The sequence below is a fragment of the Nesoenas mayeri genome (assembly GCF_963082525.1).
Source record: "Nesoenas mayeri genome assembly, chromosome: 13".
Lineage (NCBI taxonomy): Eukaryota > Metazoa > Chordata > Aves > Columbiformes > Columbidae > Nesoenas > Nesoenas mayeri.
In genome coordinates, this window is record NC_137550.1 from 18,870,988 (window position 1) to 19,004,709 (window position 133,722).

The following is a 133,722-nucleotide window of genomic DNA, read 5'->3' on the forward strand; positions in this document are numbered from 1 at the left end:
GCAAGGTATGCTTGCTTTTCAAATAGCCCCCTGGGTGATAAGGTTTCCAGCTGCCACTGCCTCATTCACAGAGATAAGTTCTAATGACCTCATTCCCCCACCCTTTGTCCCCTCCTATCTGCTGGGCTGGAACTGGACTCTGAGTCCTGCCAGGATTAACACCCCGTGACACAACAGCAACACACGGAACGCGGCCACAAAGCACAGCCCAGGAGACACCGAGCTCTGGAGCTCAACTCAGCGCCCATCACCATCTGGTGAACCAGCAGGAACCCAGTTACACAGGAACCCAGTTACACTGGAACCCAAAACCGCTCTTTTTTCCTCTACCTGAAGGCCTATAATCAAAACACGATTGCATCCTATATTCTGTTGGAAATTTTTCAGACTGCTCATGATGTACAACTTATTTGCTCCATTTTAGAGGTTTGAATTGTTCTAAATAAATCCACTCCTAATTTAAAATGCATTATTTATGTCTATGAACTCTTTTGTTTTCTGGGTTTGGAAGATGAACTTTTGAGCCAAGTTCTTCTCTTCTTTCTTGACTTCAGGCAGAACACAGTCCTGTATGTTCAGCTTTTGATTCTGAAAAGGTTGTTGTCATCCTCCTCTAACAAGTTCTATCCATGAAGATCTGTAGTTACTTTCTTCGGAAGAATGAGTAAATTGCACACCTGTAATTCTTGTTCTGTGGAGAAACCATTAAATACAGATCTTCCCTTATCTTCTCACTCTTTTATGATGGTCTTTCTTATCAATTTATTAGGAAGACATTTGTACATCTAGAAATGCTCTTTGGCTTAGATTTATCACCTGAGTCTTCTACTGTGATAGGTACTTCGTGCTCTCAGTAGAATCTTTAAAACCTTTTTTGAACGGTCTCTTTTGAAGAGTGCTCTGTCACCTGGGTTCGATCATGAACACCCAAGATCTGTATTTAATTCTACTTTCGTACAGTGAACACTTCAGGTGAGTATTTAATATGCCCTCATATATAAAGAGCGGTTTGAGCCATATTTTTTTTATGCCAATGTGAACCTCAGCTAATGATTCACTTGTACGCCTATTCCATAGGCTAACTAGCCTCATAGAAGCCTCTTTTTCTTGTTGGAAAGTCCAGAGTAAAGAATGCAAATGCAGTTTCTATACAATAGCTTAATGATTTGAGCGCTGAGGATGGGGGACCACAGCCAAGCCCCTGCACTGCTGGGGTTCACCCAGCAGGACACGGCCTAACCCGTCACAACAACAGGCACCTGCCTCCCACTCCAAGGTTTATTTTTGAAGCCAGTTTTTGGCTCTCAGTTGAACACTGAAGCTCCCAAACTAAGAGCCACCCCCTCCTCCTTTCTGGAGCCCCCAGTGCACAGCAGCGCTCCTCCCCAGCAGGCTCCACTCCGGCTGGGCTGACACAACGCACGGCCATGCAGAGGAGACACCAAGCACGGCTTGGCAGCCGCTCTGCCACGTGAGACGGAGCGAGGGCTGAGCACCACGCTCCTAAAAATACCATCCCGCAGCTCGGAGACCCTGTGCTGCTCTGCAGAAAGGGACCGCTCCAGGAGAGGGACAGAAGAGAGAGGAAGGAGGGGGGAAAGCCTGAACAGCTCTACAGGTCAGCCATTCTTCTATTTTTGGTTTATCTCCCTGACCACATACAATTAGAATTTTGCTTTGTATCTTTTCCAGCCTCTGGGCTGAGCTCTCCGGGGCAGCACAACAGCTCCACAGCCAACCCAAGCACCACAGCAATGCCCCTTGATACCAGCAGGAGCACAGGAGGCCCCACATCTCTCAGCTTTCAACCACTGAGCTTTCATGTCTTCCTCTGACCCGCTCTTTTTCCAGCAATATTCCTATTTTGATCAGAAAAAGGATTTCAGCAGAACAGGGAAGCCAAGCCAGTGCAGGTCCCCTTTTGAATGGGGCTCTACTCGCAGAGTCCCCTCCTCAGCCTGACAACAGAAGCATTTCATTTTTACTTACAGTTAATACTCACAGACGCTTCCCCTTGTTGTAACCAGCAAGAGTACGGCTAAATCACATTCAGCACAGTGGCAAATACCAGCTCCTGGTGTTATTTGCAGCCTTAAATTAAAGGGACCTTCACTTGAAATCCAGTTCTTCACAAGAGCATTAAAGTGAGCTTCAAGTATTATTTCTAGCAGTATTTCTCTTCGCTCACATTTTCCTGTCTTAACCTTTCTCTTCCCCAGCTGCTACGCAGAAGATTCACAACAAACAAGACCAACCAACTGTCCAGTCAGGCGTGTGAGGGAAACTTACACCCTCGCTACTATTAAATACGCAAAGGAAGTACATGAAAACTAACAGAAAAAGTCATCTCTTCTTAAACCATTTTTATTACTCTGGGTAACTAAGCGACACGCAGGGTAAAAAAGTCAGAGAGAGAAGTTATTGCAGCTGTTAACCAAGCGCACCGCTCGCATGCCAAAGCGTCCCTCCCTCCGCATTCCCGCAGGAGGAGGACGGCACAGAGCTGCGCTCGCCTTAACAAAAACCAGCACTTGCAATCCCAAAGGCGAACGCTGCCAAGCAGCTGCAGGGAACCCTCTGTTCTAGATCAAACTCCTCCTCGAGGCAGAGTCTTGGCGCGCTGTAACACGTGGATTTTATCACACACCCCACTTTTCTGTTCCAGTTGCAGGACTTACAAGAATTTTTCCACGTGCAGCACCAGGACTAAAAGGCAAAGTGCATTTCTAGCCAGTATTTAACACCGTGGTTGAACACAGCGTTGAACATGAAGCTGCTTCTTCCAGAAAGCAGATTCTGAAATCAAACTGTCCAAGCTCAGGCACATCCCAGCCTTGGGACACCATTCCTGCTGCTGCAGGAGCGCCCAGCACAGCGTGTGCTGTGCTCTGGGGCAGCATCCCACTCCTGAGATTGTTATCCATCTGCAGATACCAAGCTTGCTTTTGTTTCATGTGAACTGTAGCCTTACCAATAATAACAACCAACACCTGGTTCTTGGGTTTCTCATGTGTAATTGCAGTTGTGTGCCTGTCTTGTCAATACACAAAGTCTCCCAGCTCTAGACACTGTTCTTTCAGTACTGTCTTCTCACCAGACCTCACAGCCACTGTTTAGACTGTGACAGCAAAACAGAGACTTGAGTATTTAACTGTTTGCAGACGTAGTTTAGCATTTTCCTAAACATCTCTTTCTCCAAACTTGCAGCTTGCTTTGGAGCAATCAGATCAGTGAGAGCTTCCAAAACAGTGGCCCTGCAGCCAAAAGCTTTAAATTACTCTGAACTGGTTTTTTGTAAAACTAATTAAAGGCACTTCCAGGGCTCCAGCTGGAAAAGGTTATTGCCTTCTCTTCCTGTGCAGAATGATTACAGGTCCTTACAAAGCAGTGACTTTGCAAATTTGTATTAAGAGCGCAGGAGAATTTTAAGCAGCTGAAAAGCTTCCACTTCACGTATGCTGCAGGTTTGTGATCCACTGCTGCTAACAGATCAGAAGCATCACTGCCCATAACATAGAATGTCGCTACTGGAGAAACTTACTCATTGCAATTCTTTTAAACAGTTCAACAAATTAACTGCACTGGGAGTCTTTATGCTGTATTGGGTGTCCCCTTTTCTTCTGCATAAGCCGATATAAAAGTATAAAGTCAGCACTAAATCTGTATTGTGTGGAAATGCAATTGTGTTAGTAAGAGTGTATTCAATTTGGATGAAATTTGCTGCACAGGATAATTTAATACTACCAGTCCAGTATTAATGACCATGCTCCCAGGGCTCCTGAGTTGTTTTGGGCAGCAATACTCTCTCTGCTGGGATGAAACACCAAGTGTTATTGTGTGCTCTGGGGTACCATAATTGCACAGCATTAGCTCTTCTCTCATCCAGCTTTTGGGTTTTTCACCAAAATAATGTTAATTGAACTATTTCATGGCCTCTGTAACTCAGTACTTTAATAGGCATATAAAGGTTTCTCTGTCCTAGCTCAGCTCAAGAACTGGCTAAGGGAAGGAGACATGAGCATTTCTCTTCTCATAGCAACAGGAAAGTGCCAACATTGTTCTGCTGTGCAGTTTTGCCATACTTAGCATTAAAATTGAGGGAGGAAAACTCACATATTTTTGTCTCAGAATATCTGCCCATATCGTGTCACTTCTGAGCAGAAATGCTGGGGAGACTAACTGGACACCAGGAGCAGGACTGGCCACAATCTGTTTGCTTTCATGGACAGCATCAAGGATTGGCAGAAGCACCTGCCTACAAACCAAAGCTTTACTATAAAAAAGTTAGTCACGACACTTGTATTGCAACATCAAGGTGCTTAACCAGGCTTTTCTTTCAGTCTCATAGGGACAGAGAGACTTTCTGTAGAACTTGAGCTGGGACCCAGAATGCAGTTTGTACTACAAAACCTGTCCCCAAGCAAGACAGCTCAGGAGGCGGGGGAGTTCAAGACCAAACCTGCCATTCCCTTTGCCCAGGAGCCTCACCAGGAACCCTGCCATTGATTTTCAGTTTGTTCCCTCTCCCACTTCTCTTATAGTCAGTCGCCAGTGAGGTAAAATGCAAATCCTTCAGGAAGGGAGTGCTGGAGTCGGGGCTCCCGCCCTGCCAGCGCTCTGCAGCACCCTGGGGTGGGAGGTGCTGGTTAACCCCGTCCCACGGCACAGAGCGCAACTGCTCCAGCGTTCGGGGCACGAACCAGGGCTGGAGCTGGACGGGTGGAACAAACACCTTACAGTGAGTGCGCTCAAGGGGGAAGGACTCTGCCTGGCAGAAGGAGGCTGGATTTGTAGGGCTGATGGTTGGGGGCTGTGTGCGATCTTTCAGCTTGAAAATGGAGCAAAATCAACACGAGTGTGTGCACGGGATTACCATGATTTCATGGTCAGAACCGATCAAAACTTTGGCAGGATGCACTCGGAGAGGGTAAATCCTGATTTTAGTCTCTCTCTCTCTCCTCCTTGCCATTTCTCTGAGAGTTTATCCCAGTGTAGCTGCTTGTGATTTAGTTCTTAACCATTTTCTCTCTCCCCCTAGGCAGAGGCAAAAGTTTTAAAGGGAACAGAACCAGCAGCAGAGTTTTGCCTCCAACTGATTGGTTTCCAGGTGAAACCTTCAATGGTTAAAATGCTTAAAGATCATTGCAAGCAGAGACAGAACCCCAGGGCTCCTTGCCTCCAGTCCAGCTGAAGGCTGGAAGGACCAGGCTCCCAGGCCCCCTCCCCTGCCGTGCACCCTGTGGCAGGACGGGCTGGGTGACAAGGCTGGTCCCCCAAGGAGAGCCCAGCAGCCCAACTCCACTCACAGCAAGCAGAGAATTACTTCTCCATAAGTGCCCTCAGGCACACGCTGCCCCACTGCCTTCACCCAAACTAGAAAAGTGGGGTCTTCTGCAATGGTGTTTTGTGTGGCTCTTGGTTCTGGCCACATAAAACAAGCATATTCTGGAAGATGTCTTGTACCAAGGTCCTAAGGGGCTCAACTCACTTGGCAGCTGCAGCTGGAAATCCACAGAGCATCTCTGTTCTACTGAGCACATATTAGGGGCACACAAAGTCCACAAGCTATAGAATTATGTGGCACTCAGTTTAGGCATTAAGCAATAGCTCGAGTCATGTTTTTTAGACTACATCTTAGCCTTAAGGCCCGACGTTTTGCCTCCATCTCCACTGCAGATGCTGAAGCCCCTTGCCAGACCTCAGCCAGCGTTCAGCAATTCACAATCTCCACACGCCTGGACTTGGGGGGTCTCTGACTCCTCCAGCAGCCGGGGTGACCACACAAGAATGAACATCCAGCACTATGGGTCAATATGGGCACATCTGTGTGCACTTGACATGCAAGATTAAAATGCAATTGCCACTAGCTCTTCTTACACTGCCACTTTGTTTCTCCAGTGAAAGGAGTCCTGTCTCGGGCTGTGTATATTGCATGGGATCCAATCTGAGTACAGCTTGATCCTTTAACTAAATTAACGTAACATCTCTGTTTTAGGTAAGGACACAAAGTGGCTCTGGGACATGTTTTCAAGGCTATGGGGGCAGACAGGGTTTTCCAAAGTGCACAGGTGTGTGCGTATCTGACCTTCCGTGGCTTCCCCTACAGCCTCAAGACCAGAGAAATTTGCAGCTAACTACAGAGAGGTACAATTCCAGTTCTGAAGAATAATAATTTAAAAAGTAATTTAGCATTGTACATGCCAATTGTTACAATTAACATCAATCCAAGTCACGAGATATATAACAAGCTCTAAAGAAAACGCTAACAGCAATGTCAGTTGGTTCCTTCAAGCCAAGCTTTTATGCTGAAACCACCGGAAAACACTTTCTTCAGAAGTCCAGTATCACTCCATTCTGCCTTCTCATAAAAGTTAATTTAAAAAAACCAAAAAAGACAATTACCGCTAATTAATGGGTAACTCCCTACCAGGTCAATCCATTATTTTATGTATCCATTTATCAATTATTTTAGACACAGTACAAAAATCTCACCTTCACAGGAACAACCACAACTAAAGTAAAATACCCACTCAAATTTCACAGTGAAAGAACCTACAGAGAGCACTGACAGTACTTTTAAAGATCAGAGACAGCATGGAGAATGAAATTATATGAATGCCGACATCAAGTCACACTTTATCAGTCTGGCCCCTTACTCAGTATAACTGTTAACAATGCCAGCAGAAAGAAGGCTTTATTGCTTTTGCAATAAATCACAATGAGCACTTGGCTCAGAGTTCGCACACAGTCAAGATGCGACTTTCTGAAAGAAATGTACATCACTGCAGCACACAAAAGCAATTTCTCACTGTGCTGGCTATAGCGCTCGTTACTGGTAACACAGAGAGTTTCCATGCCGGTGGCAAAGGCGCAAATGAAGCAAATCTCAGTTTGCAGGGTACCGCTGACACTCACCTGGCCCAGGTCTGTCCCAGCTCTTGGCACATCAACTCCGAACAACTCCTGAGAACAAACATCCCCCGGCTTCTTAACCTGAAACTCCCTGGACTGTACCAAGATCACATCACCCGGGGGGTGTGTTTTGGGATGACCCTTCCAGTGGTGAGTCCCAGGGACACCAGGAAACCTCCCAAACTGACCCAAAACGCAGAGCCTTGTTTATTCCCCGTAAACTGTTTGTTAGCTGTGGTGGTGGCTGTAACTGTGAATGAACTTTTAAAGGAGATGAGGCGAGGCTGCTTGGCCAGAGTTGCAGGGTTTTTTTTCTATGGAAAACAGGGCAGATTAATGCGCACCATGAAAAAAATAAATCATATTCCTTATTAGGCTGCATGCTGTTCCTCACTTGCATAAAGCCAGTGTCAATGCCTCTGCCTCAGTGCGTCCCTTCCGATAACTGCTGGCCAGGGCCATTACAAAATTCCATTTGTACCAGTAGTTTTAAATATTCTCCCCAATTTGCTTCCTCCATTTAGTCCTCCTTATTTTAGCATAACTGGTCAAAGTTTACACATAGGTCCATTCCTTCTCCCAAATCCTACTATTCAGCAAACCTCCTGTTTGCCCAAAGGAGTTTGGATCTCGAGGGGTGAGTTACATACAGAAAGCACTCTGAAGATTAAGTGTTAAGTAGTACCATAAATTTCTGTGCTGCAGGGTTCGCTGCAGGGCTGTTTGCTCTCCTACAAAGCACTTGCCCAACTTCCTTCCAAAGGCATGCTGAAATCTGGACAGAAAGTCCCTGGAAACTCCACTACAGTTTTAGTATTTAAGGAGTAAAAAAGCCCTACATACTAAAGCCATGTGTTTTCAATTCATGATTGAGTAAGTAGACCAGAATTTAAGTCATAATAAAAAGCTGACATCCACCTATATACACCACGCGCACCGCAATTCATTTGCACAGCTGAGGGAAGAACATGAAAAATTCCATGTCAACACAACAAAAATTCTACTTTTTGCAAGCTGATAATAAATATTCACAGTTTATATAGATGTGTTCTCACAGTAGCTGCCTTTTATCCAACATGGAACACAACCATGAGAACTTTTTCATGTGAGTATTAAATCTGGTGGCGTAATTGTGTGCAATTTGGGCTGAGGAGGAGCTTTTGCTGGAAGTCTTGCCAGAAATAGGAATTCCTTTAGACGGGCAGCAAGATGAGCCATGCAGGCAACAACAAACCAAGGGCAGCAGACAGCTCTGGTCTCTCTACAGAACCATGGCAGAAAATGCTTGTAATTCAGTGGGCTCTGCCAAGGCATCCAAAGAGACACGCTCGCATGTACTGCTGTGGTATGGAAAGAGGTCTCACTTACTGTGGACAGTTTAACTTTTCAACAACATACCTGAAATCCTTGGATGTTCCCAGCAGCCTTCAGCCTCCTTCTTGGATGTTTCCTGAGAATCACCATCATCACATGCTCCTCGGGGCTGGTTTACATCCATGAGTGCGCTGCACGTCCAGGTGTCCCGATCTCCCTGTTGCTGTCCTGCACAGCCTGCTAACACCCCCAAAGCAGTGACCACTCTCCTTTGCTCTAGACTTACTGCTTTCCAAACCTGACTCGTGCCTGCACCCTCAGCAGAGCCCAGAGCCAGCCCTTTGTGTAAAAACACAGCACAGGCAATCAACAGAACTGGCTCATTCACAAGGCCATGGTACCCACACACCTGTACACTGAGCACCAGCTCTGCCCCCATGCCCAAAACCCATCTGTACCTCCATAAATACATGTTGTCCCCTAAAAGGGGACATCCTGCCATCTGCACAACCCTGCATCCACAAGCAACTCTGACACCCTTCAGTCTTTGAGTCACGACACAGGAACCCCCACCCCCCTGCAGCACACGGTCTAATCAGTGCTGTGCCAGCTGTGCCTAATGCAGAATCACCCACAGCTGCAGAGAGGACACAACCTGCTACAAGCTGCTACACAGCTGCCAGAGACTGCAAGGGGCTGCTTTGGCCCAGGCAGTGTCCTCTGGCTCTGCCTTCCTGGGTGCCAGCAGCAGAAGGTCTGATGGCAGGACACACAGAACAGCTACGGGCTTACCAGGGCAATGGGCAGCGCTTCTGAACGTTATTGAAATGGTTAAGACGTGTCCCAAATAAGGATGCCAGTGGGTATCACCATTTAATTGTGGTTACTAGAATAAATAATCTGTAGTGATCAAACAAGAAGCTGTTCCTTTGAGAGCAACTTGGTTCTTCATGCCAAGCAGTAAAAGGGCACATTTCCCATTTGCATCTGGCTCAGCTCTGCTGGGGTTGCCATATCTCTGAGGTCTGAACAAGGCAAACACCAGCAAGATCCTAAAAAGCCTGAACAGTACCCAAAGCTGGTGGTAGCAGACAAATTTGAACAGGCTGTGGTCCAAAGCCACCCCATTTTCTTTATTATCTGCCACATCTCCTATCCAGAACCAAGCACTGTTCCTCTCTTCTCACTCAACCCTGATCCAGGAGACTGGCTCTTATGGAGACGCTTTCTTCACAAAGAAGGGTGCAATAGCAGGCTCTTCTTCATGCCAAAGGGCTTCTTGGTTTCACAGTTCAGTTCGCATTGCTTTGCAGCAATAGCTGTTCTCCTGCCTGTCAGAAGAGCTATTAATGTGAGGTGTTAAGGTGGCTTTGCCCCACTCATGACTGTTTATCACAGAAGCCTGCAACCTGTCCGTCACCTTGCAAACACACTCCACTATCAGGTTCTCATGTCCCACCAGAGCTACATTCATCTATTATTCACTTAATTGCATGGGGCAATTTGTTAATAAAACAGTGGGTGGTTTCCAGCAGAGATTCTACTTAAATCCTACATGTCTTCTCTTTCTAATTTAAACAGTTTCATACAGAGAGGAGCCCAAGAGGCACAATCTGAAAACTAACTGAGATTCAGAAAAACCTTTCAGAGAACCGGGTCTGGCGCTGCTCAACAACAGCATTTTGAATCTGGATCACTCATCCCTTGCCTCTTGGGATTCTGATAATAGGCTCCCTCCTACTTTCTCCCACAGCATAAATGCTGGGAGGGACTGGGGACCCTGGAGGGATTAGTCCCAGAATGATAGTTCTCTGGTTGTGAACCTTCTGCACAGCCCTGGGTGAAGGGAAGACAACAGAACGGGCCGTGCTCTGCCCCATCTACCACTGGCGGAGAAGCTTCTTGCTCACTGAGTGCAGGGCAAGATTTATCCCCCAACCACCCTAACCACAATCATAAGAAAAACGAGGAACAAAAGGCCCATTTCAGCAACTCAGAGACAACAGAGATTTTAACAGAAGCAGAGACAAACGAGGCAGCGTCACCATCTCTCAGGCTACCTAGAATCATAGAAGAGAATCATAGAATCATTTCGGTTGGAAGAGACCCTCAGGATCATCGAGTCCAACCATAACCTGACCAACTCCAGCACTAAACCATGTCCCTGAGAACCTTGTCTAAACGCCTTTAAACCTCTCCCGGGATGGTGACTCCAGCACTGCCCTGGGCAGCCTGTTCCAATGCCTGACAGCCCCTTCCATGAAGAATTTTTTCCTAATATCCAATCTGAACCTCCCCTGGTGCAACTTGAGGCCATTTCCTCTTGTCCTATCACTTGCTATTTGGGAGAATAAACCAACCCCCCCGGCTCCAACCTCCTTCAGGCGGTTGTGACAGCAATAAGGTAAACCTGGATAAGGATACCTGGAGAAACAAGGTTTGAAGGGGTTGTTTGGAGTTATTCTTCAGGCCATGGGGGTCAGGAGCAGAGGAGCACGACTCCAGAGAAGCCACGGCCGCAGGGGACCGACCCCAGGACCCCTGAGGGGGCACAAACCCTGCGGGAACCGGCTGCTGTGCGGGGCTGAGGGCGCACGGCTGGAACCGGGAGCTCGGAGCCGTGAGCTGAGGGGGCTGTGCGGGCTGGGAACCCACCCCGAGCAGCTGTGAGTAAACCAAGGACACTGCCTGCAGCGCCACCACCTTCCCGCTGCCCGAGAGCGAGCAAGAGCCTTCGGCAGCCCCGGCCCCAGCCCCTACCACGGAGAGCGTTCTGCCTGGGGCAGCCCAGCAGCCGGGGCCCGGGCGAGGGGGGCGGTCGAGCCCCCGTCCCGGAGCGGGTCCCGGAGCGGGCCGGACCCACCCCCCCGCCCGGGCGGCACCGCCGCGCGCCGCTAGGTGGCGGCCTCGCCCAACGGTGCGCGAGCGGCCGTTGGCGCCGCGCGAGGCGGCCCCGCCCCATCCCGCCCGCCGCCATCTTGGAGCCGGGATCCCGTGGGGTTCACCTGGCTGCTGGCAGCGGTGTCGGGAATCCGCCTGTTGTGCACGGGGGTCCCTCGGGTAGTGCCAGTCCCCTCCTTTGTGAAGGGCCAGGAGAGCGCCCGAGGTGTTCACAGAATCCCAGAGTGTCAGGGGTTGGAGGGCCCTGGAAAGCTCATCCAGTGCAATTCCCCCATGGAGCAGGAACACCCAGATGAGGTTACACAGGAAGGTGTCCAGGCGGGTTGGAATGTCTGCACAGAAGGAGACTCCACAACCCCCTGGGCAGCCTGGGCCAGGCTCTGCCACCCTCACCATGAAGAAGTTTCTTCTCATATTTAAGTGGAACCTCCTGTGTTCCAGTTTGCACCCATTGCCCCTTGTCCTGTCACTGGTTGTCACCAAGAAGAGCCTGGCTCCATCCTCCTGACACTCACCCTTTATATATTTATAAGCATTAATGAGGTCACCCCTCAGTTTCCTCCAGCTCCAGAGCCCCAGCTCCCTCAGCCTTTCCTCACACGGGAGATGCTCCACTCCCTGCAGCATCTTGGTGGCTGCGCTGGACTCTCTGCAGCAGTTCCCTGTCCTGCTGGAACTGAGGGGCCACAACTGGACACAACTGGTGTGAACTGGTTCACCTCAGCCTGGGCCAGGAGAGCCCTTGAGTTCACCTCAGCCAGTTCTATGGGCACGTTCTGTGTCAGGCGGCTGGAGGAGGAGGCTGGGTGTTCCTCCTCAGCCGGCCATGGCGCTGGGCAATGTTTTTCCATCTTGCGGTCCCGTGGATGAGGTGGGTTTTTCCCCACAAGGCAGATGTGGGGGGGCAGCGAGAGTCCCGCAGAAAGGCCCTGAGACAGAAGTTACTAGAGGCACACGAGGAATGTGATATGCTGCCATTTACCATTTGTGTGGGCAGACGTCAATCGTGCTGAAAAACACGTGAAGATAAAACTCCCTCAGGAGCTTAGAAAGACAGGAGTTTCCTACTCTTTGAATTGCCATTTGTATTCTGAGTGTTGTGTAAACATTAAATATTTAAAACATTGCCTGTAGCACTCTTGTTTCGCAGTGGGATTTGGATAAAGCCGTTCCTGTCTCAGGGTCATGAGAAAAGCTCGCGGGCTGAACTGTTTTACCTTCTCCATCTGAGCAGCCGAGGTCTCTAGGAGCGGCGTCCCTCTGAGACGGGCTTAAATCAAAGCCTCGTTTAACGTTGGAAGGAGTTGGATCCGGCCACGCTCGTGCTCTGCGGGATGCTGCTGCGGCAGGAACGTCGCCTGCGCCTTCCCCAAGCCCACCGTGCCGCGCTGGGCTCCTTCGCTTCGTCTCTGCCGGGTACCACGTGTGCCCCAGCAGTGCTCATTGCAGTTCACACCTGCTTGGGAGCCCCTGAGGTTTTACCTTAAACACTTGGCCACATAATGACTTTTTCTTTTGTAATTTCATGAAGGCCTGTCTTCTTGCAGTTTCAGCTCTCAGCTCTGTTACTGATAGCGCTGGTGATTTCAGGTGCTGGTAACTCTTGGCAGCTGCTCTAGTTCCACATGTGAAACTCTTTACACAGAGTCTGGCATATTGATTATCCTTCTCGCTGACACCTGAAACCCAAGGAAATTCTAAGTCCACTTTGGGCATCTCTCCCATGTTTTGGCTGTGACTCCCTAGGTCACACACAAACCTGTGGCCACATCAGGAGTTGAAACCAGCTCTCCTGAGTTGTAGCCTTGTGGTATAATTACTCTTTTCATAATGCTACTGCCTTACGTTTTTAAAAGTCACAGCTGATCGACTTTTCTGACCAGCAGCAAAGTTGTCTTGAGTCATTTAGATTTAAAGATCAAGGATATTAAGGGCAGGCTTATTTTTCTGTATCTAAATCTGTGCCAAGGGGATGGAAAGGTGGTTTTTAGTTTCTGCCTTAATGGAATAAGCCATGAGGGGGATGCTGCACTTGTCCACATGCGCCTGAGAGCCTGTCCCACAGTACTTTGTCATACGACACTAGCAAAAGGAAATTGTCCTTTAAAAGGAGCTGTGAGGAGGGCACAAGAGGACACATTTGCCTTTATTCTCAAGTTTTCCAGCACGTAGCTGTACCACCTCACCCAAAGGACAAAACTATTCACTTGCAGAGCTACAAAAGCCTGGCCTCATCTCAGCTGCATTTGGCTCGTCTTCATGCTGCATGTGCGTGGAAATACATGGGTGGGCGACCTCATTTGAGAGTTGATTTCATTAGAGATCGAGTGTGTTCCTCCCCTCACGTATCTTACAGTTATCTTCTTCCCTGATGAGGACTTCTTAATTAAAGCATGAACAATTTGTAACAGAACAGCATCTCCCAAAGATTCTCTTTTCTGGGTGCACAAATGCATTGTTCTTCAAAGGCCAGGCTGGCAATCTGTTTCTATAAAAATGAAGGTTTTATTGCTGTGTCTACTGTAGAAGCTGCTCACCTTTCTAGGCAGTATAGCAAGAATCATGGTTTACAGGCTCATTGCAGATTTGGCCGTGTATGCAATCTTCAGTGGGAATTTTTCTGGTCATTACAGTCAGGTTGCTGTACTGTGCTAATACAAGCTTATGTTGGCTTTGCTGTTTTTGGCTATTTTTCAGCAAATCTGGGGCATATGTGAATGGTATGTTTGTCCCCCTCCTGTCACCAGAAAGAACAATTGAGTTCCACTGTTGTACCAGCAATTGAAAATGCGATATATCATGTGTGGGAGGGCTCTGGTGCTCTCTGCCAGGAGCTTCAGCAGTTCTATAGTGACACTGCCCCATGTCCCAGAGGCACCGAGGCCACATCAGCGCGGTGATGCCTTCAGGACCCTGTGCTGCGATGCTCAGATCTCTCTACCCTGTCCCACTGTATGATGTACACCGGCTCTTAGTCACAGCTCCAGATTTTCGTAAGCTTTTAAAGCAGCTAAAGATGCAGATCAGCCTAATGGGGCTGGTAAAGCAGTGATATAGTTAAAATGGTTTTGCAGCTCTCTGGAGGATCTCCCCATGGTTATGAGCACTTGTATCCATTTGGATATCTCTGCATTAGGAGGTGAACCAACACTGACATGTTGTCCAGATTGCAGCAGGCAGGCAGCCTGCGGTGATTGCAGGATTTTATGATGTACGTTGAAGGCTGCACCTGAGAAAGCGATCAAACCCATGATTTGTTGCCCAGACCAAGATCTGAAGACAGATGCTGAACATTGTTTCCAGTGATCTAAAATCCTCCTCGGTCTCCATGTACCATTAAAAGCAGTGAACCTGCTGGGAACCCTGCGTGCCGCGAGTGGCAGCCTGCGTCACTCAAGAGTCCTTCAGAAACAACCTTTTTCTCCTCAGCTCCAGTTGTCTTCCTGCCTGTCACTTGACTCAAAGAACAGAGGTTTGGCCAGCTGAACAGCATTTCCCATGCTGTATGTGGGTGCTAAAAGCACGCTCTGAACACGTGCATCATGGCTGGAGCACCATTGTCAGAAGAAACTCAAATCTTTTCCAAGCATCTGCTCAACCGCCAGCACTCCTTTGGGTGTGCCGACTGTGGGAACACCTATGTTTAAAATAAATGGGTTTCCAGCACAAGAAAGCAGCAGATTTGACTTATTTAGCATCCTTTACTAGCACTGAGGTTTACCACCACCTTGCATCACCCTGGTGGCCTGGCTGGTGGGCCCTGTCCTGAGCAAAGCAGGAGACAGAAGGTGCTTCTTCGCAAAGACAAACCCCTGCAGTAAAACCAGCTGTAGTTGGTGGCCTGGATGCTGGACTTTGGAGAGAAGGAGGGAGGGAATGTCACCACTAGGCCAGCACCGTGTCTGATTATCCCTGATTGATGTATCGTCTGATTATCCTGCTGGTTTCAGGTTCTGAGCACATCACACTAACTGTGTTCTTGATCGCTGCTTGTACTATCCAAAGATAAGCATATTTTGCAAGATCTTTCCTACTTTTGACCCCCAGACACATCAGTGGAGTCTGGGACACTCAGTGCCTTATTACCCTACAGTATAGCCCCAGAAAAGCAATATCAACTGAAACAAAATGTTTGCATCATTTCATACATGCACATTAGGGAGAAGCAGTCACAGTCATTGTGAAGCAAAATGTTCTGGGATCTCAGGGCAAACAGATCTATGTAAAACATTGATGGGAAATTTTAAATTCAGTAGACCTACAAAAATACAAATTAACAATGAATGATTATTGTTATTTTCAGTGGCAAAGGTATGTATATGCTAATTGAAGTCACACCCCATAAACCGTGAGTCCTGCCGCCTTGCACACACACAAACAGTTGATAATCTTACAGAGACTGAACACAAGGAGTCCAGCTTGGTGCACCATACAGAGCCCAGGTGAGCATTACTCGTATTAACAGGACTGCAAACACAGGGCTGAGCGCCTACAATTTCAAGTAACTGGAGTTCTCATTTACTTTGGGGGCTGTAAAATCAAACCTTTTTGATTTGGTGCTTTATTTTATGAAAACAAACAGCTGTACTACCACTTTTTTTTCCAGTGGATGTCTAGACAGTCACATCTGTTTGCAGGGCCCCCGCTATGGTGAAGGTGATGCTCGCACAGAAATCCGTACCTTTGAGGCTTAGGCATATTTGAGAAAGGCTGCGGCGGGAGAGCAGATGGCTGCAGTGGAGGACAAGGGACAGAGCTCAGACGGTAGGAGAAACCATGCAAATGATCTAGATTTGTTAACTTCTAAAGGTGTTTTGTTTACAGAAAAGATTAAACATCACTAAACCCTGAGCCATAGAGCTGATGCTACAACTGTGTTCACCATTTCACAGAGCAAAGCTGACAGAGCCAAGTAAATGTCCCATTACATGTGAATCTGGCTGCCATATTTTGGGCTGCAATTCAAAACCAGCAACCACAGAAAACTTGGATTATTTGCAGCTGACAAGCCTGACAGGCAGAAAGTGCATTTTCTTTGATTGGAACCAGATTGTACAGTGAGCAATGGCTGAACATCAAGCAATGGCAGTGAGGTCAAGAGACGAGCCAAAGGTTTTCCAACCAGGCCAAAACATTTATTTCAGTCCAAACAACTGACACCGCGCAGGGCCAATGCACTTGAATCTTGACCTTTTGGAAACAAACCCTGGTTTGCTGCTCTGATGAACCAACATATTCAGGATACCTGATGTGCATTTCTGTATAGATCCGAGCTGGTGTAGGAAGAAGGCTGGACTTCGGAAACTTAATTTTGCTCTACATGTCTGTAAATCTGCAGTAATTTCATATATGTCAGTGGGATTCATGTTAAGACAGCAGTGTCATTTCCACTGGTTTGCAGTGCTGGTTGTTGGTGCCACACTATCACCATCTAAGTTTCCTCTTACTGCTCTCTAGAGTCCCTGGAATAGCTGTGATGGATGCACACAGCATGCTAAGGCGCTTAAATCTGCCATTTCCAGAACATTTTCACACAAGCAGGAGCACTAGCTCTTTGGTTTTCATGGATCCCATCTAATACGCAGCCCCTAGAAAAGACACCATTGTGCTTTGTTTGCTCTTGAAGTGCACAAGACACCAGCGGAGCATTTTCTAAAGTTCTTGTTCTGCTTTTCTGATAACATTTGCTTCAGTTTCAGTTCGTGCACATTCAGATAAAAGCTGTTCTTAGGGTGTTTTTCTTAGGGTGGTTTTATTCTGGGAACTGCAGTTTTTTTTCTAGTCTAGTCTTTCACCACAAACAGAGCCATAGTGTGTGTGCTGCTTCTGGCCTGGCCAGGCATGGCACCATCATCACACGGGGGTGCCAGTAACGGACCCGCTGGGGCCATGAGTTGGTAGCCCCAGTGCTGTTTGCCAGTTGGCAAAGCATCTCCTCTGCATCTAGAGGGCAAAGGGCACAGCCGTCCCTGCGCTGCCGTGCGCTGACCACAGGGAAAATGAAAAAGGATAAAGGGCTCCATCTGAGCATGAAACATTGGGAAGAACCTGAGCTCTTCCACGGCAGCCCGGTGCACGGCAGGGATGGCCAGGGCTGACTTACCACATTCGCTTTTAATTCTGAAGATGTGAAGCAGAAACAAACAGCAAAGTGCCTTGTATTATATAATTAAATGAGGTCTAAGCCTTATTAACATTTTTCAGGGCTTACAAGGCAGAATGTTATTGTCTTCACTGTGGTTCTGACAGGGTAGCTGTGAAAGAACTTGGACCTTTTTCAGGCCTGTGTGGGAAGGCAGGACAAACACAGTCTCTCAAATCTCACCAAACTTCCCAAAGCCAACGTGAGACCGTACAGGCCTTTCCCAGGCCCTTCGTGCCAAGGCCAAGTTCAGATGGGGGCCAGATCCTGCTATTTGGAGTGCACAGTTTTGACTGAAGTGCTGCCCTTACCTGCACCATCTCTCTCCCAGCAGGACCCACGCTGGGCTCATCCCTTCAGCCGAAGGGACGGGTCTGACACACGTTGGGCTGTTTCAATCAGGACGATGTTTCTTTCCCAGTCTTTTTCTGCATTTGTACAAGTAGCACAGATTTGGGAAAGTTGATGAATCAAAATGAACAAGTACCACTGGAATTAACAAGTCACAGTCAACATGCACTTGCCAAATAAAAGCATCGGAAAGGTTTATCGGCCTAAATATTGAACCCAAATTTTATTTTTTGAAAATGACATTACACACATCTTGCAAATGTACATTTAGATGAGAAAACAATGAGTAACAAATATTGAGAGCAAAGCTATAAAGTGGACAGGTTCTCTGCTGCATGGCATTGCATTACAAGAATACTCAGACCTGGGATGGTTATTACAAGTAGTAAAAACAGTTCACAACACCTCACAAAAAAGGAATTGTTTTCTAGAAAGTCAAATCTTCTAACAAAGGAAATTCTGTGAAGGGAGAAGAGGCATGGGGGGTAGATGTGTGGATCCAGGTCCATTTTGTGGTTTTGTGGCAGGGCTTTGTGGGGTTTTTAAAAATCCATTTCTTACAAAATCCGTCTTTGTGAGTGACGCCTCTTTTCCAACCCTTGGACTGTTTCCTGTGCTCCATTGCCACCAGAACCACAGCTATTAAGCAGTAAGCCCTGCGTGCTCAACTCAGAGCTTGGCAGTGCGGAGGAGCTGTCTGCAGAGCCCCAACCAACGTCATTCCAATACACCATCCCCACCCCCTTCCGCTGTCTAGCCAGGGAAATCAAAAAGCGTGTGCAAACTCCGCAAATCAGGGGCCGCGGGACCAGACCCATGTACAACAACCACCAGGTGTGGAAGCCACGGCCAATACACCACGTGCCACATGCCTCAGCTGCAAAGGATCAGCAAGATCTCCTCGTGTACCAGTGACACAAACTCCGAAGATTTAATGCGTTCCCCAGTTCAAGCAGAGGCAACAGGCGACTGATCTCCATCTGTTTTACCGGGAAAGTTAACAGTCTAATCAAAGTGCCAAGATGAGGCGCTGTGAGAAATAAGTTCACCAAGAGAACCTGTTGAGAACTGCTTGTCAAACCTTGTTGTATATTATTTATGCCCAAATCTGTACTTTACAACCACGAGAGAGACAAAGACAGAAGAAGAGAGAGGGAGAGAGAGAGAGAGAATCCTTCCAGGAGGAAAGGAAGAGCTAATTAAGAAGAGAGAGGTACAGGACCATGCATTTACTCTCAAAAGCTTGTTCACGAGCAAGCTAACATTTCTAACACTACAACCACTCATCTACATCTGTTTGCTAAGTAACTGAGTTCTACCTACAACTAGGGAGCAGAAGGGGGCTTTTTCAATCGTTTCTTCCCCCTCCCTTTTAAACGTCAATAAAAATGTTTTCTGTACAAGTTGAATGGCACAAAAGGTGGTTAAAATGCTAAGTAACTCACCACAAATGGAGAATGCAAAATTAGTTCAAAACATGCATGGACTGTGTACAGGTAAGCGAGGAATCATTGGCATAAAGCTGCAATATATTACAAGATGATACAGTTGAGATCTTTTGGAGTAACCTCTGCTTGTTGTGTCCCTGTAAGAGAATTTCACTTAAAATTCAGTGTAAAGGGAACTCAAGGTATATGGCCAAGCAGAAAGTTAACTACGGGCAACATTATTTGTCTGAAGAGAAAAGCATTTCCCCTCGCCTTCCACGCGCTCCCCCAAGGTACAAAAGTCAACGTGATTAGGATTGCTGCAGGTTTGCCAAAAGAAAGGTCAGATAGATCTGTTTTAGGAGAACAAAAACACCTTTAAATTAATAGCTCTTTGTACAGTTAAATACCTTATTATTTAAACAAAAACAAACTGAATTTTACCAATCCCAACAAAACAACCGAACCCTTACCACCCATGTGTCCTCCAAGGTTATGTACACAGAGTTTAAAGTATACCAGCTAAACTTTAAACCTGGCTGCCCCTCCAACGCCCACCTGCTGAACGACAATAGGAAATACATTGTGGCCTCTCAGTTATATTATATTGCAGCTTTGTTATTGATTATGAAATCATAGGAACTCAATGAATGACCTAAGACAGTAACCCGTGATCAAGGTGCGGCCGAGCTGCGGGTCTCCGTCCCTCGGCACTCGTGCGGCCGGGCAGAGCCGCGGGGCCGCGGCCAAGGCGGATCCTGCTCTTTGGACAAGAGCGGCGTGAAGAGCTCGGGCGGATGCGATGAGAGCTGCTAACCCCGGCTTGTCGTTATATTTGTGATTCAGAAAAGAGGCAGAGGCTAGCAACAGCGAGGTCAGCAAGCTGAGAGCCCTTTCCTGTGCTTCTGGACTACACAGCGTCGTAAAAGAGAGAGTATCATGGAGGGGAATGTGTCGTCATGAGAACAGAAGGAGATTTGGGTAGACGGGATTTCTGTTTCTAAAAGACCCTAGGTGTCTTCTAAACTGATAACTGTCGCTGTACTAGTACTGCCACGGTGATAAAGCTGCTTGGATCACACATAATTTAAACAAGAAGAAAACTAACATGAATTTTACATGTCAGAATTTGGCATGTAATTATAACTCACAGGCTTTCTTGTTCTTACATTCAATACTTCTGCTTCACCTTATCTATAAACACCAATTAACAGTGCAATTAATTCCCTAGACATTCTTCTTTTTAAGGAAACACATCATTAGACATCACACGAAATCTGGAAAAAAGCTCTTTTGCTGTAAAGGGGAGGGGGGGGGGAAATAAAAGGTGTGTGGAGTTCTGCAACCCCTCAGTGACTGCGTAGCCAACATGACAGAGGGACAGAATATCCCAACATTGCAACTGCCACCTGCAAAGTGAACTGAGTGGAAAACCCATCCGTATCTGCTGTGCAATGGTGGGAAGCAGATGGAGAAAAACAGCCAGGCTGGAATTAAAAAAAACAACCAACCAACAACAAAACCCACAAAAAACCTAAACCCAAACAATACCACCAAAAAGCTCACTCAGTGTTCCACAGGGATTCTCTGGAGTTAAAGTTCTTCAGTTCGAGAACTGGGCCTGGGCCCCAGCTCAGGGTCATTTGGTCCATTACAGACATTTCCTCAGTTTGCCTCTGCAGGTGGGTGTCTCAGAAACTCGGGTGTTCAGAACCAGCGTTTGGTTCAGGTCACCCCGACCACCGTGTTCCCTTCTGACCACACACGCCAGGTGAATCACTTTGCTCTGCAACAACCCCACTGCTCCAACATGGCTCAAATTATTCTCCATTTCCTATATATAATTGTTGCAAAAGGAGATGCAAGAACCAGCCTGGATAAAAACTAAAACCAGCCTTGAGTTTAGATGAGTCATTGAAAATGAACCAAACCTTCCTTTGGTTCAGAGCCAACCACAAATGTCTGTTCTGTTTGGTACTAGGTGGGGCTAGAAAGAGAAATGCTGTTTCTACCTGTGAACCTGCTGGGCTCAGAGCATGTCTGTTGGCAGACGGAAGGGAGAGTAAAGTGAGATAAAGCCAACTCTTTAAACAAAGAACCTTCGCAAATCAGGGTCTCCTCTATATTTTCTGGCTCTAATTTTCAGTTCTAAAAGTTTTAAGGTATTTCAATAAACAAAACTCTTTCAGCCTTACTATTAACTACAATAAAACTATACAAAATATCTCCTCTTTATAACTTGCTGTTAGAGTGTTCATACAGGAGATCACCTTACGGCTGGGGTCAATGAGGTTTTCTCTGCGAAGTCTGCAGCTGTCGTCCAGGAAACTGAATCTGCACTTAAATAATCAATCAGACAAGAATTATTGACAGTAATCAATCTTTGAAATAGGAGACTGACCTTGGACCAAATGGATTCAGCTCCCTTCATTACAGAGGAGCTTCTGCCTGTTTAAAGCAGCAGAGAATTAGGTGTATTGGGTTTCACTAGTGCTATATCGAGCGTCTGAGAATCTACAGAAACAAAGAGGTACAATCTTAATGCAAAAAAAAAAATAATCTGAGACTAAACAGCAAAAAATATGTTCAAATAAGTCAGTTGGTTTGCCTTTTAGGATTAAGCACTGTAGCTCTCCTGAATTTAGAAAAAAGATCTCATGAGAAAACGGGTGTTAAACACAGATCCCCTGTTCAGCGTGGACTTCCACGGACTTATCGAATGCGGCAGGTCTCACATTGGCAACTGGGCATTCATGGAGGACTCAGCCCAGCCTCTGGCTGCACAGCAGCGCACGGGAAGCTCCTCCCGGAGCCGCCCTGGCTCCTCACCCGGGGCTGCTCCTTCTGCCAGGGTTTGCTGGCTCCCCGGAGCTCTCCCGCCCGTCCTTCTCCCAGCCACCCCGACTCTTTGCTACTTTCGATCTGATAGGGAGGAATACAAATAAACCCAAACCCCAGGTTGGCGCTGTCATTCTGCAAAGGGCTGGACCTTCCCTGCCCCCTTTCAGGGATGCCACGTGCTGGCAGGAGATGAAACAGGAGCAGGGGAAGAGCTTCAAGCCTTAAGCTCTGCTGCCTGTGGCCAAGTGTGACCTTATTTCTGCCATGGGGAGTGGGACACACAGTGGTGTGGCTGCATCCCTGCTTAGATACCTGCAGGGGCAGGAGCTCGCTCACCACACAGCCGGGAACCCCGATGCTTTTCTGTCCAGCCCAGGCTGGGGATCCTCAGCCAGCCCCAGCCTCCCCTTTTGTTTATCTCTCAGCTTTCTTGGCTTTTGTCTTTCGTTAGTCCCACACAACGGCACGGACGCTTCCAGCGCCCTGCCTCATGCTCTCCCTTCCATTTGATTTTCTGTGAAGTTCAAGCTCATTTCATCATTCAGTAAATAACTCCTAATAAATTCCCCCTGCCATTCATTCCTCTTAGAAAGAAGTCTCTTCTCTTTGTTTCCCGTGACACTGGCCATCATGGCATCTCTCTCTAATGATGCCAACTTACTGTTTTTTAGCCAAGAGACTCTAATTACTGCAAACATTTGTTAATTCCCTTTGGGCATCCTCCTTCTGCAGTCATTTGAGTGATAAACTGTCAGACTTGGGGAAACTCTAAACTGCCTCAAGAGTCCTGAGTTACAGTTCATTGAGATACAGAGCAAGGGCCAAAATAGGTTAATTCAACAATGTGCATTAAGCAATGAAACTGAAAGGCAACTCTTTCCCATGAAGCCATCTGGCCATGAACACTTTCTAAACAAGAAAGCTTTCAACAACAGGCCCATTGTTTTCTTGGTAGAAGGCCACGGAAATCACCAGCCTTATTTATCATTTACAAATACAGTGCCCACATTTTGGATGGTAACATGAATTGCCCCCAAGATGTACACGTACGTGTGGCAAAAAGAGGGGCAGCAGGGGACTGTATTCAGGCCAGAGGTGGCAAATCCAGATGAGAGAGCGGGCTGCTGGATGAGGACGCGGCCCCGCTCCGGGTGTTGCTGGCTTCACGCATTTGGGGATAACTAAAAGTGATGCATCTGTCTTTCACCATTAGTAAAACAATGAAGCATTTTTACACTATAATTTTGAGAGAGCCAGAGTTCCTGAAAAGACTTGCTAAAGACAATGGACCTGTTTGCTTCTATAAGGTCTTCTGACTTTGCTAAGTAATGAATAAATCTTAAGAGCAAGCTCTCCCATAGCTCTCTGTATCAGCTTATCTCAAAGCACCTTACAGATGGAGTATTGCGACCCATGGCACTAGGACAACTGCTCTGTCCCCTTTCACACCAAAGACCAGTAGCTCTGACATCCCACTGCTGAATCCACCAGGTTTGATTCTCATTTGCTCAGAAGCTCATCTATTGGGTGAAAACGTGTGTCAGTGATTTTAGCCTTCTCCAAACAGAGTGTCCTGAGGGATGGATAGTGGTCTGTGACCACCAAGCTCCACATCTTCACCTGCAGAAGCAGAACTCATACCCTGCAACTGGGATTCTGTCAGAGCAGCTATGCAATGGCATTGCTGAAAAAAAAGAGCCTTTCTGTCCAGCCACTTACAATCTCGGAACATCTCCCCTCTCCCTGTTAAAACATCGGGTTTTGTCAGCTTGGCTCCAGACCTTCAGACAAACATCAAATGGTTAGATGTGTTCCAGAGGACACAAAACAAAATGCGGGGTCTATACACATTGCCAGCCTCAGCCCTTCACCTGGAGGCACCCAGAATGAGACACCAGGAGCCTAGAAGGGTGAAGAATATCTGAGCGACAGAACCTATAACCAATGCAGCAGAACCCAGCCCAGTTCCCTCCACCGTTGGTGAGGAGCAGCTATGCCGTGAGACACAAGACTCAGCTTTAACATTTCCTGAGATACCACGGAGAGGCCTGTTCGCATTCATAGAGATGGGACAGAGGCCTCAGCCAGAAGAAATCTGTGACTCTGGAGTCAGTGGTTTGCAAGAGCTGGTTGAATAAATGCAAATGGGCTGTACGTCTCAAGAATCAAAGTTTGTCCTGTCCCCTTTTTTCAAGGCCATTTTCACCTAGGCATTGTTGGGCACTTGTATAGTCCTGCTTCTGGAGCCCAAAGCATTCTGGAAGGCACTTAAAGTCTTAACCTTCTTGGTCTCATTACACCAAGATGGTGTTTCAGCTGGATCTCTTCCAGGTATCCTGTGTGAAGCATTAATCCTGTTGCATGGACTGACCTCACTCTTTCTCCAGATAGACAGAAAAAGATCTCCACCTTGTGCCATCCATTTGCTTCTCCACAGAAGCTCACCAGTCCCAAACGCTGTCCCAGCCTGCTTCCCTCAGCTACCACAAAACCAACTTGCCACTAGAAAAAGAAGCTGTTTTGCTCTGTCTTGGTCACGACCTGTGTGGTAAACGCACCTCTGTACAGCTTCTTTCTGCTGGTGGATTGTCTTAGCTTGAAGAGACACTTTCTGGACTAATTTTGTACCCACTCTACTTGGCTGGTTTTAGTTCCTTTCTCTAAAAAGGATTCTGTCTCTACTATAGTACCAGACAACTCTGCAATTGCCTCGAATGGATGTGACAAAATACTGTCCTGTGCTCTCAGAGCAGTGACACCTCAGCCCCTAGAGGCTGTGGCCCCGGGGCTGGAGCAGCGTCTGTGCAGGGGGATCCAGCCTGAGCCATTCCACAAGGTGCTCTGGAAGTTGTTTTCTAAGCGTAGTTATTTTTCTGATGTCGATGGAAATAGATACTTAGTGATTCTCGCTCCTGAAAAGCCTGTAAGTAATGTGCAGATTTAAGCAGCACAGACAATGGTACACAAAAGCTATTTCCATCTCCCACTGCAGGACCAAGGTAAAGTCCCATTTCCAAACTCCTTCAAGGTGCAGAGTCTTGGTTGGCGGTTTAGCTGGTGGAACTGAACTAGTTCCAAATCTTACAACAGACAAGGCTTTAACCCAGAAACTTCAGGATATAAATGCTTTACAAGTGACAAAAATCCTAAGGCTGAAGATATTGCTGCATTGCCCCGATCTCCTAAAGCGAAGACAATCACTGGGATTCAGGAATACTACATAGATCAGTCTATGCTTGGAGGATTGCTTTAATTCCTTCCTAATGATTGTGTCCGAAACAGGTATTTGTACTGTATATACAATTTGCTAAAATATCCTGGATACTGAATAGAGGCAGGTTTCAAAGAAACAAAGCCCTACTACTTTAAGACTCCCTCCATTTTATTTTTAAATACTGTATTGTTTTAAAACAATATAGTCTTCATGATTCAATTAGTCTCTGAAAACACTAAAGGCAGCCTCAAGAGGGAAATTAGATGGGGTTTCTATAGCAGAATTAATATGGCGAATCCTCATATCCTGTGGAGTTTTATGTGCTTGTAAAGGTAGGGAAAAAAAAAGATAAACTCTGGAGTATAGAGTGGAATTACTATAATCTGTTCCAGGGTCTCATAGGGTCTGGAATTACTATATTGTATTGAAACTAATTACTAATTCATTGCAGTTTAGGAAAGCTTTCTGACCAAACCCAAGCTTATATCTAGCGAAAAATGAACAGGAGTAAAGTATGTGCTAAAATTTAAGCGTGTCTTTAAATTACTTCCTGAATCAAGGCTGTCCTTATATTTAAATGACTAAGGTACGATGCCTGTGAATTGTTTCTCTTTGTGTTCAAATCTATGTTAGGGATCCTACAAAGCCAAAGAGAACTAGTCTGGAATGTAGGTAACATTCCACATGCATTTCTGTACAAGAACTCATGCAATATTGGCATTAATACAGACTTAACTATATGTTACAGCTGAAACACTCACTGACTTCTCCTACTGCCCAGGCATTTCTACCTAGAAAATTGCTTTTTAAAACTTGGGCGTTTGACCTCATACCCTGTTTTCTTTGTGGCTTCTGCTGGTTTGAATGGCTATTTTTCCCACTGAACATTTGTTTTATTTCTTCTTGTAGGCCTTTTCAAGGTCCCCCAATTCCCTGAGGGAATCGTCGGGCTCAGCCCCAGCCTGGGATGGTCCTCGTGGAAACACGAGTCCACTCCCAAGGGAGCATTTGCAGGACGGGGTTTAGGCTTTGTCACCAGGCGCAGCTCAGGAAGGCGGCCTCGGTGATTCCTTCGCATGCTCCACCAGGAAGAGCATCTTCAAATAACCAAACACTGCTTGTGGCAGGAAGGAAAGGAACCACTTCTCAACAGCTGCCTCAACCACCATCCATCCAAAGGTGCATTCGCCCCTTGGGATCCTGCTTTATTTTATACAGACTGAATTCACCGATCCTGGATGAAGACACATCTCAAACTCATTTCTTGTGGCCATCGGCTCTAGCAGTTCAGTCTGCTTATGGATATCAAAGATTAGGTTTTCCTGGTGGATCTGTGGTGAGTGTCCCGTACTGAATTCAAGAGAACCTAGATCTGATTTCATGGCCGGTCTCCTGGTTTAGCAGAGACTCAGAGGAAAGGTGGCAGGACATGCTGACCCTGACAGTGACAGGAATGGCCTGTGTCACTGGAGTGACACCATCTTTGACCGGAGTCCAAGTCCATCATCTCCAACAGGCAGGGTCATGACTACTAGTGAGGCTCCCTGGGAAGGGACTCTGAGATTTACACCAACAGAACAGATGAGCAGGTAAAAGCACATCAAATTATCCATCCCACTAAAGCTTTTACTAAGACAAAAGCTCTGATGAATAATATTGGTAGAACAACCATGGCCTTTGACATCCTTATATGCTTAAAGAGTCATTTTTTCATGACCAGTGTCTACAGTAGCACCCACAAGATTAAACAGCCAAAAATTAGCACCCGTAACCAAATCTGCACCCGGGATACTTCAGCACCTTCTGTTAGAGGATCTGAAAGCACTTTAAAATGTTAACCAACATTTGGCCTCACAAACCCTAGTGAGGTAGAACAGTGTTGTCCCTGTAGGGACAGACAGACAGATTGAGGCACAGGGTTACTAAGAGACCTGCTCCTGTTCAGACACTCAATTCAGCAATACCAAGGGCTGAATGGAGGTGCCCTGACTACTGCACTTGTGCTTTGTCCACACTGCCATCCTTTCCCCCAAAACCTTCAACATGAGCCCTTGGCCTTTGAACTAAACCCAGGATTCTATATACAACAGGTGAAAGTATCATTTAACAGTTGCGCAGTCAGAGCGTTATTCGATTAAATGAAGTTTTTTGTGGGAACAAATGATTTCTTGTGCAAAACTCTGGGTGTTAATGATCATGCACTAAGACTACTGGGTGCAAATCTGGTGCATGATAACTGTGACTCCTTGCTAATTCCCAATCTTGGCCTCTCTCAGATACATCTCTGTTTTTTAAGTCGCATTATATTGTCACGTGAAGCTCTAAAGACGCAGCCTGCACAGATTGTTTCACACCAGCATTCCGAGCAAACAAAACGTGGAGCGGCTTTGGGAACAACCCACCATTCACAGAGCATCAAACATCACAACGTTCTAACTCATTCCAATCACGAGGGGTTGCGAGGCGATAGGGAATAGGTGTGCATGTTGAAACAAAGGCAAATAGAGCAACAAAGAAAGATTCGATTGCACAGATTTCGTTTCGGTAAAGTCCCATAGTCATCTGTTTCATCGCAAGCTTATTCCATGAGAGAGGGAGGCAATGCCAGCCGGCCTGTGACAAAGCTTCGGCGCAGTAAAAACCACCAGCCCTGCGTGAATGGATGAACTCTGCATTCCGTAGGAGTCGTTACTGATTCACAAAAGCAAAAGGTTTTTCTAAATACATTAAGTTTGTTTTTGTCAGAAAGAAGAGTTTCTTAAAAGATGGGTTTTTGAACACCACAAAATTCCATTTGTTAGCTAAGTAGAGAATCTGGCCATAGTTAGGAATATGGAAGTGTAAAAAACCAAATATGTAGTCTTAAACATTACAAAAGCTATCAAAACATTCAATATTTTGAACTGACCTTTTTTTCCCCCTACATGCATCTGTTTTGGCAGTGATAACAAGGTTTCTAAACTGAGCTATTGTTATTACTGTTCCGCAATTGTGGGTTGGTTTTTTTTTGTACATTTTTCTGCATGTGTTTTTTAAACAAAAGAAAATTACCAGCTGTTATAAAAAAGAAGGATCTGGAATCCTTGCTCCCAAAACACAGATACAACGTTTTCCTTTATAAAAAGTGTATTGATTTCTTGCTATAAAAAGTGATCTATAGGGTGTCAAACCTGAAAACAAATGTTCACAGTGTTTTCAGTGTTGGCTGTTCACAAGGCATTACTGTTACAAACAGAGATAGAGAGATACCATAGGGTAGGTATAAGAGTTTGTTCCCAGCTAGCAGAATCTTTGGATACGTGAAAGATGTTTCACTCCAGATAACTCAGCTAACTTAGATTTTTTTGCTTAATCATTAAAAAAAAAGAAATCCCAATATTTGAATCACTATTGTACTAACCTTACTCAGCATCTTATGTGACGATTCCTAATTTAATCCAAGCTTCTGCTGGCATGTTAAGTAAGTCATTGCTCTTCCTGCCCTCCAACAATAAAACCAATACTCGTTAGTATGCAGGTGCTAAAATCAGGGCTGCAAATGAGGAACAGGTGAGCTGGCAAACCTTGGCAATTTGGACAGGTGGAGAATATCATTTGCTTTGCTGGAGCCTGCAAATTGGTCAGCAAGAGATCCATTGCACACTTCCAGAGGGAGCTACTTTACTATCACTAGGAAAATTACATAGTTGCAGCAGCAGAAGAAATAATAGAAGAACATGGGAAATGCACAGGATCGTTGGTATATTGGCCCCAAATTGCTCACAATGTCCACTTTGAATCTCTAGAACTTAGAAGAATGGTATCCCTCTATCTCTATAGACTGGCAGGTGTTGATTTGTGGCACAGAGGATAAATCGCAGAAACAAAAATGACATCATAACTGTGTGTCCTTTGTCTGATTTAAAAGCACCAGTCACCTATCTGCTTATTTTGGCAGAAGTACTCTACTGTATCTTAACCATAGCTTGCAATATGGACATTTAGCTTCATGTGGCTTTACATGGAATCTCCAAGGGAATCGGAGTCATCCAAAGACAGAGGCAGATACAAGTCCTGTAGGAAGAAAGAGGGAAATGTTAACTCACACGGTCACTTTCCACCTTTGGTCCTGACTAAGGAAGGAGTTGGACGGTCCCATTCTGTGCAGTTTGTAGGGAGAGCCTGGAAGACTCGGACACCAGTTACTGGACAGGCTGACCAGTTGTCCAGGTAATTTAAGCTAAAATCAAGGCAGGTTACTCACACAGAGCAGCCCGTGCACCTTGGTACCCAAAGAAAGATGGATGTTCGGTGAGAGGTTTGGGAAGAGTTTTTCAATCGCTTCTGGATCAGTGTGTCCATTATAGCTCATGTATGAAAGAGCAGGACCTTTCCTAAACAGGTCTCCTGGAACCTGAGTCCGCAGTAAAGAGTCTTACCTTGATTTGACAGTTGCCCTTAGGACAGGTCTCTAGGAAAATCACATGTTCCATGATCTATTCTTGAATTTGAGTCATTTCAGATTGATTAGAAGGGTTAAGAAAATAATCCCAAGTTTATTATTTGGATCAAATGCTGAATGTAAAGCTTTTCCAGGGTCCCTTTTGGGGTAGCCATCTTATTCCACTTCCTTAGAGTTCTGCATGCAACTAGGAACACAAACCTGCTGGAGGGCTCAAGCTCTCCTTGGACCTTTTTGAACTCAGACTCACCCACCGATAATAACTGTGAGCAAAATGAAGAAAAGGCCACATACACAGAAAAGAAACTTGCAACAATCCTGATATAAGAAGGGGTGAAATATAACTCTGTAGTGAACTCAGCCTAAGCATTTATCATTTGAGTTTTAGGGGAAAAAAAGAAAAGAGCTCATCATAAGCAGGAAATTGCTTCTGGGAGGAAGACAATGATGCATGAATATTCTGGTGACCTAAAATGTTACATCGGTGTTTGCTGATTGGCTTAAATTAGTGGAGAGGCTCATAGATGGATTGGCTTTGCCCTCAGCAGCCAGCATCTCTTACAGTGTTCTAGGGGCTTCACTGGAAAGGTCATGAATCAGCCAGCTGAAAACCTACATAAAACATGAAAGAAGGTGAGTTTTACTTGTCTTTATCTTTAGCAGGAAGCAAACACTCCTCGCCAGAGACCTGCAGGAGATGGTGCTGGAAAGTATTTTATGTCCTTGATGGCTGATGCGAAGGATGCAGATGACAGCATTACTTTTGCTGGAATACTCACAAGCAATTGTTGAATTCAGACTACAGGCCAGATCCTGTTCTCAGTTTTAAATTAATAATAAATCTGCACCCATTGTGTTAAAATTGGTGCATTTCCTCAGACTTAGACGGAGCAGCTGAGATCAGAGTGAGTTCTTAAGGAAAACACAAGATTTTATTTGGATTCAGCTTTGGCTTTGCTAATGGAAGTCAAATAAAGCTGAGTAAATGCAACCTCTCCACATGTTGGGAACATTTGAAAGATCTGATTTTTGAGAAGGCCAAAGTCCACCGCAGGCTCCCCAGAACCACTCAGCCCCACGTCCAAATGTCTGTGATCCCAAATCTTACATGTCAGAGGTGTAATCCAAAGCCCATTGGAATTTTGGGGATTCTTCCCATTGAATTCTCTGTGCTTTGCTCCACCATGGTAACAACTGTAGTCCAGCTGCTGCTACTGCTCCTTGCTTTGAGGAAGAACATCATCCTCAAACAAGATGAGTTCAACCCGTGCAGTCTGGACCTCTGTGTGGCTGCTGACTGCAAAAACCTCGCCCCATCAGAGCTTCTTAATTACTCTTAGAGAATTTAAAGTCAATGCAACTTGGGCCGAGAGGTACATTCTGATTCCTAAAGAGAAATCCCACTGACCTCCTCTCACACTTACATTTATGTCTAAATTCCAGTTGCTGTATGAAGTACAGACTGCTGGAAGCAACGCTGTGGCTATTCCAGAAATGAGGAAGCCCACGGAAGTGACAGTGTGGACTCAGAATGACACTGAATAACAGGAACATAAGAAAGCTGTGACTGCTGCTGTAGCTTTTAAATAAATCAATACATGAATTATCTATGGTCCAGCACAGGTTCACTGATCTCTACTAGGATGCCATGCTATCTTTTAGACACCCTGATTTCTACCAGGAAAACTGCCTACTGTACCAGAACACGATTACTATATTAACATTAAAAAATCACTTATTTCCTGTAAAACAGCACATGGTCTTGAATAATATTAATAAAAAAAATTCCTTGAGAAGCATCTTTAAGTGATGTGTTACAGCTTCGGTAACATTTCCATTTCTCCTGCTCTTTAATGGACCAGATGTGCCCACATTTAATGCTTTTCAAGAGAGGAGGATTTATATGAAGATCACATCCATTAATAACTTGTGAACTTTTTCAGACAGTGATGAAAGCTCAGGGTTAAGTTATCTCTACTGATCCATATGTATGATCCCCAGCATACATTAATAACTCCAGAGGAAGGAACAGGCCAGTGATTCGTTGTTCACCATCGCTAAAGACCAACCCTTTGAGTAATGGGCCAAATTCTCCATTGTTTCAACATAAGGAGTTTTGCTTCCAGAGAAGAACGCCATGGCTTGAATGATGTACACATCTTAGCAGACTATGAAGAAACAGATGTAGTAAGGTATAAGAAACGTAATACCTTGTGCTTCCGGAGGCTCCCTGGGCTGGTGGGTGTGGAGATCGGGGACTGCTTTGATTTGGGTGTCGACAGCTGGCTGCTTGAGGTCCCATTTGCTGTCAGAAAACGAGACAGAAGCTGGTGATCAGACAAGCAAGAGGAAGGTCTTTGTCCATCAGGGAGATGGAAGGTATCCAAACATTTAACACAAAACCACTATATTTTAGTCATGTTAGGCAGGAGATAAAAAATGAGCGAACAGCATGGCTGTTCACCCAACTTAAGGCTTTCAGCTGTTCAGGACAATAGACTGTAAAATAAATGAAATACAAACTATACTGAAGGAGCAATATTTTAACACTACAAATATTCACCAAATTGATCCAAGACATACATCACCAGAAAAACAAAAAGACAATTTCTATGTTCTCAAACAGTTGAACACTATTGAAACCACATGGCCCTGAAGGGCATGAGTGGAAACTGGAGGCTGCAGATATCCCGGATCCTACACAAGAAATGTTCGGTGTCAAATAGACTCATTACAAACTAGACAAAAAGCTGCCCAGAAAGCCCTGGTTGCAGTGAGCTGTGCCTGGGATTAAATGAGCAAAGAGCTCAACTTCCCTGCCACTAACAGGAAGGCTGGGAGAACAGTCGGTGTGCAGCAAAAAGGTGTAATTGCTGTAGGGAAGGACATAAATTCCCTAATACAATGAGACCTTTAAGTGCTACAGCAGGGGTGTTAATATTTTATGAGCACCAAAGAAAAAACAGACGTGACACCCAGATCAGAAATCCAAGGAGATGGATGTATATCATTACAAACACAAAGAGTTTTGCAGCAGGAGCAACAACTAAGAAGCCCAGTTTGATCTTCTTTGTGTCTAGTGATGAAGAATAGTGATCATAATCAAACTTACATGCATTTTTGAACTCAAATGCAAGAAAATAACAAGAGGCAAAGAGCAGATCCCAGGTGGTGTATAATGCTGCTGCTCCACTAAAATCTGCTGATGACTTATGGTAGTGAAGGATCTCACATAAGCTCGACTATTGGAAACCATTCTTTATAACTGGCTTTCATTTTAATTATTTTTTCCCCATCATGTTATTGTTTGTGTATTATATCTTATTTATGTCATTGTATTTGCTTTACAACCTCAATTTACCTTCAAGCCCCTTTGTGGCTATGACACATCCTTTCATTGTGTGAACATGTGCACTGCCTTTTTTCATAGGATTTTACCTCTTTCGGTGCACAATTTGTACTTGGGAGATAGATCAGGCTTGTCCAGCAAATGAGAGAGAGGATGGAGAACAGGGCATCAGATCCTGTTTACATGGCTGTGAGAGATCCAGGTAAACTGAATTGTGTGTCTGCTTCTCCCAGAGATATTTCAGCCCAACTCCTCATATGCAATGGGTCTTGAGTGCTGCTCAGGTTTGCCTGGATAACTGGGACTCGGGATCTGAATCTCCAGCAGCGAGAAGCCCCAAGACCTGTGAATGAGCTGACTGAGGTCCATCTTTTGAAACCACGTTTCCATCAATGAACAGAGGTGGAAAAAGCAGAGCCCAAGGATCACAGTCAGTGCTCAAAATGTGTGGAAGTACCTCTTTTTCTATCAAACTGTAAAACAAGGTTAATACTCCTTGCTCCATTGGGTTCCTAGGGTTCTGTGGATGAGTTTCTAGTTTGAGGAGCACACGCTGGTGCATCGCAAGAGTGAGAGAAAAAAGCTTGGAATACGTGGACAGTTTTGTCTCCGGGTCAGGGGTTGAAGAGTGGTGAGAAAATAAAGAGGCAACAACCAGAACAAAGGCAGCGTAAAGCAAATGTAGAAATAGCAGCTTCTTTAGTGAGCTCCTCCAGGACAGAGAAGCCTCTGGGAGAAATAGGGACCGGCGTAGCAGAAGTCAGGCTGCACGGGCATCCTTCGCCCAGGCTCCTCCTGGCTTCCACGCGCCCAGCTCTGCAGTGTTGGCACCTTTTCTTGTCACATTTTGCAAGGGTGATCTCTCCGCTGGACGCGCACTGTGCATTGTCAGCTAGCAGAACTTAAGTAAGCACAAGTGGGATAACAAGCTGCTCTATCTCGTGTGCAACCCAAAAGACATCTGCTGCCTTTTTAACACGTTCATATATAATGACCCTGGGGAGCCAGACCTGCCGTCAGGACAGACTGACGTTCTGTATCTGTTTTGCTAATTGCTGCTGCCTTGTGAATATGCTTTTGTCCTTCTATCCAAACCCTTCCATTAGAGGACTGAGAAGCGGCAGCTCCCTGTGCCAAATCAAGGCAACGCTGGGGAAAAGACACTTTCCAATATAAGGACTGCGGTCTGCTACCATCTGCTTATAGCCCAGGGACCTGTGGCTCCGTACTGCAAAGGACCAAGATCATGCTGGTTTTAAAAACCATCACAGCACATGTATTTATACAACTCAATCCTTGGTTGTTATGTGAGTCACTGTAAGATGTATTAATATTTTTATAACAAAGAAGTAATGGCAAATGACATCATTATTTTCTCCCCTGAGATTTATCTCTGTCTTTGGTTTGGTTTGACTTCTTGTTGGAGCTGTCTGTTAAAGAAATTATGCCAAACCTCACGCTGATCCTGCCCCATTTAAATCTCATGGACCACAGCAGCAGCACAGACTTATCTCCTTGTGCCCAGTTTTCCTCTGTCATGTTAGGAGAAGGAATTGGATGTAGTTTAGATGCAGATGTAGTTTAGTCTGGTTTTTATTGCTCTAAGCTATGTCATTTAGCAGAGCTGACGTCATATAGAGAAAAATAGAGGTTAGAAAGAACCATGGAAGCTTTGTAACTCAGATTCTGTGCTCTGAATTGAGATCGGGTATATTTGGATCGCCCCCAGTAGAGATCTTTCTAAAGTGGTTTTTAAAATCATCAAGTCTGACTGGGAACCACAAGCTCTCCAGGACACCCACTTCAGTGATTTAGAAGCTTCTAATTGAAAAGTCTTCCTAATATATGATCTGCATATCCCGTATTAAAGTTTAAACCAACGTCCTGTCCTATCCCTGATAGGCACACAGGAAAATTGATCCTTATCCTCTTTGTAACATGGCAAATGCATTTGAAGAGTGGGAAATTGTCCTTTCTTGATCTTCCTTTTTCCTAAGCCGAATCAGTCCTTCAACCTTCCCTCCCAAAGCAGTTTCTGAACCATGGGAAATTTCTTATGGATTTTCTCTAGTTGGCCTATGTCTGTTTTAGCATGTTCAGTCCATACGAAAACAGTTCAGTCCTTTTACATTCTCATTAAGCAGGACAAGCTGCCATTTTTTTCTGTATTGAAGTCACAGGGAAGTACGAAAGACTCTTGTCTAGATGGATTAAGGAAACCTGATTTGTCCTTCATTACTGGCCTTAACTCCAGGGGCTGGCTATTGTTCAGCAGTTCTGGTTATTTTAATCTCCTTCTGAAAGGCTCCACTAACTGTGTTCATTAAACCTCATCAGATGACTCATCATTTTGTTCCTTTCAGTCATTCAGTCACTTAAAATTAGGAACACAATAGTTGCCATTTCACATTAGACTATATGTTCATGCAATAAAGTCTAGTTCTGGTGGTAATTAGCACCCGATGCTTATGGAGAAGGTATGAAAGCTGTTTCAAGCCTCATGCTTGAGCTGACTCCTTGATCACTGAATGGGAGTTATTTGGATTTTTAGATCAACAACATGTTTCACATCATGCTTTCAATGTACTTACGCAACTTTACCGTGCATTTGGGATTGTAAAAGCTTTTTATAATAAAAACCCCTGAGTTTAGGAACAGCCAACACTGGAATCCTGAAGGAAAACTCTGAATGCAGAACCACCTTAGCAATAAATAACTTTTTAAAAATCACAGTCTTTGCATGTGCCAACCAATTTCCCATTGTCTCTTTAAGCAGCTGAAGAACATCAAGAGATCCTAAACAAACTAAATTAGTCCTGGGAAAAATCAGACTGAATATTGTCAGGAGAATTTCATATCCAGTAATCCAATATCTACTGACAGTTGACTGTTGTGGGGTGTCCACGTGCAATACGCAATGTGTTACTGTGAAAGTGAAAAGCAATTTCTGATTTATGTCAGCTGCATTAATGCAGTGGGTCACTTGAATTTAGCTATGAAGCTCTCCTGGAACTCTGAGGTGCTTATTGGGTGACTTGGCCATTTTAGTGAAAGGCGATGTCTGGTTCTCTTTTGGAAATAAACAGGCAGACAGATGAGACACCTGGAGATCCATCCTCTCCATCATATGATGCTAAAAACTATCAACCAGCAGCAGATATTGAGCCCAGCCATTAACCGGAAGGCTCTGCAGCTCTCCGCATGTGCTGTGCTGCTAGTCCAGACATTTCCAATGGCTCAAGCTGCTGCAGCACATCAGAACTCCCATGTTCCTTCTCTTCTGTTACTGAATGAATGTCACATCAATAAACCCATCGCTAGTTCTCCAATTGCAAGGTCACTGGTCTTCTTTAAACAATGATTAGAAGGAGACACTTCTGACTTGCACAGTAATTAACATTTGCATTGCACAAGGGGTTATTGTATATCAGTCTGTATCTATAAGGAACATATGGGAGCGTTATGGGCCTTGATTTCTGGCCTGTGTAATGGAAACTTCTATTAAAATTCTGTTAATGCAGGGAACTGTGAGGCTGTGGTGCACAGCTGCACTTAACTGACCAGAGGATCCCTTTCCAATATTTATTAGGGGCCCCTGTACACTAGCACCAGCTTGTTTCATATGCAAACAGCCAACGTCAGCGTATCCAAAGACACCCAGTATGTGTTTTCCTCTCGAGCACAGTTAATATTCAGACAGCAAAGAACAATCACTCACCGTCTTGGTGGTTACCTGAATCGGCTGGAGACTTGCTCCGGCGCATGGGCGCTGGGCTCTTGGCTGAGCTCTTCTGCGGGGTGGGAGAGGACTTGCTGCCCGTGGCGGCCGCGGGGCTCCCTTTCATCACCCGGCACTCTGCGGACACACACACAACCCCGGTTACGGCCCTACCCCTACCGCTTCTCTAGAAGAGGTGCTGAAACAAGACCACGCTGGCTCCCATCTCCATACCTGTGTCCTACCAAAGATTTCCTGTCCTTCCCCTTGCCTTGGTTCTCACCAGCTAGTGAGGACTATGGGTGACACTGACTGCATGAAGAATCAGGCCAAACAACCAGTTAATTTGCTGTAACTCCTGCAGGAAGACCTAATGGTAGGAATGATGAGTGCAACTGATGCCGCTGCAGCAAGCCAGCTACCGGCTCGTGGCGTGACATAAAGGTCTGTAAGTGGCAGACGGGACATGTGCCCCAGGAGCTTTCACCCAGCCAGCATCAACCTCCTTGGCGGTTTCAACAAGCTGCAACTTTTCAGATGCAGAAAGCAAAGAAGACAAAACGGTTTTACAAAACACGTCCTCTGTCCTGGCCACTCACCCCTCTCAGAAAGGTTTGTACAAACAAGTCGAGGAGATTTATGTACTTTAAGACATGGGCAGATGAGAACCCCAACTGTGTTTTCTTAAAAAATAAATAGGCCAGGAAAAGGATAAAATATAAACATGATCTCCAGCGTCCTGCAGAAGGGAACCGAAATGCTAACAAACCTCTGGGTGTCCCAGGATTTCAAGCATGCCAGATCTTCAAAACCAGGCTTTATTTACATTGAGAGCTAACAGAAAAAGCACTTTCCACCTCTCAAGTTATTAACTGAACCCAGTTAAGAAGAAGGCAATAAAAAGGGGATTTCCTTTTTGTCAATGGCTAACTGGTCTCACCTCGTCTCCTGCAACAGATTGTCCTCACCAAGATGTGAGAATCAGGTCTTTTTTACAGACGTGAATTATATGTTCCACGTACAGACAGTTTTTTATGGAAAAGTCCAGCTCAGCGTGCAGGGACTGAGGGCTCCCTGCACTGCTTTCCCTACTGGGAATGAACTAAGGCAGCACAGAGCAGATAAATAATTGGTCAACCGAAAAACAAGTCGTCTGACCTAAATGTATGTGTTATTTATTTATATATCAGTATATCTATGAAAATCTAATTGCCTTAAATTTTTCCCCAGGCTTTCCTCATTCTCAGACAGTCAAGAGTCAGTCTCCTCTTCTTCCAGATGGCTTGTGAGAGAGTTTGCTGTTGGGTCATGCAGTAAAAGAATATGAAGAGAGGCTGTAGCATCTCCCTGTGCTCCAGGGATGCTGCAAGGCGATAGTTAAACCTACGATGAGTTTATTCTCTCTCCTGCTAAATGGATTTTGGAAACTCTAACTCAGGGATAGAAAAAGTGTGTGGGTTTTCTTTTCAACATACTTTACTTGTCACAGATGATGGCACAGAAAGGCTTGTAGGGCTCCAGCACCAATACAGACCCAATATTTTATACATGAAGAGCAATAATGGCCGGGAGGGGGACGGATGTGGAAGGTAGACTATCCCTCCTTGATACTAAAGAATATGGTGTTTGATGAGACACTGCAATAGCCACTAGGGAGAGTGTGCAAATAACTGCTCCTGGTATTAACCAGCCAAGCCAAAACACAGGCAAAAATCATCTTCAGTCACTGCAGAACTAATATTTTTCAAGGCTCTTACATATAGTTGTTTAACAAAAACAGTGCAATGATTTGATCTTAGAGCACAATTCATTTGCCCAGCCATTGTCACCAAATGCTATGTGAGATACACGGGAGTACGGCCTCCCTGTGTGAGATCTGGCAATCATATATTTCGTGGGTATCTCAGAAAGCAAGGGGGTCTCTTTTCCTTGAAAAGAAGTTCAGCTTTGCATTTTCCAGGCCAGAAAGGCTGACTGAGGAGTACAAATGAGACAGAGCAACATGATCTGGAAGGTGCTCAGCAAGAGGAATTATTGGGCAGAAGCTGTGGTGGGCGGCCAGGAGGAAAAAGATGACATAATCCTCTTATGCTATTTCTCTTTTTGCTTCCTGATGTCCTGCCAGAGTGAACATAATAACCAGCAGTTCAAGTGCACGGCATCCAAAGAGCCAAGAGAAAGTACCCCATGACAGAGGAGATTTTAATAAGTGACATTCACCTGCAAGACCTCAGCACTCACGGTTCTCGCAGCATCTGACTCCTAACAAGGAAGGACAGTGGGTGTCTAAAGGGAAAATGCTGCTGGCTCATAGTTCCTCATCTGCTTCTGGAGAGGCGCAGGGCATCCCTACTCCCCTGAAAATACCCCTGAGAGCTGCAGTTACTGGGTGCCTTCCCAACAGCAGGCATGGCTTATTTTTGCTAGAGAAATCCAAGCTGGAAAAGTTAGTAGTAAGCAGGAATGCAGGCAGAGAGCTGGGCTTCCCATCAGGTTGTTCTGCCAGGATTGCATCCAGACTGTTGGACAGCGTGGAACTGACTCAGCTGCTGAGTGTTCAAACAATCTTAGGCTCACGTTACAGATTGCTCCCCTGGCCAATCACAGGTTTTATTCTCCGCTTGCAAAGTGTCAGCTGAACCCTGGTACCTTTCTTTGAATCACCCAAGACCATCAAATGGGTTCATCTGGAGTACACAGGTCAGAAGTACCAGCGTCAAATAAAATCAGGCTTGCAAAGGAGTCATAAAAATACAGTGTTTAGAGATTAAAGGCTGCTTGACTTCCTGTTATACAGCAAAGATCCTCTTAAATGCTGAGGCAGTTTGTAGCACACAAAACAGCATGGGGCTCCTGTTCCCTATATAGGATACTCAGAGCTTCAGGAAATGAGCCTGAATGTTTGGAGACCATATTTTGTTCTAGTTTAAATGGTCAAAGTTCCATGAATTGCCTCTTGCTGCTCTCACTGGCAGCAGCAGACAGCCCGCACTGCTGGGGTGCACAGTTGCCAGGTAGGGTGGCTGGTGACTCCTACAACAAGCTCTGTATATTCTGTGAAATCAAAGATTTCATGGCTTAATTGATCCTTGAGACTCCCATTGTTACAGATCTGTGCTTGCAGTTGTAATGGGGAGAAATAATGGTGCTGTCCCAGTCCCCTCCCCTACAAAAGGAATTATTGCCCTTTTGAATCAGCAGAAGAAAGCAGTGGAGGGTGAGATTTTCCTTTTAATTGTGTTTATTCCCATTTTTTAATATTCATATATGTAGACAAGAGTCCTGCTTAGTTCTCAGTAAAACTGTATCTGAATGCAGCTGGATAAAACTGAAAAGATTTACACTATCGGATTTTGCAGTAAATGTCAAATGGTGTAGTCGTTCATCTATTCTGACAGGCTACTGCAGTTAGCATGTGCCCAATTTTAATATCAACTGACTGTACAAGTATTGCAAAAAGATGTTAAAGTCCATGTACTAAGTCTTAAGCAACAGAACAAAAGCATGCAGCATTATTATCTGATACAAGCAAGTGAATGGAAATCAAATAAACACACAGACTGGAAAGCAGTGTGTTTGATTTTACCGCTTTCATCCAGAGAAAAGTCATCCTGTGCATAGCGGAATTTTTCTGGACCACAGGCAATGAACACATCATCATCCCCAAAGAAATCGTGGAGACAGGTCACCTACAGAGAGAGCAGAGTAATTCATTTTATTCTTAATTGGCAACATTCTGATGTGGCTTAGTTTTAATTTAAACAGGAGGGAGCTGCTGTTCCCCCATCCCATGCTGATTCGGTCCTGATTCGGTAAGCTTGGTGCACAACACACAACTTCACTGGGCAAGTCAAGCCTAAAAGTGTAATTAAAAAAAGAGGGAAAAAAATCCCAACTACCTTGCAAATTATCTGAGGTTACGGCATTTGCAATCCTTGCAGGATGACCACAAGGTTCATCTGCACCGGTGAGGGAGAGGCCCAAAGCATCACTGGACACTCTTCCCATCATATGAATCCACACAGTTACAGTCACGGTAACTTACACAGTTACCAGGGAAACAATCGAAGTGATTACGCAGCAACGACAAGACAACTGTGCTAATGGTAACTACACTGGACCAGTGGTAATAACACAGTAACTCATGTCAACGCTCTTGTGTTATCTCCACATACCTAAAGTTAATCCAAACCATCGCAGTACAACTAGTGGAAAATGTGCACATCATTGCTCTTTGGAGAGGTCCATAAACACCCAGACTTGTCATCAGTATCTTGTAGAAGATTCCCTTTTATTCAGATTCCTGGCAGGCTGGCAGGGGCTCTTCTGAGGCAAAGAAAGTGCTGCTCTTCCATCCTCAGAAAATGGTTTGAAAACTCATGTGAAGTGGAAAGTAACACTCCTGCTTTGAAGAGGAGGAAAATGTCAGAAGGCCCAACTTCAAAGCCTTCGTGCAGCTATTCTAGAGACAAATGTTCAGCACAGCACCTGCCTCCAAGGGCTGGAGGGACAACAAAGTGCCTTTATCCCACTGACTTTGCCTAGAACTTCAGCCTGAGCTCCTGACTTCCCAGACACAGAGTGAGTACTGGGTCAGGAGGAGAAAGAACGCTGATGTGCAAACACAGCGGAGCAGAACCTCTCCAGCACCAGCCAGCCGGTGCAGCCCAGCAGGCACACCGAGCACCCACCTGAGCACAGGCCAGACGTGGGCGTTTGAAACTCCATTTGTTCAGGACACCATTCCAAGAGACTGCAAGATTGGCACTGATGCTGATAACAGAGGTACCGGCCTGACGGCTGATGTTGGCATGTTTGGGCATTAGGACTTTACAGCTGCATCACAAGGGAAGGGAGCAAGCGCTGGAGATAACCGCAGGGAAACTTGCTGTAGACACAGCTGAATTTCCATATCTACTGATCTTGTTGAGCTGGACTGTGAAAAGTTAATTTCAAGCTCTAATAAATCAACTATAAAGAAGGCTTTTGGCTATCTTAATAAGGCTCAGTATTTCACACTGGTTAATATAATGTATAATTAAAGCACTGCCTAAGAGTGCCAGCTCTGGTTACGATGCCAAACATTAGTGAAAAGCTTGCTTTTCACATCGGCTTGACTTTCATAATGGAGCAAACTGAAATCCACGGAAGCTATGGCTTCGAACAAAGGTAGAATTTTCTTCGCAAACCTCAGTGAATTCCAATTTCATTTTGCCTAAAATTAGTTGGAAAATAGTTAACATGTTATCCGTAGAGAATTCTCCCACAGAAAAGATGACATTTCAAACCAGCACTTGGTATTACAGTCCTCCCTCTGCGGATGTGTGGCACTGATTCATTTGCAAATAATTGGGTTTGGCTCAAGACACAAGTTCCCATTTGAATGCTAAGTACTATACTTATGCCATGGAAAAATTCCATGGGCTGCTTAGCTCACCCTTCAGTACCGAAACCACTGTTAAACACAGTGCAAAGCTAGATCATAACGGAAGGGTTCCGAAATTTTGCAGGCTTTTAGATGAAGTCAAAGAGAACCCACAGGTGCTTTTATTGGCTCCAGGTTGTAAGTTAAAGTGTATATTTTGCCCTCGAACTCCCCACAACCACCACATGCAAAAAGAAGAGTCTGGGCAATCAAGAAAGCCTTCAGATCGAGGGTCCAAATGTGATGGAAAACTATCAGCACGCACGTGGATAGGAACCTGATTACATGGCAAGCAGAGGTGCTTGACATTTGCTTTGCTGCTTTCTTGTCCCTTCAGATACTAGGTTATTATGTGTATTATATAGTTAGGAACAGCTGGCTGGAGGAGCACTGGAGGTTGGTAAAGACATTAGTTAATCGTCATATTCATGAAACAGTAACTTCTGTACTTGCTTTATCTGTTCCCTTTTGTTTCCTGCTGTAACTTCTACTGTTAAGAACTCACCACAACCTGGTAGAAAAGACAGCCAAAACACAGCCCCGCTGCCACTAAACAGTGCAAAACATTGCAAAATTCAGAAACTAAAAGGTGTTGCGTATTATGCAGTTGTAGCTATGTTGCTTATGTTCACCACGTGTGTGGTATTTCCTTTTTTAACTTCTGTTTATTCAAAGTAAATCCACGACCATGACTGCGTGTCCCTGAAACATGCCCCAGATGTGTTGCTGTCTCCATACAGGCACTGGAGGAAGCTTTCCTGGTGAAAACATGTGGCTGAAGTGATGGATCGCACAGCACCAGAGCCACGTTGCCTAAGTGATGCACAGAGAAAGAACAACACCAGGAGAAAGGCCTGGATATGCTCATCCCTGAAGGACGTGAAGCTGAGGAGGACACACGTGGGCCCATGGGCTGGGAAAGCTGCTGCGAGACCTTATTACCCAGTATGGAACATTTCAGGTTGTTCTGGACAAGCAAAGCCAAACCTCTACCCTGCATTAATTGTTTTAAGGGTTTTCAGTGAACCCAGAATAACCTTGTAAGTCGTCTTCTCTCCATTCTTCAAAAGTCTTTTAAATAATTTTTCCTCAGTAAAATTAAATAATAATAATAGTACAAGTCTCCCCCCAGGCAGTCTGGGCTGTTTGGAAATTATAGGTTCTGCTTGAGCTTACTCTAATCTACTATTCTAATTATATCCAATAATTAGTCTGGAATACCATGAAAACCCCGAAAGAAAGTTCACATCGACAAAAATTCACCCCAGCTGATAACCTGGAAAATCTTTGCTTATAAATGCTGCTTTTTGCTCTTAGCTCTGAATTTATTAAAGCATGAGACCTGACGGACAGTGGCCGCTAGTGCAAGGGCCTGTGCTGCTACCTGCAGATGGTGATGTTGTTGGTGACTGTTATCCTGCACTTTAGCAACAACACTGGGAACCATCAAATTAGAAAGATTTGGTCTTTTTCCATTTTTAAGTCTAGAAACTTATGTATTTATAACAAGAATTAAACTTGAGTACATAATTACAGAAGAAAGGATGAATAGCATTGATTTCAAAGATATATGTGCAAGCCTTCGTTTAAAGGAGGATAATATTGAATTTGAAATTGAGGAGACAACGCTGAGTTAAAAGGGGTCATAGTGCGTGCAATGTTTTCTCTGCAATTCCTGTAGCTTAAGCAATTCCAATGAAGGAGGGTAAATCTTCACACTCCACTCGACGAGGCACAAATTGATTTCTTACAAAGTAATTATTTCCAATAGATTTGTCAGTAGCATTTTTCTTTGTGTCAAGGTATAATTTTTTTAAACTTTCTGATATATTATGGAAGAAACAGAAGCTGGTAGAGATTAACAGAGATTTTAGGGACTACAAAAGTGTTTGCACTTCCTTAGGTTTCCATTAAGTGTGGTTTCTTTTCTCGTTCAATGAAATTATTCTCTGCTTATGTTAGAAAAACCTTCTCTGAGAGGACAGTGTTAACTGGGGCTTCCAAGAGGGGATTTCTGCAGTGACAATCCATCAGCGGCTGCTGCAGCGGCTCCAATTGCAGAATGGAAAGATTCAGCCTTCTGAGAGATGCTGAGCCGTCCTGTTCACTTTAATATGGTAGCTGTAGAACCAAGCATTTTTCAGGATTTTGACAAAATGGGACTTGCCTCCAGCATCACTCTGGATGTGAGCTCCCAGTTTGCTGAAACACCTGGGATGCTACAGATTTTCAGAGCTCACCTGGAAAAGAAGCAGTAAATATGCAGGATATATACCTGCACAGTTGTAACTGGTTACTTCTACCATCCTCCAGGAGGCAGCAGAAGTATTTAAAAACTGTAATTCATTATTAAATACAATCATTTAAAATAACTAGAAATCAAAAGCCTGAAGACTTAAGCTTTAAATCACCTGCAGCTCCCGGGGCTGCTGCTTTAGCAGGAGTGTCCGGTAGCCGGGACTGGCCATCAGTTTGCCAAGAAGATGACGGAGCACATCTCTGGAAAGGAATATATCACCAGGAGGGTTGATGGAACTGTCTTTCTCACCTTTCTGAGACATGTCTTTAGCAGAGGTTTCTATTTTTAGCTGATGGAGCCAAATGAGGCTGAATGATAAATGATCAGACACTGTAGCTAGGGATTATTCAGAACAGTGATTTATGTACGTAGTCCTTCTCCCAGACTTTACAGCTCTTCCTTATGCCATGGAAGGAGGAAAGAGCTTTGCCTACATGGCCAGCAGAGGTCTGGCAAAGGAGATTTGGAGTAACACAACCACAGGTTCGACCTGGGGGCTGAACATCTTCCATCTTGGGGACTTTAACCAACTGCCTGACCCTGCAAGTCTCAGGATAAGTGAGGGCCAGTGCAAGGCTTTTCCTCTGCTCCTCTCTCCCTTAGTCATAATGACTTTGTTAAACGTTCTCTCTGTAAGATCCCTTCTCTTTAAGAATTTAGACAGCAGAACAAAGGTGGTACTACTGGATAGGTAGCTTGAAACTGTTCCTTCAGTTTCTGCAGAGGTAATGGTTATGCTCCAGGAGATGTCTGTTTGCTTTCTTCAAATCATCATACATGTTCAGCAGAGAGGAAAAGCTGTCTTCAGAAACAGCTTCCCTTAAGGCCGCAAAGACCATACAAGACAATTTGGATGCCATACACACATAAAGCCTACCAAGAGCAGAACTAAGACATCCTCTTATTTTCCAGGTTGCTTCGATAAATAGTATAAAATTGAGCATACCCAACCCTCCATCAGCTAAAGACAAATACCATATTTGAGATGCCTGCTCACGTCCGTTCTCTAGCAGCACCAGATGAAGCAAAGCAAGTCAGACCAGCTAGACAGGCACTGAGAATTAACTGAGCTGAGAATGGAACTACAATCTGTTTCAATTGTTTTAACTCAAACCAGAAATATGATGGAATTGTTTATACTCCAACACCTGTACCCCAAGACGAACTGGCAGTGGTGTGTTTATTTCGGGTCAGAGAAGCCAAAGTCCTAAATCACAAAGGCAAGTGTGCTTTACAATTAATGAGCTGGGTGTTTGCAATCAATAAAGCTGAGTACAGAAACCAGACACAGACACCCTTGGCCACAGGAAGAGTCAGTAAGGTCACGGACCAGAGTGAATGCTGGGAATTAATGAACATGCAGAGTAGACTTTAAATGAGCAGCTTTCTCTATTCTGACAAACTCTTTACCACATGTCCAGAAAGAAAAAGATGTCAGAAGACTTAAGGGGTTAAGAGGATATGATGGAAAATAAAGATGTTGATATTGCAATGCGCACCACTTAATAGTTCGGGGGTTTTTTTAACAGTCTGAAGGCTACAAGCCCAAAGCAGACACTGAATTGATTTACATTTTATTAGATTCTGGTTTCCTGCGTTTACAAAGAAGAGATGTTTGGACTCAATGATTTCTTTAAAGTATGCACACACCCACTCAATATATTCCACATTTGCATTCACAGAAAGAGAATTACTCATCCGCTATTATGAAAAAATACTGCTTAAAATGGATAAGCAATAGAAAGATGAGCAGAAAAAGCGTGGATGTTGTCATTCGAAAACGGCTCGGGTTCGCTTCTGTGTGCCCAGCCCATGCCATACAGTATGTGCAGTTCCACTCGGGGGGGAAAAATCACCTCTACCCTCCAGGGTTCAGGGACCATAATTTGACCTCTTGGTAGAAACAGGCAGTGAGATTGCGATTCTATAAACATTATTCAGAGATGCCACCTTTTGTGTATTCATGGAGAGCCATGGCTTACATTTAAGTCTAGAGAATTTGATTGAAGGAATCAAATTCCACTCTTCTGTAGGTATTTTTTTCTTCCTTTCTCACCTTCAAAAGAGAAAATTCTGGGCGAGTCTGCATGATGAAGTGTTTCCTTTGATGCGAGAGGGCATTTTTACACCTTTTTATTGATGCAAAATGCAGATCCTCTCAGGCTGTATAACTACAGCAGGTTGATTACGGCTGCTTTGCGTCCACTTGGAGTATTTTGTTATAATGCAACCAAACCAGAGTAGGAACACCAGCTTCTGGCCAATGTGCATTATTTCTATAATAAGCATTTGTGATGCTTATTTAAGCAGAATAAGAAATATTCATGCATGTATGTGCACAGCAGCTTCTAAGACTTCACGCATGAATAAACGCTGCTCTCCAAAGGGCTGCAGCACAAGGTGCCTGTTCGTTTAAGTATTGGAAATGGATAAGTTTGAAATAGAATAGAATAGAATAAAAAGTAAGGGGAGGGGGAGGTCAAGCTACCCAGCGGGAATGTTAAAGCTGAATTTAATATATCTGGTGAATCAGTGGTGCATCCAAACTGTGTGAAATCCAATTAGCCCCTGGAAGAAAGGTTAGTTTGTTATCCCCATTCCCCATACGGATGTAGGGGGCTATGAAACAGATATTCAGGCTGTTGATTCATTTAACCTAGAAGAAAGGCTTGTTCTTGCATTCATGAATGTATGAGGCTGGGGATAAATGTGCCGTGCAGTTGGGGGGGACAAGGAGCACAGCCATCAACACCAAGATATAAAAGATCACCCTTTCTCATGTCAGAAAACCAGAAATTCTAGGTGACAGTTTAAGACCATGAAAGAATCCCAGCACAAATTGTCCCAAAACAGATAGCACTTAAGAATTCAGAAAACTGCTAAATCATTCTTCCTAATTGTCCCTCTTGTCAGTAGTTCTGCACTTACAAAAGAGCATCAGAGACTTTGGAAGTCTATATAGCCAAGGTCAAGCAACACTACTTGAAATGAGAGCCCTGAAAGCAGGAGCACAGGAAGCCTATCAACCTGCTCAAGGTCAGGCTGAAGAACGCATGGGCTGGAATTTCCAGTTAATGGGATTTCCAGCAACAAGCTCCTAAAACCTATAGCTATTGCTGATCCTATTGTGCATATCTTCATAAAAGAGAAAGGCTCTTGTTCAGCTTTGTGCGAGTTTTTCTTCAGCTGCAACAACAGTACAGACAGTGATGGAGCGCCTTGGTAAATAAATCCTCACCCTGGTTAAAACACAAGTGAAGAAAATGCCCTGTACCAGGAGCCCTGAGCAGCCTCCTCCATCTTCAGGGAGCACATCACCATTAGCTGAGAACAGGCCCAGAGGGGTGAAAAGCTACACCAAGGATTTACTTGTAAGCAAGCTGGAAGGGCTGGAGGAGACCAATATCCACACACACCCTGGCTGTGTCTCACTGCTGGTCCCCAGCTCCCTCCAGGAGCCCTTATTTCTGAGCCCCACAGCACCCGCCTGGTGCATGAGAAGGTCAGGACTAGGGTCCCCACAGCCACCCCTCTGCCTGCTGGCTTTGGTTTGGGGGAGAGCGTGGGGAACGGAGGAAGTGAAATGGGAGCGCTGAGAACTGCTCTCATCCACACACACAGTGGGTGTTGTCTGCTTGAAAGACTGAGATGACACCTCTGCTTTCCTTTCCTGCTAGAAGGGTGCAGGCTCCTGCTCCTTCTTCTCTCTTATCAGTCAGCATTATATGTAAATCCTTCCTCCAGTTAATTATTTCATGGTCAGATGCATCAAGAACTTAATTCTCAACCTAAACATTTCAAAGGACTGTACATTGGCCAGCTACCAAATAGAGAAGCCTTTGTACTTTCACCCACATGGGTACAGCTATGGACTTCAGCCCAGTACAGCATGGCCAAAAATGAACCCTGATTTATTCATGCATTTCTGTTTTTCAGGGGTAAGTCCACCCATTCTGCCCGAGTCCTGCCCAGCAGGAGCCCTGGCCGAGGGGCAGCGCGCCCGCCCAGCGCTGCGGGGCACAAAGAAGGTTTGGCAAAATGAAGAGGATTACACAACTGTACGAAATAGCAGGATTTGTTCCTACAGCCCCTTTGTGATGTGGTGTTGGTGTAAAGAGACATAAGAGAGGAAATACTGTCTTTGACAGTCACCCAGAGAGGCAGAGGAAATGATTTTAAATATGCACAGATTTGGTTTCCATGTCATAAGCGGATGTGTCTATGCACTGAGGCAGCCTCACTTCAAGAACTGGAGTTGACATTATCATGAGTCCTGCTGACTTCAGTAACTTCCTTCCAAAAGAAGCGCTGGGGACAATTCAGTGTCACACTTGTCGGTATTATTAGTGCGTCAGGAGAGCTCGAGGACACTTCAGCGTAAGTCGGGCATTGGCAGTGACTTTGAAGGCAACGCATTCCGAACCGGCCGCGTCTCCCCTGGCGCAGCAGGACACTAACACACTTCACCACGGATAACCCCGTCTGCCTTGGTGTTTGGGGTAGACAGCATATGTTAATTAGGATTATGGCAATGTATTATCACAGTTTTTCTGGGGGAAGATGCACTCTAACTCGATTATAAATAAAAACCTTTTCTGACCAGACAAGACTATTCTTATTCTGTCAATTCGGTTTATACACATATTTGTACCTCAGCCCGCACTGGATTTAGTCAGGATCTAGGTATTCATTCACACAGCCTTTCAAGCAGCTCTGCTATTTTTATCATATCTAATGATACTTCTTCTATTTATTAATTCTTGGATGTATCACTGAGCTCATATTTTATACAGCTCTGTTTTGCTCAACATCTCCAAAATCCAACCTACTTTCTTATGAAAGGAGATGCTGAGAAGACAACATTTTTAATTCATGCTGTCCACTTTAACGAAAGAAAGACACAAATATGAAGTATTGAACCTTCAAGTCATCCGTCCTAATATGCATCTCCAAATACAACAATGAACAAACCATCCCATCCTCCAACAGTGCAACTTCATTCGCAGCCTATGGATCCAAGGCAGCCTAATTCGCGAAGAACGTTGGAAGATGCAACCGGTTCTATATCTAATTAGCACGGGCTTTGCATTGCCCCCCACTCAAAGCTGTTGCTCCATTGCTGAAGTATTCTGTAAAGGCTCCTGAAGGCAATATGACTAGTTACATTTCAATGTTTGCAAGATCTTTATTACATTTTTAATTCTGGAGATTAATGGGAATGAAAAATGGTGTCCTTTAAGAATTAAATCGTAACAGATGCTACATGAAATGTAAAGGAAAGTAACAATTGCCATCAAGCTGTTCTTTCAGGGAGTTAAAATTTCTTCCTTAATTATAATTCTGAACACATTCTTTGTGTTTCGGGAGATTTCCTGAATTCACAGCAAATGCGTGTGCCCTGCCTATTGGAACAATTTTGTTTTCACTCTAATTTCTGTTAATCTCTGAATAAAGCTATTAATTTTTTTCTAATTAACAGGTCTTTTGAGTTCAGCTGACAGCCAGCAGAGCAATGGAGAATGCAGCATTGTGTCCTGAGCTAAGCCATATTAGGGTAGAAATTCAGCATGTTAAGCAGGCTGTGAGATAGAAATACTTGGTACGGAACATGCAGCGAGGCCACTGAGATGAATGTCCCAAAGCCTCACACTTCAAAATGCCTTTTTTTCTTCTTCGTTTTTCCTTAATTGGAAATAGATCCATCCCTTCCCTGTCTTCAGGACCAATGACAAGTTCTAGCTTAGTATGCAGTGGTGTTAAAGGAATAATTTCTGCAGCAATACTGAAAGAGCCGATGTGTAAAATGGCAGCTGCATGATTGTCTGGAGTGAGTTCAAGCATTTCTGCAGTGAAAAATAGCCCCGTTTTATAATCCTCTCACGTCTCCTTGCTGCTGCGTAGCAAGCACATTGCATTGGAGATGATCCCAAGATGCAGTTGATTTACTAGGGGGATTCCGAAAGGCAGGAGGCTAAAGCATTCCTGCCCCAACTAAATAGCACCTGAGAGAGGTATTAAAGAATCCACACTAATTTTGGGAGTATCGTTCAAATTACATCATTATAAAAAATGTATATAGCACATCAGGGTGAATCTTTGCCATTGAGCAGTGGCAGAACAGTAGCTGACCAAAAAAACCCCCCCACCACAACATTCCCTTCTCATGTTTTACCTTTCTTTTTGAAATATAAAGTATTATGGGATGGAAGAAGGAGGAACAGAAAGAAGAAGGGTTTTAAAAATTATGATGCAGTTAATTTCTGCTTCTGTGAAACATGCAAGAACCATTATATTTAGCTGATATTTCTCATTAAATGAGTTGTAGACAATGAAGCAATTAGAAACTAATTGCTATGAGATTCCCCCAAGAGACAGATGATAAGAGAAACAGGAGATGGCCAGAGAATTACACGCAGAACTGTGTCTGCTCCTTTCCCAATCTCTAAGAAATCACAAACGCCACTTGTGCCTGTGCAGAGGTGACGATACGAGCTCACGGATCGGCGGCTGCAGATGGTTGTGCACATTTACATTCCCTGTGAGCGCTGCCTCTGGGATAGCTGGGTGCTGCTTTTCTTATTGGAACCACAGAAATAACACATCTGGGTATTTCCTTCCTTTCTCCATTGCTGCATGAATTCACCACCTCCTTAGATTAGACATCATTATGAGCAGCATTTCCACCACGACCAGACAGCAAGCCCTGTTTCTTTCTTGGTGTCCACAACAAAATTAAAGAACAAAACCACAACAACGAACCAACCAAAGAAAACACCTGCGTATTTTAAGCTTTGCTGAACTTAACAAAGGGTTATTTAACGTCTTTTGTTTTAACTGGAGTTGCAAAGTTCCTGATCTCCACAGTCACAACGAGGACTCAAATTGGTGCTTTGACCCAGAGCTGGATGTTTCTTGTTCCTTGCAGATTTTGAGTCAGCTGCCGATCTCACTTATAAACCCAACAACCCTGGGCTTGCTGTCTGCTCAGGGTGCAAATACCCTTCATACGTAAGCTTGTGTAGACACTGCATGAAGACTGAATATATAGTTATGAAAAGAAATGTAAGCAAACGGGCCCAATCTGTATTGGCATACAAACCTCTTGGTACAAATCTACTGAAGTCAAAAGAATTCTAAAGAGCATCAATCTGACTTCACTCCCTGATTACACTGACAGCATTGCTAAAACTTCTATTTCTATTTTTTCCCCTAAAGTGTTTTTTGGCTTCACTTTGCTCCCCTCCCCTTTCATCTCCCATCATTTTGGACCAGTAATCCAGCAATCTCAGCCTCTCCTGTGGGGACGTTCTCTGTCCCCTCGCTGGTAGCTGTTCTCTACAACCACATAGTGCAGGTGGCGCGGGCTGAGCTGTTTTAAGGAACATCAAATGTCTGCAATTCCAGTTGGGTCCAATAAGAAGTGAAGAAACACGGCACCTCTGAAGCATGGGACAGCAGGAGTAAGGGGAGAGAGGCAATTGTAGCAAGACCAGTGCTATAGTTTCACTGGTGTCTCTGTAGAAATACTGTTCAGTCCAGAATGTGTATTTCTATAGGGAATGTGGTGCTGGAGTTCGCTAAAATGTCACTGTAAAAAAAACAACCGCCCTTTTTATTTCCATTATTTTTCATTCTGTACCAAGAGGCAGTAAAACATCTCTGACCAAATAAGGCAACACATGTACATCCTTAAAACCAAAATCCTATCCTGACAATTGGCATGCTGCTGCAGTCAATTCTCGGAGCGTCAAATCTCCTGCGATACTTGCACACTAGAGTGATTTAACAAGCATTTTTTGCTGTGCTGTCTTATACTCCAACATGCTGAAATGATCTTTAAAACTTCACACTGTTTTTCCTTTGTAGTCTATGCTAAATATTTTGTTTCTTTCCTGAATAGAATACACAATCCAGGCCACTGTTTTGTGTTTGTTCCAAGGCAGCTTTCGTGGATTTTCTGGCTGCCTAGAAGAAAATTAGCCTTAGATAATGAATGGTATATTTTTCTCTATGACTGCTTTTCACTTCCTAGTAATAGCAAGGCAAGTATTCAATTCTCTTATCCAAGCTGGCTTATATGTAAAGACCTTTCGTGGGACGTATAGTGTCCGCTTTCCCTAGTTGCCCAGTGGTTGCCAGAGGAAGTTTCCATTCTTTCAGTGAACAGATTTTTCTTCGGGAAGTCTTGTCTTATGGCCTGATCCTTTGTTTTCGTAACTCTCTTCAAGGAGCCCAGCTCACCGATATGGAACTACAAATATCAATATTGGCAGCCTCTCCACTGTGCTCCAGTGATACACTGATTCTGCCTTAAACGGACGTGTCTGATGCGGACCTTCGGGATGCTTATTCTGGCCTTCACATCTTCTCTAATACTGATGAGGGATGTCTCAGCCGCTGTAATGCCAAAATTTGGTCTTTGAACCTGGTTGTTACAAAACCCAATGAGACCCATGGGCAGGTTTGAGCCTCAGATATGCTATCAGTTGATAGGTGCTCTAATAACTGTATGTGGTGCAGAATTTAAACCATGTGACATATGTAGTTTTGAATGAATAAGATGATGAGATACAAAGAGCAGGAGTATTACATATTGCGGTGCTGGGGTACAGTAGTAAGCCATGTCAAAAATAGTGCCATTCAGTAGAGATTTTCCTTGTACTAGACCTAACTTTGCATGTGCCCTTTTTTTAGCAGGTAGCACCATTCCAACACACAGGAAGAGGCATCCTATTTAAATTGTATATGTATTCATTTTCCTGTCTTTCCCCACTCTACTCTTATAGCCGCTAACAAGATGACTATTGCTCGTTTGCATACACAGACCAGCTTGCCATTTGGGGGTTATTGAATGACAGCAAGTGGATGCATGAAAATAAAATTAGCAATGCCCAAAGCGATGCACTTTATCAAACTCACCAGTTGATAGGATTAGCAATGGATTCAGTGCAAATCTCTGCTATGGGTATTACGAGCAAGATTTATGCCAATTAGCAGTAACAGCGCAGATTATTTGGGAAGAGCATTGACAACAGTTAAAAGCTCCTTTTACTTTTTAAACGATGTTAGGACATCCATTTCAAGCATGCATGTCCACTTATGAGACTATTTTTACTCATGGCCCAAGTGCTATTTAATTTCTTACGTGCATTCATAGCATTGTTTCCTGAGGCAGTGAAGAAGATTAAATCATTCCTTTTCTAAGCTAAGTCTTGCAGTAGCTGCTCTCAGCCTCTTTGGATTCAGGTCAGGTTGCTCTCAGCAGAATCCAACAGGTCTTACATCCTTCACTCCTCCATAGCAGATGTGATTCTGGTCACACAGAGCTCAGTGGGAAAATTCCCTATTGACTTCAACATGTGTTTGATCACGCCTTAAATTCCCATAGAAATCAAGAAACCCGAAGGACAGAATTACAGTAATCAATTGGTAGATGCCATTTTACCAGTGGAAGACAGACCTTGTTCTCCACCAGAAGAACATTGCTGATAGCACAGAGCTCCAGGCTTCTGCAACGTGCAGTTCTCCTGTGGGCATCAGGACAGCAAAGCCCATTTATACATTTCATTGGTAATTTGATTAGAAAATGGCATCTTTATGGAAGGTGGACTTCTCTCATTTACTTTCGTGCCTACAAGACAGGGACAATGCTGAAGCCAGTGCCATCGTAGACTAAAACACCCCTTGAAAAGTCAAGTTTGATCCATTTTTGGGGCAGGAGGACCTTTTGCTCTGCTTCTCTACAAACAAGTTGTAATAAATTATTGAACCTCCAAGAAAGTATCCTCTTATCTCTGCACAAGGGCTTATTTGGAGCCATAGGGGATATGCGAGCTGGTACCACCCTCTAACTGCACACACGCTCGCGTTACAGATACGCTAACAGGCACCCTCTGCTCCTGCTCCAAAATCAGCGCATCATCTCTTAGCGGGTTTATCCTGAAGAAAAGCTGGTTGATATAACTAGTTATTTACAACTGTGACAATTGCATTGAAGCCATTTGTGTGCGGACATAATTATGTTCCTAATGAAGATTAACTTAAATTAAATGCTTTTAATTACAATTTACACCGCCCTTGGCTAATGTGCAGACAGTATTCTGACATCTATGCTTCAACAGAAATGAGATTTATACTTTGCTGTGTCAAAGCTGACTGTGACTTTTTCCTGGATGTTTGATGTCGGATGCTGCTGACATTGCAAAAGATCTCAGTGCTGTAAACCACAGTGTGGAAGGATTAGAGACTGAAGCTTTGTCAGTCACTTTCAAGAGCTCCAGCTCCTCCGATAACGCTCCATCTGCCTTCATGATTGCAAGTGCTTTTACCTGTCTGCTCCAACTTGCTCCAGAAGCAGACAGAATGGTGTGTTTTATTGCAGCAGGAGCATGCGGAGGCCTGAATAGCTGTATAATTTGCCAGTTTCTTCTGCTCAATGTTAAATCAGGAGAAAAACAACTATGGGAGCCCAGCTTACATATTGGATCTAAATTTGAAAAATTAATTCCAAAGGATCCTTGGAGACAGCATCTTCATTATTCAGAAAATCTTGGCATGTAAACTCCACCTACCAGCATTCAAAAGGAATGAGTGATCAAAGCCAGATTACAAATTCATTAGTGATTAATCTGTCTGGAAAACCTTCCCTGACGCTTTGCAGGAATATGATAGTAATATCATTAATAGTAATAGTTACAACAGGATTCTGGCCAAAACCATAACCAGCTTTTATACTAAGAAACATGACCAAAGGAGTCTCGGAGTTGCATTCCCAAAGAAATGTTGTTTGGTGGAGATGCATTCAGAGCTCTGTGTCCTCTGAATCACTCTGCCCACTGTGCTAGAGACCTTTGCACACCTGAACATCACACTAGAGAGTCGGTAGCAAGAGACCTTGGCACCAGAGTTGCGTTGCACTCCTAGAATTGCAACGGCTTGCAGGATCCTAAGTTATTGCCTCCATTATGCCCTGTGCAAATCTAATGCCTTTGGTAAAAATGATGATGGCATAATCAAGGGTAGAACTGGGCCCAGGGCTTCTCCTTTGGGGGTCTGCCTTGTTCTTTCTGCAGTGTTTGCTCAGTGCCTCAGAATGGGAATGAGTTACGGAAAATATTTAATCTCTCCTCCCTCCTTTCTGTAAGAGATTGTCATAGAAACACTGTCATTATGTGCACGTGTGCAACACACTCCACGTGCAGGCTGGGCAGCCCTGGGGCTCGAAGCCTGCAGGAGCACTTCATCCTCCCCCAGGGCCGTGGCAGCCCCCTGCCTGCCCTCCTGCGCAAGGAGAATCCAAAAGATGCTAAATTCCCCTTTAAAGCATAGTCTCAACATAGAGGAGGAGTGTTTTGCGCAGTAAGACACGGTGTGGAAGTTTTCCAACACCTTCAATGGGCTAACACGCAATGCAGCTTCTCCATAAGCCAAAGTCATGTCCTGCCAGAGCTGTCTCATTTGAGAGCCATGCTTAGTATTCACTCCAATACATATTTCATCACGTTAATACATATTTTATTACACTTTTTGTACCAATTCCTCTAGCACGTTGCTTTTGCAATGGTGCCTAATAACCCGTGATTGCATACAGCCCTGTGTGCATGTTTGTGATGTGTGACTCCCACCTGTCCCTAGGACGGACGGATCTTTCCAGACTCCTATTCTTGCTCTGTACTATTCCAGTTTAGTTTTCTCTTCCTAGGTTTCTCAGCCCTGTTCTCCATGATAGCAAGAGTGACTCCATCCCATGGCTTCTCAGCTTCACTCCAGCCATTCCTACAAACTTACACCATTCAGCTTTTCTAGACAGAACATCTATGGCCACCCTACCCATATAAATCAGGTCTTGTGACATTTACTTTCACCCACAGTCCTCCTGGTTGGAATAAGTTTTCTTCATAGAAATGCAGATTATTTGGTAAAATATTAAGGAAAAAAAAGTCATATTTGCACAGAAGATAAACCAAAGCTCACCATCAGCCTTTCTGAGCTATTTCTGGTTCATGGGCTGCCCATTGCTAGCACTGCACCATACTCTGAAAAATGAGGCAACAGAAACCATGAACATTTGTCAAGTACATTATTTCCAACGTGTTATTTGATCCACCAAGGAAGTTTCCTAATTTTTGAGAGCTCTGCAAGAAGCACACAGGGCGTAGCCTGATGATTCAGCTGCCTCATTCCACAGGCCAAGCTAATCCCATAAAGAGCTCGCTGAAAAGATAAGGAAGTGCATGTCTGCACCATACACAGGTACGTATGCTTATACACTCATGTATATGTAACAAAAATAACTTCACATTTTGAAAAAACATAAGATATAATATCTTACAGTATTACAGAGGAAATGATGAAACGATTTCACTATCAGATCTTCAAGGACAAGAGGTTAAAGCAGCTATTTAAGTTGCTACACTGTCAAATTAGTTACTGTAAGGAAGTGCTTCAATCTCTACAGAAATCACTAGTGGCTTTAATGAATCATGTTAGGATTTAAAGCATTTGAAAAAAGCTCCATGAATGTATCAAAATCATTAAAAACAATATTCTTGCAGAGTTACGGTTTTCTTTAATCAAATTCCATTTATGTTTTTGCAGTTAAATTTAACACACACATTTTAGCCTGTTTCCCTAAGAGAAATCTAATATACAAATTCCATATGTATTTATTTTTAGCAGTACAAAATGCACCCTCTTCCCAACACACTTCAGGGAAGATTTATACAAGCTAATTAACATCCCCCACACGTAGGCACATACACGTCTGCTGCTGTGCAAGGGGAAAGGTTCCCGTCTTTGTGGTCACCCAGCCGTGCCCAGGGAGAACCAGAGACATCAGCACTATTGCTATTTCTTCAGTGTTGAGTGATTCAGGGCTGACTGGACCCCTGGGGAAGGCACCTTCCAAATGTAAGCACCCTCGATGTAAAGTTGTCACCAAGGTATTAGATCTGGGACATGTCCAGGGCACCTGGCTCATCCTACCTTGTGCCTCAGTATTTGAGATGCAGGGATTGATCCTTCTTCGGCACTCATGCCCCGAACAACCTGCAGTTTTGCAAATCCAAGTTACTAGCCTGAATTTGCACTCCAAATGTAGTGGCGTGGAGGGAAAGCAAAAGAAATAAGGGGCAGAGAAAAAACAAGTGTGCAATCGTGCTCCTGCTCATCATAACAAGCTATGGCCTTGCTCTTTTTTTGACAACAAAGACCGAAGTCACAGGTTACAAAGGGCTGGATTAGTGTGCGGAGGCCCAGTTCAGCAGAAGCAGATGGTCACAGAAGTCCCTTGGGTCTGCGTATCGCGGAGCAAAGCAAGGAGCAGAGCCCTTGCTGCCGTGACAAGCGCACACCGAGAACAGGTCGAGATCCCCTTTCCACGACACTACTCCAGACCAGCATCTTGTCTGCATGGGCTGCAGCCAGCTTGCTCTTTGGCCAGCAAAGCGCAGATACTAAACTGACTGAATTTAGCTAAAATAAAGCATTTCACTCTCCCAATGAAGGTAACATAACGCAGCTTATTCCTCACCATCCGCTGCTACATCCTAATCCGCACAGCACTAAGGAGATGGGACACAACCCGAGTTCCAGAGATCTCTCATAAGAAGGCAGGGACGGAGCCTCTGAGCGGTTCCCTCTGGCAGCCCGTGCCTTGGGGAGCACAGACACCCCCATCCCCTGACAGCCGCCTGGGCCGAGGGGGTCCTGATATTCCCTGTGCATCCAGGTGCTCCCAGTAACAGGTAAGGCCATTTATCTCATCAGCAAAAAAGGCTGACAAGCACCTTCGAGTACTCTTCTATAATAAATGGTATGCTTTGATGTTTGCAAAGGATGCTGAAAAAGCAATACTGACTCCATTTTAGCTAATTCACTTCTCCTTGCTCCTGCTCTTTCAAACTGTTATGTTCCCTGTGACAGACTAACTATGGAGGAGAGAGGCTCCTCACCACACTTGGAGCAAGTAACGTCCCCAAGCCTTAGGTTACTAGCCTGTTTGCTACCCTCGTCTTTCATCTTGTATCACTCTCCATGCACACCTTCTTCCCACAAGGAATTCTTTGTTCATTTTGGAGCTGGGAAAAAAATCAAGCTATTTCCACTGTTCACACCTACAGACCTGTTTCCACCTCGCAGCTCTCCAGGGAGAAGTGAAGATTAATTGAGCTCTCCCTAAAGTCCTTACTTTGATAAATGTGGTTTGCCTACATGATTTGTCCAGGAAGGGCAATTCTGAACGGGGATGCAGTGCACATAGTGTAGCAGTTAAGCACAATGCAGTTGGGAGTTTAGTTTAATTGACAAGGAAAAATAGCAATAAACCTTCCAGGTGCTGTGGGACACAAAGCTACATTAGTGGGGCAGTGAGAAAGGGTGAGGACGCAGCATTATCTTCTGCATCCAACACCAAGATCTCTGTGATGCTGTTCTCTAAATGCACTTGATTTCCCCAGATTTTGGTCTCACCCTTGAGCAACTTAAGCAAGCACAAGGTGCCTAAAGTATTCTCACGCTTGACTAATTGCTTGGTTTGGAAGCTGCTCTTTTTTCCCCCAAGTGAAAAGGTATGCTTAGCCAAAGTAATGCCATCTGGGTGAGCTGTAAATCTACTTATGCAAACCCACCCAAGTTTTGAGGGCTGGAAAACTTAAGTGTGTCCTATATTGGACTGAATTGCAAGTAGTTCTTAATTTCATCAGCATTTTCTGAACTTCCCACTCTAAATTCCTGCATCAGAGAGTCTGTCATTCTCTGTCAGTGTTCTTACATTCAAATGGTTAAATTTTTATGCTGTCCACTGGGACGATCTGAAAAAGGAACCCAGAATAACCACAGTAATCACAACAATTCTAAACTTGGAACTTAAATTCATCCATTTGGCACCTGTGATTACTGAATTTGAGCCCAATTTGACACCGCCCCTATTTTGACGCAGATTTGCCATAACACTTCTTTTGCCATATGCCAGTTCAAATACTCTTTCTCTGCACTGCTGCCTTCCAGATGCATTAAACTGCTCCCCTGCAGACTACAAGAAAATGGCTTGGCTCCTTTTCCACTTCTTCCTTTTTATTGCATTACATCAGGCAAATAAACAAGAGCAAGTTGCAGTAAGAATATCATTTATAACCCCCCTGGTAACTTGCATACTTAAATATCCATATCCTTTCTTATTCTAAGGGAGAAATACATGGATAGAAAGCAAGAGGAGTTACTATAACATCTCCCTATGAGGCGAAGGTCGGTTGTCTTCTATAACTGAATTACATTACTGGTGTTCAAGGGCCAAATCCTGTTTAAGCTTACTTTTCAGTTCACTAATTTTATATAAATACTGGGGTAAGAGGGAGGAGGAATCTGGACAAATACATTGAACTAGATGAATAAGGCATGGATATTTGCCTCCTCCAGATCTTTTCCTAACCTCCAAGATCCAGTACCTCTATTATGATTCATCCTGTGATAATTCTTAGAGCAGCACCAATCCACAGACACAGATGCCAAGCAAAAAGGCACCACTTACTTTCCTTCCTCCTCGGTGAGCAAAATCCTGGTGGAGCAAGAGCAGAGTACTTTGCCAAAGCCTCTTCAGCCTCAAGATCAACCATCACAAGCAAATGCAGATGACCTGTTTGATCAGACTGCAATAATAATCAAACTGGACGCCTCTTACAACCAAGCAAGCAAACTTTTGAACCTTATGACATCCCACCTGTGCAAAGCAGTGAGATAAACTTCTCTGGTTCAGCACACATGCACTGGCCACACTGGATTTAGACCACCTGAGGATTTGGCTTCCTACAACAACTTCCTGGACGTGTTTCTAAATAGCTACCTATTAAACCAGAAGTCTCATAAGCATTTAAATTTGCAACAAGGAAGCGGCATATCCCTTTCATCCTTTCACTCCCCAGTGCTGATACATGTTTTACTTTTAAGGGACTGAGTTCTCTGCCCACTGGGGCGTGCAAAACCGTATCCTTGCTTCCAAGTCTCCCGCCACAGCTGCACATGGAAGCTGTTGTTCATCACCTACCAGTCAACCATGCTAATATGAAGTGGTGAAGCATTTCAGCAGTGGTCTATGCAAACCAAGGCTGTCTGCGGAGTGACGTTACCACAGCAAGGCAGAAGAGCCCTGTTTCCACTTCACTTCTAATTTGCTGTAGCTCTGGGGAACCCACAACACCAGAGCTCCTTTTAGATCACGTCGCCTGCAGCCCCAGGCTTTGTTCAGTCATTTACACCAACGTGGAGCGAGCACAGACTGCAAAGGAAGACAGAAAATCAGGGTCCTTATGGCCAGCTGAACAATAAACAAGCATCTCTGCTAATAGGATTAAGTCTCTTGCTAGATTACAAGTGTGTTAAGTTTAAAAATAATCAGATTGGGGCCAAGCCCTCAATTTGCAGTGCTTGATGGTACAGGTGACAGCCAGCCCTGGGGTAAGAACACATTCAAGATAGCACCCTCATCCTCCATAGCCCACCATTTTCTGACTTTCCTTTCAGCACAGTAAGTGGATTTTTACCTCACCCTCCCTGCTCAGGTTCGATTTGCCTGTCACTCGCGGCCATGCTGACGACACGTCCTGACACATGCTTGCTTATGGCCTCTGCACAGCGGACAAGCCACGTGCAATGCGGAGCAGATGTCTCCTCAGTAAGTAAAAGAAAAATGTCTGTAAACCCCCTCCATGGGAATGGAAGACGCCTGCAATCAGAAGCCTATTTTGTCTTCTCCAGTGTAAACAGACAAATGGTTCAACTGATCAAGTCCAGTTCTGCTTACCAGATTCTCTGTGAAGATTTGGACACGGCAGTATTGCCTCACTGGTCCAGTCTGTCTGTTTACTACATTTCTGTAAACACCTCGTAAAACACTGAGCCAAAATAGAATCTTTAGAGCTTCTTCTCTTACCCCCTGCTGATGTAGCAGAGGGAAAGGGGCTGTATCCTGGGCAAGGGAAAGCTTCGAACAGCTTGGACGGCTAACAGTCCATCTCCAACATGTGCAAACAGCACAAACAAGGGGAACAGAAGTGATTCCTTGGAGCTCCTTTGCTGTTAAACGCAGCTCATCCACCGCAGCCCAAGCGGCTCAGCTTTTCCACTGAGCTGAAGCAATCGCTTAAACAAAGGATTTGCTGGGAGCTGGCTTACATCATCGCTGCCGGCGAGGAGGACGCGTGTCGCACACCAAGAGGCGCTGAGTGCTCAGCACCAGGCACGCTGACCGCTCTCAGCTCTCACTCTGCTGAGGGAACTGTGCTACAGGGATGCGGTTGCTTCAAAATTATTCTGACCTGCTCAGACCAGATAATTAGGAGAGATTTGTCTTCTATGTATCTTCTTTCCTTTCCTCTGCAGCAATGCAAATGACAAATACCAAACCTGCTGCTTGGAGCTGCTACAGATGCTGGGTGTTATTTGGCAGGGGAAAAATAGAAAGGATTGTTCCCCAAGGTGGTAATCTGGTGCCTAAGTAGATATTATAAAATGGCAGATTCACCCTAAGAGGAAACTGGGTAATTGCTGAGACTGATAGAACAATGCTCCTATTAACAATATCGTGTTCAATATCCTCTGAACACTCTCTCCAAATACATTTTTAAACTGTCAGTGCTTAAGCAAGGGACAGAAGCAACACTGGAAGGACAAGGACAAGCAAGAAGAACTACATTATTTTGATTTTAAAAGCAGCTTTAGGAACAGATTATCAGCTAGCATATATCGATAAATCCGCACTGTTTTTAAAAGAGCAATCCAGGCTTATATCAGTTCTGATGCTGCAAATAGCACCTCAGATCTTCCCATTTACAGCATCTCAAAATCTTCCTTTGGGGATATTGTATTGTCAAGAAGGATCTATTTTTCTACCAGGTTTCTCGCAAACATAACCAAAATGTGGCAGCCAGGCAGCTCCCATACCAGCCCTGTTAATGGATTTCTGCAAGTTCAAGACCTACACGCGTTGTGCTTTGGGAGTACATTTGAGTGCTGCTAGAAATAGCATCTCTACCACTGTGCCAGCTCGGGGAGAATTACATGGGTGCTACCCACAAATAATTCTTTTACAGCTCTCCGCTGAGAGTTCATCTTCCTCCCAACCACCCAGCTGAAAGGAGGAAAGAGGATGAAAACCTAGAGTATCATGCCTAGTTGTTGCAAATCCACTTAACTGGTAATAGACGGTAGCTGAGGACGTGGCCTCCCGTGCCTCACTAAGCCCAGCCCCGTTGGCAGCACACAAATAGCTTGCCTTCTCAGAAAGGTGTTCCAATATTGAGGCATACTGCCCAAATGACACCAGTCAGAGCCAGCGTGACCTGACATACACGTTACTGATGTGCAAGGACCTGGGGAAGCCAGCACCCGGCAGGAGACAGGTGAAGCAGATGATGGCGAGGGGACGGTCCCCTTTACTCTTATTACTGTAGCATAGCCTGATAGAAACAAGAAAACACTTGAGATTATTTATGTTAATTGTGTTTATTTTCCACGTGTCTGTCCAAAGAAGCAGTGCCAGGCAGTACTGAGCAGCTGCTGCAATTTGATCTACACTCGTACACCCCCAAACGCACACGCTCAGCCACGCATGACCTGCAGTTTCCTTTGCATAAATCAGCACTTGCAACTGGTATAACTTTCCACTTGACAAGCAAGGTAGGAAGCTTTAGCCTGGCTGTAGCAGGCTCCAGCTATTCGTTATGTGAATTTGTTAAGAAAGCCTGGCTGGTGGATGGATTATGATGCTACACTTGTGAACAGAGTCGTTTCTCCACCTGCAGCAATAGGGATGAGGCCAAGGTCTCCGTTTGCAGAGCTTCACATGGCTTCATCTCTCCCTATGCTTACAGGCCCTATGGGATATTTTCCCTCTTGCAGATACCATTTAAAATCCGGCACAATGACACAGGGAGGAGACAACCACCATATACTTCTCTGCAATCAACAAGGTATGCTATTTTTACGTGTGAACAAGTAGAAAGTGCTGAGAGAGCCCAGAGCGACACAGAACATGGGTGAAGTGCTGGCTGTGGAGGTGGAAGGGCAGGGTGAACGCGGCTCCGTGTGCCGGCTGACCGGGCAGGTTGGACGCAAGAACCGAAGCTCTGTTCAAGACATGACCCAGTGAAACTGGAAAAAACCCCCTCTGTGTTTTGCCATTTCTGCCTGAATTGCAATGAGATGCTTTTTCCTTCCTTATAATTTTTATAAGAAATTGTTTCAAACTTTTTGCTTAGATATGTGGTAAAGATACAAAATGGTGAGTGTAGAGATGAACACAGTGTGCTTGGGCACCTTCAGTGCAGGAAAATGCTGACGCAGGGCATGAAAACCAGGAAATATGAGAATTGCTTTAGTCAGGCTGCAAAAATGACACGCAATTATCAAAAGCATTAGAAAAGCCCAGAAAAGGCCGCATTTGTAGGGATCCACAGAGACCTGCCTCTCACAAACTGAACCCAGCCAAGACAGGGACACCCACATGAGGGGACAGCCCTTTTGTGGGGCCAAATGCAAACAGGTCACTGACTCCATGGTAGAGATGAGTAAAAAAACGTAGAAAAAGTAGCTTTGGGGGAAGCTGTGACCTTTGCTGTTACAGATGGATTTATTCTACATGACAGAAACATTTAAATAACCGGCTAACAGTTTCCCCTCCAAAACTGCATTTCTTGCTACATCAGACATTGCTGGCTTGTAAATTATAGTTTGTCATAAAGCAGATTTTCCAGCCCTTGCTCCACAGGAGCCAGCTGGGACAGTGATATCATTCCTAAGGAAAAGCCACAAATGCTTAAGTGAGCTACAGTCAAATTTGTTTAAAAACAACTCCAGGATTTAGAGTTACAAAGAACAAAACTTTCCACAGCCAGAAAAGAAATGAAGGCTTATTTTGTGCATACTCTCTTGTGTAGTAGCAGATTTGACTCAGTGCTCTGGCATTTTGGATGCGAATGCTCAAAGGGTTGCCCTAGTAGAATGGACTCTGCAGAGAACAGATATAAAGGCCTGACTGTTCAAGAGCCCCATTCGTGCACTGGTGTGAACCAAGTCCAAACTGAAGCGCCCAGTAACAACAGGGCAAACAAAGAGCAGCCAAGAGGGACTGGAGCTGCAAGCAGAGAGCAGGGCACGGAATAACAGGCTTCGGCAGTGAGAAATAAACTACAACAAAAGGCTGGGTTGGAAAAGCTTTGGCAGTGGAAAGAACAAGACACATGTACACAGATTTCTTCCAAATGGCCAGCTAACCACTGCTGCCTGTAAAGATGTGCACACATTGTGTTCTATGTTAGCGGTTAATCCACAGTTGATTGAGATCCACCCTGCCTGTGCGTGCATGAAGAGGCATCTAGCAAACAAACTCGGGAATAACGCTTAATAACTGCACGTCTAGTTGTGTGATTTGCACTTACAATTATCTTCACAACCAGGACCACAAAAGATACAAAGAAGGTCCTTCCGAGTCTGAGAAAAGGAGCCTCTGTGTGTGCAATTCTCAGCTGTGATGTGAATCACCCTGGTGCATCCTTATTTTCAGGAACAGTGCTGGTCTGCCCCTTTGTCATGGAAGGGTCTGAATACATTGGGCCACCAGACAGAAGCGGGGGCCTGTGGAAGCCTTCCATAGACTTCAGCGAGCTCTGGATGAGGCTGCAGCTGGCTAAGAAATGAATATCCACGACTGAGAGACTAATACTTACCTATATAGGAAACGATGACTTCAAGGCACTTGCCCAATGCGCTCAACTTCAGCTTTTTAATGTCTTTGAGGCTATATAATAATGTAAACTACACGTTGATTCAGAATGGTCCCCCACACCCCGACACTTCTTCCAACTCAAGCAGTGGAAGCCCGGGCTGCGAGTAGAACCTGGCTGGCTGCAGGAGTCGGGAGGGAATCCTTGTCCTGTCACTCCTATAGACCCAGCGCTGTCGCCCAGGGAGCATTTCCAGCTAAAGCAGAAAGAACTGGCCAGGGGCGAAATGAAGGACTTGGTAGGCTAATGGTCTCATTTGGTGTGGCAAATCCTCTGAAATCCACTGACAATTTAGGAACATAATCCCCTCACTTTTATTAGTGACATGCTTCAGTCTTCCATACAAATCAGACACTACAGTTTCCCTATTACCACAAACTTAAATACAGCGATTTTTCTCAAAATAGGACACATTTGTCAGACTGCCCAGTAGGAATGTCTTCGCCCCTGAACACAGCGAGGATTAAGGTGTGAAATTCCTATTAGGGCAGGGGGATTAGGCTGTTGCATTTCCATAAGGATTTGACAAGGAGGATCAGTCGGCGCACGCAGGCTGATGCGCAGCCTCTGCGAGGGGTAAGAGCTGATGTTTGGGAGGACAGGGAAGCTCCTCCTTCACACATGCACTTACAGCTGCTTGCGTGATGCTGCTTGGAAAGGCCAATTCCTTCTTGATCCCTTCGGTGACACTCGAAACCCTAAACAGGAGCTACGGCCCTGATTATTGTCTTGATACATTTACATCTGAAGTAGTAAACTGGAAAGTAATCGATGAGAAAAACTGATTTGGAATCAATAAAATCTACAGAAATGCCTTTTACACAAAAATATCTGGGAAGCACCAGCTCAGGGATGAAAACTATTCTGTAAGTGCCTGGATTAGAGTGACAAAATGTTTTCAGATCAAGAAAGAGATTATACCTCAAGCACATGTTTTTCTAAACAAAGAAATACCACCTGGATTGCTGTCTCTTCACTGAAAATGTTCATGTAATAAGGCCTTGTGCAGGCCTGCGGGCATAAAAATAAGGTCTAAAAACCCAGAGTGTCTCCTATAACACCTGCTATCACAGCTCATGGATCTGGGGCACTAAAATTCAGAGTCCTCATTTTCACAATCAGATCAGATCACACTACGTTAGCCCATTCCCTCAGCAAACTCTGCATACTGGCTTTAGCGCTGTGTTAAGCGGGTACATTCCCACTTCAGTTCACATTCCTCAATCTTCCTTGACTTTAGGCCTAGGAACAGAGCAGCCCAAGCTCTCAAAAGGCACTTTTATTGCTTGGCACCTGAGGGCTTTTGATCAGGGAAGAAAATGCACAAACCAATAGCACTTTGTGGTCTGGAGTTTAACAGCACATCCTTTAGTATATTCATATATCAGTTTATCCACGTTAGCGTGCATTTCATCAGTGAACTGTGAATATTCAGTGTTACGGTTTACTTGTTTGATTACTGCATGGCACCTTGCATAATTAATCTACCCAAAACCATAAAATTAACAACTGATTGGTATCATATTATGATTTAGACCTGAAATAAGAAAAAAGTCCTTAGGAGGACATAGTCTACACAGGAGCAGAAGTGAGAAACCAGGAGTTCATAAAACCAAGACCTGTGCCCAGACCATTAAATCATAACACTTTCAGATGTGGAAGTTATTAGTTGGTTTTATCTTGCACAAAGTCTTAAGAGTGGTGTATCCTCCTGAGGTAGAAGAAAAGTCATTAAGAGCTATTTCATAGACGTGATCTGCACCACATATAATTGTTACAAAGAATGAACAGGCAGGCAGTCACACATCCGATTAAGGCACAATGATTCATAAATCCAAAACCCAGTCTCACATGTTGCTTTTATGCAAGACCTGGTAAGAGCCTGTCTGAAGCAGACGTGGAAATTGTACCTTTTAATTTTACTCCCACGTTTCTCAAGTAACAGGGCACTTCTGGTGCACGCTGCCACTTCCCTGACTCCGGGAGAAAAAGGTGGATGTTGAAGAAGCCATAAATAGTATCTGCTGGTGCTCCCTTATCTATTATGTTGACTTTGATTCAGGTCCCTGCAATTAACAGGAACAAGAGAAAGACAAATAAATGAGCCCAGCTGTTTGTGGCGGGCAGACCTGGCCTCCCAGCCGAGCGCTCTTTGTGCTCTGAGAGCGTCACCAAGCAACCGGCCCCGGCAGCTGCCACACTGCAGAACAGAACTGGAAGCATGACGTATGGAGAGGAAGCACATGTGAAAGGGATAAAGGGTTGGACTGAATCAATCTCCACTTTGTCTCCCGCCTAAATATGGCACCAGACACAAGAAGAGATCACCCTCAATGGATGTCACCCGCTGAGGGGGCAGAACCCGGACACTTTATTTTAGAAGCCAGACCCTTGCGGTACAAAACCCAGGTATCCTGTATGCGATATCTAGATGCAATAAAAGAAGAGGGATTGAGTCTGTTATGATGCTATTGAGATTTAGTATTCTCCATCAGTCTCAGCCGGTGGTCCAAAAAGCAGCAGAAGGTGGCCCACGGTACAGCTGCCAGAATGACTGTATTGTCCCAGCTGTAAGTCAAACCCACATATAAGTCAAGGGGAGGTGAAAAAAGGATTGTCTGGAAATTGAAACCATATGGCAAGGAAAGCAAAGCAAACGGGCAAATCTCCATGCGCACAAGCAGAGATGAATGACATGGGAGGGGAAAAAAATGGAGATAAATGAACATTCAAACTGTGCTTTATGTTTTACTGACTGGTATAGCAATGTTAGCTGTTAGAAAACTGTTAGAAACAGGTAATGGATATATCCCCAACCTACACCATCCCTCCAGCTCTCAGCAGTCCAAGTCTTACAAGTGAGTCACCTTCTGCTTTACCAAAAACCAGCTAAGACAAAGATACGTGAAAACGTCTCAAACTTGAACATTCAAGACAAATGGACAAACTCATTTTAGTCTCCCTATGAATTTAAATGTGCCAAGGCACACCTGTCTGAAAATACCAGATCGCTTGCCTTGACCGGGTGAGCCAGTGCCGCTGGATCTCAGGTCGATGCCAGGAGCCCAGCCCCAGCCTTGCTGCCTGAATGGTGCTCATCTGTGACACAAGAGATGTGCTGTGGCAGCCACCTCCTCCTCCTTCTGAGAGAAACAACTTATTTGGTGAGCTGCACTTAGACAAACAAAACCACAAGTTGATTTTCATGGGTATTGAACATTCCAAGATCTGTAAATTAGTGCTTAGGGTATCCACTTTAGGCTCACCTCTGTTTTTCCTTGTTTACTGTCCATTTTACACCAAATTGAACGCTTCACACATGCAACTGGAAACAACCCAAATAATGAATGTCAGGACCATATAGCATATTTTCCAGCATCTTTTTTTCTGGAAGAAAAAGCATTCTGCAAAAACAGTGTAAAACGAAGCAGTTCTGCGCTGTTCGGCACCAAATCACTGCCTGCTGCCAAGAGCACTGCAATAACTTCATGAAGACGCTCATGATATGGGTACAAACTCAAGGAAAATCAGACATTTCAAAAGCTGTTCTCCATTTTAAAACTGCAAGAAATGCCAAAACTGTGAAGATCTCTGTTGCTTTACAGCACTAAAAATAACATTTGCCAACACCTCTATCGAGATTCTTACAGAAAATTCAGGCAGATCATGGCTTTCATATCGCATGAGAAACGGGCACATTTTGCAACCCCCTGTGACTGGGCTTGTCTGAACTGAAGGAAATCCCCAGTACCATTTACTCTCACAGTATTCAAATTTACTAGAAGCAAAAAGATGCCTCAATTTTCAGCTGGCATTAAGAGATGTAAGTTCTTGTTTCTAATCCATTATGAAGGGCTTTCAAGTAGGCAAGAATAACATTCTTAGCTCCTATGTTGGCTATCTAACTCGACTCTTTGATACACTTAATTTACATGTAATCCTGCAGCCTGCCAGCAATTGATAAGGTTCCCGATATGTGCACATTTGAGAAAGAAGTTTAGCCCTCTTACTGCCTTTCTGGAGCGAAAGGATGGAAAAGCTGCTCAGGTTTAAGGTTTCGAACAATTTTTTGCTTCTCTGCAAATGCTTCTCAGCATTTGTTCCCAAACAGTTGATCTGCTAGGTTTAAAATTCTTGACAAAGTTGAAATGACTGCACGACATTTTTGCTTGTTTCCATTATTAAAATACTTCACAGGCTTTACTTCTAAATACTGGGTGGCATGGAAAAAGGGTGAAGGGGGTTTTTTCTCTCTCCGCTCCAATGGTACTATTTTGTAGATACAAAGACAGTGCAAAAGTTGGACATAGCAGAGAAGTGGCTGTCAGGAGTCACAAATCCTGCGTCTTCACCAGGTACTTCCACACGAAGGTCACTCAGGATGACAGTAAAACAACACTTGGATCTTGATACTTAATTTTTACTCTGAAAAAAAGTTATTCCTACTCTGGTTTCTTCTAAACCTATTTCCCATCTGTCTTAATACTTTCCCTTCTCATCGCTACTTCAGGTTCCTTATTAGGTTCTTAAGGAGCCTTTCCTCATGACTTAAGTCCACCTGTCCACTGGCTCTCCCCTATCCCTCACTTCAGTTGTTCTATTATTCTATACTAGACCATCAAGGTGAAAGTCTTTTCTTGCAGAAGTGATGTTTATTCGTGCCTTGTTATACCATGTTGTGCATTTCAGAATGTTAACGCTCATTTCAGTTGATCTATCTAGTACAGAACCCCATTTTCCAAGTGTGCTTTCACCACCAGACACCCAGAGGAGAAGAGGTGCACCCATTAGTCACCATTCCCAGCCTCTGTTCCTCTTTCAGCAATATACGAGCATGAGGGAGGGCACGAGAGATTGCGTCAGGAGCGCAGGGGTACAGCAATATCCTGAAGAGATGCTTCTTTCACAGAAGCGCGCGCGCGCACCACAAGATGCTTTCCCAAACCAACTATTCTTTTGCATTCAGAGAACTCCAATAAAACACACCTGCAGCCCTAAGCTGTTCTCCCAGTAGCACAGCCAGGTGTTCTGGGGGTGACCTGAGCTGGTCCATCCCAACCAGGGAGCGATGCCCGCGGCGAGACAGCAGCACAACCAGAGCGGTGGCCCTGGCTGCCGCAGGGGACCCGGTAGCAGCTCAGCAGAGCAGATGGCGAGGGCAGGGAGGAGGCAGGAGCCCCGAGTCCCGCTCTGCCCCGCAGGCTCACTGCCTGCATAATTATTCCTGCGGAGCCAGTAAAGCTCCTTGTGTTCATTGTCCTCCAGATAACACAGCTCAGAGCTGGAGGACTGGAAGGACCGACCCTCTCACACCAATTCTGACTGAAGCAAAATCTCACGGAAAAATCCTTCTAATCAATGGTGCATATTATCTCATCTTCCCCATGTCTGGTTTCTGTCTGTTTTGTTCATAACTACCAAGTCTCCCATTTGTGGAAAAAAAAAAAAAGAATTAATAAAACATAGGCTATATCTTACACCCGCACCAGGTGAAAAATATCCTTCATCTCAAGTATTTTTCAAGATAGGAAATGGGAGAAAAGCATAATGCAGCAATACATACAGATTTCATATTTATTCTAGATTATGTGGATAATTAAAAGCTGCTAATGACAACGAGATTTCCATTTACCTCAAATAATAATTTAAAAGTTAGCAAACGCTTTTAAAGTGCTGTTGAAGACTCTGGTAAAATGTCAGTAGTTTATTAGAGTAAGGGAAGGAAAAAACATTAACACAGCTCAAGGATCGCACTTCTAGGGCACAAGAGTCGCTAGGTCCTTTAACTAAATGAGGGTTTAGATTGCTTAGACAGCAAGTTGAGCTGAAGAGCTGTGCTCTAGAACACTTAGTAAAACATATTTATACAGATAGATACACATGAATATACTCATACATACTCTTCTTGCTATTAACCAGGAAAACAGAACTATTTCTATCAATTTGGGAAGGGCTGGCTGTACTTTTAGAGGGGAGCGGGTGTGCCATGGCTCTGAGCAGGGAAAGCTTTGGTTATTAGCCTTGCTTATTTTCCCCTGCTCAGTTTGAATTCAGGGCGAAGCAAATCTCCAGGAGCAGCTCTGCAGTTCCAGCTCCGTGTGTTAATCAATTTGCTGCAGCCTGAGAACCCACGAAGACAAGCTGGAATAGCCCTCAGCCTTCATGGCTTGGCTTTGCATTTCCCACATATGCAGGCCTACCTGAGCCAATTCGGAAAATCTGGATGGATCAGATCCAGCTTTTTTTCTCCTCAGCTCCTTTAGACTTACTTTAGTACAGACATTTCTGTGCCAGCATCTTTTGCCACCTCTGGCAGAGCTGAGGGCAGATAGAAGCTGGTATCCCCTGCACATGAGCAAAGCTGTCACTCCTCCCCTTACCGCCCCATACAGAGACCTCCGAATGGCACCAGCATCACATTCAAAGGACAAGGAGAGGAAGCTTTGACAACCTCTCACGCCCAGTCTGGGCCCTTTGCAACATGGATTCATTTCCTTAACACTTCAGCTCCATCAAGATGCACATAGTACATACATACAAAAAAAAAATCACTGGTTTAGTTCTGTGTGCAGAAAAAAGGCAATAGTGGTGTGCTGGATGATAGCTCTATCATGCTATTTTTAACAGATCTCTTATTAGGCTGTGTGCCTTTACCCACATCTAGCACAGGCTCCTCCTAAAGAGGTGTAAGCATGAGCTGTGTCAGAACTTAACTTCCTACTGAGTGAAAACAGCCTTTTGATCAAAGGCCAGTAAGAGCTGAGAAGGAAATGGAAGGGAAGGAGGAGTTTCAGGCAGACAAGAAGAGACAGGACTTGCAACAAGATGTGGAATATGGCACCCATCACCATTAGATTCTCAAAGTGTCTTGCACTGGATAAACTCAGGGGAGCATCTACTGCAGGTAGGGAGATGTGAGCAAACATAGCACGTGTGATGCCACTCACAGCCTAAGACTAGGGACCCTGATACACCACGACATTTCCCCATTACAAACAAGGAAATGATACATATTTGATTATTCTACATGCTCAAAATGCTCAAAATAGATTCAGCGTAACCTGCTCCCTCTCAGAGTTGGAGGGACTCCCAGTCACATCGGTGAAATTCCGACTTAAGCACCAAAAGGAACCAGAAACTTATTTTCACGTGACAATACAAATCAGCAATGGAAAAAGTTACAAGGCTTTCTTGGCCCGTCTTAGCTCCTTATATTCAGACTAATTTCCCTTGCTCATTTTCAGCCCATTTATTCCTAGATAAACCCTCTGGCACTACAGTGAATAATCCTCTCCTGGGATTCAGAGTGAAAAGGGAACATATCACTCTGTATGACAGAGAGAGCTGCCAAAATAAAAATGCTAGTGAGGACTGATTTTTTTAGCATACGTCTCTTTTGGGGTGTGAATAGCACCAGGATTCAGTAATAGGGGCCACGCACTTCTGGGTCACCAGGTCAGATCTGACTGCATCTTTCAGTAATGTTGACAGCCTGCCATCTGTGACACAAGTAGCAGGTGTTCCCGTGGATCTCGGTCAGTACACGTCGACTAGCAAGGCTCGTGTTTCTAGAAGGTCACCAGTTTTCAGCAGGCAGCAGAATAACTCTGGAGCTCCCTTCTGGACTTGGAGCCTTGTCCTTACCAGGACAATAGATTCACCAGAGCTTTAGCCAGACAAGACACCAGTGAACACGCAGATCCAAAGCTCTGCAGGATGGCAGGAGGGAGCGACACTCCTCCCAGCCCCAGCCTGAGGCCAAAACAACCGCCACGTTTCTCAAGATGATGGTCTCCTCTGCTGTCTCCCCCTGTTCCACACATGCCTTGGGAGCTGACTGGAGACCGCACTGATGATGGCAACCAGGGCAGTCCCCATGCTCACAGGGGAACAGACGTGAGCAAGACTTCAGCTGCTGATATCAGACTGCTTCTGCTTTAATAAGTACAGGAATTAGGATTCAGTGTTCCAGAGCAGCTCCTTTTCTCCCAGATTCTGTGGCTCACAAAACTAAGTAAACAGAAATTAATAAGCATAAGGTTTCTGAATAACATCTCAGAAAGTCTTCTGAATATTTTATCATAAGCACTTAGATCCACATTCATGGAAGCCTGGCTTATTCATTCTAGCGAATGATAAAATCCTTAAGGGATACCTGCAGACTAATTGGTTTTGTCTGTGTCAGTGTCTAGTCATTGCATGAATCAGGCAATGCTGAGTTTCCAGTTTAGCCTAAGAGCTCCCTAAAGATAGAGAACTAGGCTATGCTGTCTGGCAGCGTAAGCAGCTTGGGGTCAGAAGTTCTTCAGCCCATACATTATTACTACCCTTCCTTGTATGACACACAATTGCTAGAGAGGAATAATCTCATGCAAACACCCTAAATTTTGCAGACAGGCTTTTGCAGTCTGCAAAAGCAATGAGAAGGAGTGAAGCTGGGAGTTAATCCTCACCCTGAGCCATCTCTTGGTGGAGGTGGCTGTGGGCAAAGATCCTGCCTGCACGATCCCTCTGCTGGCGCTTGCCATCCACACCTGTCCTCTTGGTACCAAAACGAGGGATTTAAGCAAGGCCTGCCAAATTTCAGCAGTTAGGAACCACTGAGAAGAAAGAACTGTGAAAAAGATGCAAACCAGATTTATTGTTACAGCTTCACACAGCAGGGAGGGAAGCCGAGACCCTGTGAGCTGCTCCAGAGCCTTTTGCAGGGGGCAGGACACAGAGCACACTTGCACCCATCTCCCGTGCTTCCCTCCCATCTGCTTTGGGGCCAGATCCCAGCTTTGCCCGAGTGCATGAAACTGCTTTGTTCTGGGCTTACTTCAATGCAGTTTTTCAGTATCCGAAAGGGCAGTCAATTACAAAATCTCAGAAGGATGAGGAGGTTCTGACATCCTACCCCTTGACACATGTAATAACGCAAACCAATTTGCTTGCTTTGCAGCCTTGAACCTCATGCCTCAGGGTGTAAGTTAACTCCCTTCAGGCCTCTGGGGGGAATATTTTCCCTCTAATCTTTCAGCCATGCAGATGTTACTAGGCCCCTCATGGAAGCATTCACCTTCTTTTTAAGCACCAGTTACCAATTACAGCCATTGGAGGCATCTGTATCTTTTGGTACAAACCTTGTCCTGTGTCACATTGATTCCATTTCATTAATATAACCAACAGAGCTACACTATCCTGGCAGAGTCTGGCCCACTGCTTGCAGTGACGCCAAAGCAATGACATTTTTACCAGTTTATTTCCAAATACCAGTTTAAAATCAGTGCAGCACTCCAAAGTTCGGTAGCTTTTTCCAGTGCAACTTGTATGGATGCATCTAAGGCAGCTTTTTACTAGCAGTGCTGTACTAGGAGCTGCTTTATCAACTACTTTGTTGGCTTCGATCCCAAAGTGTCAGCCTTTCACCTGTTGTGAGCTCAGTCATTCTGCTTCTCCTGCTGGAGCTGCTGCGCTTCTCAATGCAAGTCATCCCAAGTGAAACAGCAGCAGCTGCTGGGGACAGGAGAGGTGGGCTGCCCTTCTGGGCACTTACATCAGCTTTGCAAACAGGAAGATGAACTTCACTCATCACCTGCCCCATGAAATCCTTATCAAAGCAACGACTGCTAGAGGGGACCGTTTTATTAAGACTAGACATTCTTTTGGGAGCACAGTCACGAATGCTCTGCCCTATGAAACGGTATGCAATTTCATGAGATGAGACAGCTCAGACTCCGATGGAATAGAAGCACTTTGAGCTGGGTAAAAGCCAATAAATAGCACTTATGGCTTCTCCCTGTGCTTGAAGATTTCTAAAGCCAGAAGAGATCACTGCACATTATTATGGCTAAAACCACATTTGTTTCCCTGCTTGTTGACCAGAATATCTATATTTGTGGGGAAATGATGCATATAAGCTCTCCCTCCTCTGAACAGCACCTTATTCTGCTTATTTGGTGATGCTAATTGATGGGTCACAGAATGCAGTATGTAGTTAATTAAGACATGGCAACACATCAGCTGGAGAAAACCAGAAGGAATTCCATATCACAGAAAACTTCTTAATGCTAAAGTACAACTGAAGATGCCTGATGAATTTCTGGCCACTTCAGAGTATCACAAAAAACAAAAGGACTGATTTTTGTTACTACATCTGTTTGTAGACTTGCTGGACAACACTCAGACTTTGGAATCCAAGACAGTGCAGGAAAAGAGTTCAGTATGTACACATGACATGAGCTTCTACAGGTCACTGCTTAAAACAGGAATGAATGCAGACCCACACCAGCTTCAAAGCAAAAGGCAGAAAGCCGAACACTGATACTGGGCTGCCAGTGATGAAATTACCTCAGCCTCCTCTTTTCCAGAAAAGCCCCAATGTATCGTGTGCCACGGTGAAAAAGAAGCTGGAGCACAAACAGGACAATAAATCTACACAACATTTGTAAAGACTAGTCCAGACCACTGCATCCAAAATATCCAGAGCAATTTTATCCACACTCTCAAATTCTGTTTTCTAATTTGGTTTGTTAATGACATGAGGCAGAAACTGTCATCGTGTTTATAAAGTAGCCAGTCCTCTCAGGAATCCAGACTTATTTGGGATGCTGGATATAACTAAGAGTCTTAAAAAAGAGAAAGAATCTACCAAAACAACTGTTGTCCAATAGGATCCACAGATGAGACCAAATTAAATGCTGCATATGTGTGTATTAATTATGTATATTACATATCCCAACGCAACAGCAGTTGTAGTCATGAAAGCAAGTGCAGAATTTGATCCACTGTAGTATTTGCTTAAGGCACTAAATTCTTTGAGCTACAGGTCATTTCCTATATGGCCATGAAGATTCCAAAGTTAAATTTCTGCTGTGATGAAATCATTCTGTAATGATTCCTTTTGGTCAACAATTCGAAACCCCTTTTGAGTTCTGTGGTGTCCATCAAGAGGTGCTGATATACCTCGAGGAGGGAAGGACTTTGAGTCCACATACATAAGGCACTAGAAAGATGTGCAAGACCAAGTTAAATAAAATACTTAAACCAGAAGACACTAATTGAGCAGTTTCCAAAGGGCGATATTTCTACAGACAACCCAAGCCATAAGAAACAGAATTTCCTTTACAAAGCTGAAGTCACTCTTGTTTTGAGCATTACATATATTCAAACACACCTCATCCAGCTCTCAAGCAGCCACGTTCTCACTCCAAATGCAGCAGGTTTGTGGTGCACAGAAATGTCATTATTTACACACCCCTCTATCATCGCCACTACTGTCTGTACTTCTAAAGCATCTTGATTACTCTGCTGATGAGCACCATGGAAGCGCCTATAAATAAAATAATCATCTCCCCTCATTAAGTTACAGCTCATGGACTGAGCAAGGATTATTTTCCTTTGTAAATTCCTTTTGTAAATTTTATCATTTCACAACAGAGGGAGCAACGCGCCTCTGATGACACTGGAAGAGACAGACTGTCAGGACGCTTGTCAGTGTTTCAGCTTTGAGCATCTTGCGTTTTTGCATGAATATTTTCTCCTGAAAATAAAGTACTGTTTGTCAGAATTAGGCATTCAAGAATCTCTTTCTAATGTCAGAATCAGACATGCAAAAGCCTCTAATATCCCATCGCAAGGTCAGGTTTTAAGGAGCAGTATGCCATGGAAACCCAAACAGCAAATATGCGCTGACAGCAGAAGCTTCTAGCTCTAGCTTCAACAGTAAAAAGACACACGTATGTGGAAAATTTCAAATAAACTTAGGTAAAAAAAAATATACTGAAGGAACAAAGCCTTGGTGAAGCAGGTTTGCTCTCCAGGAAGCTTCAAGAGTAACTGATGCCGCAAACAAATATCAAACATCCTATTATTGCCAAATCACAACATCTCTCTTGTCAATAACCGCAACACTGCAGGTACATTTGCATACAGTGAAACTCCCACGGGTGTCTCTAACACAAAGAAATACCACATTTCATAAAATGATGAACTATTAAGCCAGCAAAACAAATTAGAATCATAGAATCATTTCAGTTGGAAAAGACCTTCAGGATCATCAAGTCCAACCATAACCTGACCAACTCCAGCACTAAACCATGTCCCCAAGAAGCTCGTCCGAATGCCTTTAAACCCCTGATGACTCCAGCAGTGCCCTGGGCAGGCTGTTCCAATGCCTGACAACCCCTTCCAACCACAAGCTCACTTCAGCTGATTTGGTCTTGCTCTCCAGTCAGAGCTGGAGGTGGAAGCTCATCCCTATTTCTGCACAACATCCAAAGCATCATCTTGCCTCCAAAATGCTGCCTGTTCTCAATGAACTGAGGTGTTTTCCAGGTTCAGATTAAGATCCTCATTCACAACAGTGAAAGCAACAGGACTCTGTATATCAGCATGAGTAGACAGCTGCTTTCAGACCAGAGCCGTCCATTAAGCCCTTTGTAAAGGTGCTGTGACTGAAAACACATGGCCCTGTGCCCATATATTATTTCCTCAGTGAGGACAGATCATTTGAATCCCCTTCGTCTTCCCTCAGCCACTTCCAGGGTTTCCAGTACACTACCCCCTGTTTCACTGCTTATTTACAGCATGCTATCTGGAAAGTCACCTACTCGTGTATAAACTATACTTCTTATGAAGAAAAAGTGCTGGGTTAAGACAAGTGGAAAGAAAAGCTTTGACAAACAGATGAGATGTTTGTATATCTGAAACCAGAAGCAGCCACTAACTAATGTGCAGGATACAGAGAAAAAGCGAGAATATCAGATAGGTTTGAGTAACATGCTACTTCCAGCTCCCAGCCCCTGCACCTGGAGGGTGTGGGACACTTTATGAGCCTGTATTTGGGGCTGAAAGGGTGAACATTTTCATATGTAAAGTCTGCACGTTAGTTGGACGCATTGCCTAGGGTTGGCGTGGTACTTAAAGAGCTGGTATTTGAATCATTTTCTCCAGAGATAGGAAATAAAGTTAATTTAAAGCAACAGCATCAATCCCTAGAATAGCCAGCATCCAACCCCCACTCAAGAGCTGCATTGCCTCACTCCAGAATCTGGAGCAAGAAAAGTAGTGACAAAAATAAGACCATCCCTCTAGTTAGTTACAGAAGACACAGGACTGTTAAATCAAGCTCAGAATTTTCCTTGAAGAATCCAGCTCTTCCCAGTCCCCAGAGTTATCCTCCACATTCCTTTCAGGCTTTTCATAGATACAGCAACATGAAATGGCTTATTGCTGTGTAGCTGCTAACAAGAGACAGATGTTTCCTTCAGTTCCAAAAAAATGTAGACATGAAGCACATTATGATGACCAAACAAATATTTTTGACCTCAATCCCTTTCTGCGTATAATTTCTTCATGCACTTAGTCAAGAAAATGCAACACGGTTCCATGCTTTTCCTGCTTAATTACTGAGCTAGACAGATGAGCATGCTTGTATCAATTACTTTTTCTTTGCAAGCAAGGGAAGTCAAGCAACACATTTTCACTTAATGAATCCAAAGCTCGAGAGTTTTTGCAATTACTTCAGAGCCAAATCAACTGGTGGCTGCGAGCCGAACTCCCCATGTAATTTATTTAGCTAGTCCGGAAGACACGCAACTGCACGCTGGCGTGCAAGATGGAGCATCTGTTTCACTCAGACGGTTGGCTACATACTTGATATTAATATCAGTGAAAATTTAGTAACGTAACCACTGGCATAAGAAGTCTGACTTCTAAGAGAACAGCTGGCAGTGATCATCTCAGGTTAATTTTAGGCTTCAAAAATTGTTCCGAGTCAGTAAAGCCTCAAGACAAGAGAAAGAAAAAGATGTAACATCTGTAAAACCCCCTACCTGTTTCCCATCCAAGGTATAGAGCTTTTTGACCACTCCCGTCTCCAGTTTTATAGCTTCAGTGATGTCAGTGAGAACTTGCTCAAACGAATGGGCAGTCTTCTTGTTCAAGAGCACACGGACCGCCTTGCGCGGCTTCACGCCGCTGCGGATGATGGTTACCAGCTTGGGACGCACAAAATCTTTGTTCTCCTTCGCCTGGGCGCTGTTGCTGCTGGCCAGAGACTGAGGCGCTTTCTGGTTAGCGGATGTCTTCACGTTGACAGACCAGTTGGGATTGACGTTCTTGGTGTATTCCACCTTCTTGAAGAAGTTGTCAGATGAGCAGACGTAACTCTCTCCTTTGGAAAGAAACAAACATCAGGCTAATTCTACCGTTACTACTGTAAGAATGCTGAAAGAGACACTATACATTTCCCATCATTAATCATGTAAATCATTGATCATTGTTTTCATTAGCACTTCCGTGAGAGCTTCTTATTAAAACATTTTGTCTTATTTTAATTTTATATTTATGCTTATTTAAAACATGACTAATATTTCCCCAAAGTAAGCAAGTCAGCCACAGCTTGCATCAGCATATACACACTGCCACTCAGTCACATGAACCAGGGGTATAAAAGGTTAACAGCTATAAAGGTATTTAGGTTCCTGAACATGCAACTAAGCTGCCTAAAAGCTCTTCAACACCAAGTTAATTGAATAATTTTATCACCTAAATTATTTTGTAAATTTGCCAGGTTCCTCTCTATCTTTACAGCCCCAGCTACCCCTCAGTCCGGCGTGCGCTGGTGAGAGGATATCAGCATTATTCCACAAAGTACCTTTTGTGTCAGGCCTGAAAAATAACGAAAATAAGGCACTGAACAGTCTCTAGCAAAAGCAGCTTCGGTAAATCTAGCAGGCATAACAAATACGCTTTGTTACAGTGTCAGTGGTTTATTAAGGGACAGACTTAGTGGCAGCTGAGATAAAACACTACACCAAATACCACTGCTTGCTTTTATATGACTGGTACCAACCAAAAATATATTCAATCCAAATTTAGACATGGTAGAGAAGGGCTACAGTCTTGTTAGCAATCCATTAAAAAAGCCCTTCTCTATACCATCCAAAGTTAGTTTCAAGCTTTCTCTGTAATTTACAGGATCCTATCTATCAAAGGTCTTAAGAGCCCCTTAAAGGATTTGCAGGATCATCTTTTGTGCCTGCAAATGTGATGGATGCTAGAAGAATTATGACTAGAACGAGACTGTAAAACAGTATCCCTGAAGGAATGTAGCTGTCTGGTCTGAAATGACTCAGGCTGTCGAGCACTTGAGGATGCACTGAAAGCAGTCGGTCGTTGCTAGAGGAAGACGCTTTTGTCTCGCCATTAAATAAAATTTTAATAGGAACTGAAGGCATAACATGGGTACCTGCAGGATCTTGTGGAGTTTCTTTCAGTGTTTTATTGAGCTGCTCTTACAGAATGAAGTTCTTCAAATACTATAATAGGTTTGAAATAAAAATCTGGATTTAACTACACTGAATAAGAAAAAAACCCTCTTCACATAAACAGGCTGGCTGCTTTTCCTGACCTGTTCCCTATGGCAAACTCCAGGGCCTGGAGGTCTTTGAAAGCCTGACCCACCATGCAAGTCTGGTTTTCCACCACAGGATCACTAGGTCAGGATTTGATGTCCAACTAGAAAAGGTATAAATATGGATTTCCAAACAGCCTGCTAATTTCCACAGAATTTTATGGTCCAGGTATATAACATTCAGTTCAAATAGTTGTCCTTCTGCTGACTAACTTGCATTTTTGATAGAGGCACTGAGACGATCCCTTCATACAACATATGGTGAGGCCACTACAAGGTACACAATAAGGAAAAAAAATAAAGCTTTAATAGGCTTAAAACAATGGTCTGTGTGGTATTTATGTCCTTCCTACTGCTAAGTCAAGTCACAAGCATGATGACAACTTTTTTTAACCCTGACTTTGGAGCCAGTTTGCCAAAAAGCGACGTGTACTGTGAGCACCACCAGCTGCAGCTTCTCTGTCTCCTCAGCTACATGAAATGACCAAAATCATTTCTCAACAGAAAGCAGATATTCCATTTTCCCTTCTGAAGATGGAACAGAAATACAAAAGGCAGAAGAGAGCTATCAAGGTTCATGACAAACACTGTCAGCTGGGCATTTTATTAGTTAGTGTACCCCAAACAAATGTGATAATCCCATTCTGTTGGATTGAACAAATACAAATCTATACTTGAGGCATGTGTGCTGTAAGCAAAACCCCTCAATAAACTGAACATGTAGTAGCCATAGCTGAGGCTCCTTAATTCCCTACATTTCTTGAATCTAACTCAATAGAAGCATAAAGATACCCCAGAGAGTACCGTACATCATAAATAAATCCTATGGGAGATATTGATTGTTTTCCAGAAGCACTGAGCACTTTAAATCTTTCTGATGAATAAGTGATAAGTTGTGGTTTACTCATCTGCTTCAGCCAAGCAGGTCCTGGCACGGGGGACCACACTCTGCTCCGGTTTCACAGTGGTGAGGTGCAGCACCGAGAGCTGGAGATGCTCACAGGGAATTAGTCCCACTAAGGACATGAGCCCTCCCAAGCCCATAATCCCTGGGCGGCAGAGGCTCAACACAACTGCAGCATTAGCCTTTGAGAAAAGGGATTTCTATGTTTAAGTGCAATACCAGGAATAAGTGATTTGAATGCTCTTCTCGCCCCTGCCCCAAGCCACCCTGCGGGAGCTCCTGACCTCGCCTGTACCTCTCTGCTTCCCTACCTGAAAAACACAGCTAGCAATATCGACCACTGAAGTGTTGCAAGGCCTGACTTTCATCTGTGTATATATAATACTTTGGGATAGATGGCACAATGAAAGACAGTATATACTGACACCATGTTCTATAAACACTAGGTGTTGGAGCATATTTTACATTACTAAGTTCCAAGTTTTAAAGTAAGCAAAAGGGAACATTGGTCTGTCCAGTAGAGTACTTGACTCTTAGTTCCACCAGGGCTGGAGCATATTTTCCATTAATAAGTTCCATGGTTAAAGCAAGCAGAAGAGATTCTTGGTCTGTTTGGTAGGGTACTAATACTTGCAGTTGAATGGCTTGGAATTCTTCCCTGCACACCATGGCTGTTTCGTGTATTTACAACAGCACGCACTGAAGGCAACGGTGGCACAGGGGCAATACTCCCAGGCTTTGCTTCCATAATGTGGTATTAGGGAGCTGTGCACGTATGTACACTGGCCTTTTAAATTATGCTCGCAGTCACAACTGGAAAACGTAATCTGCCCTTTCTCACTTTGTTTCCTTTAACCTAAACCCCAGCAGATATTTTACTGAATTCTAAAACTTGGACCAAAATTTGCTTGGAGCGACACTTCAGAAGACCAGTTCTGAAGAGCAGCGCTTCTCAGCTTCATATCTGCAGTTATAGCAGCTCAGCTCCAGGGAAGAGGAGCTTTTCTTTCCTCCTTCCCCAACCTAAAGACGTAACCTGAAGCTATAACTTAATTTAAAAATCTGCTTCAACTGATATCTTCCCAAACTCAGTTTATGGCCCTAAAATGATAGCAAAATGATCACTCAGTGAGGCACGCCCCTTTCACCATTTGCCAGCCAGGAACACTATTCTCTTTACTATTCTCTCTATTTCTCTTCCCACAGCTGAGTTTTTACCTAAACCTCACCATGAGGTGGTAGCAGGATTGGGCAAGACCTGTGAACTTTCCAGCTTTGAATGTGTACTGTGGCCAGAAGATCACGAAAGAGAGAAATCTTGTGAGGAATAGCGCTGCCACGGAAACAGGAGCCATCTCTTGGTTCTTCTGTGTCGTCTCTCCATGCTCAGCCTCTAATGAGATGTCAAGGTGTGCAACGGCGCCAGTCAAAGGAATGCACTGACAGGCACAGCACGGCTGCAGAGACGTGCACAGCAGAACACAAGGAAAGGAAAAGTGGACATGAGATTTTTGTCAAAAGCAAAAGAAACAGCTCCAAGAAGTGTATTGCTCCCCAGCCCCGAGCATAGAAATCTGCGCACAAATATTTTCAGGAACACGTCTTTAGACAGCATGCAGCTGTGTACACGTGCGGCAATCCAGCTATAAGCCAGGAGAAGGTATGATGAACAGTTATGTCATTCCTTCCAAACCAAACCCCAAGTGGGAGCCCCAAAGAGATACACTCATGCATGGGGGTGGGAAGCTTTTGTAAGAGCGAGAAGCATCATCCTGCCAAGATTCAATCTGCTGCTGAACAGCACACAATGGGCACGTCACCAAGGGTGCTAAGGACAGCATTCATTCAGCACAGTGCCAGGCTGGTGCAAGATGCCCTTTCTGCACTGAGAAGCTGAAACCCTGCAGGATATGCACTTGTCATCATGCCAGTGTGCTCCAGAGCCGGCGAAATTTCTATTGTGCCACCAAACCAGCAAGGGCATTGATTTATTCCTTCTATCCTGCCCTTAGCAAGAGATGGACTGACTGCAGACCTTTGACCTTAAGTCACAATCAGCATATTTGCCATTTGAAGCCATGGTTTGCGTCACACTGAATTACTCTGGCTCCAAGTGCATTCCACATCACTATGCTACCAATTTGATAGAAGCACAAGGTGATTATTCAGCTCCTAAAGAAGGGATGATCTCAGCAAAGATAAGGTTTGCCTCAGAGAAGGCTTCTTAGAGAAACTCTAAGCTCAAGATGAGCGCTAATCCTTCAACCCTCTTACAGCAGCTCCTTGTGACAGTACTAAAAATGACAGGCTGTGCTTTGAGAAAAGTTATCCTTTCTCAGCGTGCACCAGCAAGTTTGCAAGTATAATGAACTGGAGGCAGAAGTCTTGCGAGTAAAATCAGAAAAGCTGAATTGAGGCCATTTTGAAAGTGTAACTGCTCAGAGTTATTCCAAAACCAGTCTCTGTGGGCTCCAGTCAATTACTTTGGTTGTTAGCTGTGCTGTTGAGAAGTTGAGACTCTGCTGCTGCGCCCAGCTTTCATGTTTCATGGGATTTACTATGACTTCAATCGGAATTAAGTGGACTTAACACCTTGCAGAGTTCATTACATTTGGTGTTAAAGTAGGCCTTTAGTTTCAAATGCATGAACTTCCTGATACTTTATGCATTAAAAGGGTTTCTGCCGCCTCAAGACCTACTCTACCATGGCACAATGAACTCTGGAAGGGTTTCTTTCCTTTGGCTGTTGCACAGGGAGCTCTCCCACGAGAGAGAAGAACCTCCTGTTGAAAAAGTAAAAGAAACGCAGGATTACCAAACCGCCTTCAAAATCACACAATGCCTGTAAAGAATTGATGGGACCACACCAGCTCTAGTGCAACGGCCAGGACGTGCAAATAAAACACAACCACAGGGATACGTTCTGTTATATAGGAGGTAATTAGCCAAGCTGCCAGGACAACAGCCATAGAAAACAATGCCACAGATTACTGAGACTTCACTGTTGGACTACATGAATTTCTATTTTCCATGCAAACTGGAACGTGCACACACTGGGTGGAGATTTCAATACATTTCCCCCAAAGCCCTCAGCCCCAGCACACACCAGGCTGCATAGCTCCAGGGTGGGGCTCCTCCTATGATTACTTGAAACAATCCTGGACAAGATTTTGGAAAAGATTCCCCAGGGCATGATAGGATACAAAAAGCTTGGAAACACTTTCTGGAATATCTCACACAGCCCAAGAGCATTTGCATGAAACCCCATCGAGCAAAACAAAATCCTATTCAGCTTTTTCTACTGCTTAATCTGAGGCAAGAACAAATTTCAGACAAGTAGCCCAGCACAGGCCAAGGGCATAAATCCACCTGGGATGAGCCCTCCGAACACAAAGCAATGCGGGCTGTGCTCTGCCCAACAGCCTGAGCACACCAGGAGCGGGAGGAGCTCCACAGCTTCAGCTCAATGTTGAGTCTCTCAAGTTCTAGTTCTAATCTGTGTTTGCATCTGTGTCCAATCCATGTTATAGTTGTATTCGTTGGGTTTATTTCCACATGTATTTTTGACCCTGACTATACACAGTAAAGGTCACTTAATTCACATGAAACCAGCTGCTGACTAGAAGCGTGTCCGAAATCCAACAAGAAAGCTCAGGGCTCCAACTTCCATCTTTGTCTTGTCGGTGGACTTTGGGCAAACAAGTCAGACTGCTTTTCTGCATCTCAGTTCCTCGTCAGTAATAACATCACCTTCCACCTTCACATGTTCAGACCATAATTGCCCTGAGCAGGAGCTCTCTCTTTTTACACATGTAAATAGTACCTTGCACAGTAGGATGCCCCATTTAGCCAGCACCTGTAAATACATGGTGACAAATGTCTAATCTGTACAAGTGAGGAATTTGGCTTCTGGGGAAGTGTCAGTCCCTCCCCAGGAAAGAAACCACCATCTCCACCAGTACTGGTGTTAACCTGCTGCCCTGAGCCTTTCCATCACTCTCAAGTCACACCTCGCTGTCCCTTTCATTACATCAAGAAATAGTAGTGGGGCCACATGGGGGAGCAGGAAAATTACAGAGTGGCCAAAAAAACCCTCAAATTTTCATCCCACAAATGGCTCATTGCAACCTGAGTGTGGAACATATGGCCAAGAACAGCATTTCTTAAGCCCTCTTTGCTGTTGAAGTCAATGCATCACATCAGTTTCCACCTTCATCCAGCCCTCCATTCAGGGAAAAAGAGCAATCAGAGCTGAGACACCGAGACTTCGGCATCTCATCACGAGCCTGCAGGAGCACAGAGGCTCAAAATGCATCAAGGAACAAGCCACCCTGGCCAGATGTCAAAGGTAACTAGATTTCAGTAGAAACCTGGATAACAATGTGAGTTACTCTATCAGCTTGAGCAATGCTGGAAAAAGATGCCACATTATTTTTTTTAGTATCTTTCATAATCAAGTTGTCACAGGACAAAACATAGAGTTAACTGTTACGACAGTGGCTCACCAAGAATCTATATAAAGGCAGCTTCATCTATTGCCTTCCCAAAGCCTTGGTCACTAGAACCAATTATAATATGAATATGAATAAATACCACCTGGTGCTCTTTTCCAAAAGATTCACTTATTGACTAAAACAACCATGATAGAAAGTAGCAGCTGGGCCCAGTATCCACTCCTGACTCAGCCAAGAGAGTGCACAAGTGAGAGATGCTGTCAGAACCTTCTGAGAACAACCCTGAATGCCAGGGAAGAAAACGTTACCAAGGCTGGGTCTGGAGACCAAAAAGGTTATTTCCCCTTAATTAGCAGCACACCAAGTGGGGTTTTTTCACTTGAAATGACTGCCTCAAGGATATTGGTTTTGTGCAATATCATTCTTTCCCCTCCAGAAATACATTCAGACTACACCACACATGCACGTTTTTAAATCATACAGGATTAACCAGGTACTTAGAACATGATGTGAAACATTCTCAGTAATTCAACAGCTTTTGCAATCAAACTACTGAGATGAGCCTCTCTGATGACTTTTCCTAGGTTCTACTTGCTTGTTGGAAATTACCATAATAAATTAGTCATGTTATAGCAACTAGAACTGGTTTAGTCACCCTCGGTCTCCCACCAGAAAGCTAATCTATATGGCTAACATATACTGCTTGTGTACATACTGTTCTTGTATGTCACAGACCAACTACTCTGAAGTTCTGTTTTTCCACGCATATACCTGGTACACAGTTACACAAGCACCCAAGCTAATAGCATAGTTTACCACAAGGTTGGCTACAATCATGGCATTATAAATCAAAAGTGACACCTATTGCTTTTTATACAACAGGTGCACAGGTCATCCAGAGAAAGACGGGAATACTGTCATCATGAAGCTGTCAGTGACAGCATGCAGATCTACTTCTGCATTTCCAAATACTGGATTTCTTAGTTTTCACTCTGCTCGGATGGTATTTTCCTCAGTGATGCTGTGCTGAGGACACAGCCACACAGAAAATCCTGCCTTTGTTTCAGTGCCACTTCTCCAGTGCTGTTTCCAGATGCCATTTTGGCAGAACAAAGCTAGCACGCCAATGCCAGCATCTCTTGCCTGGATCTTCACCCGTAAAAAAGATTTTCAAGAACTAGGTACTTTCTTACCTGCAGCAAAATCCAGTGTTCAGTGGGTATAACTACTAAAGTTTTCTTAACTTCACTAACAAAAAGCAGCAAAAGACTGTGATAAAGAACTGCATTTTCTCCTGTGGAGTTATTCCTGAAGATGTCCATAAAACCTAGGCCACGCAGGACTGAGCGCTGCCATTAGACATGGGCTGTGGCCATATTAAGAGATCAGAATGAAACATGGCAGAATCTCTAAAATTAAGGGAGGCCACACCTCCATTTGACAGCTGGAACTGGGCTGAGAATAACTCCACCAGGACTGCATCATGTCTCTGAAAGGCAGCAATTTCCTCCCCATAAAACTCCTCTGTGGAAACCAGTATTTATTCTGGGTGCTTGTCCCCACAAAGTATTTTGGGGAGATGAGCAGCCTACTTGACAGATAAGGAATTCTAGGGAGAGATGCTTTAGTCAAGGTCACACAATGACTCGCTGCTGAGGCTGCCCCTGCAGTTCAGTGGCTCACACACTCACACCCATTGTCTTTTATTAAAGGAAGAAGCCTTGTGGATTTTTCTGTAGTCACCAAACCAGCCAGGGCATCTGCTTGCAGGAAAACATCAAGGAACGGGGAAGAGCAACTCCCCTCCTGCAAGTGAGTAATTGGGATATACCAGTCCAAACAAAGAATGGAATATCTGGATTGCTCGGGGCAGAGAACAGTGGGGTGGCTGTGGGTGTCCTCGGTGCAGCCCCGTGTGCCTGCACCCCCAGCAGAGGTTGCCATGGGCAAGGAGGCAGGACTGGCCGTGCAGCAGTTTCATGCTGGGGTCCTGCTGACACCCCCTGAGAAAGGCAGCACCCCAGGGCAGCTCAGCCCACAGGAGCAAGCCTGCCCCCAGGTGCACCTTCAGGCACAGGACTGCTTTTTGACTCGTCCTTCATTCACAGTCCCAGTGCTGCCCAGCGGAACAGGCACATCAGCACCCTCTGGCCACAGGGATAAACTCAGAGCTGCCACGCAGGGGATGCCTTCCCATGCTGCCCCACAGACCTACCGCAGCAACCCGCCCCAGCACACAGCTCCTGCAGAAACACTCCCTGAATACACCCCCTTACACACACAGCCCATGTGAACACCTCCATACACCACCCTTCCATACAGACCCTGCGTGAACCATATTCAGATGCAGCATGTGAACTCCCAACGCCCCCTCCACACACATCGCTATGCAAGAACCCTCCTGTGCACACGCAGCCCAATACTCCTCCACACACCCCTGAGCACAAATCCCAGCGCATACCCTGTGCATGAACCCCCTCAAGGAATCCCAACAGCTTGTCACACCTTCCCCCGGAAAGGAATAAAACCCTAAATTTCACCAAGGGCAACCCACCCAAAACACCCTTCTCCACACACACACGGCATTCGTTAACTGCCCTGTCTAAACACACTGTGAACTCTCAACACACCCCTCCACGCACTCCCCACAGTAAGAACCCCTAACACCCTGCCCCCCAATACCCACACTGCTTGCACCCCAACACCCCACTCCACACACACACAGAGTCCCTGCACAGCCCCGACCACACCCCTATGCACCCATCAAAACACCCTCATTTACAGAATGCATAAAGCTCTCCCACCCATATTACACACACACTGCATGAGCCCCCCAGCACGCCTCACTTTTCCATTCATACCAATCCACCCCAGTGGGAAACCCACATCCGTCCTCAGCCACCCCCTGCACCCACCGGGGAGCCCTCCCAGCCCGGACAAACGTGGGGACACCCCCAGACAACCCCCCAAGCGATGGACACAGCCATGTCGAGCCAAGGGTAAGACACACCCCTCTGGCTCCACATCTGCACCCGAGCGAGCGTGCAGGGGACAGCCCGGGGTGTCAGCCCCTGCGCTGCCGCCCTCTCCCGCACCATTCTGGTGGGGAAGGCGAACAGCGAGGTTCAGCACAGAGGGGCAGAAACACCGCCCGGGGAAATGTGACCTTAACGGCAGAGCCGAGTGGTGCAGCCCCCTCCCACCCCGCCTCCTCACTGCACCAGACAGCGATGCTAATTACCTTCCTCCAGCTCATCCATGCTCCCGATCTTCCGCGACCCATCGATGGTGTAAATGTAACGGACTCCCTGAGGCAGATTAATGTTGTCAGACAGGGATCGGGTCAGGTCAGCCAGGAGAGCATCAAAACTTCGGAAGCGGTCAGAGGACACGGCGTATACAATCCCCTTGAAGTAGCGGTCCCCGTTGCGATAGAAACGCACCTTCTTGGCTTTCTTTTCATTACTCAGTGCCTGTAAGGTCCTGGTTCTGTAGAAGCTACAGTGAGCGCTGTGAGTGGGGCTGGGCAGCCCGTTCATACGTGAGCCTCGCATGTTTCTGGACGCCTTGTCTCTTTCGTCAAAGTGTCCAAAATCAAGTTCCATAGTTTGGTGAACCCTAAAGATCTGAAGCTGAGCAAGAGGGAAATGGGGAGAGAAGGAGTGCAGGTTAGAGCAGGTTAGAGCCAAGCAGAGCTACAACCCAGAGAGAAAAATGACACTAATACGAGAGCTGTATGTGGAGCAGGACAGATGTATTTGGGAAGCTCCCCCTCCTCTGACCCACATTTCTATCGATTTGGGGGACTGAGGGTAGGAGGGGTCCTCGCATTTTGAAAAGGATCCAGCCACTGGGGGCAGGGAACATGTTTCTAGAGAGCTGTCTGCTCCTGCACCTGGGAGTTTTCAAAGTGCAGTAAATTGGGATTTGAGGCCAAAGGAATACATTGCAATCACAACTCAGCCCCCAAAAACTCGTCCAGACACCAGTTGGCAATGAATTAAACCTCTGAGCCTTGTGAGGTTTCCTTTGGTAACAGAAAACAAGGAGATCCCAGTAAGTCAGCCCTTCAATCTGTCGAATCACGGAAGCAACCAGAGCATCTGAATGTTTAACATTAGAATAAACTGGCATTTATGAAAGAATGGTCACAGGGGAATAAGCAGTTTCTTTGTGACAGCCTGTTCAATAAGGGTTAGCAATGAGATCCAGCCCACCCTTCCCCCTATCCGCAGCCCCCTCCTAGCCCATCAATCAATTCCCAGGACCAGCCTCCATCTCTAAGAAGAAATGACTGCAAAGAAAAAAAATCTGTCATTGAACCGAGGCTCCGATAAGCTCTTTTCAGCCCGAGTCTCCTCTGAATTGCATTTCTGCTGTCGTTTAATGAGGAGGAGAAAATAAAGGGGCTATTTCCACCCCGCTTCCAGCCTTAAGTGATTTAATTGCTGGAAGTGCCCCTGCCCAAGGGACACGCCGCCCCTGCTCCTCACCTTTCATTGTTCTGAGCTCGGGGGGCTCCCAGCGCCAGGGACTAGCACAGAAAAGCTGAGACCGGAGCTGACACCCAGCGAGCAGGAATCTCTGCGTGTGTCTAGTTTATGCTCAAGAATAACCTTGCTCCCGCACCAAACCCTAACACAAAAGGAGGAGGAACCCCCAAGCCTGCAACAGAAAATCCCTTCCTCTCGCCCGGCACAACCAGGAACATGCAACTCATGTTACCTTGCTTGCATGTTAAAACAGGGCAGAAAGGGGATTTACACCAGCACTTGGCAGCCAGGTATAAATCTAGGAAAAGCTGTTGCTATCTCCCCCCCACACTCCTTACATTTGCCAGAACGAAGCTCCTTGCCTGTGTTTTACAATGTCAACGTGACCTGTGCCAAGAAAAATCATCGTCCCCAGCCTGCAATAAAGCAGGTGACAATGCAGGCAATGTGCACACGAACACCCCAAGTAGTGAACATTTTCCCCCAGTGCCAGTTGGGGTGTATTCAGTCTGGTATCATGCAGTGAACAATGAAACATCCCCGCAACTTCGGGAGTGAATCAGAGGATGCAGAGGGTTTTGATTTTAAAATGAACTGCAGATGCTGTAAGGTACTAAGAGAAAGATTCCTCCTTTCTATCTGACATCTGTTACTTTTCTGCATGCAAGTCACTCAAAAAAGCTCTACTCACCGGTTTTCAGCGCGCAGGGTGGAGATGCTGAGAGAAAGAAAACCAGGCTCACTCTGCCTTTGTTGTCTGAGCTCCAAGCAAGAAATTCCTGCCAGGGTGGATGAGACGCCTCCTAGGTCCTAGTGCCTTGTTCGATCCCTCCACGGTAACTTTGCCTCAGTGGTTTTTACTCTCGTCATCAGGCATCTGCTTGTAGTCTTCTCTGTATTTGAGAAGGAAAAAAAAGAAGTGTGTCATTCCAGCTCTGGATATGTTAACAGATAGGTAAAGAAAAAGTTTAAAGGGGCAAATTTTGAGGTGATGCTCTGAAGGATGCAAATTTCCCCTTGGTTCTAGCTCCACTGAGAATGCATCTGTCCCCAGTTAAAAAAAAAAAAAGGCATAATCTGACTGATGCACCAATATTATAGGATTACCAGTACAGGGAGGTCATGGCTGCAGTCCTGCAGCGAGCTACAACGCTGGCACAAGACTCCTGTGCAATAGGAAAGCAACTAAGAAAGAAGCTGTGCAGTGGAACTGGGCACAGCCCTGCTCCTGTACTGGTTTGACACAGCATTCATGGTTTACACTGGCAAGCAGGAAGGGAGAATTCACTTGGTGGTTCTGCATGCGGTACCCCTGAATAGTTTTTCCGCATTAACACTGGACACAAGCCAAAGCCAGAGCTCTGAATCCCAGTTCATTCAAATCCCCAAGAGGTTCAGGCTGGAGTCATGCAACGCAAACTTAACCCAACAGATCCAAGCTGGCTCATATCCCAAACTAGAAGTTTATTTTCTGATTCCACTGCATGAGGACTCAGCTATTACAGAATCGGACTGGGGTCTTTCATTTTGACAGCAAAATCTTTCACCTGCTCTGTGGCTGGAGATATCCATCCTGCAGTTAGAAGAGGAGCACCACTAACCCTGCTCCTAACCACACTGGTGCTGGTCCCAACTTTCTTTTAGAAAAGAACAAGATTTGGAAGCGGGAGGGTCTTTCCATCCGTAGAAGGAAATCTTTCCTAACAACACTGTCTGTTTTGAATGAAAACATCAGATTTGGTCATTTTGGCACACCACTGCAGTATCACATTTACACAGAAAAAGTTAGTATTTATTCCAGCTTTGTCTGCCTTGTACATAATAGCCCAGGCAGCTCTGACACAAACCCACTGAGAGCTTGTCTTTGTTTGCCAGCAACTTTCACACATGACATTTGTATAGTTTCTTATTCACTGAAACTGTCCTTTTCCTCAAAGGCTCCTGTGCATCCTCCACTGAAACTGCTCGCTGGTCCCTTATGTGCTTGGCAGGATCACTACAGATGAGACCACAGATCTGCTTTCCCTCCTTGGCAATTAGCAATTGAGGGTAGGTCTCTGGATGCAGATGCAAAAGGTAGGTAGGACTTCTTCTCCTTCCCATTAGATCCCATTCCAAATTCAGTAATACCTGGCCATTCACCACCACGTGCTTAATCTATCCAGGATTAACAATTCTTCGTCATACCAAAATACTGCTGTAAATTTATTCATACTTAAAAATATGCCAACGATACAAAAAATTATGCATCTGCTAAGTACAGTAACAGCAAGAAAGAGAAAAAGAAACCAAGTTGAGTCTTTAGTGGTGCACAGAGCTTTGATAGAGAAGAGGCAGACTGTTTGGGATGATGTCAAAGGACCTAGACACTACCCCAGGGTAACCTGGCAGGATGATGTAAACCCATGCAGTCACTGGAATTGTACAATAACTTATTCATCTCCCAGGTTTGACCTGTATGGAGTTCTGAAGATGGCAAGGGGTCTCAAACAGCATAAACAGGTGGCTCTTGACTTCTTTCCACATCTGAGACCGTATCTGCTGGTGAGAAGACGAAGCGTGTCTATATTAACGCATCTGCTCATGACACTGCGAGCAGCTCTTTGGAGCATGGACACTTCCTCTTAAAAGCAGAATTACTCCAGCAAGAGACCTGGTATTTGTTCCCGACTGAAGGATAAGGTTTTTATAGCCAATGATGGTAATGTTCATCTTGGGTAAAACCTCAAGCTATTCCTAAAAGGTGCCCAAATCACCCTTAGTACAGTTGTCATCCTTAAATCCTGCCACAAGACAAGGATCTCAGCAGCCAGAGCATCAGACGTGAAGAGCGCTGGAGCCAGATTGATTTCACATGTTCTCCAGGGAATTGCACCATATTTGCTTCTCTTCAAATGCGAACAGGATCACCTTCTACCGCAGACGCTGGCTGGGCTGTGCAATAAGGCACAGAAATAAAGAGCTCTTTCTTGCTGAACGTGAGGACCTGCTCCTGCCTTCACTTCTGGGGCTCAGGCACAAGAACTTCACTGGCCTTAAGGAGTTAAAGCTAGTCAAAACCTATTGACATCAGAAGAGACTCACCCCCCGAGACACCGTGATCTAAAGCATTTTAGGCAACATGAGTGATTGAGAATTGGAAAGAAAACTCTTCCCAGCAATTTCATCAAGAAAAGATAAATTTAGCTCTTCAGATTAAATTATCTGCTTTAAATCAGGTGAATCATCTTTCCTCCAGGAAGCTAACATTTAGACTCTTGCCTGTGTAACTAAATCTGTATGAAAACATGTTTGTTGACATTACCGAGCAACTGTGATACCCTGAAAAGTGGCAGACTCCAGGTAAAAGGGATCTTGTGACTACTTTGTGCTACCTGCCAGTTTGCAGCATCATTAGAGTTGCCATCTTAAGTACTCTCCATGTCAATGCCCAGTTGCTTTGTTATTCATCATCCCAACTTGTATAAAAAATTACATCTGATAGCACAGCATGTTCTCTCGCCAGGATGTAAGTCGGGGTGATAAGTAGCCAAGGTTTGGCTGCACCACAGATGTGAATTCTGGAAAAACTTAAAACAAGTGATCACTGCTTTTGAAGGAGCTCTTGAATCAACATTTTCAAGTCAGTCTGTTTAGATGCATATGCTTAGTTCTTATTTTAACCCCTGTTCTTCTGGACTGCTTTGAAAATATTATCCCTGATCACTGCTTTCAGAGCTTTGCTTGATGTGAACTTACCTGCCAAAACCCTCTGAAATGACAAACTACTATTTCAGAGCTCTGCAAAGTGTGTCAGGGTGCTCAGAACTCAAAGCCCATAAAACCAATGGCTCAGTCTTGACCCTACAGAGCAACAGGCTTTAAACCTGAATCTTCAGAAGAAGTGTTCATCGAAGAGTTACCGTATATCAGACTACAGAGTTAAGTCTCTCCTACATAACACTATGAGCTAATAAGCAATGGGGACTTGGCAGACTTTCACCATATAACATTTGTTTCCTCTGGAGATTTATTTTTACAGGGACCACACACATCTGAAAGTCTTTTAAATACCAATGCTAGTGAGCCAAAGTCAGCTCAGCTGCTGGGGAGGGAAGGGTGGAGGACACCTCCATAGCACAGCTTCACCACTTCAAGCCTTGTACACATGTGCAGGGGCTGTTCAGACCTTGAAGACAGAGAGCCGGACCTTTCTACAGCCTAAAGCCCTGGAAACCCCAGGGAGGAGCAGGGACAGTTGTTCAGGGTGGGAAGGAGGAGGGGGTGGAAGCAGAAGCTGTGTTCCAAGGCCACCTCCAGCAAGCAGCCCATGTGAGGGTCCCCCCCGGTGCTCCACAGCACCAGTATCTCTTGGGCGAGACCTGTCACTCCTCCAGACCCCAAAGGCTGCGCTGCCTTAGCGCATTTGTGCTGTGGCCCCACACCCTTGGCAGATGCCCTCTACCCCAGCAGATGACTTTGGCTTCAGACAAGCTCCTGCTGAAATTTGGGAGAAAGGGGCCTTTGCATCCTCCGAGGGACCAACAGGAAGCAGGCTGCAAACGGAAAGGCCATTTTCTGTGCTAATAAGCCCTTTGTAAGTATCTGGAAACAACACAGCTCATAATGAGTTATTCAATGAATTCACTCAAGGCATCCAGATACAAGAAAACATTAACACTAATACACACACCAGTCATCCAAATGAAAAAATACCTTTTGCACTAGACTGCTTCTGGCTCCATCCCCTCCCTACTACAAGCAAACCACCACAATCAATACATCATTCCCAACTGAAAACAAATTCCCTGACAGCAGTAAAAACGAAGCTCCCTCACTCCAATACACAGCCCAGGAGGTCCTGGGTGAATCCTGGCAGCCCCAGGGAGTTCCGCCAGCCAGATTCTGGTGGCAGCTCAGTGGCAGCATTTTCCCTTAGCAGCAATTTGCAAAGCTTGCAGAAAGCCATGGAAACGTCTGCCATGTGCATTGCCAGTACCGTGGGGGACACGCAGAACCTCACAGAGGTTGTCAGCACATTTTTGCTGACCAAATTATGCATGATATATGGTCCGCAAGTCCCAGCCAAGGTCATGACAAATGAAACCACAAGAAATCCAGATGTCTCCTTTCTCTGAGGCTGTCCATGGGCTGCATCATAGTACTTACAACACTCAAGACCAAGAAATTAATAGTTTCTTGAGAATTTCATTTTATACAGTAATTCTACCTGAATACATGATTGCCAGCCTCTCTCAAAATGCCTGCTGAATGTAACATTGGTTTGAAGGACTTTCCTGATGGAATATTAAATGATGGAAAGGAAAATCCCATCAAAGCCATCATGGGGGAATCATGTCACTTTCAAGTTGAAAATGCAAGATGTTTCCTTTCAAGCATAGATCCTGTCTGTCACTCTGAAAGCAATGACAGTGAAGTCACTGGGGAAGAAATCCAAACAGCCCGTCTTATAAACTCCAAAAATGGCCTATTGTTGTAATTTGAGTAGTTTTCCACAAGAGACTTCCCACTCAGTACACTCAGTCTTCCCAGACCAAGCCCAATAGAGGCTGCAGAACTGGCCATATAAGTGTCCTAGGCAAACACCTTCTCGTTTTCAAATAGTGAATGCATGTGAGCTACAAAACTAACACTTCAAACAAAAGACAAAAAGATACCTTCAGTGGCCTTAGGAGACATTAAGAGCTTTTGAACTGATATCCAGCATGACACAGAACAAAGACTAGAGGTCATAAGGCAGCAAATTACACCAACCTGGAGTTCTCACAGTCTAAGCCTCCTTTTGCATTTTAATATTACAAGCATTTGTCAGGTCAGTGCACCCCAACACGTTGCTGTGGATGATCCTGATTCAGGCCCACGCTGTCTTTGGAAGCGGCAGAAGGGTGACGCTGGCACAGCCTGTGCTTGTGCCAACACATCTGGCCTCCGGCAGCAGAGCCCGGGTGCTGGAAAACTCCCAGGGGAGCTGTACGGCTCTACGGAAACCTGACTCTTGGCAGGAGATGAGTAATCAGTATTTAAAGTGTAGATTCTGGCTGAGCTCAGCTGTAATGTAGAAGCTTTGAGCTGTCAGCTACATAGTAGGAGTAATTGTCATTCAGCTTGCTCACCTCCTTCTACCAGCAGAAACAGCTGAGAGAGAGAGGCGGCTCAAAGGTTTTGATGCTCTCCAGGAAAGAGGAGAGCGGAGTGTTGGTACTGGTATTTTATTGTTTGCAGGGGATGGTTCAAAACTGTTTTATCCTAAAAATTCACAGAGAACAGAAAAAGACGGCACCCTGCGGACCCACAGTCCTCTCCCCCATTAGCATCAGCTAAACTCCAAAGGCAAGGGCCCTCCTGCAGCAATAGGCTTCAGCCCCCAGTGCTCTGCGTACATTGTTAAGTCCTGGCAGAATGTCACCATCCCACCTTTATATCATGGGATAATGGCATATTATTACATAATTGCTACAGCCACTAGTTTTGTCCATCTCCTGCTTTATTCTAGCCACCAGAGAAAGGCAGATCAGCTCACTGCAACCCCACTAGAGAAACAAGGTACAGCCATAAATACTATAATAACAGAACATTGTTTTGTTCTTTGTACCCATGAAGCGCTTTACTGCTCTGAGCTAAAGTTTTATTCTGTTTCCAATTAGAAATCCAAACTGCTTGCTGGATTAGGTGACTTCCACTCACTAGGCAACCCAACAAATATTTTCAGTTTGATCCTTACAGTTATTAACCCTGAACACACATGGAGAACTCTGCTCAAATAGCACTTCAGAATAATTCAAGGCCCACACCACAATGTGAATTGCCTTTGCATGTCTCCGGGACACGGTCATGACTTCTTTCATTGTGGTCACCCTGCAACAATCCAGCCTTCAGCACTGCTGACTAGCTCAAACCTCCAGTTTGTGGGCTAAATCTGTAGATATAACCTTGAAGGAGAATTATGAAAGGCAGCAGTCATCTCACTTTTAGCCCACACAAGCTCAGTCAACTCCAGGCTGGCCATGCCAGAGATCCTCACATTCTCTTCTTTATGGCACTCTTCCCTCTCTTCACTTTGGGATATCTGTTTTAGTCCTCTTTCCTTGTCTCTTCCATAGATGTGTGAAAGGGAGACCTGCAGAGAGACATCTTGTACATCCTGCGTGGCTAATCACAGCTCGCATGCACACACACCACTCTCAGGTGCAGTAACACCAGTTGGCTCCCTCTGAGGTTGACAGATGAGACAGGGGATGTTTGTGAGGCACAGATGCTGCGCAAGTTCAGTGCACAAAGGGCACCTCCACCGCACCTTGCAAAGCAGCACAGAGCTGCAGAGCGCCCATGGAGCTGGTGTGCTGGCCAGCAATCACACTGAGGATCCCTGCAATCCATTCATGCCGTGTGCCACCTTTGTGCCATAGGTGTCCGTAAGACACCAACGATGCCACCCTGTGGTAAAACTGAGCATCAGGAGAGGAAAGCCTGTGGAGGTGCTGATCTGTCTGGAGTGACTTCTGCTCATGACTGTGCTGTTGGGTCCCTAGAAAGCAGAGGAAGGACACGGGGACAACAAGCTGTCAGCATGCTCTAGGGGCAGTGGGCCATGGCATCCCAAGGCAGGACCTGCAGGTACAACAGCTAGGCCATCTTTTTGATGAACTGCTATGGCAAGAAAGAAAGAAGTCACCTCTCCTCCCACCCCTGTGGCATGGCAGCAAGAAGCTGAGAAAAGAGATACATTTAGTATATAATGATAATGGATTTAGTTCAAATGAACTGATAGCCTTGTCCTTCAAGTTTGTCTTCACAATCCGGCTCCTATCTCCTGGTTATTCTTCCTACAAGTTTCACCATAAATGTATTTGGCTTGTGTGGCCAGGTCTTGGTAGCAGATGGTGGTACAGAGGTGCCTTCTGTGAGAAGCTGCCAGAAGCTTTCCCCATGTCCAACAGAGCAAACACCAGCTGGCCCCAGGACAGAGCTGCTGCTAGCCAAAGCTCAGCCCATCAGTGACGGTGGTAGCACCTGTGGGATAACAGTTTAAAAAGAGGGAATAAACTACAGGAACAACAGGCAGGAGAGGAGTGAAAGTGTGAGAGGAACAACTCTGCAGACAGCAAGGTCAGTGCAGAAGGAGGGGCAGTGGAGCAGAGGTTCCCCTCAGCCGTGGTACAGCCCATGGTGGGGCTGGCTGCCCCTGCAGCCAGGGAGCAGAGATCCACCTCCAGCCAAGGTCAGGCCACCACAACAGACCAAGCACACGCTTCCAAGAACCTAACAACAAGGCAAACTGAAATCTTAGCAAGTTCACCTGAACCCATGAGCTTTGAGTCTCTCTCCAATCATCTGGAATGAATAGTCAGGCCTGGACCACTGCTGCTTGGCAGTGATGCAGATAGATTTATACACACCTTTCTGCTTGCATATTGGGATTTACCATCCTGCAAGTGGAAAAGGAACACAGACATACTCTGGTTTTCACCTTACAGGGTCATCAAAAGCAGAATGGCTCTTGCTTAAACTATACAACTTATCTTTTGAGCTATTTCTAGTGAAAACAAGCTCCAGAGATGGAGTTTTAGCTTAGTCAATATTGCATAGAAATATTAGCTGTAATGTGACTTATTTGTTTCCAGGCAGGCCACGTGAAGGCTTTGCAGAAGCTAATTATTGTTTTGTTTCATGTGGCCCATTGAGTGATGACAGTAATAAACCATTTCAAACCAGAACAAACACTAGGAACAGGCTCCCTACACAACAGCACAGCTTTCTTCCCTTTAATGCAAGCTCTGCTAAGCCAGTGCAGACAACTGGTTGAAGGCCTTAAACACTTGAAGGAAATAAGTGATGAGGCACTTTCACATCAGGCTTGCTTGACCCCCTTTTGTAGGTGTCCGTTTTGCTACCCCCAGCAGGAAGCAGTTATATGCAGTGCCAGCAGATGGCAACCCAATATGAGTTTCTAACAGCTGTTGGAGCCATGCAGGCCAGCAGCCAAAAACATGCATGGGCAGCCAAAAGCATCCGCTTTCCTGTCTCAGCCAAGCGGCAAGGGGATCAGAGAAGTTCTGTGTCACTGCAGTCAAATTTGTGAGGGATCTCAGAGGCTAAAGAGAACATCTGGGCATTTTAGACTCTAGTCAGCCACTCTGCAGCAGTGACACCTCTGTGGTATTGCCTGAACAACCCATTTTGATAGCCTTTAACTCATCCCATAAAATTCTTACTAGTTTCTCGATGCTAACAGATAGGAAGTTCACACCACACACATGTGGTCACTGACTGCAGGGACGTAGCAGTGTCAGTCTCCCTTTTTACTCCCAAGCGGTTTCCTTTAAGCAGCGCCGTCCGAAGTACAGCGTTGAATTCACGCAGCATAAAACCACATGCACACAGCCAACTTCTACAGGTGCCCATGCTCAGGATTTCCTCTTGGCTGGCTCTAGGAGAACTACTTTATGCTGTGAATTGCTGTTCAGGCACATTTCCCTCTTCCTTCAAAAACTCTGGTATTAGGCAGTTAGGGTTTACATGCAGAAGAATATTTTCAGTATAGCTTTAAGCATTTGTAGTTTTCCTGGATTTTCAAAGGCTGCTGGGTAGCAGGCCTGATGTTCCCTGCAGAGTTACTGCCTCTTAGGAAGGAGCAATGCTTGCCCACAGCCACAGGACCAGGGTGCCCAGGGTCTTGGCAGAATCCAAGGGACTGAAGCAAGAGCACAAATCCAGACAACCCACATGTTTTTCATCCATGTTTCTGTCATTAGCTCAGTTCTGCACTGAGAAAGAGCCCAGCTCAAGATGCCTGCTTGCTGACTATGCCCTACCAGCCTGGCCTACACAGAGCACATGAGGAACATCTGTTCAAGAAGAGAGTCCACTCTAAGTGCAGAAGCACAGGCTGAAGAATAAAGTGGAGAATTCAGCTCTGAAACTGTGAAGCCTGCTCAGCCTTCCCAGCACTTGAACAAACCCCAAACCCAGGCCCATGCTTCACCAACATGAGTTTTCTCAAAAAGGGATGAAAAATGGAAAAATATCCCTACACAGGGTGGTAGTTATCAGGACAAACACATACGGAAGGACTACATGAAACAACCGTTGAAGTCATTAAAGGGGATACAAGCGAGCTGCCTAGTAAAGGAGAAGACTACAACAACATCTAGCTGATTAGTAGGGTAGGAGACAAGAAGTCCCATTCTTCAAACTACTGATGAAGCTGATGCTTTTAATTAGGATGTGGAATTGCTGTATCAGAGGGCTGCTCACCCAGGATAGAGAATAGCAGTAGTTTATGTTAATTTATGTTGGTTGAAATGCTAGCAGTTTTAGGAGACATTAATATTAATAAGCAGTCCCTGTCTGAAATCTAAGCCTCAGCTCCTATAAATCTATTTCTAATCCACTGCAGGATTTAGTAGGTTGTGGATGTCAGGTGTGTCACCGCACACACCAGATTTGTCACAGAGCAGGGTTGTGTGAGGTCGGGGAGTCCCGGAGCAGGAGTGAGCCCATGCTGGGACAGGGAAGGATGCAGCTCACCAGCTGCGTGATGGGGAAGGTGGCACATGTGTGTTACTGCTACAGTGACAGGAATGGGACAAGTCTCAGGACTTGTTCATACAAAGCAATTACTCACAGTTTCAGCTTTGCTACTCCCTACCAAAATTCTGCTCTCCAGTCTAGCCACAATCTAGCTGAATATAGACATGCCAGAAGTACCATGATTTTCTAGACCCTCCCCATGCACTGACCTTTCCACAAGTAAGAACTGGCTCCATGGTCAGAAAGCTTTTTCCCTGTGACTGTCCCAAATCAGTATCAGCCACCGCAGCAGCAGAGTATTCACTGGTTTGGTTGCCCTATTGTAAAATTTCTGGTGCTTGCAAAGTGTCCATAGGGTACACAATGGGATTGATGAGCAAAATCATGACATATAAGACCTAAAGCCATGAATCCAAGGAAATAAGATTTATAGAGCACTGAAACAAGGAACACAGTGTGAGTAAAGCAATACCATTTCAAACAGCTATCAGTAAGTTACTCATAAGTTGAGAGAGGCTGCATTGCATAGGCTGGCAAAAGAGCTTTTGGTTCCTTTATGTTCTGCACACTGACTGGAAAAAATAGCCATGTGGTGGATAAAACTAAGGGTGAGCGGTCCTGAAGTGAGAGTCATCATCAGACTAACACCAGCAAGGAGGAGAGGCGCTACTACACCTTTGTTAGAAAACAGTCTGCTCCATGCCTCAGTGAGCAAGTCCTGGAGCAGATTCAAAGTAACGTTGCAGAAAGACGTCTTAACTAGCAGGGAAAACATCCTTCAGAAATGAAGCAGGCAATAGCACATTCCAGTATAACTATTCCCTGCTGTAAATAGCATTGGATTTGTTTCTGAAATAACTAGCTCGTTACCCCAGCCGGTGTGAGATGCAGTGATGCCAGCCATCTGGAGCGCAAGCTGGGCTGTTGCCAGCGTAGCTCTGATGCTGTGGATGGGGTGGAGAGCACAGGGGAGATGGAGCAATAAGCACATGTACAGCATAGACACGAGGGAGAAGGAATGTGTGAGACACAGAAGGAATGTGTAAGAAAAAAACCTGAGGAAGAGAGAGCTAGGCTTAAAGATCCTATAGTTGATGTCTAAGAGCAAGTAGATATTGGAAGCAAGATTATGTCCAGTCTGCTAGCATGAAGATGGGAGGAGGTGAGAAGATTAGGAAAAAAAAAGAGAAGCATTCAGGAAAGCACTTAACCCACTGCATTGAATTAGGGTTCCCTGAACAGTGCAAACACCATATCCCAAACACCAGAACAACAGCAGGTGTTCACAACACAATTCTCCGCCATGCTTGCAGGCACAAAGCTCTTGCCCGTGCCAGGAGAGCCCAGGTCTGCCACACTTAGTGCAGAGATTTCCCACAGCCATCACTCGGTGTCTTTGGCACAAGCCAGCACACAGGCTTTCCTTGCCTTATTCTGATGCCATAGCACAAAAAGCACCCAGGTGGAACCCCATCTTCTGCACAGTCCATAGCAGCTTTTTCTTTTGAGATCAAACCCCAGAACTATGACTATGTACTCAGCGAAAAAAAGCTGTTGTCCAGCCACACACAGACACTTTGTAGGAACACAGGTACAAAAAACCCCCATACAAACTACAACCTCCTCCCACCAAACCACAAAACCCAAACAAGGCCAAAAAACCCAACCAAAACACTATTTACCACATATAGAAAAAGGCCTCAAAGTACCAAAACCTGGTGACTTCAACATATGTGAAAGCAACCACCAGAGCTTATAAAGCAACTTGCTCTCTAGTAAGGGTTTACATACCTTTTAAACAGAGGCTTACTGGCAAGGATTGGTTCAAAGCAAAGGCCAGGTGTGGCCATTCACAGCACTTAAAGGCAATGAGGTAGGATAATTTCCTTATTCTTCTCCTAGTACTTATTGATCCTAGTAAGGTAACACTGGTAGAGAAATTGCAACATTTAACAGTCTGTAAGTTTTGTAGTAGTCTGCTATACAAGAAGCTTATTTTTCTTTTTTGCTATTATGGATTCTTAACGTCTGAGCTCTTTGTGTTGCAAGGTTTTACAGTCAAAATCTGAATATAGAAGTCAGGGCAGCTGTGTTTGCCTTCTGTTGATGTGAGGACATCAATCAGCCTATGGCACTCTCCTCTTGAAGTCAAATTCCCTAGACAGTGTCTCCCACTACTTTGCCTCCCCCGTTTTTCCTCCCTTGTTCCCTCAGGCTCCTTAAAGAAAATTGTTCTACTGTTCAAACTGCATGTGAGAGTCATGCCTGTATAGATCTAATGGACATAGCCATGCTACAGAGCTGGGGTCCCTTTCTCTGGATGCAAGGAAGGACAAAGCTTTCCCTGTAGAGGATACGCAAGCTATTTTTTAGGCAAAACATGACAAAGTTTTGCCCTTTTCCCTCAAAATGTACTAGTTTGGGCTGATTCTAGGGAGACAGTGTTGTATCACCAGACAGTCAGGAGGCCAACAGCTAACACTGATTTAGGAAGCAAGGTCAGGTGAGAGTTCATCCAGTTTGGTTCCTCACAGACATGGCAAGACAGCTGCTCTTACAGCTGCTGTAAAACCTGAGTAGTAACACTTGGGCAATAATCTACCCCCAGGTTGTTTATGAGCCCCAGACAGCTGATGGTCGCTCTATGCTCTAGAGTTTTGGTAGTTGCTGATGCTGCAACAGGACCCTTTAATGTCAGCTACTTTTGGGGTCTTGATGTTTATTATAGTAGCACTGTACTGAAGAGTCTCAGTGATCCTGCGCTGTCAGCTACATACTGGCTTGGCCAGTGCTGCTAAAGTATTGTGGGTGCAAGTCAGGAGTAGGGTAAACCATGTAAGCGCTAAGTTGAACCCTGTGACTTTGGACACAGACAAACAGAAAGGCATTTAAATGGGCTCCTGTTGTACTATTTTAACTGCCTCATCCTCTCTGGCACACTGGCTCACTTCAGATTTGCAGCAGAAGGCAAGGATGCTTCAGCAGGATCTGAAAACGGTGCTCAGGTCACTAGGAATATAGAAAGGTATTTCAATCTATTGAGATCTGAGCAAGATCAGACTTGAGCAACTGAAATGCTGCTCTTGCTGCTTGGATGAGTGGCACTCAAATCTCTGTACACGTGCACTCTCTTCAGTTGCCTCTCTGTAGTTCTTTCTGGCAGGTCAGCATGTTTGCTGTGCAAGGAACTTACCCTCTGTCTCAGCTGAATTATCCGGAGTACCTCAGACTCTTTAACATCTCTTGTCAGACTCATAGAACAAGCCTTGTCTCTGCTGGCAGTGAATCTGATGTGCTGTGACAGCCACAAGCAGGGCAAAAAAGGAGAATCACTAAATGTCAGCAGATCTGAGAAAGACCTCAATGTCCCACCACCAGAAAGAACAGGATGTGTCTCCAGAAGTGACCGTTCTGATTTCTGCATACAGGAGCGTGTGAATGTAGAGACTGATGTGCCAGGTTTTAGCAACACGTTTCCTTTCAAAATAGTTATTAATCTGTGGACCTTGCCTTACCATTAAGCCTGAGTGTGCTTTTCTGTAGGGCACAAGAAAGAAATCTATATTGTCTTCATTTCTTTTAAGAAACATTTTCCTGCCTACAGGAAATACTTGATGGAGAAGACAGCTGCTGTGTCACACGTCATGCGTGGCAACCTGTGTGTACATTTGACACAACATGAAGGTAGCTTGTGGAAGTGTACTCACTGAAAATGAAATACCTCAAACTATGAAATGTTATGGCTAGAAAAAGTAGTGGTACAAATCTGCCTGCTACTTTAAAGGAGATCAGCTGGTTTGGGAAGATTTAGAGACTTAAATTCACTTCAGAGAACTTATATTTAAATTAGCAGAGTTGAATGCACTGCAGGGTGTTCAGATGTTCTTCAGTGGCTGCACTTCGCTCACCCCCAGTAGAATTTAAGCTGCATCACTGAAATGGATAGGAAGACTGAGCAGAGGAATCTTCCAAGGCAAAGTCGCTGCCAGCATAGAAAATACACTTCACCTTTGCTATTTCCTCTTAACTGGTGTCAAGTGCATTATTTAAAAGTAGACCGGGTGAAGTACTTGTAAATGTGCTGCAGGAAAGAGCCTGCACACAACATGGAGAGGAGATACTGCCTTTGCTAACAACTCTGTTTTGGTGAGAAGGGAACGTGTTCACCCAAGTCATGCAGGTTTAATTGTGGGACTTCAAAGATTGCATCTTTCCCTTCTGACTTTGGTTTTTTGTTTGGTTTTGGTGGGTTGGTTGTTCGTGTGTGTGTTTGCTTGTTTTTTTCTTTTATTTTTTGTTTTTTTCCACCTGCTTTTCCTTCCTGCTGCCGGAGCTCTTGGAATAGCCTCTGCTCGCCAGAACATGCAGCGGGTGAGAGAGCTAAGAATGAACTGACCGGAATGAGGGAGCTGCAAGGAGCTGCAGCCCATCACAAATGGTGACCTCTTGGGATGCCCTTGGGGTTTTGCCTGGAAGACAAACATGAATACGTGGATGTCACTCTGGGCCAGCAAGAGTGAAATAGCCAGTACATTTCTGTACTGTCCTCAATTTAAAAGCCAGCAGAGAGGTAAGATAAATACTTCTTTTTCTTTTTTTCACCAGAGAAAAGTCACATTCCAGCTCTTTTAAGTCTAGCACAGCCTGGAGGTTTCATAGGTCCCTGTGAAACAGAGGAGAGCCTATGCTGTGCCTTGGCAATAGGAATCACCAGAATCAAACACTTGCAGACAACAATTATGTTCTGCAAAGGAGCTAAAAGCTGCTGAGGTTTTGCTGTGGCATTGAGTGATAAAGATTAGCTCACCCTGCTAATGAGATACACAGGCACTTAGTCAATCTCAGAATTCAGGAGCAGCTGGCTGATACCCAGCCAACCAAAAAAGCAGATGCTAAAACCTTGTTTAATATTCTGCTGACAGTGCTGTGGAGGTTACATGTGGATAAATGGGAAACAGCTGCCCACTGCTGCTTTTCCACTGCAGCCCTGTCCAATATTACCCACTCACTGAAATATGAACGTTGCAATGAATTGGCTTTGCTCCTGTGAGCTTTGTGAGAGCCTGAGCTGGGCTTTCCTAAAGCCATTGCCAGGGTCAGGTCAAATGCCTTTGCACCTCCCGTGGCAGTCACATGTATGTATGGAGAGTAAATCTGGCCCAGAATGTATGTCCTTTAATCTGGGTACATGGAACTGCTGTTCCAACAGGGACTGGCAGCAAAAAGGCTTGTCTTCAGCAATAGCATGGCATCTCTAAGGTATCTCATTTCAGTATCATCCCCTCTACCAACACGTCTCACTGGCCATTACTGCCCAGCAAGGAGGGTTCTGACCGCTCCACAGAACGAGCAGCCTCTCTCTCTTCTACAGAGCATCACCTGATTCCAGTACAAGATCTACGTGGCAAAACAGTTGGTGTTTGGAGCTGAAGCCTGGGCACTTGAGATGGCTGAGGTTTGAGAGGCTGGTGAAGTCAGTCTGGGGCATGGATAAAACCTTCTGCTTTCAGTGAGAACTAAGGGAGGTTGTGCAGAGTGTGGTGAATGCTTGAGGTCTGAGAGAAAAAGGACCAGGCAACCAAGCCGCAGACTTGATGTGTGTCATGCAGGAGAACCATGTGGGGAATTTTTCTGGGTAGAGCTCTTTGTATTGAAAATGTGTCTTCATCTATGAAAAGTGAAGCAATAAAGCAACTTTTGTTGCTAACATGCTAAAAATAAAAAGAGAGATCAGTCTTCTGATAAAAAGGAAGGGATGTTCAATAAGCTTTTTGTCCAGTCTCTTCATAGAACAGTGACTTCCCAGACAACTTGGACTTGGAGACAGAAGGGAAATGTATTTTGTGGTATAGAGGCTGGGAGGGGGACCAGAACTGGCTATTAATAATCAGGCACATTAGCTAAGCACAGTCACACAGTGATATATATTCATTGCTTCACAAAAATGAACAATAATTAAGTGGAACTGGCCAGTCAGCTTGTTCTGTTACAGACCCAGAGGCTGAGGAAAAGGAAACTTGTGACTGCTATTAGACAAAGGCATCAAATGGAAACACCCCTGGCTTTACCATAAATGTATAACAACTACTGTCATAACTCAGACTGAGAGTCTGTCCAGGCCAACGTCCTGTCTCCACTGTCGGTGGAAAGCTGGCGATGCTAAAAGTTGTGGTGTAAAGAGGCCTCAAACACAGACACTATGCAGTTGCTCTGCAGCTTCATAGTGGCTGCTCTTCTCCTCTTCAGCACTCTAAAAGTGCCAATTGGGGATTAAAGTTTGGAACTAGGGCTCAAGATCCATCTCTTCTCGGAATTCCCTGGTAATGTTGGTTCTTATTATTGTACCTGAGGTGAGTGACAATAGTGTAGCGTGTTTTCATCCAATAAATCACAAATTATTTCAAAATTTGTTTACGTGACATAACTCTTTTCCTGCAATGAAGTGGGACATTGTTGCCCAGGGTCAGGGCAATGTCTGGGCTTTGTCCCAGCACAGAACTATGGGGCTCTTTGGCAGTAAACAGCAGATATTAAGGCACAAATGCTTTGGGGTAGAAGCAAGAGCAGTGCTTAGGGAGCCATAGCAAGAGAGGGATCCCTGCTAGTGGGAAGGGTCACTCCTGGGAAGCAGATTGAAGAGAAATACCTGAAGAGCTATTTTATGATGCAAAGGAAGAAAGTGCAACTATTTTTCCCAATCTGATGTCCCTGACTATTTCACTGAAAAGCACCAATGGGTTCTCATGCCCACCCACGGGTCAAATACAAATGAGGGCTTATTCCCAGACACATCTGTGCTGTTGATATTTGTCCCAGGAGGCATCATGGCCCTCTGCACCAGAATCCTCATGCAGACAGAAGCCACCAGGAACACCTTAGCTGTAAGAGGAATTTTCCTGTGTCACACAGGGAACCACAGACACCATACAAGGACAGTGGGGCTGGGCAGCACTGATTCAACACACTCTTTCAGACCCACAGTACATCAAGTACCTTGCTTGAGCAAGGCCATAGTAAGGAAGGTGTCAGAAGCTCTGAAGCAGATGGATGCAAGATAATCTGAACCCCTGGAAGACTTAATCCAGTGCCATGGTAGTCAGGTACAGCATCACGGGCTTTCGTATCTCTTGAAGAATATTTTTTTAGCTTGAACTACGATAACTCTTTTACTACAACTGGCAGCAGCTCCGGATTCCTGTGCTGTGCCCTCCTGTGTAGAACATATGCATCCAAAGCGAGGGGTTCTTCAGAATTGCAGTGGAACCTGGCAGCAGAGCAGACATGGCAGTGTTTGCATCTCTGACTGGTTTTCACTCTCCCTGCTGTGAAGATTTCAACCACATTTCCTCCAAATGGGTTTAAAAAGAGTTCATCCAGCCCTGGGTGGAAATGCTGGTATCTGAAATGCTGGAGCGTGTGGGTGGGCAGAGTTCTCTCAGCTGCTTGTTTTGTAAATGAGAACCAAGAAAAGATTTTTGTCTTTAAGATTGGAATTAAAACAAACAAACCAAAGAAATAAAAAGTTATGTAATGGGGTCATCACAAAATTGTTTTCCTTTCAGTATAAACTGTCATAATTAATATTTAATGATAGCAATTGAAGAACTGGTCCCCCCTCAATATAAGCATGAGCCCATCTGTTAACTGTGAATCATGCAAATAATGTGACATCGGGGACTTCAGAGAAGGGTTTAACTGTTTTGCAGCTAGCATTCCCCACACTCCACCCAGTGTGCATTCAGCTTTTTGATCTGGCTTGAAGGATTTTGTTAGAATTTGGGGAATATCTGTTTATATTTTAAAGATTCTGGAAGTTAAGCCTCATGAGTCCCTGCCAGTAGTGAGTTAGTGAATTCTGGAGTCTATGAGCTCCAGGTTCAGACCAAAATACCATCCTGCATGACAGTGAACTCCAGCTTTAGGACATTTCTGCTGAGGATTTGAATTCTGAAGGAAAAGCCTTATACTGATCAGCATTGTAATCACAGTGCTGCCTGGCAAGTTCAGGTAGCACCTTTGACTATAACAGGAGGAGAGGCACATGTTTTAACACGTGATAGTATCAGAGACCTTCCTCGCGTCATCTGTGCTGTGAAAAGCACCTTTCAGGGAATCACATCTAAGTTTTAACCCCACAAGCTGTTTTTGCAGGCAGGAATCTGTGTGAAGCCCACAGGAGCCCAAGGACTCTTTGCCTACAGGTTGGCCCAGCTCTGGGTGGGCTGAGACGGCCTTTGTGGTGACAGCGTGGCCAGTGGCTCGAGAGGGACTCACCCACTTGCCCATGGACCAACACTAAGTAACACTGAAGGCAATGCTGTCCACAGCCAGAGCATGGAACCTGGCCCTGGGGAAATGAGATGGGAACAAAAAAAAGGAACAAGTGGATTTTCAAGCTCCATCAAGAATGTCCAGAGTTTCAGAAAAAAAACAGAGCACCAAAGCACAAAATACACCCATTTCACGCAAATACGCAGTTCATCTGTTGTGTTGATACTGAGGTCCATGCCAAGTCTCTCGGGGACACCAGCCCTGCCATGCAGACACGAAGAAGAAAATTCCATGAGCAATTGCCAGCAAATGTTGCAGCGTCCACATGGATTATTTGTCCATCATGTAGAGAAACAACCTAGTTCTGGAAGCCAATCCACTCTCTTGTTGCTAAAATAAAGCCCAGTTGTTAGTATTTATTGTGCACTGTCAGTCATGTTAAGATCACCTGGTAAGCTGTGCAGATGAGCTGTAAGACAAGCTCAATTGTGAGGGTGAAAAACAAGCGCCCATTTCAAGCCACTAAGCCAGAGAGGCTCACTGTCACGCAAGCACCTCTCAGGTTGTATCTTAGCAACTGGCCAGCCAAAAACTGATGCTCAGCACATCTGAAAGCTTCCCCAGGTTTACCTGAAGCTCTTGGGTCTAGAAATTGTGCTGAACTCCCTAAAAATAGGCATTGCTGCAAGAACTGTCCTACTTCAGAGGAAACAGTAATATTCCACAGGAACACAGGATTTGTTTTAAGTTCTAACCCTGGCTCATTGTTCAAGTGATTTTTACTAAGGCTCAGGAGGACCATTGTGGGACCTTGGTGGAGGGTGGCTGATATGTACTTGCAGTTCAGATCCAGGTGGAACCTGCTTTTCAGCTGCTCCTTGCTCCACGGGACGTCCATACGCCCCTGCTCACTGCCAGCTGGCCCTACCTGAGCCACCTCTCATCAGCTCACCTAGAGCACTGGAAGTCTCTTCTCTGGGGACCTACAACACCTTCTTCACAAGCTCACTCATGAAAACGAAGCTCAGGACTGTTTCAGACAGAATTCTGTGCCAGACAATGTAGCCTTTCATGGACAACAGTAAATCAAATTAAAAATATTCCTCCAAATTAGCAGGAACATCAGACCAGCCTGAATTTCTTCAGTTATCTGTGGGAGAATCAGTTTCTATAAATAAACTGAAGCACTGCAGTGTTTTTGATGAAGGAAGTTCAGAACAAAGCCAAATTCTCAAAACACTCCAAAGCCTTTCAAAGAAACAAAACTCTTTGAGTCCAAACGCATGAGCGTTTTCAGACAGAGTGCACTGGACAAGACAAGATTGTGTGGGAATGCAGAGAGGGAAAGGCGCTCGGCTTTGCTGGAGCAATGGGCACATGAGCACAGGCATTTGTGTAGCACTCAGTATTGACAGATTGTTTATGGTGGGGAGGTACTAATCATTCTTCCCTTTTCGTGAAAAAGAAGTGACACAAAAAGAAGTCAGAACATTTTCTTGTGACCTTTAGTGGCTTAAGCAAGAAACAATCTGCAGGCAACTTCATTTGCTTTCAAGGTTGCCATTCCATAGACTGTGGTATTTCTCCCTTAAGGCTTATGGCAGCTAGATCTATTTCACATTAATCTGAATGAGCAATAAATATTTGAAAGTCTGAACATTCAATCGAGACTCCTGATTCAAAACCTACAGAAACATGATTTTTAAATGTGTTCCACGAGCCTGTTTGTGGTACAGATCATCTATCACTCAGTACCATGGCTATAAAGACAAAACATATTAAACCAAAAACGTATTTACAACAGACTCCGCTCTGCGAAGATAAACAGTGCTAAGTGCTGTCACTTGCTCAGCAGCTCTTCCATAGTGACTTACCCTCTTGTTCATAGCACTTGGACAGTTGTAGGTGGAGATTTAGGAACCATCCTGATCTTTGGAAGAACTGGCCAGGCAACCCCCTAGGGCAGTTCCAGCATCTAACTCTCCTCATGGCAGCGAGGGGCCACCTGGCAGCCCTGTGGGTGGCCAGGGCAGGGCTGAGGAAGGCAGGAAAGGCAAAGGATGGGTCTTTTTCCATATAATATACCTAATATCAGCTGGACACCTTGGGAATTGGACCTTGTGGCCTCTAAGGCTAGAGAGGGGCTGGGTACCTCTTCAAGGAGGTGTCCCATGGGTAGCTACAGAGCCTGTAACAGCCACAAAAGCTATCAAAAATTGCATGTTTGGCAGTCCTCTTCAACGCTGTCTGACTGTACCTCACTGAGGGACTGCGTAACTGTGGAGTGTCTTGAAATACAGAAGTGCTAAGCATGATGATTATTGCCATAAGTAATGAATCCTTGTAGAAGTTCAGAGTGCTGAGCTGATTTCTAAGCCATCTGGTGCAGGTTTCTAGCAGTGTTCTCAGAGAAGTGGGGGAACTCCCCCAGAGCCCTTGGAAAGCTTGTGGAACTCCAAACTCAGCACAGCCGCTCAGTCAGCCAAACTCTCATCCAGGCGGGGATTAAACACGCAGGCCAAGGAGAGAAATTGTTTTAACAGGAGGAAAGGGAAAGATGGTAATAGAGAAATGGTGAGTTGGTATTAACTGTAACCTCTAAACGACAAGTGGAAAATCTGTCCAAACACACAATACACTTCAGAGGTCACAACTCCAAGTCTGCTTCAATTTAATGCACTTTCTGCCCTTATACTGAAAACTCAGCCATTGCTTCTGTTTTCTCTGTTATCTTTGACACATGCACAGGCACCTACCATGTCGTAGCTCTTTCCTGAGCTCCATATACAGCATCTACATCAGCAAAAGAGAGCTCTGCTTGGCCCTGGCCCTCCCACACATGCAGCCCCACATGATGGAAGGTCTTTACAGCCGAGGGCTGGAATAACCCATTGTGGGCTGTGCCTGCTATGAAGGGGATGTGGGGGAGAGGAGCACGCAGCTCTTTCTCCAATCACTGCAGCTGCACTGAAAGCAATTTTTAAAGATACAAAATACGCATTTACTACATTCATAGGATTCATTAATTTGGACAATGGAAGAACCTCTGTAGGTGTCAGGAATTGGCTCAAGGAGCATGGACATGAGTCCACCGAGCAACTGTACGAGCAGAGACCGTTCTAGTTGACATAAGTAGGCCTTAGATTGCTTTGCTAGTAGGCTGTGGGAAAAGGAGAAATGGAAAAGTACTAATTAAAGCAGGGTCAGCATGCCCTTGAAGAGGTGATAAACAACTTGAGAAAGTAGGAGTCAGAAGAGTGCAGAATGTGCATAGTTAGCTAACTGCAAGTAGGTGGAGTAAGTGAATGTAACCTTTTTAGTGCTAAGCCTATTAGATAGAGACAAGTATGCATAATTATGGTATTTGGTATAAATACGCGCTATCCCGGGCAATAAAGTTGAATGATGCTTTATCACTCACATTGAGTCGGCCTGCATGTTTTCCTCAGCCGCGAACTAGCATGTAGGAACATACAAATTATACTCACTAACAATCATTCTGAGATATTATTTGCCCCTTGTTAAATTCACATTTCACTCCAAGACCAGTGAGGGACCGTTAGGAGAAAGAAGCATAAAATGAGCTGATAGAATACTCGAGACACAGGTCAAATAATGTGAAGGAAAGAACCTAAAAAGCTCCCTGGTCTTTTGGTCCCAAATTCTTAATGGCTGCTTGAAAAATTACTTTCACTGGGTTCGTATCTCCATGTATTTCCAAGGGAATTTGTACAACTTAATTTTATGTAGCACAAATTTGTCATTGATTGGCCCAAAAATTTACATAGAGAGAGCGCCTTACATACATCTCAACAATTCAGGAATCCAGCAATCAGTCAGTCATGCATTCATCAGCCTCAGCTGGTACAAATTGCAGCATTATCTAAAATTCATCTGTCTTCATTATACCCTGCTACAAATGAAACAAGAAATCCAGTGAACAGCAGCTCGGTCCTACAAAGAGAGAGATAATGTATTGCAAAATCAACACAGGAAAAAGAAGCTGAGCAGAGAAGCTGGATTGCATGGACAGGGAGGGAGGGCCATTCATTTCAGCTCTGCTCATTAGCATTACACAGAAAGCAGAGTCGCAGGATTTCAAGACGTCTGTCTCTTCTGGGTCGCACAACTCAGCCAGCAATATAATTCCTGGTTAAACAGAGCTCTTACTTGTTTCTTCTTAAATAAGAGGACATGTACCCAAGGTTTAGAGGTGCTATCAAGTAGTTTGTTGGTAAAGCAGTAATTGTACAGACTCCAAGGAAAAATACACAGTCTTCCTTCTGGTTTATCACTGTACTTTCATTCCTATGCACCTAGCAGGGAACTGTAGCATAGACTGCAACACTGGACACTGCACACGATATTACACCAAAGGAAATCTGAAATAAAATCAGCAATCAAAGCTGTCTTACAAGTCTTGGTTTTCAGAGAGTTGGTCCCACCACAAAAGCATGGAGGAATTGTATTATTTTTCCCACGGCCTACGTTTTATTTATCTAAATAGTGCTGCTTTGCAATAATACACGGTGCTTGTTAGCTCCAGAGACAGAAGCCCTTAGAGAGATGGATTTATAATACATCCCTCCACCCCAGGAGGATGAAAGAGTTGTGCAGCTCTGGGGTTCATTACCCTTTGGCCATGGGGGACCAGAGACGGAGAGCTATTCTGAGACAGTTTTGAGATTGTCTCCATTTTGTCACACAGAAAGCTGCAGAGAAAGAATGAACTTGTCCCCCTGTGTGGGACTCACTTTTCAGAGGGGAACCTTGCTCCCACACAGGCCATGAAACAAAACCTGGAGGCACTGGGAATTACCACAAGCCAAGCGGCCAGTATGTGCCTATGGGTCGGTTTCACCCCACGACGTGCCTCCAGCCAGCCCATTTGCTAGGACACGAGGGATGTGGACATAGGGAAATAGAGCTGCATGCAGCTGGACACAGCTCAGTGCTCAGAGCTGCAAACTGCAGCCACTCCATCCCTGTGCTGGTCACCTCCAGCTGTGCTCCACTGCTGGGGAAACTTCGGGCTCACTTCAATGCACCCCAAACTGACATCTGTCCCCAAAAGATGGAGCTGCCCTGCATAGAGCAAAGGAAATCTTGTTCCCCATGACCCTTCTGAAACACACACACAACTAAAATTGTAGTAGTTCATTGATAGAGTTTACCCTAATTTGTGTCGTAACTGGAGCAGCATCACAAAACATCCTTACCGTCAGCCGGGGGGAGCTAAGAAATGCAGATCAGAAGCTACGGCAATCAGAGGAATTAGGCTGCTCTGGGCTCTCACCCAAGCTTTGGCTCCTTCTGCCTCATTTCTGTGGTGCCTTGTAGGTTGATCTATGCTTCACACATATATAAATTGGTGAAAATCATTTTTGCCCATAACGCTGCAAGTTGGGGTTATGGTCACTCATGCCAAGTTTCAAACTACTCAGGACCTGTAAACTAAACCAGCCACACAGCCCTTCCCAAACCACCAGACAGCACAGGGACAAAATAACATCAAAAGCTCCAATGCCAAAAAACAATGCTTGGGGACTATTCTGAGGGTCCCAGCTGTAAAGTGACACTTGTCCATGACTCCAGACAGGAACACAGCTGGGAGCCCTCACCAGACAACCCTTCCCAAGGGGCATAAAACAAAAAGCCTTTTCATCTTTCAGAAAACCGGAGAAAGAAACTGATATCCCGTCTTCCTGGCTCACGTCTTCCTCCACAATTAGCAGGCAGCTCAAGTCTTGTTTACCACTTGCAAGCACGAAAGGGTTAAGATGAACCTTGCACAAACTTTGCTGCGAGCTCAGCTCACAGCCTCCCTCCCTTCCCTGCTGCCGAGACGCAGCAGCGCTGGAGCACTACCGCTCCGCTCCAACCGGTGCCGACCGCTGCTGCGGGAGAGGACTTGCTGTTTCCAGCCAAGCAGTGAAGCTCGTGAAGATCAGGCTCCTCACCCTCTTCTCCTATCGCCTGCGAAGAAAGGGCATCAGCAGTGATGCTGTTCAGTTAGACTGACAGTTGACATCTCAAGAGTGGGAATAAGAACCACCCCTATCAGTGAACCATGTGAATTCAAGAGCAGAGGAGAAGAAAGCGCACTCGGCATGTTGCTGAAAAGACAATATCCTGACTCCAGCAAATCTTCTCAGCACAAACCCCACTCTCTGGGAGGAGATGTTCCTAGGTAAATCGCCTGCGAGCTTGTGATCTGAACCAGCTGCTCTAGTGCCTAGTTCCAACAGCCCTGCCTGCTCTGAAAGGTAACTACACTTTATTCTGTTCTCTTCCTATGCACTACCACAGCGGAGACACTGACATACTATCTTGCACTTCAGCATGAGAACAAAAAATACCGTTTGCCATTGAAAGAAGAGACATCCCCTCTTTCCTGTCTCTCAGATCCTCCCTGGAGAAAATGCAAGCTGGACGGAATTGATACTTTAATGCCTTGTTTTCATTTCTTCAATGCTGTTTTTTTTTTCCTCTAAAGATCACCTAGACAGAATACACCTGGTATTGGCTGTGTTCAAAACCAAACCTTTCTATGACTGCCAGTCAGTTCAGTGCAGTTTAAATTAACAGCCTTGGAGAAGCTACACAAGTAATTGTTCTGTTCTGTCCCACTTACCTCTTTATAGTAGTTTTAGTATCAGGTGGAAAAGCAAAAGAGAACTTGGAAAAGTTGCTTGCACTTTCAGAGACACCTTGCTGGCAAGTGGCACTTAAAAGGAATGAGAGTAAAAGGAAGAGAGTAGGCAAGATGAGACATTTACTGCAGCTGCAAGATCAATTTGTACTGTCCGTCTGCACCGTTTTGAGGAAAATAATTCTTTTTCTTTGCTCCTCTGTGACCTACAAAGGTGCAGAGCAGGGCCATGCAGGCTTCATTAAAACTCCCCAAACCTGATAGCTGCAGTGAGAGGATGGCAATTCATGAACTTCTGGCTCATGAATTTCCTATCTCAGTGACACACTCTGAGAAGTAACCTTTCTGTGGTTTTATACGAGGCTTCTACTTTCATTAGTGGTTTTTAATTTAAAATATGTTGGTTTGGGTTTTTTTAAATATTTGCTTAAAAGCAAGCACAAACTGATTTAAAAAAAGAAGCGTCTGCTTGGAATCAACCTGTACCCACTGAGCATCAGTGAACACTAATGGTGCTTGGCACCTCTCAGCAATGGGAGCATTGTCCAGCCAGAGCAGAATGACTAAGCCTCAGCCAACAACTCAGATCCCAGGGAGCGTGGGCTCTGCTTACGCTGCTCTGCTCTATTACTTCTACTTACGATCTCTGTCCACGGACTTGAGGTCTTCTCAGGGTACCAGTGAGGTTTTGCCTCCTGTAATCTGAGTCACACAAAGTTATAGTGCTGACCTGCTTGATACACAGTTTTTTCAGCATCTTTGGGTAGCACTTGTTTCCACAGGACCTTGGTCTCCACAGTCTTCAAACTCCTATTCCTTAAGGGGGAGTGCACAAAGCTAAATATACTAATATCCAAAAAGATGGTGCTCAGTGAGATCATTGGTAGATCGAAAGGTAAAAACCTTTGGGGTTGCCTGGAGCTCCTGAATTATTTCTGGCTCATTTCTGGAAAAAAAATGTAGTCAATTTCACAGCTTTCAATAGTCTGAATAGTTGATTGCTCCTGACAATTTTATAGTCGAGACTAAAGAAAAAAAAGTTGCACTGACTCCCCATTGTCAATATTTTTTACAATTAATCTGCTCCTTTTATCAATAAATGCCCAGCTGAGCTTTGTTAATTCAATGTCTTGGTTTGCAGATAATTATTGAGCTTCAGACTAATGTCCTTAGCATTCTGCAGTCTAGTTTTATGAAGTGTGTGAAGCCATTAAGCTCTATGCTCTTTAAGGAGAGAAATTAGCTCTGGCTTTTGCTCTTGGTAAGACAGCAGATGAGATGGGCAAAGACATCGCTCTGTACTTTAACTCACACAAGTGGCAGATCCCAGACTGATTATGGCCAGTAACCTTCAGGCCCTTTATTTCCCACCTGCTGTGTAACATAAGAATATTCTTCATAGGTTTGAAGTGTGAAAAATCAGAATTACTGGCCTATAATTGAGAGCAAAAGTGCCTGGCTGCAACACAACCTTCATTTTCATGTCGGATGCTTCCAAACCTGCTGCCAGAATAAGTGGCTCCCAAGGGGTTGGGTCAGCCCCTGGAAAAATACCAAGCAGCCCTTTCCTACCACGTTTGCCCACACCCTCCTGCCCGAAGCACAGCACCCACCACCCACACAGGACTGCAGGACTCAAATCCCCAGGCAATTTTTTTCAATCAGCAATTTGGCCCAGCTTAGCCAGCCTATTACTAAGGAGAATCTAGCCCAATATTCCCTAGACTGGATCAATGTTATCTCAAATGCTTTGATACTGAAAAAGGTATTGCAGGAGCTGAGAGGTAAAGAGGTGACAATCCCCAGTGTCCCTTCTCCAGCATCTCAGCACATCAGATGTTTGCCCATCACATGAGCCAAAGCGGGTCTATCTTGCCTGTAACGAAAGCCTGAATATCAGCTCCTTGATGACTCAGGCCTCCATATTTCAACCACCTCCCTCTGAAGAACAGCAAGATGTTGTTCCCATCAGTGCATGGGGAGAACACAACCAAACACTGACAATAAACCAGCCACGTTTTACAAACCGAAGGCCCATGAAAGTCAAAATGTTTTGCAGCAATATGTCTTTTAGGTGTAATCTTTATCTAAAAGCATCAGAGCATCAATGACTTTGAACTAATGTTTCATTTTAATCTGACTACCATAGTATATTAATATCTTAATATTACTGCATTTACATCTCATGTAGGTATGTATGTTGTGAATGTTATAAATGACCACATTGCTTTGTTTCAGTGCTATCATTTTTACTTCATCTAAAACCAAAATTCTGGTCTTATCAAAGCAGAACATGATGCTTTTGGATGCAGCATTTACCGCAAATTTTTGGCAATTATGCTTTCTGTTTCCAGCTGGAAGAATTGAAAATGCTAAAATATTAAGATTCCCTCCATTTCTAGCAAGTTCTCCAAGGAGGTGAGTGAAGTGTCATATACTGCAAAGTTGCCCCAGTGGGACAGGGATGGCTCTGGACACCTGCCAGGTGCACTCGGCCTCAGAAGCAGCGGTTCCTGATATACAATGAATGGATTAGTATCTTGCCTTCCTCTGTGACATCTAATCCCATAGACTATGGGGCCTTCTCTTACCCGTAAGTAATCAGTGTTACTAGAGGAGACCTTAACAATGGTCTTTATATACTCAGTGCCTCTCCCGATCCCAAGGTGTCTCACAGGAACGTGACAAGGGTTTTCTTATCTATTCGTTATAAAGATAACACACATAGTCTGGGCTATTTTGGTACCCAGTTTCACTTTTCTCTCTCTTTTTTCTCCTTTTAGGAAGCCAACTTTTTGACCGTTCCTAATGAGAAACTCAAAACTTCATATTCTTTAAGCAAGTACCAATAGGTCTGGATTAGGAGAGAAGCAAAGCAGAAAACAAACTCTCCAGCTCATACAAGGATAAACCACCTACTGTGGGAGAAGCTGGCAGAAAGCTGACTCTGGAAAGACCCAATCTGTGCAAATCTTTGCAGCTCAGTTGGAGAGAAGGACCAAAGCTTTTCACCTACCAAAGGAGGTGACCTACCAACAGAAGGACCAGTGCATTTTCAGGACAAAATAAAAGCCAGATGGAGGTGTAAAACAGAAGTCTAATGCTGGTTGCCATTGTAATAGCAACTTGCAAAATGATTTGTAAAGGCCTGTCTCATGCAGTCTGCTTAACTGTGTGAACCAGCAGTCTTGAGACCAGGAGCATGGGGCATTTCTTGCTGGAGCCATTGTGCCATGCGTCCTAAGCTTCATCTCTTGACCTCCTTTGTGAGCCTGGGGAGGGAAGACAGGAAATCTGAAGGTAAATAAGGAAAACGGGCCAAAGCTGACAGAGAGCAATGACTGAGATTTATTTCCAGTTCCGTGGAAACCTGACTGGTCGCAGTCACTTTCCAACTCTGGCTACAGAAGTAGACACAACAGCAGATAAATATTCCGGCCTCTATGTGTACGTGGGATTGTTCCTAACACTTCTGGCTCTCCTTCTCATATTGCTCTTCTCCGTGCTCTTGCGCCTGAAGCACGTTGTTTCCCCTATCACCACATCTCCAGAGAGCACTGAGAACATCCAGCAGTTCACAGACGTGGAAATGCACAGCGGGATTCCTAGCACTTAGAGACACCAATGCAACGGGGGCTCTGCACTTGTGAAACAGCAAAATGGTGGGAGGAAGAATCTCTGCCTGCCTATCGAGCCCTACAACTTGTTGCACAACCAGCAAGGGCAGCACAGACTACCTGGACAATGTCACACAGCTCAGACTGACTGGCTGGGAGCCACTGGCTGTGGACACTACAGGCAACACGTGTGCAACAGCCTCAATAAAATTTACTTACAGAAATCTATTGCTGTCAGGAAAGACTGATATCCCCCTAAAAGCCCTTGCAGAAAATGGTAAAAGCCACAATAACGACAGCCAAAAACCCAAAGAGACACGTACTAGACTGTATCCTGGAGTCTGTATTTGCTGACCTCTCTATCTGCCCTTAAATTCCTTGTTCATGAAAAGAGTTAAATGAAAAATGTTAAGTGGTGTAAGCATGAAGAGCACACAGGGCACGTACAGAAATTACTGGTGGTGTGGAAATTCTCAGGTATTTCTCCCCTTCAAGAAGGAAAGCCTTGAACTTCTTTTTTCCACCTGAATGGTGGATTTACACAATGGAGTTTCAGAAGCATACAAATGTTTCATCACCTGCTGGAACTCTTGGTTTCTGCCATTAAAAACCATACAGGGAATAGCTGCATTCAAGATATCAGAAAGAGACAGAACATTTAAAAGAGGAAAAAAATAAAGATAACATTTAACAAAGGTTTAAAATAAAAACAAAGCATCAGCAGGAAATGAGCAGCAGGAGAGAAAAAATGTTAAGACACTCTACCTGTCTTCCTTTGCTCTCCATTACATGAACTGAGCTGAATACCAACACGTCCATGCATTTCACCCTTCCCAGTATCACTCAGTAATTAAAATGCAGTGTAAAGTTTGTGAGTCAAATGGACGTTGTCCTCCTAATAGACTCAAATTCATAACTTTTCCTCCCAGGTCCGTGTTGGGTTTTCTTTCTCAGAAGACAGACGGGCTCTGCCAAAGCTTTTTTTGTTTGGCTCCAAGGAAAGCTGAAGAAACGCCATGGCCTGGCACTGCGATAACGAATACTGTCAACAGCTTTGGACATCGACTAGCAGGCAACATGCAGATGGAAAGTGAACTCACTTAGCACTATAAAACAGGACTGGATTCAAATATCCCAGCAGATCATTTGGAACAGCAAGGAAAAAATGTTTACTTAAATTTATGAAACAACAATCTCACCCAATTCTCTTACCTATGAATGATATAGACTTTGCTTCTGTGGATGGGAAAGATGGAGTAAAATATGGCATATCACTTCTGGGAGAGCCACTGCCTCTTACAGAAAAACCTCGAGCAAGGTTGTTCCAGCTACATCTCTAAAGGGCATGAATTTTACCCAGCTTATCTTCAAGACAGCTTAGCAAAACAATCCCTTGGTGCTTTCCACCTTTATATAATTTGCCAACTCTCCCCTTTCCAAGGGCTTGCAAAGTGTAAACTCCCCATACAAAAACAGTGCTAAAATTAGAGATGACACTGACTCCGTGGACTTGTGATAGTAACAAGGAACTGTTTCTCAAATGCTTTGTGTCCAACAGGTTCTTTATTTACCTTTAAAGGTGTACATATGGGTGAGCTGTTTGGACTTAGGAATATGGCTTTTACAGCTGATAGTGTGGGGGGTTGAAGCAGAATGAAAAGTACCATCCATACCAGGATACAGCTAATCCATGGGCAGGACTAATGCTTTTCTCCCTGAAGTACTCAGTATGAAACTATTTAAAAATTGCTTTCTTATATTGAATAGCACCTTTGTACTCCATTAACCTCCACCCCAGCAGGTTTAATCTCTGAAATAGCAGGGTGACTGTGTAAGCAAACGATGCACTCAGCCACATCTCCCCATGGCACGCTTGGTGGTTTACCTGGACAAGAAGGCAGGAGGCAGGTTGTCCTCAAGCTTTCTGTCCTGGGGACGGCACACAGATACCACCAGGCAGGGTGGTGGCTTCACAGCCCATCTGAAGCCTGTCTCCTCAAGAACTGCTGCTCTCAGTACTGCACAAGAGCTCAAATTCGGTGTGACAATTTAGACATTAATCCAACGAAGACAGATGGCTACTGAGTTAGTCACTGATATTTAAATTTCACAAAAATCTATGCAGATCAAGTTGGCTTGGTATGCGTTGTTCATTCAACCATCATGAGGCAGACTAGCCCAGGCTCCACGTCTGGCTTGCCCCGTACAGCCTCTCAATTTTCTTGATTCAAAAGCTACAATTTACATCCACCATAAATGTTCTAACATACTCAATCAGCAACTAAACCACATTAGCCTTCCAGCACAACTGTCTGTGGAAAAGCCTTGTTTCCAAGAAGCTGCAGGACAGATTCAAATATTGACATAAAATTCCAGATCTACTAATGGAAAAAGACAGTATCAGAATCTAAGATGGGACCCAGATTCTGATTGCTCTGATCTCAGCTGAAAAGCCCCCCAGAGCAGGTGGCAAGACTGTTTCTTTCCTTCATACTAAAGAACATTCAGAAAAGTCTCACAACCCTTTACAACTTATTCAGTAAGTGTACTGTAAATAGAAGAGCAATCACTTTATAGATATCATTACATTACATCACATTGTATCTTTGGGCAGACTGTATATTTCTATATAATACTGCTAAGGAAGGCAGCCCTATCTTCTAACACTAAAATGAGAAGCTTTCCTTTCTAAAGTCTCATTTCACACAAAGTATCTATCCCACTTGATACATCGACAGTCCCAGAGGCACTGTGAGTACCTCACTCATCTGTACAACGCCAGCAAACGTTAAAGCTTTTCCCATGGAGAAACAGAAGAATGCCTTTTCCCTTTTTTAATTCTCATTTGTAATGTGCAAGACCTGATGTCCCTGAGAAAAAAGACTCTTGAGATGTGTTGACCTGTGTTTACCGAGTGGGCTTTAGTGGACTTCGGCATCCTTTGGCTATAAGGACTGGCAATTGGAACTTTCGCATGGATTTGCTGAATCTTGGAGAACTGCAGGTGTCACATCCATACCCTTCCCTCCAACAGCCTGTTTCCTTCCCACTCATCCATCTGCTACAGAAAATTAGGGGGGGTTACAAAAATAAAGAGACATACCACTATAAATGGTGAGTCATTGACTGCTCTGTGCTATTCCCAGGTCTGGACGTGGGAGACCAGCTCATAGGCAGAAATACACTCAAGTGGTGCCGCTCATTTCAAAGTAATTGTTGGCCTCACGGGGCATCTGTGTAAGAAGACCCCCTACCAGTCTGTGTAAATATTACCCGAGTCAGGAGAGTTTGCTCTCATCTCTACTCCCGTCTTAGGCATTGGAAACAAACAGGACTAGTTAGTAAATTCATCACCTCCTCCATTCCATACCTGCGGGTGAAGACAGCAGCAAAACAAGTGTTGTTCTGAAGGAGCAGCAAAATGACTGTGTATTGCTGTTCCCTGTGGGTGGGACTGCGAGGTCCGAGCAAGCAGAAAACCACCCTCGCTCCCAAATCTCCCAGGGTATGTAGTCTAGGTGGTGTCAGGACCTGAGTATGGTGTAACTCCCCAAACCACATATATTCTACAGGATTTATGCTTGGGTAATCTTGTCCACACGATTTCCATCCACATCCATGAATTTTCTGCATTAACAAACCCTTAAGTATTGAGCAGAAAGGGTTGATAAAATATGTTCATTCTCTGTGTCAGAATGTGTAAACATAAATGTATATTTTCATATCCTCTCAGGGCTGCAGAGAAGAACATAATTTTGCAAAGAGCATAACTCAGCAGAAGATCAGCCTTGGGGTCCCCAAAGGACCTTTTTCAATTTTACTTGAAAAAGAAATAAAAAGTGTGTTTGAAACCAAGAATTACGTGAAGTCGCACATCCATTGATCTGTCAGTATTAATGAAAACTGACTTGCATGCTTTGTCTTCACTAGGAAAAGAAACATGTCCTCACCCTGCAGTTACTAGTGTAGTAACTACTTATGAGGCAACATCCTAGTGCAGATAAGCCCTGCAAAAATGTGTAGTCTTACAGTGACGTGCATGACTAAAAACTCAGATGCAGATATATCAGAAAAGGGGAAAAAACCCAAATGGTATTTTCTTGGTACATGAGCTGTCAACTTAGTCGTTGCCATTTTGATAGAGAAATAAACCTAGAGATGACGAAGTCTGCTCGATAGATGCAGTGGGCTTAAAAAAAGACTACACAAAATGTTAAGTAAATAGCATTCAAATACATAATTCTATAAACAATGCTAAAGCCACAAGAGAAGATTTAAGACTACATCCTTTTGAATGGGGAAGATTATATTTTCAGTTATTGTTCCTGTCAGGTTTCACATTTGTTCACAAAAAGGAACTGCGTGTTATACATTCCATCTACCAAAAGCCTGACCTGATAAAGCTCTCTGAGATCTTCACCATCCTCAGGCTTTTACAGAAGGCTGCAAAGTTCCAGCATGAACAAAAGCAGTCTTCAATTCCTGATGTTCATTATGTGGGCACAGATAGCAAAACAAAGCCTGAAAAATCACCACAATAAGTTTGTTCCTAGCATGCTTGCTCTCTAGAACGCACTATATGAAAATTTCCTTCTCAGTCCTTTCATAATAGAGAACAGTATCACCTAAGACAGTTGATGTTATGTGTGAAAAATAATCCTAAACTGAATTTGAATTATTGATGGACTGGATTTTTCAGAGGTATTCTAGGATTTCTTCAGCTGAAGGCAAAAAGAAGTTGTCCAGCTGCAGGCAATGCTAAATTGCAAGAGTGTATCTGGATATAAGAGAGAAGGTCTGTCCAGTTCATATGTAATTAATAAATAACCCACTCTCTATACTCCCACTTGAATTTCATGTCTAAGTAAATTTGTCAACTGGGAAACAAATGTTGAATAATTCAGACGACCTCCTCCCTTCCTTCTCCTTTAGATTTATTAACCCATTTTCACCATATAATTTGATCAGGCTAATAGCCACAGACTTCCTAAACTGGCTCTCTCTGCATGAATCCTGTCTGCATGGTCATAGTTGTACGGTCTCATTTAATAGCAACTGATTAAGATAAAACAGGCACCTGCAAGTCAAATGAAAGCTCAGCAGCATTCTTTGATACTTGAAATCTGTTCTTCTCTGCAAGCAAGACATTTAGCTTATTTAATCTGCAGTGCTGTCCTGAAGCTACATGCCCTTCAAGTCCCAAAACGCTTGCACCTCAACAGCTACTGGCTGAAGTTTATTCATGTGGTTTTATGAACAAACCCATACCTACCAGCAGTACTGAAGGATCAAGTAGCACCTCCCTGGGATGCTTCTGTGTACGCCACACATGTGAGCAAACATTAAGCAGATAAGCATTTCCTTAAAATGCAGGAGAAATTCAGAAGCAAACAAGTTAAACTGTGTAGGCAAGCAGGTGCTGAACTGGACACAATTCACAGGACAAAAATTCTCTACAGAGACAAAAGCTCAGATCAGATGGGAATAGATGGTGTGAATGCAGAGGCCAGTTACTTCTTATTTCTTACTTTAGAGCAATGTGACCTCTCTCATAGCAACAGATAGAAACCAGCAGTAGCCAAACCAAATGAAAGATTCAATGCCGCACTGCCAGCCAAAGTCTTTGGAATGCAAAAGACTATAAGACTATTTTTCTGTAAGTATAACCTGCTCTGAACAAGTCTCTTTCAACAAGAAGTTCCTTGCATTGAAGTCAGGTACAGCAAATGCAGCTGGGCTGTACCCAGTTTGTCTCTGTGTATGTTCCATGTGCTTCTCATCCCCTTCACCTTTGCATTCACTGTGTCAACCACTTCAGAAAGAACGCAGCAAACTGATAGCAAAAATTTATCTAAATAAAATCTTTACATTCTTAAATTGACATTCTCTTTGAATGAAATTCAAAGGTAAAACGAGGAGAAGCCAGCCAGCTCTCCCTGGAGTGTTATCACATAGTGTGACTTCAGTGTGAGTTGCTAGATTTTGTCTGTTTTCTGGAGATTTTGTCTTTGTGGGTGTATAAATTCTCTCAATTGTTTCCTTCGAGGAAAGAGAAACAAGGCAAACAAACACCTCCATGGCCGGGAAGCAGAGAGCACTGGTGTGTGTCTCTCAGGTGATTAGATCCAGCTATAGCAGGTTTTCACCTCCCCAGGTATCATCTGTCAGCAGTAATCATCATTTGGTTTTGTTCGTTTTTTTTTAGTAGACCAGTCTGTAAATAAATGCAACACACGGTCCTCCTCTTGGGAAGGCTGTTTATTCTTTCTTGTGAGTCTGAAAGATCTTTCATTCAGTGTTATAAAGTATGAGAAACCATTCCATTGAATGAAAATACGAGTTTGGACTCAATTTCACTAGACAGCTGGGGAAGGCATGTTTTAGGCAATTTCAGTGTTAAACACTGCCTCTTTTTTTAATGCTGCAGGTTTGAAACTCATAACAAAACATCAGGCAAAATAAACTAAAGCCTAGTGATATGTGTGCGTGTAATTATCTCATCCCCAAGTGACTGTAGCCTATTTGTCATTCTCATCTACAACCATCCTCTGTTGTGCTGAAGAAGCCTTGCAGCTGTTCTCTCTGCTGACTTGTTGCCATTCAGCAATCTTTGGAATAACTCTCAGTAGAGTGTTGCAGCTTAATGAACTATCTCAGGTTTGCAGAACTCCAATCCAATCGAGGCTGGAATTTGGTTTAAAGAATAGGACTGGGAGTGAGGAAATCAGAGGTTTTTCTCTTTGCAATCAAAGGCAACCATTTAATCAGAAAACATGCCTGGTGACAGAATGACAATACACAAAGCTACTGCATGCCTGAGTAGCCCGGGTACCCACGCTGGTTTGGAGTGCCTTGGAACTTCTTAGGAGTATTGTGGACTCTCAATTGACAGTAATGCATAGATAAGTCAATATATTTAGCACGAGCCTAGATGAAAGATGAGAAGAATTTATAAAAACAACTTCACATTCCCTCCCTGTCTCCTAGGGCAGTCAATTTTTTTCTCTTTGGGGTTTGTTTTGTTGTTGGTTTTGGGGTTTGGTTGGCTGGGTTGTTTTATTTTCGTGTTTCTCTCTGTGGTAGGTGGCTGGCGCAGACACTCTCTGTCTATCTTTATCTATTGAGAAATGTATTATAATTAGAGTTCTTTAAGATTTTTAGCATTTCTAGAGGGAATTAGTTCTTTACAGAAGAAGGGTTTTCTCCATTGTGGGATTCATACCATAATTAGATAAAATGATAGGCTAAGTCCCAATGGAAAAAATACACAGTAATTGGTGTTCATTATTGTTACATAAACCCGTGGAGATTATGCTGATTCCTCCTATTGGAGCCTCTTCTGAAGCACAGCGTTCAATTTAAAACCGATGGATCATTATTATTTAGTACCTACAAGTATCCTCAAGACTTTATCCATCTTAGAAGTCCAACGTGAACCTTTTTCCTCTCACAAAAATAAAATGCCCCAAAGAAAATTAAGATCAGTGGCATGTGCATTGCCTTGGCCTCAGAAGCAACAGATTCCAGGCAGCCCTGCTTTGCCCCAGTTCCCTTGTTGAGGCATCCTTGATTCCACATTAGAAAAGAAACACTTGGCATGGCACAAATTGTATGTCTAAGTAAGAAAGATGTACAAAAGAATTCCTTCCAGCCTACACAGTGCATAGGCCAAGAAAATTGCTGATTACAACCACAGAACAGAGGAACCAGCCACCAAAGACAGACCTTATTGAGTACAAGAAATATGTGGCCAGATTTCATGGAAAATAAATACCAATATTTAAATGGGTTTATTGCATCTAACAAATCATTAGTGAGGATGGATGTTATTACGAATTAACCAAATATTTGTAATTAGTTTTTAGATGAGAAATACCGGCCTCACAAGTTTTTGCTCTGACCTTGCTGATTTCAGAAATCCAGGATGCTCACAATGAAGCCAAGCAGTTAAATTCTCCTCGAGCACAAATGTATTTTTATGGAGGAACAAAACATTACACTGTGCATATGCAATTCTTCTAGCTAATTAGCACCTTGGGGTAGGTTGTTCATAAACAGAACACAGGAAGGGCCTTGCAATATATCCCAGCAGTCCCTTGTGTAATATCAGTCTCAGAATCAACAAAGATTTCACTTGAATCCTCACCAAATCACTGCCCCACAAAATAAAGAATAAAATTCTGGGTTCAGAGAAACCAAAAGGAATGATTTTGCCTATCATAACCAAAATCAAAGGCCCTGGAGGAAAATGGGGCACTGGCTGCTGCAGAAGACATTTCCTTTTGATCTTGGACATGAATAATTTCTTCAATATCAAAGCTCAACACATTCAGAAAAATTAATTTATTTTCCTAGTTATGCCAGAAGCATCATTGTATCAACTGTGGGTGCTGCCAGACAATTATATCCCTTTGATAAGGGACAGAAAAGGAATGTTATTTGCTTCATGGCAAAGGTTTTGGGTCAAGTTCAACATTGTCTGATAGCAACCTGATGCTGTTCTAGACAATGGTTGCCCAGCAGCCTGCAAGTGTCCTCAGCCCACTTTGTGCTGGCCAACTGGAAGCTGATGGCCCTGAAAGCTCAGAGCCATTACCACAAGGATTAGAAATGGGCCATGCTGGGAAGCACAAAGAATTTTCTCAGCCTTCAGTAGTTCCACCTCTGCAGCAAGGTGAGCAGAAGCTGATCTGTCTGTACATACATCAAGTCTACCTTACCTCACTTTTGGATTGATTAAAGACCTCAGTGCACCCTCAGCTGTCAGCCCAATCTGTCACACACTCAAAAACCAGACAAACCAAACCCAAGGCACTTCATTTGGCCTGATTTAACCATGCCTCCCCATTTTAATGTGGCACAGTGACAAGGACAGTGCTTTGTAAGGTGCCGCTAACAGGAAACATTGGTACACGAAGTCTTATGTAAATGAACAGTCACACTGAGTATGTGAACACCAGGGAAAGGGAAAGGCAGTGGAAGTACAGGTGGCCATGCAGAAGGATGGTACAAGGAGAAGCAAACAGGACTAGCATGAGTTCGGCAAAGTTTCCTCTAGGGACAATATAATGTAAAACAGTCTTGTTTTGACATTCGTGCGTGCAGCAGTAATGACTCTCCCAAATGGAACACTGAGCTCTGTTTTAGATCTAAGCCAGTTAAATTACACCTGGGATGAATACAGTCCAGTATTTCTGAGTGAGTTCTAGCGAGATTATTTATTTTAAACAGATGAATGTTATCCTTGAATTATGCTGCAAGAAATCCTCAGAGAAGATTCACCACTATATGTTGATACCTAAATAAGAGTATATATTTCCAAAATGCACAGGCACATACACTCAAAATAGTCTTCCAGTTGTAAACATGACTATATATCTCTCTAAAGTATCTCTCTGCATGCATCCTTAAGACATTAAAAAATAAAAGCCAAAATTTTTTATCTTCACATTTTTGTGAAATCCACCACATAATATTAACCTGGTTTGCCTCTGCGTCATAGATTCCTGGCATTTCTGGTGGTAAAAAGAAGGCCATAAACAGAAAATGTGTGCTAACAGAGATGTTTCTGGTATTGATTCTTCTCAGTACAATTCATTGCTATATAAACATGGAAACAAAATATATGGTGGCCCAGACAGAGCTGTTAAAGGACCTCCAAGTGGAACTCAGTGGTTTTGGCAAGTACCTAGTGGCTGTAAATAAAAAGCTGACTATCATCTTGTAATACTAACACAAAGGAGAGATAAATGAATTACAAGTCTGTCACTGCTATTAGCACCCCTACTGCCGTTGCAAAGGCTTGGGAATGATACACAGGTACAGTTCCTTCGAACAAGACTTGCTGGAAACAGGCAGGCTTGGCACACGAAACTTCATTCAATCTTGAGGCCTCGTGCAGGTCTGTGTTGGCTATCTCTGTCAATCGGCTGAGAAGCAAACCTCTTATGCTTTCACACTATCACTCTGGTTTTGAGAGCCAGCTTGAGAAGAAAACACAGGCATTGGAAATGTAAAGATGCTAATACTATGCTGAAAAGACTGAGAAAAAGAAGCCTGTATGCTCAATGCCTTTTGATCCCCTGGATGCAGCAGATACGGGCAGCCCTCTACTGCTCTGAACAAAACTGAGCATGTTTGCCCAACACCCATGCTCTTCTGTTTGCTTTTCAGGCAGAATTAAAGTAGCTTTTCATTAATTGTAGGCTTTATTCAGCTAGACTACACACTTCCAAAATCCATTTACTTAATCAGTGGACTGACTTAGGTGTCCCTGAAGACTTCTGAAGAGCAACTCAAAATACACAAACTACTGCTGCCGAGAGCCAGCTATTGGAAAACAATAGGCAAATGGACAGAGGTGAAACTTAGACTGGGTTCATAGGTCACCTTGGTATCTATTTTTCAGCTGCATGTCAAAGACAGATATTTGTACATACATGTATAGTTGGGACTGGCTGGGAAAAGGGAGGAGCTCTGGAGCTCCTTCCTAAAGATCTGTTGGTTTACTTGAGCATAATATTCTAATTTCCTTCAAAAATGCACATCAAAAAGAGTAACCGAAACAAGAAGTCTATCTCAGTGCTTGTAAAAGTGCACGGAAGGCACCTCAGGATTTGATTACACGTACACCAGCACAAGCTGCCTTCAGAGAACAAAGCTCAGTTGATTGCAGAGAGTCTGATGTGCCTGGATGAAAATGAATTTTTAATAGATTTGGTTGTCAGAGGGATTATGCAGGAATACGAAATGGCAGGGCATTCACACAGCGGATTGCTGCGGAGGTGTTTGCTGGTGGCTAGCAGGCAGAAACAGTGGCAAGTGTTTTCCAAAAGCAACAAGGAGCAGTGCCAGGCTGTCACAGGCCGAGGTTCCCTGGGGAGCTGAAGGGACGAGTTGCCAAGAGACATCATCATATCGAGTCTTCACAGCCAGGATAGCGTTTCCTTGCAACAGACCTCAGACTCTCTCCTCCTGTGTCTGCATACCAGCCTGTTTTGCAATCGTTCTTCAAATTATTTCCTTTACAATCTCTCAAATATTCCCAACATTTACTGGAAAATAGCAGCTCTAAGAAATTTTATTTGCTATGAAGCCCATTTTCTGCTTCTTTAATGCAAGCGTTTTAGCCTGGACAGAAACCTAGCAGAGGCATCAAGCATCAGTAAAGATCTAGTTCAAGCGCTGGTACAAATCAGTTGAACCACGCTCCTCGGAACAAGGATTGAAACACAGTATGTGCTACATGCGAGTGCAGAGCTGACCTCTGGCTACATGGGCAGAGCAAAGACCAGCAGCAATTTACTTTCATAAATTTGTAAGCTCTGAGCTTCCAGAAGTCATGTCTCAAAGAACTGTGACATTGTTTAAATACAAAGCAAAACCGGAGTAATAAAAAGATACATAGTTATAGATACATAATAAATATTATTTATGTGTTAGTCTTCAGGGCCTTAAGGGTCAGTGAGTTGTTTTCTCCGTCTCTGCTTCAGAAGCATAAGGCCTTAAAAAACATGATTACATAATTCTAGAACCTGGGGCTTCAAGGCACACCATCAAATCCTACGCTGGAGACATTCAAAACCCACCTGGACACCTTCCTGTGTAACCTCATCTGGGTGTTCCTGCTCCAGCGGGGGAATTGGACTAGATGGTCTTTTGAGGTCCCTTCCAATCCCTGACATTCTGTGAAATATTGCAAAATTCAGAAAAAATCCCTGAAAGTCATCAGACCATGGGCACCCATTCTAGCTAAGCCACAGCCTCCCCCTTCTACTTCAAATGTGAAATATTTAGTCAGCAGACACGGTTCTTCCACGCTGCTTCAGCGCCTGTCTTGTGCCCCGAGGAAGAGGGGATCTAACACGCCCTGGTCTCCAGCCTGAGCCTTTGTCTGTCTGTAGCCTGACAATCCCCACTGCTCAACAAGCCCATGGAGACAATTCAAAGGATGTAGAAATGTTGTGATGAAATAGTTCAAAGTACATCATTTAAATTTGCCTGACAAATGTTCCTCTGTTATTTTTCCAGACCAAGCATCTCTGGATCACAGTCATACAAAGGAATCATTCCCCAGAATATTCTCTGTCTACATTTCACAGTTCCCTGTGGTAACAGAAACATCGTCCCTCATAGGTACAGCACTACATCTAAATAAGAGAGGAAAAGGAAGTGAACATTTTTTCACTTCAAATTTATATAAAGCCAACTAGACCTAGACGTAAGACTATCTTTACTCATTTTGCACATTCATAAGCATATAAAAAGTACTGAAACATAATGTAAATTTAGCACGGAGAAATCCAATTGGTCTCTTCTGCCTCACATCACGCACTGCACCATTATATCACAAGCCAAACAGAGAATCAACCTGTGCACAAAATGCAAGTTAAAGGAAATACAGGATTGCAACTTTACCCAGCTAGTCATTGGCTTTTTTTCCTTTAAATAAAATCAGACTTTGTAGGCTTACAGGTTTATCTGCCTTTCTGTTGGTATATATTTTCAAGCGATTAATTGTGATTCATTATTTGACGCATTTTCTGCAGCCCATGCATTTCAAGGGTCACCAGAGTTTTTTTGCAACAGTTGTAAGTCTTTAGACTTCAAGAGCAATCTGAGGGCAGTATGTAATTTTCAGAAACCAAGATGTGAACCGACTAGCTCATTTCCATGAATTTTCTTTCTCCTGAATAATATAACTATGGAGCTTTCAGGGGAAACTGTGGAAAGCCGAACCAAATACAAAGTGACAGTGCTCAAAACTTGAGCCATCCAGAAACATTTCAAATAAAGGCTAAGGAGAAGGGAAGAGGCATACCTCATTTCTCACTTAACAAAAAACAGCTTGCACTCATGCCATCTTCAGTTTCCTGCCCAGATGTTGTCATGGGAAGAAAATAGCAGAATATAAATTATGGCATATAAAGCACAGATGGGAGTAAGCTCTCACAAGAATGTATCTTCCATTTTAGCCCTTCCTGCCCTCTCTGGGGTCTCCGATTACAGTAGGTCAGATTGAGCCCTTTTTTCTTGAATGTCTCTGATAACATCCCCCACACATACCTTGGAGAGAAATGACTGGCACTGCAGAGAGAGGCTCTGCAGCCCAAGCAGGGACAGGTTCGCACAACATTTGCTCCAAAGGCAACACACACTCAACCGCCAGAGCCACAGGGCTCGGAGAGTGTGATCACAGCTACTAAGGGCAATGAAGAAGCAGACACAGGTGCGATTCCCCAGCATCAAAGACAATCTAAATCCAAGGTGCCACAATTCTGCCTCCTTCCTGCTAGTAGTGGTGCTTGTGCAACTCAAGGAACTGATCAAACTGCAAACAACCACTTGCCTGTCAGATCATTTCTCTGAATTGGATCACTATGTGGTTATCAGAACTGGGGTATCAATGAATGAACAGAAATAAGAGCACCAAATCTGGATTACACAATCTTTAACTGTCTAGAAACTGCAAGGGATCAGCTCCAAGTATCTTATTTTGCGAACGATCTGTAGTTCTCACTGAACAGAGCATAAACACTCAGGGACAAAACTCTACTTTTGCCCTACACAACTTCTAATTAAAATAGCTGGTACAAATTAGCATGAGATTGAGTCCTATAATGGATGTATTTTTCTTAAATTAAAGATCTTCCTAACAAGCCTAATTCAATGTGTAAGTGGAATGTATCTTCCAGTGAAAACTCCAATGCAAATGTATATCACTGCAATGTTACTTGTGAATATATTTTCTTCTAGTCCTTATAGAGCATGATGCTGGGAGTACAAGCTGCAGAGAACACTTAATTTTAGTGACATGTTGAAAATACCAAGCTGGAATCACACAGACCTGCTCCACACCACAGAAATCATTCCAGTGATTTCTGAATTCTCTTCATTGTAGAAAGCAAATGAGCAAAACAGGGTCCTGTAGAAGTGAAATTCAGCACTCATACAATAAAAAGCAAAAGAATCAAATGCAAAGTCCGATGTGCCATGATCCTGAACATACTATTTTTAAGAGCAGCTGTTTTAACCCTTATTTCAAACAAAACTGTATATAACATCTTCCACAGTGAGTATTAAGAGATTCAGTGTAAGGACTCCCTGTTGACAGGTATTCACATTTTTGATTAAGAAAACTGAAAGACCAATTCCATTTAGCACAAAAATAACATTTGGTATGTTATTGCAAACTGCTGAGTATAGCCAGCTTGCCTTGAAACTGGAAGTACTGTGCTCTTATGCAATCAAGCCTTCTACACCTCAGAAGAAGAGCAGTAGCTTTCCTCCCTTG

The 133,722-nt window shown here is 44.4% G+C and overlaps 2 protein-coding genes across 3 annotated transcripts; one reads left to right on the forward strand and one right to left on the reverse strand.

Annotated features, from left to right (window-relative positions):
* Positions 1–29,098: 29,098 nt before the first annotated feature.
* DCX (doublecortin) lies at positions 29,099–89,486 on the reverse strand (the record flags this gene model as incomplete). Of its 2 annotated transcripts, none has more annotated exons than XM_080352458.1 (6): positions 89,108–89,486; positions 78,926–79,266; positions 40,197–40,299; positions 36,611–36,748; positions 31,754–31,848; positions 29,099–29,155 (listed from the first exon to the last, which is right to left on the reverse strand). In XM_080352458.1, exons 1-6 carry the CDS (start codon positions 89,469–89,471, stop codon positions 29,099–29,101), a joined length of 1,098 nt encoding a protein of 365 aa, XP_080208584.1. In that variant the 5' UTR covers positions 89,472–89,486. The 2 variants fall into 2 exon arrangements, with proteins under 2 accessions (XP_080208584.1, XP_080208585.1); XM_080352459.1 differs by having other exon boundaries at positions 36,626–36,748; positions 89,108–89,474.
* A 29,663-nt stretch (positions 89,487–119,149) lies between these two features.
* SERTM2 (serine rich and transmembrane domain containing 2) lies at positions 119,150–119,428 on the forward strand (the record flags this gene model as incomplete). Its single annotated transcript, XM_080352646.1, has 1 exon — positions 119,150–119,428. The coding sequence occupies one exon, from the start codon at positions 119,150–119,152 to the stop codon at positions 119,426–119,428; it is 279 nt and encodes a 92-aa protein (XP_080208772.1).
* Between the last annotated feature and the right edge of the window lie 14,294 nt (positions 119,429–133,722).